Source organism: Ostrea edulis, chromosome 9 (assembly GCF_947568905.1).
Source record: "Ostrea edulis chromosome 9, xbOstEdul1.1, whole genome shotgun sequence".
NCBI lineage: Eukaryota > Metazoa > Mollusca > Bivalvia > Ostreida > Ostreidae > Ostrea > Ostrea edulis.
In genome coordinates, this window is record NC_079172.1 from 21,082,408 (window position 1) to 21,184,907 (window position 102,500).

General features: G+C 34.6%; 3 protein-coding genes across 17 annotated transcripts in view; 1 reads left to right on the top strand and 2 right to left on the bottom strand.

Moving 5' to 3' along the window:
• LOC125659415 (meiotic recombination protein REC8 homolog) overlaps positions 1-18,319 on the bottom strand; it is a 55,066-nt gene extending 36,747 nt beyond the window's left edge. The window contains exons 1-5 of the mRNA XM_056148809.1: positions 18,234-18,319; positions 14,145-14,219; positions 12,410-12,552; positions 2,892-2,970; positions 2,207-2,300 (exon numbers count right to left, since the gene is read on the bottom strand). Of these exons, the coding sequence (XP_056004784.1) occupies positions 2,207-2,300; positions 2,892-2,970; positions 12,410-12,552; positions 14,145-14,219; positions 18,234-18,289 (447 nt within the window). The 5' untranslated portion in view covers positions 18,290-18,319. The remainder of the gene's footprint in view (positions 1-2,206; positions 2,301-2,891; positions 2,971-12,409; positions 12,553-14,144; positions 14,220-18,233) is intronic.
• A 6,576-nt stretch (positions 18,320-24,895) lies between these two features.
• LOC125659417 (uncharacterized) lies at positions 24,896-81,325 on the top strand. Of its 15 annotated transcripts, none has more exons than XM_048891088.2 (9): positions 25,225-25,331; positions 26,383-26,498; positions 50,491-50,717; positions 63,172-63,465; positions 69,075-69,246; positions 69,445-69,584; positions 71,143-71,313; positions 77,367-77,507; positions 79,471-81,325. In XM_048891088.2, the coding sequence occupies exons 3-9, from the start codon at positions 50,636-50,638 to the stop codon at positions 79,989-79,991; spliced, it is 1,521 nt and encodes a 506-aa protein (XP_048747045.2). In that variant the 5' UTR covers positions 25,225-25,331; positions 26,383-26,498; positions 50,491-50,635; the 3' UTR covers positions 79,992-81,325. The 15 variants fall into 15 exon arrangements, with proteins under 15 accessions (XP_048747044.2, XP_056004786.1, XP_048747043.2 ...); XM_056148810.1 differs by having other exon boundaries at positions 25,247-25,335; XM_048891087.2 differs by lacking the exon at positions 26,383-26,498 and having other exon boundaries at positions 24,896-25,335.
• On the bottom strand, positions 33,544-37,617 carry LOC125679938 (uncharacterized protein K02A2.6-like). The gene has a single exon (XM_048919385.2). It carries the CDS (start codon positions 37,615-37,617, stop codon positions 33,544-33,546), a length of 4,074 nt encoding a protein of 1,357 aa, XP_048775342.2.
• Positions 81,326-102,500: the final 21,175 nt, after the last annotated feature.

The window sequence follows — 102,500 nt, forward strand, 5'->3', positions numbered from 1 at the left end:
ACACAATATTAGACAACACTGGGAATTAAATTAATATCTAGAATATTTCCATATCATAAAATGTGAAATTTCCAGAGATACAAAGGAGGATAACTTTATAAAATTGTTTAATCCCAAACTTAATAGAAAATAGCTGTTTAAAATTGAAACTACAATGTACATTTAACTGAAATCTATTAACTGATTTCCAAGTGTTGTCACATTTTCAAAAAGCAACTTTTGGCATTACAATACCCATGGATTAAAACACATTAAAGATCTTAAGAAAAATGTTTTAGAAACATATATCATATCCCCCCACCCACCCTGGATATTGATAAAGGTCAACTTCAAATTTAGAGTGTCTATTCTATAAAGATAGTTAGAAGGGAGGGGGAATACAAGTGTACCTGATCTAATTAAAATCAGATGTTCTCCTTTTCAAAAGTGGCATATAATAAAGCATTAACATTCCCTAGACTCTGTGTAAATGAAGTAGTCACCCAGCAAAGGACTAATCATACTCGCCATTGCTCAACTTCAGTGATTGATGCTAGCACTCTAAAGCATTAAGGCAGTACAAGTTCCTAATACTGTCTGTTACCTCTTCCTTCCAAACTCTAACCAGTTCTGGCCAGTGAATTAACTTATACAGTAAAACATCTGTATCTCGAATATGGTTTATTTCGAATACCCCGCTTAAGTCGAAGTCGACCACCGGTCCCGGTCGTTTTCCCTATATAAATGATTTAAAAAACTTCTGATATTTCGAACACGGTAATCTCGAATACTCCGCTGATGTCGAAGTATTTTCAAGGTCTCATACCCTAAATTCACATGGTTTATCTCCAAGTGCAGACAATTTTCCACTCTGCTTACCATACCTGGCATCGTTAAGTCACACATTCACGCCCGCGGCTACATCAATTATAATTAATGACCGCTAATCCACGCTTGCCTTTTCCGAGTAGACCCAGGTCGCGATAGATGGTTCAACAGCTTGGGTGATTAGTGAAGCCTTTCAAAATTACGGCTAAAGTTCCCCGCCAATTATGAACTAACATGCCCGATTCCTGGGATGGTGTTTTGAATGACACACGCTCTATCATTAACATGTGGGTAAGATAAACGCACAAAATCGTCGAAGTACGCTTGAAGGTAATGCTCTTAATAATGATAATGCATTCAATAATACACGCTTCATCATTAAAACTAGTACAGAGAAAACACGAAAATTTCTTTAATAAACATTTAAAAGTTTGGTTTTTTTTTAATCTGTCTTATTTGTTTCTTACGTGATAGGTTCTTTTATTATAACGCAATAACTACATCCCAGTCGAGCCTGGACATCATTAAACTTAAAGTAAGCATACAGGCACGATCATCTTAATTTTGAAAAACATTGTGAATTCAATACGCAATTTCCGGGTTGCTCAATAGTTATTTCCCTTTGGGGAACTCTTATGAGTATTTGATGATAAAATAGCTCAAACAAAAATCGATAATCACCATATTTCTTTAATTAAAGTATCACTCGTGCAGAAGAGGAATTATAATAAATAATTTCATATTAAATTTAATGGCCTAATTCAAACAAATATTACTCTTGATATGGTCAGTTTAATGTATACCAAAAGCTGATATAAACAAAATTTTACACTTTCATATCTTGTATCCTTATTTACATAACAAGTCTATAATACATGGATACATCTTGTACCCACCCAAGCGTTCAACAGAATACTGAACATACCTCCATCACAGAAGAGCTGATATATCGGAAGTTGTGTATTGGATTTTTATATATATACAAAATGTTTGTCTTTGAAATTCCACAATATTAATTTATCAACTTGTATTAAACTATAAGAAACGGTAGCAGGGTTTTTGTTGATAATGCAAATCCCATACTATGCATCAAATATCCTCCTTCAAAAAAAATATATCCAAGATTGATTTTGGATATCTCGAACCCCCGGATATCTCGAAGTTTTTTCGAGGTCCCTTGGACTGCGAGATAGAGATATTTTACTGTATTTCGTAAAAACCACAAGGATATGAGGGTGCTATAGTTTATATATAATCTTGTCCATGCACACACACACATGGACTTGGAACAAAAACATAACTTTCATTGGCAAAGATAAATTTTTGTCTAAGTATAAATCATAGAACTCAAATTGTCTCTTAAATCTATCTGGTATTGTTTTAAAAACAAATGAAATACCTCCCAACACTCTATCCTGCCAAAGTATGGGTTGTACAGGGGTTGCTTTAGCGTTGTCAATAACACAAGATCTGGCATAGTCACGTGGTCAGCTCTACAATTGATATTACAAAGTGAAATACAGCTCATTAATTAAAACAAGATGTGTTTGTGAAACACAAATGCCCCAATAATGGCCAATTCCAAAGATGGCCAAGGTCACAAGGACAAATATCTTGATACCAGTAGAAAGGTCTTGTCACAAGAAATGCTCATGTGCAATATGAAAGCTCTAATATTTACCATAAAATTTAGAAGTTATGACAAATGTCAAATTTTTAAAAAGTAGGTCAAATGTCAAGGTTAAAAGGTTTAGTACCCACAGAAAGGTCTTGTCACAAGGAATACTCATGTGAAATATCAAAGCTCTAGCACTTACTGGTCAAAAGTTATTAGCAAGCTAAGGTTAATGTTTCAGACAGAATGACAGAATTACTTACATGTAATTACAGAATGACAGACAGGACAAAAACAATATGCCCCCTGATCTTCGATCTCGGGGGCATAAAAAAAGAAAGAAAATTACATACCAAGAATCACGTCTGAATTCTAATACTGAATTCAATTTATTATTTTATGAATGATTTAGAACTTTTTTGTTTTTGATTGCAACATCACATGTAGAAATTAGAGCTACTTAACAAACCTGCAGGCAATATTAAGATCAATATTTTCTCCAATATTTGTTGCAATTCTCACTTTCACCAAAAAAGATGAAATATCCTCTAAAAAATACAAATTTAATAGAATTGTATTGACACTTTAATTATTTAGTGTACAATCACAATATCATAAATGCATATATATTGTAAATATGATTGAAGATTCTGCTTACACATAAAAAAAAACAGAAAAGGTGCTTTAATAGATATTCTAGAACATTCATTTAGTAAGCAACTTCGCTCTAAACCATATTATATTAGGCTGCAAGATCACGTGTGTATCATGTGATGTACACTACAAGTCAGAACTAATCTGTAGACCCAGCTGTTTTATGTTCTTATTAAAGTAACTATAATAATCCACATTTCTTGAATGAAAAAACTTTCTTCCATTTTTTATGTTAAACATTAAAAATATAACTCCTTTGAAATTGACCACTAAAATTTGGACCTTAATGAAAAACAGTATGTTCTAAAATATCATATCATTGGTACATCCTCATTTTGTATACACACAAACATAACGTATGACTTTTAAATGACATCCTACCTATAAAAGAATACTTGCAGGGTTTGTTAAGGTCTTGATTTTAAGGGCCTGCAGAGGTCTTCCCAATTGGGAAAAATAGTGACATTTGCTTCAAATTGAGAAAAAATATTCCATACAAAGAAGTAGGGAGAAAATCAAACCAGAGCATTAAAGTATGATTGGACTCCTTCTGACATGAATTTGGTCAAAACTGACCTTATTCAAATAATCAGAGGGCAAAAAGTTAGGTTTACTTAACAATTTTGAAGCACAAATCGTAATATGTGGGCTGTGGAGAAGATTTTTGAACAAAAAGGCTATCCTGCTGTGATTTGTTTTCATTCAATGTTTGGGAATCTAAAAGCAAAAATTGGGGGAAAATATCTGCTTTATAGCATTGGGAATGGGGCCTTATTTCGACACCCTACAGACCCTAAAAAAATCCCTGACTTAAAATATGACACATATCACATCATAAACTTAGTTACAAGTGTAAACAAAGATTGAAGTATAACATATTGTTTACAAAGGTTTGAAAATGTATGCTTAATAATCTAAGTTACAAGAGTATCTATAGACCTACTTGTACTTCAAAGTTTCAGACTGCAGACATTAGCCACCTGCTATTTACCAATAAAAAATCAAAATGGCCAAGGTAAATGCAATTAAACAGCCAAAATAGCCGACAAATTTAATACTGGGTATAGATACAATGACCAACGTTAGAAATAGATGAGATGCTGCGTTTGCAAATGAAATTAATAAAAATGTTTTTAAAAAATAACGATTAAATTTCTTTGTCTTCCACCTCAAAGACTCACACAACCCAGATTCTTTTTGCCCCTGGCAGAAGTTGCCCCTGCAAATCCAAGGGTGGTCAACAGCACTAAATGTAGTATATAGGAGAGGAGAAAATCTGTGGCTGGACTGTGAATTGAACCCCTGCATTACTAGTCAGGTGCTCTAACCACTGAGCTGTCCACGGTCCGTAATTACTATACATGTTATGATGTAAAGTGCCACCTAGGAGGACATTTTGCACCGTTATTGAATCGAAGGGCAGCCAACTCCTTTAAACTTAAAAATAAAACCCCTCTGATGACTCAACTCCATGCAGGAATGAGACACACAGATGGGATTCCTCCGTGCAGAATCAAACATTGAACCACCTCCCAAGAAATACAGAGATCAAAGATCACTTAAAGACCCCAATCTAAGCCACCTCTCTGTATACAGATATCTAAGATCACTTAAAGACCCCAATCTAAGCCACCTCTCTGTATACAGATATCAAAGATCACTTAAAGACCCCAATCTAAGCCACCTCTCTGTATACAGATATCAAAGATCACTTAAAGACCCCAATCTAAGCCACCTCTCTGTATACAGAGATCAAAGATCACTTAAAGACCCCAATCTAAGCCACCTCTCTGTATACAGATATCTAAGCCACCTCTCTGTATACAGAGATCAAAGATCACTTAAAGGACACATCTCATGTTTTCAAAGTATACAATATTACATGCATTTTGTCTTCTTTATGCTTATAGTAATTAATTCTAATAGTTCGTTCGCCGAAATTTTGCGATAATTAACCACAATACAGACTTAAATCTAAGCCCCGATTTCAAAAAGTCAAGTTAATTAGGTAGGTAGTCATGTGGTACAGTGACGTCACATGCGCCCTTCGGATTGTAAAAGTACTGCGAGATATTATTAAAAACTCAACTTTTAGGGGCCTAATTAATTTACCATGGGCAACATTTAAATCGATGTTGATAAATTGTCTGAGTTTTATATGTGTTCACCACCAGTGCACACAAATAACGATGTAAATACCCAAATATAGCGAGTAAAGCGTGTATGAAATCGGCAAAATTGTGAGTAAATAATGTTTATATGGGTCGCTGTCTACAAACTGTTTGGGGATGTTATTCCTTTATACATCTGTAATTGGCGCTGTTTTTCTAAAATAAACAGTGCAATCATTATTATGTTCCCCAAACAAAGTTTGGGAACATATTGTTTTTAGTCTGTTTCTTATTATTATTATTATTAAGGTCTTCCGTTTCCAACGGAAGACCTTCTAGTGATTCTACTGTTTATTAAGGTCTTCCATCTCCTGCGGAAGACCTTACTATTATTGTTCGCGTTCTTCTTCTTCATTATTATTAAGGTCTTCCGTCTCCTGCGGAAGACCTTACTATTATTGTTCGCGTTCTTCTTCTTCATTAAGGTCTTCCGTCTCCTGCGGAAGACCTTACTATTATTGTTCGCGTTCTTCTTCTTCATTATTATTATTATTTTTATTATTATTATTTTCCTTGGTAGTACACGCGTTTTTCTCAGCCATTTCTCGATCGATTTTCACGAAATTTTCAGGAAAGATGTCTTTTGGTGACGAGACTTTGCTTGCAAAATTTCGTGCTTGACGTCACTTCCTGTCAGGAGTTATCTCTCTTTTAGTGACTTTTTGAAGGGCCTTGTTGTCCACACATCTCCTCAGTTAGTTTTGAAGCTAGAGTCTTGAAATTTCTACACAAGATAGAGTAAACATTTTAGAAGATTTGTGGGGGATTCGATTTTACCGGAGGCGATTTGCCTAAACGCTCGCCTGGACCTGAAAAAATGGATGCCAAAATTTTTCGCCGATTTCAGCGATTTTTGACCTTTGATCTCCAATATCTTTTTTCTTGCAAATATTTTGTTAAGACATGTAGAACAAAAGTTGTGCACATTTACGAGATCTTTTCGAAAATATCAAGATTTAGGGGCTAGCCCCTTAAATTAGGGATCTAGAAGGGCTCAAAGTCTAGATCAAATATCGTTAATATTTTGGTATAAGACATATTCCACCAAATTAGCATAAAATGTCCGTCAATTTTTTCCCCTCCGTATTTAAAAATAAATATGCTCAAAAAGTAAAGAATGTTTTTAATTACAAACTTGAATGGACTAGAGTTAATTATAAAATCAAAAATATTTTGCCACACATAAATTGTTAAAATTATTTTGGAATGTGAATGTTCAAAATATGAGAAAAATTGACAGAATTAACTCCCGTGAGAAGTGGTACCCAACTTCTCGGGTACTTTATTTCAACTTAAATAAGAAAACAAGGGGCGAAAAAGATGTAAAAAAATGTATGTACTTTTACTTAATTTTTATCAAAAAAATTGCAAACTATTTATGAAAACAAATTATACAAAAGTAAATTCAAAGTAAGCAGTTTTTGTAACTTTCGTTCTGTCAAACATATTGACGTTAGCACTAATGTACATATGTACATAGAGATGTACTGCAAAACAATTTGCTTTGATTATTTTTCTGGAATTAAGCATTAAAAGTCATAATCTAATTGTGGAACAGATTTTATTTTCTTTAAACAAAATATTTAACTTAAGAAATTACATTGATATTTGGTCTAACATCATTCTGTCAAACTCTACTCGGCACAATGTGACATTAGCACACTTCTTTACCAAACCATTGTAAGAGTTGTGGTTCTTTATTATTATTACACCTCTCCCTGCAAGGGGCGTTGTAATGGGATTTTCCAATTGAATGGCAGGTTGAGTGAATGAGGTATCCAGATTTACGTAAAACTTCAAGCGATAGACTTTCTGTCAAAATTGCTGATGTTAGCAACATGTGACGTTAGCATAAGAAATCGTTCTATTTGTACTAAATTGTACGTCAAACTACCGGTTTATGAATTCAAAGACTATTTTATTGCAATAAAAACTCATCATGGGAAACTACTTATACTCTATCATGATTTACATCACTGCGAAAAAGTTCTGCAAGATTTTGTTCCGTCAAACAATAACATTAGCATAAAAAAAGTTCCGTCAAGAACCGACTTTAGCATTGTCAGAAAATAAAAGATTCGGAGTCATTATTAAAGCACAATAAACATTGGTCTCGATGTAATGTATATAGATTACATTTAAACCTTTCATTAAGAGAGCCATGTAGTTAAATAATTTCATAACTATTTAGTAAACAGAAGATTTATTAATTGCTAATTCATTTTCCGTCAAGTGTTCCGTCATAAAAATGTGACGTTAGCAACCGTTTTTAAAAAAATGAAATTAAAAGTGAAAGAATACTTTTATAATTTTACTTTTTACATTTTCTTCATCCTGAGTGTTAATATTTTTAGTTACCACAAAAAATTACCACAGTTTGCCACTTTGAAAAAACATTCCAAATGGGAGTCAATACAAGCCTTTTTCATGGAACATGTCATAAGTCAAAGAACAAAAAATGTTCATCTCAACAATCCAAATATATTGATATAAAAATTTAGGTCATATGTTACGTAATAAGGGATTTTAAGGGCCAAAACCATAAAATTTTTACCCCTTGTATCTCGAAAACGACAAATATTTTGAAAAGCAATAAAGAACAAAAGTTGTTCAGAATGATGATCTGAACAATATGCATATTTTGTTTTTACCCTATGTGGCCCCGTTAGGGAGCTACAGTTTGGCCCCTAAAAATTACGTCTAGAAATAACTCGAGAACGGTAAAGAATTTCTAAATACTTGTTGAACAAAAAATGTTTGAAATGTCATGACCTTTCTTACGATATCAAGCAAAAGGGGCTGACCCTTTAAATGAGGGGCCCAGAAGGGTCCAAAGGTTTATGAGAATATCTCAGAAACTATTAATATTTTGTAATAAGTCATTGAAGCGGAAATGTTCATCTAAACGAGCTTGTTCTTATCAAATCAAAAAGTAGGTCATATGTTACGTAATAAGGGATTTTAAGGGCCAAAATCATAAATAATTGACGCCTCATATCTTGAAAACGACAAATATTTTGAAAAGCATTATTGAACAAAAGTTGTTCAGAATGATAATCTAAACAATATGTACATTTCGTTTTTTCCCTATGTGGCCCCGTTAGGGAGCTACAGTTTGGCCCCTAAATATTTCTTGTAGAGATAACTCGAGAACGGTAAAGAATTTCTAAATACTTGTTGAGCAAAAAATGTTTAAAATGACAAGGCCTTTCTTACGATATCAAGCAAAACGGGCTGGCCCTTTAAATTAGGGGTTCAGAAGGGTCCAAATGTTTTTGAGAATATCTCAGAAACTATTAATATTTTATAATAAGTTGTAGAAGCGGAAATGTTCATCTCAACGAGCTTGATCTTATCAAATCAAAAAGTAGGTCATATGTTACGTAATTAGAGATTTTAAGGGCCAAATTCGTAAATATTTGACGCCTCATATCTTTAAAACGACATATTTTTTGAAAAGCATTATTGAACAAAAGTTGTTCAATGTGTCATAACCTATCGATCAATATCAAAAAATGGGTCTGTGGGCCTCATGGCTCGCCTGTAGAGTCGATTTTTGTCGATATCAGTCAATTTCAAAAACTTGTAACTGGTAAATACTTTGTAAGGACATATTGAACAAAAGTTGTTTAGTTTATCGAGATCTATCGATTGATATCAAGAAATAGGCCTATGGTCCTAATGGCTCGCCTGTAGAGTCGATTTTTTGTCGATATCGGTCGATCTCAATAACTTTTTACAGGTAAATATTTTGTAAAGACATATAGAACTAAAGTTGTTGAGTCTATAGAGGGCTAACAAATGACATCAAGAAATAGGCCCGCGGGCCTTATGGCTCGCCTGGAGAGTCGAATTTCAAACGAATTTCACCGCAACTTTGCTTCAGAAGCTTATGATATGAAAAATTGATTATATCTAAAGTGTCTTAAAGTCGGAAACTAAATTGGGACTCATTTGTCTTTTTTTCTTTTTTTTTTTTAACTCCGAGTGCATCAACAAATCGGACGGAAGACCTACTCGTTGCTCGCAACGAGATCGTGTCTAGTTATTATTCTTTTTCTCCGGTACTTTTTTGTCCGGTAGTGTTCTCAGAAACTACAAAAGGGATCGATATGAAACTTTCCAGGATGATAGTATAGCGTTTGTAGATGTGCATAGTGATAGTCATTTTGTCTGCACGTGCATGTACGCGCGCGCACGTGCATTGCAATTTTGGTACAAAAAATGGAAAATCAGAATATTGAAGGAAGCGATATAAAACCTAAATAGGATGATAGTATATCATTTGTACATATGAAAAATAATAGTTATTTTGTCAGCACGCGCACGCATGCGCGTGCACGCGCATTACAAAATTTGTACACTAACTTTGGAATCAGTCAAACTTTTTTGTTGTTCATTGAAATGGCTTGAAATTCATATCATAAGTAGATATTGAGACCTTTAACTGATTTGCATAGTCAAAATTACCAATTTGCACGCGCATGTACGTGCGCTTCATTTTGATTGGATAATGCTAAAACGTTTGTAACTATCTTTTTTATGAAGCGAATGAGATGATATTCGCAGCATACGTAGACAATATGTGTATCTATATATTGGTGTAAGAAAAAAATGCCAACGCACACGCGCATGCGCGTGCAACGTTTTTAAATGTTCAATTTTTAAAGGACGATAACGTTTTTGTTTTTCATCAAATTCTATTGATATTAATGGTTTAGATGTGTGTTGGTACTCCTTACAAATTGCTGTGGTTAGAATTACTGCTCAGCACGTGCATGTACGTGTGCTGAATTCTGATTGGACGATTTTAAAATCGCTATAACTTCCTTATATTTGGTGGAAACGTTATGAAATTCACACTGTGGGTATATGATACAAATGCCTGTTGAACGACATCAACAAAAATTCGGAATCATACACGCGTGCGCGTGTATGCGCGTGCAACGCTTTCTTTCATTTTTTGGTACTGAAATGACCATATTGAACGTACTACATGTAATTAAAGGCTAAAATAAAATGATTTTTTGCTATAGAATCACAAGGACATGACTTTTTAATTGGGGGAGGTTTGGGGAACATATGTAACGGTCCCCGTTACAATTAGAACTAGTTTATTTTTGGATTAGACAAATTATGATACGTTAAATTGTTGACAACTAGGCCCTATGCCAAGCTATTGTCACGCGTGCATTTCGGAAAGAAAGAAAAAGACAACACAGACACAAATCAATAAAAATATTCAAATTTAAAGTGGTAATCACATTATTTTATTTTGATAAAGCAATCTTATTACTATTTTTGAATTGTGATCTGCACGTCTTTAGGAAGTACGAAGTGGGAGCACGGCGTTATAGCCTACTGACGCACTCAAGATGCTACGAGTTCAATAAAGAAATAATTTTATAATTCAATTTAACGTTAGGAAATACAATATTCTATTATTTGTATAATTAAAAGTTCAATTATTTTGTATCTTTAATTTGTTGTTGTTGTAAATCTACCAGTTGGTAGAAGTTACATTGTATCGTCGATGTATGTTGTTACAAGGTGAAGGTCAGTTTATCCGAGTGTGTATTGAATTTGAAGAGCAAAACAGAATGTATGCTATAGGCCTACCAGTGCTTATAGCTTCGATATATCCATTTTCTCGCAGTTTATGAGGGTCTCTGTCCAAGCGATGTTTGAAAAGGTGACTGGGTGTGTTTTTTAAGGTAAAGTTCTTGTTCCAACAAAAAAATTATCCACGTCTTTTTTCTCGTACCTTCCTTCGAAAAATTGGAAAATACTCAGTCTAAATCCTTTCTACCGACAACTAGTACACCCGAACACGGCACAAAACATCTTAATGCATTATTATTTACAAGCCGTTAACGTGACAATTGGTTTTTTGTCGATTAAATCTAATCTGTTTATGAAATGGCTAATAGATGTTTTCAAACCCGAGGGCGCATATGACGTCACACAAAATGGCGCGTAAACTAGCGAAAGAAAATATGCATATCGCAAGATTTGAATTTCATCGCTTTCAAACTCGAAAACTACACAAAATATTTCATTTAAAACACATTTAAAGTAGTTTTAGGCATAAAAAGAGTTAATTTTGCTGAGAAAATGAAAAAGTTTAGAAACATGCGTTGTGTCCTTTAAAGACCCCAATCTAAGCCACCTCTCTGTATACAGATATCAAAGATCACTTAAAGACCCCAATCTAAGCCACCTCTCTTAGAATTTACTTGGACAAAGATAATAAAGTGCACCGCCACGGCACATGATACGCCCGTCACATATTGTTAACAGTATAGATTGTACCCATTAAAACATTTTTTTTTATATCACCTTAATTAAATGTCACAGTGACCTTAAAGTAGGATGCAACACACCTTCTACCTAAAACGCATTAGTTGACCAATTTTGGTGATTCTAGGTCTAATAGTTTTCAAATTATGAGCCGGACAAGTTTTTGACATATATGGCCATATCTTCTGAATGAAAAGTCACAGTGACCTGGTTTTAATGTGTGACACACCTTCTACCCAAGATGTATCTACAGACAAAGTTTGATGATTCTAGGCCTTGTAGTATTTAAGTTACGGGTCGGACACGAAAAAGCTAACAGACGGACGGACAGACGGATATCTTCTTAATGAAAAGTCACAGTGACCTGGTTTTAATGTGCGACACACCTTCTACCCAAGATGTATCTACAAAGTTTGATGATTCTAGGCCTTGTAGTATTTAAGTTACGGGTCGGACACGAAAAAGCTAACTGACGGACGGACATGAACGCCATACCATAATACGTCCCGTCTTAAGACGGGCGTATAAAAACAAAGAGCTTGTCAAACGAATAAGAGACACTAGCTCAGGCCCCAGCTGACACAATTGGCCAAGCATGTCAACTAGGAATTCGAGATCAGATGTGTTGATAGCAATTAACTGCAAGCGTATCCACCCCTTTCATTTATCACAGGTTTTTTTTTACTTATGAGTTATAAATTGACAGAAATAAATATCTAAACATTTGAAATAAATGGATCATATCGGTCTAGAAAGATTTAGATCTGTGTAGAGAAAACCTAGGCATGCATAGATCCGTCAAGAGAATTAATTTAAGACATACTTCAACCTTATGATCACAAAATTAAAGGCAAGGTCTAACCAAGCAAGTACTGCATTTGTTTTTTGTACAGCCGGGTACACCCAAACATCAGTTTAGCGGAGAGGTAGAGGGAGAATCGGGGACGACTTCTGCCAGACACAGCGGGCTGTTTCCTCACCATGATGTAGTCCAAAATATCATCACTGAAATCAAGATCATGTACTGCTACAGTCAAGTGTGTGCAATTCATGTTCGTTGTTATTGGTATGTTTTCTCTTTTTTCTATTGTATATTTCAACAAGAGGCCCACAGGCCTTATCGGTCACCTGAATACTAGTGAAAAATTAACACTAAATTCTAATGTTCAGCAACAGTATAAAACAAGATGCGTTCTTAAAACTTCACTGCCCTCGAAAGTGCATACACTGATGAAAGGCTTTAAATAATAGGTGTATTAATTAACACTAAAACATCAAAAGATATGACTAATTTGGACAAATCCTAATGTCATAACCCTGGGTTATGAAATTCACCATTTTTTGTACATCCTCTTCTGCTATTCCTAAGTATGCATTTAGATTTTTATACAGTACGTACGTATTCAGTGTTTGAAATTGGTTTAAAACTTGGTATAGACCATGGGTCTGTGCCAAAACAAGATGACATAGACCTAATCAAATATTGTAAAAAAAAAAAAAAATCACAAATTTAAAACATTTTCATTCACATCTAATATACTTAGAAAGCATATTTTCTTTCCATTTCCACAATATCCTCCTTTCCTCATAACGCTTATCAGATGTTGACTGACCATGCAAGGTCCTTTGGGATAACTCTATTGCTTTAAATCTAGAAAATTGGCATAGACAATTTGGTCTATCTCAATTACAGTTGGCAAAGACCAGTACCATTGACATAGACTCGGTCTATTGGTCTATGGTTAATTTCGAACCCTAACGTATCAGCAAACTTACACATAAATACTATTACTAAGTTTGGCCCCACTCTGGGGTCAGATCCCTTACTCTGGGGATCATCAAATTTACAATTTGGATAAAGACTACCTGCTCTATCCATTTAGTTTGAATTAAGTATCAACAGCACTAAAGAAGATGTTATTTAAGTGTTTTACACATTAACACTATATAACAAGTTTGGCCCTGCCCTGGGGTCAGAATCCCTACCCCAGGGATCATGAAATTTACAATTTTGGTAAAGGCCTTCCTGCTCTACATCACTATATATGCATATAGTTTTTCTTTCATGTCTATGGTTCTTGAGAAGATTGTAATGGTGCTTATAATTGTTTTTTTCTTCTTTATATTTACAAGTTGTAAATGTAAAATCATTATTGCGCTGCATATACAGCAAAATTACTGAACAACATAATATAAATACTGGATACTTTACAACATTTTCTCGGCTTATGTTCTACCAAAGTGTAACATAGATACATGTAATAGTTATACACTGAATTTGCATTTTTTTTTTTCAAAATTCATAACACTCTAAAGAAATTTATATCTAATATTCTTAATATTAATGTATAAATACATGCATATTTTCTTTATTTGTACTCACGAAATAATGTTAATGATTTAATGAAAATTAAACAACGATTGATATTAAAAATATTTTTGTTTTTTTTCCCTCCCGACCAACCCCAATTTTTTTTTTAATCCGTAAACCAATAAATTAAAAAACTGTGGCCCAGCCAGTCCTGGTAAACGATAATAAACTTACAAGCATCAACATGATAAATATAGCCAGTCCCGGTAAGCAATAATAAACTTACCATGTTTTGCAGAGGTTTACCCGGCTTACTTCTCTTCTCTTCAACACATGCTCATCTTTAATTGTAGCTGCCAACCTGCATTTAAATTTACACATTGCATTCCCCTAATGTCATGATTGATATAGAGATGATGAATGATTATAATTGTACATCAAGTGATTGGGTTAATTTCTGATTCTGATTCTCATACTCAATAGGGGTGTTGCATACATTGATGTATTGTGATGTGAAGGGGTCGGTATGATACATCAATACATATAAAACTGAAGTAATGGGGATTTTATTTCGATACTTTCCAGAAGTATATTATACGCCCATTTTGGTTTTAAAATTAGAATGATACTTTTCCATCTCTGTAAATTATGTCTAAATGCACATGTAAGTGTTTAGTTCTCCACTTTGGTGATGAAAATTCAAAATATTAAAATTTGATGAATATTTATCCATGGTGCTACCATTAAAATGAGTTCATCAACATGCAATTTTTTTTCCACCCCACACAATTTTAAAGAATCCAGTTGAAACTAGGGATTAAATCTAGCAATTTACATAAACATGTACAAATGGAAGTGCATAAAAATAGGCAAATATATTTATTTCCTACCAACCCCCCAACCCCCCATGTGCACGACAACCTCTACCAATAGGTTTAAATACTTAGTGATTTTTCTACATTTTTTTTACAAGGATCCTGTGGCTTTCGAATTGGGAAAAATTGTCAACATTTCAGTCAAATTGGGTAATTCAATTTTTATCATAAATAAGTTTTAATATCATATCAAACATTATATTATCTTTATTTTACACATCTAATTTTCTTTAACCTTCTAAAATTTTCAACTATTCTATCCAAATCATCATTCCCATAACTCTTTATTAAGTCTTAATTATGTATATAATTCACATCGAATGTTTATTTTTTTCAAATACGTTTTCCTTTCATAATTCTATTATTGGGAAAAATGCAAGCTAAATTGGGAAAAAATTGGCATTTAGAAAAGAGGAAAATTCTTTAGTGTCATGGAAACCACAACAGGATATCAAAAATCTTCCAAAAAATATCAATAGCAATGTGGTGATAATCCTTAACAGGGATTTTTTGGGGGTCTGTAGGGGGCCGAAATAAGGCCCAATTCCCAATTCTAAAAAGCAGGTATTTCCCCCAATTTTGCTTTCAAATTTCCAAACAATGAAAATAAATCAAAGCAGGGTAGCCAGGTAGCCTATTTGTTCAAAAACCTTCACATGCCCATATACTACAATTTTTGCTTCAAAATTGTTAAGTAAGCCTAATTTTTTGGCCTCTGATTATTTGAATGAGGTCACCATTGACCAATCTGTAAGTCAGAAGGAGTCCAATTATTCTTTAATGCACTCTTGTTTGGTTTCTCCCTACTTCTTTGTATGGAAGAGTTTTCCCAATTTCAAGCAAATGTCGCTATTTTTCCCAATTGGGAAGGCCCAGGCCCTTGAAATCAAGACCTTAAAAAAAAACTGCTTAAGGATGCTACACCAGAGAAATTTGATACGGATGAAAAGTGGAAGACATGTACAACAATAATTTGAAATTAAAAATCTTCAAATTTACTTTATTTAGTAAAAAAAAAAAAAATGCAGTTTTAGTTGAAAACAATCAGAGAAAAATTTTAAAACCCCTGATGGACTCGAACCCACGATCTACAGTTTAATATTCAACATGCCAACCTACTCAGCTAGGCAAGATTTCAGGGCTTTCAAAAGTAGCCGGTAGCCGGCGGATTTCCGCCGCCTATAGTAACATTAGGTGCCGGCTACTTTAGTGACAAAAATGTATGTCCAATGAAAAAAACTTTTATAAAACTTTAAACATCATCTTCTAAACTTTAGTAGACTCAGAAATCACGGCCGTTAGGATGTAAAAACGTGTTTACTTGCGCTAAATTTAGTTCAGGTAAATACCGGCACCTGATTGGTCGTCTGTTGGTGTAGAAAATAATACGTCAATTGCAATAGTCGGAAAGCCTCGGATTTACCCAATTCGTGACAACACGGACGAGAAGTTCCGAAAGATAACAACAAGTCCTGAACGTAAAAATCAATGAAGCGGAATGAAGAGAACAAATACCCTGTTCAGTTTCGGCTTTAAAAAGGCCAGAAGTGAAAGTGACACAAGTATAATATCAATCAACAATTTTAAAGCGAAAACAGAATTTAATCAGGAAAAATTTCAGACTTGCTATTCTTTTTAATTTGCAAATGCCCATGTGGTATTAAATAAAAACGAAAGTAGAATTTTTCAGCACAAATTCGCTATGTTTCCAACAAATCTGTAGCTGTTAACTTGAATTTGTGGAAAAATAAAATTATAGGTCATTTAAATGTTACTTATTAATTTGTAATAAAGATTGTTTGGGTTTTATTTAAAAAATATTGGGGTGAGCAAAAGCAAAAGGTCCCAATGGGTTTCATGTCAGTCTTGGAGAAAAATATTACTCCCAGTGTAAGTTAACAGACTTTAAGGGACCAAATGAAAATAGAAATATAGAGTTGTGTTAATTGGTGAAGAATATTCTTAAAATATTGGGAGTGCAACTCTTATTTGCAATTCAATAAAAAATAATGATTAAATACATGTAAACTTTTTTTTATAACATACAATGTATCCATTAAATAAGGAAACGAAAGCTGACAATACAGGTAATTAGAACAACTATACATATAATATATATTGATGCTTTATTATATAAAACTGGTGTTGGTTGTGATCTATATTCTTCTTACATTTTACTTTAATCTGCTTATACTCTTGGGTGGCAGAGATTCAAGCAAAGACACTTAAAAATTGATTGATACAGCATTGCAAAAAATAATTACATGTAGTTATCTTGATGCACTTTATTTTTCATTTTGCATCAAAATTAGTACTTTGCAATGTTGAATTTTTTAAAGTTTTTGCATGAACAGAAAATTTCACATATGAAACAATAAATTCATGGCAAAAGTAAAAATTTCAGGCAAAAAAATGACAATTTCAAAGCTGCATTTAAGTGCCAGGAAACCGCCAGAATGCAGGATTTTGCGTCATTTACCCCAGACCCCCGGCCATAAGGGCGCCGAGCATAGCTCAGCGTGCGATACGGCTGCGCCATTCGCATTGGATCGCCTTCTACTTTTTCATTTCAGCCTCCTACTTTTAAATTTGTTGAAAGCCCTGGATTTTTTTAAATGAATAGACAAATATTGCTGATATTTATATTTTCATCCATGTTTTAAAAGGAAGTCAGCCATTATGACGATGAAGAGTACCTCCTTAAATTAAATTCATATAATAATCCCCTTATAGCAATAACATATTTTTTTTAAAGAGGACATTAGAACAATATTACACAAATACTGACAAAATCCTAATATTAAACACAATTTCAGCATTCACATCTATAATATAATACAACAAATGAGAAAATTTATGGTTGGACCAGAAATAAAACCTGCATGGGACCCCTGCATTACTAGTCAGGTGCTCTAACCAGTGACCACTGAGCTTCCCTAGCCAATTTCAATGATGGTCCAAAAAGCCGTAACATAAATGAAATTTCAATTATTCATTTATCAATAAATCAACATTATACAACATCAACAACAACCCCCTCAAATGTTTCAACGAGTAACACTAGTAGGCCTAGTAACTTCAAGGATGATTATTTTCCCCGTGGGGAATGGGGATCTGGGTTAGAATGGGTCCTTAGTAACCCTTGTTTGTCATAAAAGACGACTAAATGCGGCGTCCTTCGGATGGTACCGCAAAAACATGATACAATATTGTAAATTAATTCCTAAAGAAATATTTTAAAATTTTCTGCCATTGCTACCACAGGTGCTTGGGTCATAATATATGAATACACATCTAACCTTATACATATGTAAATAATTCTTTACATATGTATAAGGTTAGATGTGTATTCATATATTTTGACCCAAGCACCTGTGATTGCTACAGCATGTCAGAGCTCTGCGCTCGTACTAGTTACGCCTAAGTTACGATAGCATCGAAAACACATTAGCAATTAAGCAGCTTGATGAACTGTTGAACAACCATTTATATTCCATTACCAAACTGTTCCAAAAACTCCTCCTTTCCTATTCAAAATACTTTGATGATAAAACATTTCCTCAGCAGCTGCAACTCAATTTTCCCGCCACAAAGTCTGGATCATTCCGACGTTTGTGTTACGCTCTAACCCGATCGTTTTAAACAATCAAAGTACTGAAAGTACTGAAAGACGGGGTCAAATTATTCAATGTATAACTTTCAGAAATGGTGCAATTATGCTAATATGACAATTCATATGAAAACTCTCCAGACAAATACTTTAATCAGACAAAGGTTTTAAATTGCAGATTTACGTACAACTTCCTATTCGTGCTTTTGATATAAGAAAAGAAGTGTTCAAAATCGAAATTTTCTTGAAGTCTGTTCCTTTTCTTATGGTTTTGAGGCCAAAACTAATATCTAAAGGAATGCTTGTATTGTGACCTCCTAGTCTCGTGGCCAGTTTTGTTTAATCACTGTGATCCAGAACTCGATATTCTTGGTCATCATTTCGCCGAGATAGTTCCTTCCTTATTAAACCTCAATATTCTTGGTTTGTATCATATAGTGAGGGTCACCATTTTAACTTGTGCACTTAGTTCTCAGCTATTCATAGCTAAATCAGGTGCTGAACTCTTGTGAAAAAACACGAATGTTATAATAAAGTAAATGAAAAGAAATATAGATAAAGGTATGGAACAAAGTTTAATATGTCGACAGAACAGAAATATAACATATGATAGGTTGACATATTACAGTATATGTTTAATAGCTTATTTTTATGGACCAACATAATGAAATCGAATGTTAAAGATAAAATTGCTAATGGCATACTTTGGAATTGCACAATGTACAACCTGTCAATAACACATGAAAGGTTAAAATCAAGTGGACATGTAAACAATCCAATTCTTCTTTAGTAAAGAAAATTTTCTAAACTACTAAAACTGTAAACGAGAACATGTAAATTGTAAACATTGTAACAAAATTGGTAACATAATAATTTTTAAAAAATTGACACACATTTGTGCTAGAAGTTTCCTATGCAATGAACAATATTTACATGTTACAGTCCAACATAAATAAACAAGTCCACAAGCCAGACAACTGTCTTCTCAAGTGAAACAATATAACATGAAGTGCTGTAAATTCAGGCATTTTAGAATATTATGATTTATGCATATACCAGTATCTGGACAATTAATAATTGTAAAAGCATTACTGTTGAATAGTAATAGCATCGATACAGAACAGTGAACTATGATTGTGTAAAGAATATACTACTGTTGCAATGTGAGATTTTGAGTGATGCCTGATCAGGGTTAAATAAATTGCAATGCTGGGTTTTCATCGCTATTTTCAGTATCACAGAAAAGGTTATAATGAGATGGACATGTAAACACTCCAAACTTGTATAAAACAAGATGTGTTTGTGAAACACAAAATCCCCCCGATAATAGCCAATTCCGAAGATGACCAAGGTCACGAAGACAAATATCTTGGTACCAGTAGAATTCAAAGATCTTGTCACAAGAAATGCTCAAGTGCAATATGAAAGCTCTAATATTTACCATTTAGAAGTTATGACCAATGTCAATCTTTTTAAAAGTAGGTCAAATGTCAATGTCAAAAGGTTTAGTACAAACGGAAAGGTTTTGTCACAAGGAATACTCATGTGAAATATCAAAGCTCTATAACTCACTGTTCAAAAGTTATTAGCAAGGTTAAAATTTTCAAAAAGTAGGTCAAACTCCAAGGTCAATGTCACTGGGTCAAAAATGTTGGTACCCACGGAAATGTCTTGTCACAAGAAATACTCATATGAAATATCAAAGCTCTAACTCTTCAAAAGTTATTGGCAAGGTTAAAGTTTTTAAAAAGTAGGTCAAACTCCAAGATCGAGGTCACAGGGTCAAAAATGTTGTTACTCACGAAAAGGTTTTGTCACAAGAAATGCTCAAATGAAATATCTAACCTCTATAACTCACTGTTCAAAAGTCATTGGCAAGGTTAAAGTTTTTAAAAAGTAGGTCAAACTCCAAGGAGGAGGTGCGTCACAGGGTAAAAAATGTTGGTACCCACGGAAAGGCCTTGTCATAAGAAATACTCATGTGAAATATCAAAGCTCTATCACTTACTGTTCAAAAGTTATTAGCAAGGTTAAAGTTTCAGACAGAATGACAGAATGGCAGACAGGACAAAAACAATATGCCTCTGATCTTCGATCTCGGGGGCATAAAAATAGTTTCTAAACTACTAGAACTGTAAATATGTACATGTAGATTGTGAACATTTTAACAAATTATTTACATAATTTCAATTTTTTTTTTTACACACATTAGGACTAGAGGTTTCCTATGCAATGAAAGATATATACATGTGATAGTCAATCATAAATATACAAGTCCACAAGCCTATACATATGATAGTCAATCATAAACATACAAGTCCACAAGCCTATACACGTGATAGTCAATCATAAACATACAGGTCCACAAACCTATACACGTGATAGTCAATCATAAACATACAAGTCCACAAGCCTTTACACGTGATAGTCAATCATAAACATACAAGTCCACAAGCCTTTACACGTGATAGTCAATCATAAACATACAAGTCCACAAGCCTATACACGTGATAGTCAATCATAAACATACAAGTCTACAAGCCTATACACGTGATAATCAATCATAAACATACAAGTCCACAAGCCAGACATCTTTTTTTTTTAAATAATATAATATAAAGAGCTGTAAATTATATAATGTCAAAATATTATGCATCAAATATGCGTACACAGTTCAGTTAAGGCTATCCGAGAAAAATCACAGTGCTGTTATAAATGTACCTCTGTGCACTGGTACCTACTAAAACCCGGTCTCGTCTTCGGTCTCGGTCCCGTGACTAAAACCCGGTCTTCGGTCCCGGTCCCAGATACTTTTATTCGATAAAAACAGAATATATCAGAATATTTGAGCCCCATTTCCCAGCAACTTAGGTATGACATCTCATGCCTGCATTCTGATAGTAAATTGGTCATATCATTTTATTCTTTCGTAAAATAATATGTGAAAACTCCAGGACTAAAAAGTGTGTCATACATAGACATGATCACTAGAAATGTCAGATTCTGTATACTTATACAGAAGATACCCTCTGACTTTAGATGATCTTCAGATAATATATGGTATGTTTCTACTGTAATATCATAATATGCATGGTAACTATATTTATTGTGAATAGTTATATACGTAGATGACTATATGTACAAAATATTAATTATGTTGCACAAAAACTGTTTGTTTCTTATTTTCAAAATATCTTATATTTCAAAGTGCATAAATTTTACATAAACTGACAAATTTACATACAATGAAATCTACATTTATAGATATGCAAGACATACATGTAAATTCATTTAAGAAATAAATTTCAGTTTTGAAAATACAAATAGGCCAACTGTTAGCGCTTCATGAAAAGTCTGCCTGCGTGAAGCATTTTATACCCTCATGTACTTTTACTAACCATTTAAAAGTTTTGGCTAAGGTTAAAGATTTTCAAAAGCAGGTCAAATTTGAAAGGTGAAGAATTGCATATAAAGAAAGGTCTTGTCACAAGGAGTACACATGTGAAATATGAAAATCCTATCAACATGCATTCAAAAGTTATGCCGAAGGTTCAAGTTTCTGCTGACAAACAGACGGATGGACCAAAAACTATATAAATGCGCCCCGAATATCCGATTACGGGGGTATAAAAATGAAATTGAACATTTGCTTTTCAAAAGCATCATTCTTGTATTCAGAATCTTTCTGAAAAAAAAGGGGGGGGGGTGTTGACAAGAGTGCACATTAATTTTTTTTTTTTCGCTATCAACAACAATTATCCATGTTTCAATATCTATAACAGGCGCGTAGCTACGTTTACGTCAAAACGCCCGGGCGTACACACACACACACACACACACACACACACACACAACAACCTATTTTAAAAAATGGTACAAACATAGGTGAAAAATAAGTGTCTGCAGTATCTGCGGTACATTAGTCTCCCCCGGACCCCCTACCAGGGCCCTGCCCTGGACCCGCTGGGGGGCCTTGAGCGGCCCCCAGACCCCTCGCCGTACAATTCATACTCAGGCTACGCCACTGTATGGACAATATTTTTTGTTTGTTTTTTTGTTTTGTTTTTGTTTTTTCATTTAACTAATGAACATAATTTTATAACAACTAATATAACGTCATAATGTAACAAGTTAATGTGATTCTCACGATACACTCGTAAATGAGAGAGAGAGAGAGAGAGAGAGAGAGAGAGAGAGAGAGAGAGAAGTAAATTACTTTTTTTTTTAATGTACACATGATACACCTTTTTTAAAACCTCGAAAAAAGCGGATTTTGGTGGTGGATTTTATTTATATAATCTATTATTCGGACACAAATCATGCAAAACGTCAATTTATTCGGGAACAAATTATACAAAACTTCAATATCTGACAACCGAGCCCCTGTGCATAAATCTCTGGATGGCTTTCAGGATTTGTCTACACTGTTGTATAGTCAACGTCTTAAGAAATATCTGCTACTTTATCATTAAATCCATTTTAAAATCTTTGAGTCTACCCTCGTGGCATCTCAATGGTAAGATTTTAACTGAATTTACTGTTAAAGTGGTCGATTCCTTTGGTGAGTGTATGTACGTTCAGAAGCTAAGGAGAGACTTTAATATAGCATAGCTTACAAATTAAATTAATGAAACAAGATCCTGTCTGTGTAGTTATAGAAGGAAACACGATTGTGGGCCTTTTCGAAATAAATGTATTAATTGTTCTTGTACATTAGATTTAATACCAAATGAAAAAATAGGACTGTTGATCTCAAATACACTTTCGATTATGTGACCCTTGAACCGGGTGTTGCTAAAACGCGGAACGGAAAACGGAACGGAATTTAAGAATTAAAATGATTAATGTAGATAATTGAGGGGGGGGGGGGGTGTTAATTCATTTTGATTAAAATAAATAATTTGGATATTGTTTACAAGCGATAAAACAACTCTTAAAATTTTGCATCATAAATTAATGAAGCGGATTAAGTTAAACGTTTGCATAAGACTTTACAAAGACTTTTTACAAGAATTTTGAAAATTTCGGCATTGACAAAAGTGTTAGCAAGCAGTGACACCTACGGGTAGAAAATGAAAAGATAGCACGTGGTTTATGTACCCCCCCCCCCTTCGTGGTAAAACGTCATTAACGCACATGCAGTGGCGGATTTAAGGGGGGCCGCGGCCGCCGCCCCCCCCCCCCCCCCCACCTAAAATTTTCAAATTTTAAGGTAAATCGTGGTACATGTATCTTGTTTAGAAAAATGTACTAAACGATAAAAGAAGCAATAATTTCTTCCACTCCCGGATAAATAAATGACAAAATCTTTTGATTTCTTGAATTACTTTATTGGGAGAACTTAATTTTTTTTTCGAAAAACCCTTAAAATTTGCTTCATCTTATTAATTTCACCTTATAAAAAACGATGGAAAATAGTACAAATGACTAAATAGGAGACATATTTCAAGCCCTATAAAATCTGTAAAATCCAGGAGCTTCGTCCCCTGGGCCCCCACCAGGGCTTCGCCTCAAGGCGGCCCCCCAACCTCCCTGCCTCAAAGTGGCGCCCCCCGTAACTGCAATTCCTGCATGGATCCGCCTCTGACATGTACATGTATTTACACATAATACCGTGTATGTGTCTGTACAGGGAGTGTGATATGCATTAAACAACGAGATGATTCATGATCTTATTAAGTCAACAAGTTAAACATCTTGTGTTTGAGTTATTATTTGTTAACAGTGAATTAGTGACCGCAGCACTCCAATCCTAAATAGGGAGGACCTCTGGCAGTTCATTTCTAAACTAAATACTTGTATAGTTTAACATTTGGATTAATAATGAGATGTCTTTTAATTTTCCATCCAAGCATAAATTCTGTGTTATCCTTTAAAGTTGGGTCTTTAACTAATTCATATATTATGAAATAAATCTGTTAATATTCCTCTTACTATGGGTCGTAAACTTCACCCTAGTTTACATTGATTCTGTTTAAATCTGTCTTTTTCGCTGTATCTCTTCAGTTTCAACACTTTTCTGCAGGATATCGGTAAATGTACGAACTTTCACATAGATTCATCTCAAATGAGGCAAAGCTTTTTTCCACACCCGACTCGTTCGCTTTGAAATTTGATGTGATACGGCATTTATATAAATGTTTATTGTAGCAGGTGTAAAACTAAATTCAAGTTCAGTTATCTTAAACATATCTAGTTCGATTAAAAGCATGTTTGATTTAAAAAGGCGATGTTTTGGGGAAAATTGTTCAAAAAATTATTGTATCTTTTTTTTTACAATGTTGTTTTCGGGGGGGGGGGGGGTTAACTTTTATTCATTGGGTAGGCTCATAAAATCTTTTCTTAAGGTAACAGCCAGAATAAAGTAATAAAATTTGAAAGGGGTTCAATTAAAATTCAAGTCTTTTTCAGTATGTTTATCTTATTTTTCTTCTACATTTCTGAAACAACACACTGTCACAATCGTGGTGGTGGTGGTGGTGGTGGTGGTGGGGGGGATAGAGTATGTCAAAGCCGGGAAAAAGGATGGTACCAACAGGTGATTGCTTAATATTTTTTATTAAAATTTACTACACTATGCAAAATATTAAGCAAGCGCGCCTGTTGGTACATTTATCCACAAAATACACCATTTTAAAATATATAATCATGAATTAAGTATGTGGTATAACCGTATTGATATGAAATAGTTGATTCTGAGGATATCTTTCTGTTCTCGGTGTAATTTCTGCTTCCCTTGTTCATAATAAGCCTTTTAATTTTACGAAATGCTTATCTCCTCCTAATATTATTGCATAATATATTTTCTGTTTTCCGTTCCGTTCCGTCTAGTCCGTTCCGGTTTTCGTTCCGCGTTTTAGCAACACCCGGGTTTTCCTACTTTCTGCTCGTGCATCACTAGCCTGGTTCCCGAGGCCTTCCACATCGGAAGGCCTCGGGAACCAGACTAGTGCATCACTTGAAAGAGCTCGGGCTATGCGAAGAAAGTGTAAGTATGTACTCTGTATTTTAACATGTATTTGGAATAAGACTCTCTTCTCATACATATTTGTTTATGTATTGATTAGCGATTAAATGTATATGGTCGACGATGATATCATTAGTAAAGACACAATCATACTGACTGTTGGCGTGAAGATCCAGTAGTCCCAAAGTTCAACAAGATGGATAAGGAAATATACAGGCCTGCACGTAGTCATAATTTATCACATGTCTCTGTCATTAGAAAAAATTAAAAAAAAAGACAATTTTATAAGTCAAAGACTAATTAAATATTTTGATAGTCCTAAATTACGACTGTTAGTGTTAGCTTAGAACAGCTGTAGCGTAGAGGACACTCCTAAACCCAAGAAGTCGGTCAGTGGAAAAAAACAAAAACAATGACAAACAAACCACAACAACAAAATCATGATGATGCAAACATGTTTATTTTCAAACACGTATAATTATCCCTATGATTTCATATAACCAAATGTAAAATTTTGTTCCATGTTAGATCCATATAATTATATATATAGGCCTATATATGTAAGACTCTATTCAAAGTGTGATGGTCAGGGGCTGATCCAGGAATTGCAGTTACGGGGGGCGCCACTTTATAATGCAGGGGGTCTGGGCCACCTTGAGCGTGGCCATCACACTTTTAGAATCTTACATATATATATATATAGGCAATGATATTGGTAAGCATTTGTACCCACCATATCAAACTCCCCGTCGAGGCCTCATTACGTCACCTACGAATAGACCTCTCCTATGTGACGCAGCACAATATACAGATTTGTATATTGTGAGTCCGCGATTATCACGCAGGCAAGTAACACTAAAGAAGTAGTTCGCAGTTAAAAATTTGAAAATATTGATTTTAAGAGCATTAATATAAAAGTATGGAATTTATTTTAAACATAAAATGATCAAAAGATCATTAAAAAGTAGGGAGACTTTGTTCAAATTATTGTGTACAGTAATGAAATTGATGTTTACGTTCTTGTTTTGAAAGTTGTTTACGTTTGACGTTATGTTTTTTCGTCATTCTACAGTGACGTCACAGTATACACGGCCTAAGAAATCGCTATCCCATAATGCCTAAGTGGAAGAGTTTGGTTTGTGAGCAAACGAACTCTGGTGGAAATTTGCCCACCATATGTGGACGAAAGTATGTTTTGCGTTTCCCTGTGCATAAGAGTTCCACAAAGGGAAAGAACTATTGGGCAACTCGGAAATTGTATTTTGTCCTTATATATTTCATTTTAATCAAAGTTTACATCGTTATCCCTATAGTCCTATATATATCATTAAGGTCTTCCGTAACAACGTAAGACCTTCTACTGATTGTGCTGGTTAAGATTATTCTTAAATATTATTCTTTTTTTCTTTCTTTTTCCTAGATGCTAACTTTGAAGCTTCATATCTCGCTCATTTCTACATGGATTTTGCTAAAATTTTCAGGGTTTATAAACTTTACAGAACAATTTTAAAATCATGTACTACATTTTAGAAATTCCCTTCTGTTCATGAGTTATTCCCATTTGAATGAAATTTTAAGGGCTTTGGTTTCCAGACAAAGGCTCCGAGACTGTATAAGCTTGAGCAGAAAATGCATTGAAAATGAAAAGTAGGAGCATTGTAGTTGTGCACATCGTTTTTGGTTTTTTGATTACAGCGTTCGAAATGGTGGTTGACAGGGTTAAAAAATTAGGACGCCTAAAGGAGCAAAAAATTACACGTTTTCCTTTGTATCTTTTAAACTAAAAATATTTTGTTAGGACGTGTAGAACAAAAGTTGTGCAAAATGTTAAGAGCTTTCTTTTGATATCCCTAAAAAGGGGCTGGCCCCTTAAATTAGGGATCTGGGGATCTTCAAAGTTTTCGCTTTATAACTCAAAAACGGTAAATATTTCGATATGCCTTTCGCTGGAAAAGTTGTTCTTTAACATCTTATTGATCTCATAAACATAATATTTTGCTTGAGTATTGTGTTATATATGAGCAAAAAGCTTGACCCGCAAACAGGTAAACGTATCATTAGGTAGGTGAAGGGGGAAAAATATGCGTATAACTTAAATAAACTTGCTTTAATTGATAAATCTGACTTCATGAAATGCTAATATTCTTTTAAAATAAGGTTTTAACATGATCTATGGTTCCTTTAAAAATCATCTATCGACAACTTTCTTTTTTTATTATTTAGTAGCTTTGATATAAACAATCATTCCAAAGAAAAAAAGAGGAAAAGGTTATCTCTTCTACGTTTGTTATTAAAACAACGATATATTTAATTGAAGAAACAAACCTTCAAGCATAAAATAACTCAGTCATTAACTACACGCATCTTACATACATCGCGGGGTTTGTTTTTGTTTACAATTACGTAACCGCCTCAAGGAACCATCGCGTGTGAACCAGGGCATGTACACAAAGTAAACATTGTCATCCTAAATATAACACAGAATGTTATGTTTTTGATCATATTGGATTTTTCGAATAATTCAGTCTTTCCGGTGATGTATATACCTGTTTATACGTCCCTGGTCTTACATTTGATTTGTTTTAAATTCAAAACTCTAGAGTATTGAGTCAGACATCAATTTGAAAATCTGCAATTTAATATACAGTTCGTTTCTCAATTGTGTCTAATTGAATGTGTGTTTAATATTGGAGATTCATCGCTGCTGGACTAGCGATCTGTGATTTCACACTACTTTAACTGAACACACAAGCTTTACTCAAATTCTTCGTTATGAAAAAGAAAATGGATACATTTTACAAACAACGAATTATTTTTGAACATGTTTTGAAATCAATAGTTTATAATCATGATTAAACCAAATCTAAACATGCGTATAGAATATTCAGAAACCCATGGCCGACCAGTCTCATTTCAAATGATTTGTTGTTTTATTGTTTAAAAACAATGACTTTGATTAAACATTGATTCAGAACTCCTGGTCCAAATATGTAGCTTCGGCACGTGCCCCTGGCGTGAAATTCATATGCGACTTCTGTGCGCACTGTGTACATAATATACCTACATGTATTTACACAGATAGATATTAAAGTTTAATAAAATATTCAAGATTTGAGAGCAATTTATTTGATTTGTATGTATAAATAATTCAAACTTGATGAATTATTCTCTTCAGTCTGAATATTATGCTATCATAATTTTGTTGTATGATAAAATATTGGTAACAGCTATAAACCTTTATTGTATGTCCTGAGGCATAAATTTCATAAATTTAAATAGTAATTTTTTCTTCATTATTGGGACTGAAAAGTTAAATGCTGAAAGAATTTAATCCCACATACACGCGCGCCTCAAAAGACTGATTCGTGGAATGAGATCATACACGCATGTACTTGAGTAGTATAAATTTATTAAACACTTAAACGATAAAAATTTATAGTACACCTTTATAGCTTCATTTCAATGATATATTAAATTCTCAAACTATTTCATAATCACATTGTCAAGTTCACTTTTTAGAAAATACAAACCCTGTCCTGGCCATATCAAGTAATGAAGAAACATTTAGATTTCATACTTACAACAGATTTTCATGTTAACTGAGGCTGCATTAGGAATTGACCCAAGGACATTTTTATGTCACACAGCTCCGACGGAAGACCTCTCGTTGTTTGCAACGAGCTTTGCTCTAGTTTTATCACTAGTTAGGTGTGTCTTATGCTATATTTTTTCACCTTTTCCTTATATATCGTATTCATGTTTAGATACTAATTTTAGATGTTAATTTTATGTTTGTGTATATGTTTTAATGCAGGACCACAATGGAAACTAGCTATATGTTAATTTGTGTAATCCTGGATAAATAAAGGCTATTATTATTATTATTTTAAGTGAAAATGCCTGCCAGGGGATAAAAATCCAGGGTTGATGAAGACATTTAAGTAGAGAGGAATATGGTGGTCAGATAGGTTTGATTGTCAGAATGAGATAGCTCAGTTGGTAGAGCACCTGACTAGAGATTAAGTGGACCCGGGTCCAAATCCCAGTCTGGTGTGTTGCATTTGCCAAAATACAAGTAAATATGGAAATTTTTAGCTATATGAAACCTGGCTAGAAATACTTAATGAATCTCCAGAATGAATTCAAATATACCCTAATGTTGAATATATAAAATTCAAATTTCAATGAGATACCAACTACTTTTCAATGCAGTGGCACGGGAGAAAGTGTCATAACTCCCCAAGAATTGGCTGCATGTCCACCGGTCCAATTAAGTCATGTGTCACATTTGAACCAATCACTCACCATGATTTTAGTGGGAAAATAGTTCATTAAAGAAAATGTAGAAAAACTAAAACACAGAGACTTTCAATAGCTTTCTAATCAAAGATATTTTAAAATATTTACTTTTATGCTCTTGATAAATTTTATAAATGATTAAAGATAAAATCAGAATTGTAAAGCTTTGCTAAATTTGTTACTTTGTTGTTCACATTGTTGTAAATCAGTCAGGTCTTTAGAAAATTTGAAAATGTGGTAGAGTAATTGTCTATAGTACAGAAAAGTTTTAAATTTTGCAAACTGGGTTCAACTTCAATGAAATTTAAAATCAGGAATATTAAATCTGAAATTTCAACTATAAAAGTTGAACAAATGTTCTTGGAGTGAAAATTTGATATATATGAATGATGAAATATTAATCCCAAATTGAAATGAATTGGACAAAAATTGAAGAAAAGCATATTGACCGAGAACGATATATCTTGCAGGAGTTATGAGATTGATCACTGTTCGTTTATCTTCACCTTTCATCTATGGATCGACCGATTGAAAGGGCTACATTGGTTATATTATTTTTCAAAGAATGCTTGACAAAATTAGGGAACATAAATTGCAATTTTTTTTCTTTTTTTAACATATTGAGATTTGAAAATATATAGTAAGCTGTTTTAATATCAGTGTAGGTTCTTTATACTGATCGATAGAGTAATTTTATGAAGCATATAATGGATAGAGCATCTTCCCATTTCAGGAAATTATAACAATATATTAATAGATTCAATTCCTTAATCTATTTTTAGGAAGTACAGGTCAATCCGAGTTTTTAGCTCACCTCAGCTGAAAGTTTCTGATTGCCTATAGCTGTTGTCCATCGTCTGTCCATCTGTAAACTTTTTACATTTTCGACTTCTTCTCCAGAACCACTGTGCCAATTATAACCAAACTTAGCCAAAAGCATACTTTGGTGAAGGGCTTTCAAGTTTGTTCAAATGAAGGGCCATGCCCCTTCAAAGGGGAGATAATAACAAAAATGCTAAAATAGGGTGGGGTCATTTAAAAATCTTTTCAAGAACCACTGGACCAGAAGAACTGAAATTTACATGAAAGCTTTCTTACATAGTGCAGATTCAAGTTTGTTAAAATCATGGCCCCCGGGGATTGGATGGGGCCACAACAGGGGATCAAAGTTTTACATACAAATATATAGGGAAAATCTTGAAAAATCTTCTTCTAAAATACTACTGGGCCAGGAATGTGGAAATTTACATGGAAGCTTCCTGACATAGTCAGATTCAAGTTTGTTAAAATCATGACACCCTGGAGTAAGATGAAGCGACAATAGGGAATCAAAGTTTTACATACAAATATATAGAGAAAATCTTGAAAAATCTTCTTCTCAAGAACCACTGAGCCAGAAAGGCTGAGATTTACTTGAAAGCTTCCTGATATCATGCAGATTCAAGTTTGTGAAACTCATGACCCCTGGGGTTAGGATGGGGTCACAATGGGGATAAAAGTTTTACATAACTAATAAATAGAAAAAATCTTTAAAATATTTCTCCGTAAGAACCATTCCCATACCAAACTTTGCTCACAAAGTGCACATGAGCTTAATTATCACGTGAGAACTAACATACTTTTGCTCATGTGCAATTTAACATGCAAATTAGGTAAAATGCTCACATGAGCAAAATTTGGCACATGTGCAAATTTTCTGAAATTTTGCTCACAAAATGCTCATGTGCAAAAATTTTTGCTTACTTGGCACATAAGCCACATGAGAGAGAATTGCTCACTTCATAAAATAACAAGAACAGTGAATATCATTTTTATATCTCTTGACTTTAAAATTGTACATGCACTACAAATAGAACTGTGAAATGTTCAGAATATTACAATTAACACTTAAATGATATGCTGCTGTTAATTTTGCATTTATAATAAATCAATGTCAAAATAATTTGACAGCATTTTTAGAACGTTTAGCATCAAGGCACTTTCTGTTGATCATTGCATTCATCATAGCTTGACCTGGTCAGTCTCAAAATTCTGTTGGATATAATCTATTAAAATAAAAATTTGAAACTAATTACAATGACATATATATATACCCTTTTGTCAGGGACTGACACTAATTTTAATACCAACCTGTCCCTTCGGACAAGTTAACATGAAATTTAGGTTGTCCGAATGGAAAATGTACTTGTCCGAAACTTGTCGCTTTTCACGATCTTTTACCCCACTAAAATACTTTGCCAACGATAATTGTTGGGCCATGTCTGCTGTCAGACGGTCTTCAACTTATAAACTAATAAAGATTATGATGTAGAAATGATGCCCGATCTGAATGACACTCATTTCTGGCATCAAGCTGACATGTCATTTCTTACGTCGTAATATGTTTTATTTAAGACTATAATGGATCAAATAATCAGAGAATATTCCCCTTAAATTCTTTTTAATAAATTATTATTTGATAACCTATTGATAATTTTTCATTTTGGACATGTTTTTCGTAAAAATTACTGAATTTTAATTTCGGAAAAAGTGTTCTATATCTGTTTGTTCACTTCCAAGAATCACGCGACAATAGAGACATCTGATTGGCGCGATTAAAATACACCGTGAAGCTGATTGGTCGATATTAATGAACAATCTAAATTTAGATCAGGGAAAACCAGAAAAACGCCATATTGATTATCAGATTATTTCTATCGACGAGATGTACTTCAAAAACTTTAAGGACTCTTTTCACGTAGAATTTATTAAAATTTCACGGATACCCTTCATTTATTTTTGGTTGTCCCATCGGACAGGTAAACTACAGAACTTAGTTGTCCGACCACCGTTTTAAGTTGTCCCGGACAATCGGACAGCCGTTAGTGTCAGTCCCTGCACTAACAAACGTCAATGCAACTTTTGCTCTTGAATAAATTATGCAAATTGACCACCATATTGAAAATGAGTTATCGTTCTTTGCCCACGCTTCGATTCGTCTAGCTAACTGCGCAACTAAAAATAGTATAGGTAATTTCCGAATGAAGTATGCGCAGTTATTGCCCTTTGATAACTCTTTTTTAACTCTAACGTGACATGCAAACAGCAAAGAAATCGGTTAATATTTGGAATTTTGGCGATTTTTTTTAAAGTTATGGTAGGTTAAAAAAAGGGATTTACATATTAAAGATGCAAAAATTAAACAAGTTTAGACAATTATGTGCAATTTCTTCAGATTTTGTGACAATTGTTTGAAATTATTTAGGCTTTCTACTTTCGATTTCGCAAAGGTTCATTATGCGTCGTTCTATGGATTTTTGCGTCGATCACCCCAATTGAGATTGGGTGTTCGTTCATGATTGGATGTTTCTGTCTGATTAAAGGTTGTTTTTTTACATTTCAGAAATTGCTAGATCTGAATTATTACTTTGTAACGAAATATATGTATGCATATATCTGATACACAGTGCAGCGACTGCCAGTGCAATGTGATCATCTTCATCTGCATCAAACGCCCTAGTTCTGTTTACCTCCAAACAAGTATGACCCTCTGCTGGAAAAAAGTCACCATTGATCAATTCTAAGTCCCTTCTGTAAAGTAGTACAGTATAACAGAATGCGTCTTGTCTCTACATCAGTTTATTTCAGAATGCCGAGTACATGTTATTAAAGAGTATGCAAACACGTGGTTATCAGTGTGTGCGGTAAACAGGGATAATCTCAGAGTTTGATATATACAATGCATATACGTTACATCCCCCTTCTTTAATTATTCTTATTTTACATTATAAGAGAGTGAAAAAATACTGCAAAATTAACAAAGTGTTATGAATTAAATTAATAATTCAGAGTTATGATAAAAATAAGAACTATCTTTTGTCTCTAAAATATCGGGATATATATTTACACTATATATATATATTTGAGGATTATTATGCCTCATCACTTTATATAATCACTTATACATTTTGAAGTCCTCGTATCGTTTCGGCAATTTAATTTCTCTGGTAGATCTCCTGGTTGAAATCAGAGCATAATTGGTCTTATCTGCTGACGGTGGTTTATGATTTTCAATTGTAGTCTTATCTGCTGATGGTGGTGTGTTTTCGGCTGTGCTAACGGTCTTATCTGTCACTACCTCGTTATTTTCGACAAATGGCTCATTTGTGCAACGCAAATGTTTTCTGTTTCGTCGATAGAGGCGACCATCCTCCGTGATCACTTGATACGAGCGGATGTTTACTTTTTCGTTGACCTTTGCCTTCGTCCAATTTTTTTCATGTCCAAAAGGTCGAATTCTCACGGTTTCCCCACTTTTAATCTCTGGTAGGTCTTTCGCTGTGCGATTGTAGTAAAATGCTGATCTATGTTTCCGTTCTCTCAATCGCTCTTTGACATTTGGGGTTAGGGCTGGTTTCAAAAGTTCGGTTTTGATTGGTAGCAGAGTTCTTGTACGGCGTGCCATTAGTCGTTGAACTGCAGAAGTTCCAATATTTTCAGAGGGAGTATTTCTCCAATCTAATAGAGCGAGGAAAGGATCGCTTTTATCTAATTGGCATTTCTTCATTAGGTTTTTTGCAATTCTAACTGCATTTTCAACTTTCCCATTAGATTTTGGGTACAATGGCGATGACGTAGTATGCTTGAACTCATAGTTCTCTGAGAAATAAGCAAATTCCTTGCTATTGTAAGGCGGGCCGTTGTCTGAAATCAAAATTTCAGGAATTCCGTGTCTGGCCATTTGTGCCTTGAGTTTGGTGATGACTTCCTTTGATTTTTTATCATGTAGACGATCAATTTCAAAAAAATCGGAATAGTAATCAACAGTGATGAGATATTGTTTGTCATCAAATTGAAAGAGGTCAGTTCCAATTTTCTGCCATGGTCTATCGGGAATTTCATGCGAAATGAGAGTTTCTTTGCCTTGCTCACCCTGTATGGTAGAGCAGACTGGACATTCCTTGATAAAAGATTCGATATCTTTCATCATGTTTGGCCAATATAGTGATTCTTTGGTTCTACGGTAACATCCTTGAATACCAATGTGGCTGGAGTGTACCTTTTGAAGAATTTCACCTTTCAATGTAGGTGGAATAACAATGCGGTCTCCTTTGAAAATTAAACCATCCTGTGAAGTCAATTCGTCTCTGAATGTGTAGAAGATCTGTATATCGGGTGTCAGTTCATCTCGCTCCGGCCAACCATCTTTGATTGTTTTGTACAGCTTTTGCATTGTTTCATCACGCGAGTTTGCAGATTTGATTTTCTTTAGAGTTTCGGACGAGATGGTGACGTATTCACTCATTGTAACGGACTCTGCATCTTTTTCAGATTTTGCACGGTCGGTAATGGCGAGTACTCTGTCTTCAGAATCATTTCTTTGTATCTGTACAGTTGGCAGATAGGCTCGACTCAGTGTATCAGCAAGATACATTTCAAGACCTCGTTTGTATGTGATCTCGTAATCAAACTTCTGAAGACGCAAGAGCATTCGTTGAAGACGTTTAGGAGCGGAAACTAAACTTTTCTTGCTGATGATTTCTAGTGGTTTGTGGTCTGATTCCACTTTTACTTTCCGTCCAAGTGTGTAATGCTCAAAGCGTTCCATGGCAAAGAGAACAGCGAGTAGTTCCTTTTCAATCTGTGCGTAGTTGACTTCGGTAGGCGTTAATGCACGGGATGCATATGCAACGGGTTGCTCATTTTGTATGAGACAGGCTCCTAGTCCGCGTTCAGATGCGTCACACTGTACCGTCGTCGGTAGGTTAGGATCAAAGAAACGAAGTATAGGACTCGTAGATAGTAGTTTTTTCAATTCGTCAAATGTTTTGCCATGTACAGCATTGTCCCACACAAATTCCGATTCTGCTTTTAGTAGGTCTCTGAGGGGTGCTGTTATCTCCGAGAGATTTGGCGCGAATTTCTGGACAAAATTTACCATTCCTAGTAAACGTTGTATGTCTGCTTTGCATTTAGGTCTTGGCATTTCAGTGATTGCCTTGATTTTTAAGGGGTCAACTTTGAGTCCATCGCTTGAGATAATGTGTCCTAAATATGACACGGATCGCAATTTTAGTTTCATTTTGTCTTTGTTGATTTTTATCCCTTTCTCCCTGCATCTCTCTAGCAAGGTAGATAATTTTTTGTCGTGATCACGTATGGCCTCGTCATCCGAGTTTCCACAACCGTATACGACTATGTCGTCATGAATCGCTTTGATTCCATGTATACCAGATAGAGCTTCATCCATTCTCCGCTGGAATTCTTCGCTTGCTGGTTTAATACCGAATGGCATGCGGAGCCATCGATATCTACCCCAAGGGGTTCCGAATGTTGTGAGAAAACTACTCTCATCATCGAGAGTAATATGCCAAAAGCCATCCTTGCAGTCTACTACAGAAAAAATTCTGGCTTGGCTTAGTTCTGGCAAAATATCATCTATAGTTGGTGTTGCATAGTGATTTCTCTTTAGCGCTTTGTTCAGAGGTTTGGGATCTATACACAGACGCATTTTCCCACTGGGCTTCCGTACAGCCACCAATGACGATATCCAGTCAGTCGGTTCTGTTACTGGAGCCAAAACGCCTAAATCTGACAGTCTGTCGATTTCAGATTTTAACGGTGCCTTCATTGCAATCGGGACTTTTCTTGTTGGTAGTTTTACTGGCGTAACTGATTTGTCAACATCGAGGTGTAATTTTCCATCCAGTTTACCCAGGCCATTAAATACGTCACTGTATTTTTCAATGATGAAGTTGCTTTGGGAGGCTGACTCAATGGCTGCTATGTTTTCTGTGTTGACAGTTATCATTTTCATTCCTTGTACAGCCTTTGCTCCGAGAATAGGATTAAGATTTCCTTCGACCACAACAATTTCTATGTTGTATTTTTTATTGTTTTTGGGGTTGCGGACGCTTATTCGCCGTTTTCCAAGGGGTTGGCATTCCGACTTGTTAAACATTACCAGAGTCATGTCTGCCTTTTGTAACATCCTGAGATAGGGGTCATTACAGACTTCTTTGTAAATTTTCTCGGGTAGAACGTTTACGGTTGATCCGCAATCCAATTGGAATTTCACTGTATCATTTCCAATTTCGATTTCTGCAAAAATCTTTTTCTCAATGGCATTAACATTTTCGATCATGAGGATGAATTCCTCGTCACTGGATTCCTGGTTGACTTGTTTTACATGTTCCCGTTTTGATTTCGGCTTTGTCTGCAGACATTTTGATGAAAAATGATTCATTTTATTGCACTTCCTGCATGTTTTTCCCCATGCTGGACACAATTCCTTACGGAAGAGGTGCTCTTTACCGCAATATAAACATTCCTTTTGAACTTTTGTTTCTGGGACTTGTTTGAAATCTTTTCTGTGCGCTTGTGTTGTTCTCAGCGGTTTAGTTTTTCGCATGGTTTTGAATTTGACAGCGTGAACTTCCTCCATGGTTTTAAGTTGCGATGTTGACTTTTCGTTTGCTCTGCATATGTCAACGCATTTTCTTAGGTCCAGTTTTGCTTCTTGCAGTAGCTTTTTGCGTGTTCCATTGTCACGGATTCCAAGTACAATTCTGTCTCGGATCATATCGTTTTCTAGAGCATCAAATTTGCAGGTTTTCGCTAGAGATCTGAGAATTGCCACATAAGTGTCAATGTTTTCATTGATTTCTTGGTCTCGTTTGTAGAAAGTGTACCTTTCATAAGTTTCATTGGTCTGTCCAATGCAGAAGGATTCAAATTTTTCTAGAACTTTGTCTATGTCTTTTTTGTCATCTTCAGAGTCAAACTGAAGACCATCAAAAATATCCAGAGCGTCAGCTCCGATGCAAGTAAGAAAGGTAGCAGTTCTCACCTCCTTGTCTTTTTCCTTGAGAGTAGACGCTGTTTCATAATTGCTCCAAATCCGCTTGAACTTTTTCCAGTTCGTGCACAGGTTTCCTTTAAGATCCAGTTTTCCAGGTATTGGAATGTTTGGATTCACAAAGACAGGAATAGAGGGAGCAGTAGCAGCATTATCTTCGTGATTGCTCATGGTGACAAATAACCAGAGATACACATACAGAAGTTTCACTTAGTACTTTTACTTCTGACACCATGTAAAGTAGTACAGTATAACAGAATGCGTCTTGTCTCTACATCAGTTTATTTCAGAATGCCGAGTACATGTTATTAAAGAGTATGCAAACACGTGGTTATCAGTGTGTGCGGTAAACAGGGATAATCTCAGAGTTTGATATATACAATGCATATACGTTACACCTTCTTTTCCTACTCGATTTCCCCCTCTCTAAATTTATCGATTTAAAGGGCAACACTTTAAAATTCTCCATAATTTGTACGTACAGTGCAGTTTCGCTACTAGCTACTACTTCAATTAAGACGCGTGCAACGTTCGTACTTGATACGTTTACAATATTGTTTATTTTGATATGCTAATCAAGGTGCGCTTGCGCACTTGCGCTCTTCCGGAAGGAGCATAGTAAGTGTAGAGAACGTTTGTTAGTGCCCTGTTTGTACAATATTGAAGCATTATAATGTTCCCTACATATTGCATACCGATATGCCTAGGACAGAGATGCACATATCATGTTATGGAGACCTGACTTTATTTATCATATTAATATATAAAGGAATTGGTATTGAAAAATCAATACAATTGACAATCATGAAATATTGACACATAAAATCATATTTAAGTTGGGTATTTTTTTTCATACTTGCCTTTAATGGGACTTATGATCTCATATCTGAAGTGGAGGCTTTTGTGATTTTTCTCCAGTAGCCGAGTTGGTCGCTTGAATCTTTGGAGAGAAGTATAGTAATCTATAAGAGCCTTTAATGTCCTACACCCATTTCTTTTGCATTTCCTCCTGATAATTGTCAATTTGGTAGAATCTATAAATAGATTTTGACCCTCTACTAGCTTGACCTAGATATAATTAAAAACAAGATGCTTTTGTGAAACACAAATGCCTCCAATAATGACCAATTCCAAAGATGGCCAAGGTCACAAGGACAAATTACCTTGGTACCAGTAGAAAGATCTTGTCAGAAGAAATGCTCATGTGCAATATGAAAGCTCTAATATTTACCATTTAGAAGTTACGACCAATGCAAAAAAATTTAAAAGTAGGTCCAAGGTCAAAAGGTTTAGTACCAACGGAAAGGTCTTGTCACAAAGAATACTCATGTGAAATATCACACCTCAATGATCACTTAATGTTCAAAAGTTATTAGCAAGGTTAAAGTTTTAGACAGAATGACAGACAGGACAAAAACCAAATGCCCCCCGATCTTCAATCTCGGAGGCAAATATATTCTTCCTAAGATAAAAGAAGGAAGAAGTACTAGTTGCAGATAAGTTTACCCCAACATTGTGTTTTCGGAAGACTCGTAAAAATTTGTCTTTATCTGTATTTCTCCTCCTAATACAAGGAAATGGAAGAATTTTGTAAATCCAAATTGTATTATTTTATATAAAGAGTTTAAACTTTTTAACTTCCTTAAGGAATGGAATTTGTAACTAATTGAACTAATATGTAATAGAAAAAAATGTATGGTCAGAATATCATTGATCCATATATATGTCATTTTATGACCTAAATCAGTATTTGGTACTTTTTTCCATTAATTGCATACAAATATAGTCAAAATACAGACTGTAAACAGGTCTGTAGTTTAATACCATTTAAATTAAATATTTAGTTTTATTATTAGCCGAGTTGCAACGAAGTTGAACTCAGCTATTGGTTTGGTGATGCGGGCGGGTGGGTGGGCGGGCGATTGGACGTCAACAATTGGTTTCCGGATGATAACTCGAAAAGTTTTAAATCTAATTAAATGAAACTTTGATATATTGTTGGGTACCAGGTAAGGAAGACCTCTATTAACTTTGGAGAAAAATGGTCAAAGGTCAAGGTCACAGTGACCGAAAATAGAATAAAATTTCAGAAAAATTTGGTTTCCGGATGATAACTCAGAAAGTTTAAATCCGAGTCAAATGACACTTTGATATATTGTTGGGTACCAGATAAGGAAGACCCCTATTGATTTTGGAGAAAAAAGGTCAAAAGTCAAGGTCACAGTGACCGAATATAGAATGAAAATTTCAGAAATATTTGGTTTCCGGATGATAACTCAGAAAGTTTACATCCGAATCAAATGATACTTAAAGATATTGTTATGTACCAAGTAAGGAAGACCCCTATTGATTTTGGAGAAAATAGGTCAAAGGTCAAGGTCACAGTGACCAAAAATAGATTTAAAATAAAAAAAAATGTTGGTTTCTGGAGGATAATCAGTGATTTTTTTGGGGCCAAAATGCCACCGATATTCGGCTGTTTCCCCTCACTAAAATTAGCTATTTCCCCCCAATTATATAGATATGTTTTTCCCAATTTTAAATCTAGGGAAATTGGGCCATTTAAAAAAAAGGTTACCGTATATTTCTGACAGAGTAAATAGGTTTTTTTTTCTTCCTAGTTTTATTCTCCAAACCACTGCACATGCAAAAGGTTTTGTAAAGAATATGTAAAACAATAGAGGCATCCATATTAGCAGATATGCAGCGAAGTATATAGCTTCCAGATGCACATTAAGTCATATTGTTTACAATTTATTTTGACCGCCATTTTTTGTAGGGTCAGGCTAATAACAGGAAGTGGCCATCAGTATAGGGTTTTACTAAAATTCGAAAAATACAAAACAGGAGAGACATTCTGGAAACTTGATTATTAATATAATAGTTACAAGATTATGGGTACAAATGCTTGTGAATTAATAATTTATTTTTTCTTTATGAAATTAGACAATAAGTATTTTTTAGAAAAAGTAAATAATATATATATACAAGGTGTGACTTCCAATTCATATTTAATGTTAAATAATGATTTATTTTATGATTTTAAATCAGATCTGAAATAAACCTCAAACAAAAAATTGTTATTTGATTATTTTATGCATCTTTACCATTTTAATTTACTATGAATGATTTTTAGCTCACCTGAACCGAAGGTTCAAGTGAGCTTTTCTGATCGCTTTTTGTCCGTCGTCTGTCTGTCTGTTAAACTTTTCACATTTTCGACTTCTTCTCCAGAACCACTGTGCCAATTTCAACCAAACATGGCCAAAAGCATCCTTGGGTGAAGGGCTTTCAAGTTTGTTCAAATGAAGGGCCATGTCCCTTTCAAAGGGGAGATAATCACAAAAATGCAAAAATAGGGTAGGGTCATTTAAAAATCTTCTTCTCAAGAACCACTGGGCCAGAAGAGTTGAAATTTACCTGAAAGCTTCCTGACATATTGCAGATTCAAGTTTGTTCAAATCATGGCCCCCGGTGGTAGGATGGGGCCACAAGGGGGGATCAAAGTTTTACATACAAATATATAGGGAAAAACTTGAAAAATCTTCTCAAGAACCACTAAGCCAGAAAAGCTGAGATTTACATGAAAGCTTCCTGACATAATGCAGATTCAAGTTTGTTCAAATCATGGGCCCCGGGGGTTGGATGGGGCCACAATAGGGGATCAAAGTTTTACATACAAATATATAGGAAAAATCTTCTCAAGAACTACTGAGCCAGAAAAGCTGATTTTTACATGAAAACTTTCTGACATAGTGCAGATTCAAGTTTGTTCAAATCATGGCCCCCGGGGGTAGGATGGGGCCACAAGGGGGGATCAAAGTTTTACATACAATATATAGTTAAAATCTTTTTCTCAAGAACCACTGAGTCAGAAAAGCTGATATTTAGAAGAAACAGTTAACTTTCTGACATAGTGCAAATTTAAGTTTGTTCAAATCATGCATGGCCCCCGGGGGGGTAGGATGGGGCCACAAGTGGGGGGGGGGGGGTGTCAAAGTTTTACATACAAATATAGGAAAAAGCTTTAAAAATCTTCTTCTCAAGAACCATTGGGCCAAAGAAGTTGATATTTACATGAAAGCTTTCTGACATAGTGTAGATTCAAGTTTGCAAAGGGTAGTTTGGGCCATAATAGGGACTAAGGTTTTACATGCAAATATATATGGAAAGTCTTCAGATATGGGCCAAGGTGACTCAGGTGAGCGATGTGGCCCATGGGCCTCTTGTTCCCAAATTGAGGAAAATGTCGCTAATTTTTCCCAATTCAAAAGGAGTGGTGGTAGTTTGAAAAACAAAAAAAATCACTGATAATTAAATTTTTTTTTAACTTGAATCAAACGAAACTTGGATATATTGTTGGATACCAGCAAAGCAAGGCCCCTATTGATTTTGGAGATCAAAGGTCAAGGTCACAGTGACCAAAAATAGATTGAAAACTTCAGACAGTAACTCGAAAAGTTTAAAACTGAAATTAGTTCTTCACAATTATAAACATGCCATATCATTCCTGACTTTACAATGTATCCCATGCAACTCGGCTCATGCACCCTTGGGTGCATATATTGATTTTTTGTCATTATTATTATACGATTATGCAGTTTTCACAATATATAGAAAATTATATATATACGTTAAAATAGTCACCTTTCCACCTGCAGGCTGGAAATATTTTTCGGACCAAAATATAGAGAATCATCAGTGTCTTAAGTTGAGACATCGACAGAAGTTAGCAGGAATTATTGTGGGAGGAATCTCTTCTCTAGTCCTGTTTATCTGGTAGGAAGTGTATATGACTGTCCGTGTCGTGTATTGGTCCGCGAATAATCCAGAGACCCTTCGAATGATCCCGAGACTAATTAGGAATGTCTTTGCGAACCAATCACACGTTGCATACAGCAAATTCGTACTCTGTGACCTCCTTTTTGGCTGCCATTGGAAGAGATGAAGCCCTGTCCAATCAATGCACGCAATATTGTGTCAAAAAAAAGAGATGAGATGGGAAATGAGATGGGTTTTGGGTTGAAGAGATTTGTAAAATTACATCTCCCCGACCTGCCACTCGCCAAAATTCATTAGGTAATGCTGTAATTACTTGGAAAATGTGCCCTGAAGTGGGGACCCCCTGTTTGTTTACAAATTTTTGTTTCTTACTTATTCATTTTATTATACCGGTAGAAGGCCAATCTCTAAAGCTTACAAAAAGCGTGAAACGATTGCATGAATCGAAAGAGGGATGAGATAAACTGGGAATTCACACATTTCAGAGAAATTATTGCCACCAAAAAAATAATTATAAGAAAAGGGGGGGGGGGGTAATAATAATCCATACTTCAGGTGCCTGTGGAGCAAACTGGACTTGACATTTTTGTTTACATTATAAGAAAGAGAAATCTGTCTAAGTCTGAATTGCTCATATTTTGTTCACGTGTGCAATTTGGACTTAATAAGATTCTTAAGTTTATATCAATGAATTAAGTCTTTGCTCACATCAGTTATCCATAGAAATCTAACCTCTTGGTCATGAGAATTCAGGTTAGCAAAGCTTTGCACACTTGGAATTAGGTTAGAAAATTAGTCTCTAACTTATAATCTCACAATCTGTACATGAGCAGATCTGAAAACTACCTAATTTACATACGTTTCTAACCAGATTCTCATGTGCAACCCATGAGCTGCACATGAGCAAAATTAAGGCTAGAATTTTCTGTACAGGTTAGGTTAAAGAAGTTTACATATGCACAAAAGCTTCCTGACATAGTGCAGATTGAAGTTTGTAAAAATCATGGTCCCCGGGGTAAGATGGGGCCACAGTAGGGGATCAAAATTTTACATATATATAGGGAAAATCATTAAAAATCTTCTTAAAAATCACTGACCAGGGAAGTTTACATTTACATGAAAACTTTATGACATAGTGCAGATTCAATTTTGTTAAAATCTGATCATGGCCCCCAGGAGTAGGTTGGGGCCACAATAGGGATCAAAGTTTAGTTGACATGCGAATAGGAAAAACCTTTAAATGAGCCCAGGTGAGTGATGTGGCCCATGGGCCTCTTGTTTACGTTTATAATTAGAAAGACTCGGGAGAAGAGAATTTGATTGGATGGAATGACATACGTCTGCAAATCACATTCATTGTTGCACTTAGCAAAATTTCCCTAATCTATTATTAGAAAGTACAGGTCAATCCGAGTTTTTTTTATGTTTATAATTAGAAATACCCAGTCAATCTGTATTTCTATACTTTGACACGTGATATCAAACGAACCAATGGTGAAGTGCATTAGAACACATAAGATAATATATATAAATATATGAGAAAATTCCTTTGTTTATAGTATTGATATCATTGATTCATAGCTGTATTAAATTTGTTGATAAATTCACGGGTAGTAATCTGTACGTATATCTTCAAATTAATTTGCAGAATTTTCAGACGACAGAGACTTTCACACATATATAATTAACATTATATTGCAAACTTGAGTATTATGTAGTATACTATGTTGGATGTACGATTTAATGTTACATGACTTTGATAGATGGGATCTATATTTGTTCGTAATATAATATGAATAGAATATAAAATTAATATGTATGTGACAAATGCCTGTTATTATTGCAGTATGTGTAATAGCTAGAGTAAATGTAATGAATGTGTGTGCGTGAAGCACTTAAAATGGCTGTTATGATTGCAGTATGTGTAATAGCTAGAGTAAATGTAATGAATGTGTGTGCGTGAAGCACTTAAAATGCCTGTTATGATTGCAGTATGTGTAATAGCTAGAGTAAATGTAATGAATGTGTGTGCGTGAAGCACTTAAAATGCCTGTTATGATTGCAGTATGTGTAATAGCTAGAGTAAATGTAATGAATGTGTGTGCGTGAAGCACTTAAAATGCCTGTTATGATTGCAGTATGTGTAATAGCTAGAGTAAATGTAATGAAAGTGTGTGCGTGAAGCACTTAAAATGCCTGTTATGATTGCAGTATGTGTAATAGCTAGAGTAAATGTAATGAATGTGTGTGCGTGAAGCACTTAAAATGCCTGTTATGATTGCAGTATGTGTAATAGCTAGAGTAAATGTAATGAATGTGTGTGCGTGAAGCACTTAAAATGCCTGTTATGATTGCAGTATGTGTAATAGCTAGAGTAAATGTAATGAATGTGTGTGCGTGAAGCACTTAAAATGCCTGTTATGATTGCAGTATGTGTAATAGCTAGAGTAAATGTAATGAATGTGTGTGCGTGAAGCACTTAAAATGCCTGTTATGATTGCAGTATGTGTAATAGCTAGAGTAAATGTAATGAAAGTGTGTGCGTGAAGCACTTAAAATGCCTGTTATGATTGCAGTATGTGTAATAGCTAGAGTAAATGTAATGAATGTGTGTGCGTGAAGCACTTAAAATGCCTGTTATGATTGCAGTATGTGTAATAGCTAGAGTAAATGTAATGAATGTGTGTGCGTGAAGCACTTAAAATGCCTGTTATGATTGCAGTATGTGTAATAGCTAGAGTAAATGTAATGAATGTGTGTGCGTGAAGCACTTAAAATGCCTGTTATGATTGCAGTATGTGTAATAGCTAGAGTAAATGTAATGAATGTGTGTGCGTGAAGCACTTAAAATGCCTGTTATGATTGCAGTATGTGTAATAGCTAGAGTAAATGTAATGAATGTGTGTGCGTGAAGCACTTAAAATGCCTGTTATGATTGCAGTATGTGTAATAGCTAGAGTAAATGTAATGAATGTGTGTGCGTGAAGCACTTAAAATGCCTGTTATGATTGCAGTATGTGTAATAGCTAGAGTAAATGTAATGAATGTGTGTGCGTGAAGCACTTAAAATGCCTGTTATGATTGCAGTATGTGTAATAGCTAGAGTAAATGTAATGAATGTGTGTGCGTGAAGCACTTAAAATGCCTGTTATGATTGCAGTATGTGTAATAGCTAGAGTAAATGTAATGAAAGTGTGTGCGTGAAGCACTTAAAATGCCTGTTATGATTGCAGTATGTGTAATAGCTAGAGTAAATGTAATGAATGTGTGTGCGTGAAGCACTTAAAATGCCTGTTATGATTGCAGTATGTGTAATAGCTAGAGTAAATGTAATGAATGTGTGTGCGTGAAGCACTTAAAATGCCTGTTATGATTGCAGTATGTGTAATAGCTAGAGTAAATGTAATGAATGTGTGTGCGTGAAGATCAACAACACAAACAATAGATTGTCAATTTTTCGGGACCATGCACCCGGCCGTCCATTCTGTGAACAAATGGAAAAGTTTACACATTCAAGATGTGCAAAAAAACTAGCTCTAAAACAGCAAACATGTTTTACCCTGTAAATTACAAGTTTACTGTATTTGGCTTGCTAAACAATGTTTTCTACATGTAGGTAATGCGAATTAGGACATGACCTCTTCGTGTCCAATAGGTTGATCCACAATGTGTGTGATATGTTTAATATATGCTGGGTTATTAATAAGTGTGTGATATATGTTTAATATGATTTCTGGTCGTTTCGGCCTTTTTTCAGTTCGGCCCCAAGTTTTTTCGGCCGTTAGTAGTTTCGGCCTAATGTCGTTTCGGCCCTAGTCGTTTCGGCCTAACTTTTAAATACCTTTGTAATACCAATAAATTAAGTCTTTTTTCTCATCTTACTTACTATATCAAAATTGATATTTCTGTAAAGGATATATATAAGCCAAAAACTGTCCATTCTGTGAGAGAAAGAACTGGGTGAGGCCCGTAGGGCCGAGATCAGTTCTTTCTCTCGCAAAATGGACAGTTTGAGGTTTATATCCTACTTAAAACATTACATCTTTTGTTCTAAGAATGGACAGGCTCAGGTAAACCCATTGACAATGATAATTATGAATAAAGTTATTTTTTTAATAATCTGACAATATAACCAGTCTTGCGTAGAAGTCTGTTTCTTTTGTTCACTTATTGGAGCCATAGGCGTAGCTTGGGTTCGAATATTACCGAGGCAGGGGGTCAGAAGCTATCAACATTTTAACAACGTAAAAGGTTGCCACTGGGAGCCAAATTTTGATCTGAAAAGCATTGTGATTTCGAATATTTGGATGAGGAAATAATTAACGCCAGCCAAAAGAACCCAATGTGCCCATCTCGTGAAATGAAATTATTCATGAAAGCGAAAATAATAATTCAGAATTATGATATGCTAATAAAGAAACCCCCCCTCCCCCCCAAAGCGTTGTGAAGAAGTTTTGGATTGTGCCTCTGAATCCAGCGAAATTCAAATACAGTATGGAAATATGTCTTTCAAATTTAAGTTTTGATGCGACATCATAATGGCCAATGGAATTTAAAAAATTGTGAATCTTACGAGTTGAAGCAGAGAATTCTACTAAGAGAAAATATCGTTTTAAGTGTTTCAGTGATTTTTCCGATATCTGTTTTGATTCTTACTTGTAAGGAATTTAAAATTGAATTTGTATCTCCATGACACACGTATTGTCTTTCTTATTTTCAGTCTACCTGTAGATTGGGTTTATCTGACACTGTCCAATAAGTTGACAATTGCTGTCCATTATTTTTAAGAACGGACAGTATAAATTTATCCATTCTTAAAAATAAAGGACACCTACATGTATAACCTTTTCACTACAAGTGGACTTTCTTGTATATAAAAGTCTAAAAAGTCAAAGGATTGCAAAACAAAAATGTTTAATTGTTGTGTAAACTGTTATAATTGTCTATGGTGTAAACAAGGAAGTCCACACCATCAAAGAAAATGATATGCCATTTACAGATTACATAAGCTTGTATTTTAAAAGCAAAAATGTCAAATCACATTATGATGCTGATTAATTATAAACCGGTACCATCTGATGCAGTGAAAATATGAAAATAAGCCTTCAAAATATATATCCGGCTTTGAGAAACGTGCAGTGCGACGACCTAACATAGAAAGATGACAATATTCATTGGAGTTTGAGATTAAGATTGTGTTTTTAAGCCTAATCAACATGTATTTTTGCACAATATTTCTGAATTGTCAGTATACATTAGGTCCATATATCCGATATTTACAGTCCAGCAGATAGAGAAGCTCTATATATCGTCTGCTTTCTTTGGTGAACAATTAAAAAGTTGTTGCAGATAATTTTTTTCTTGTTTTAATGTCGTTCTTGACAGATCTATAACGTTATATGCACTTCACTTCAAATATTCAACATTTCTCGAAAGAGAATACCCTAACGTCAAGTATTATTTCCAAACATCGACTTGACACAATCAATAATCCCCCCCCCTCTCAATACAATCGTCTTGCATACCCATAAAGTCCAAAATAATTCAAAATAAGCCCTTTAAAAAAATAATACCCTCACTGGTTATTATAACAGAACTTATAATAATCAGTGAGGGTATTTTTCTAAAGGGCTTATTTTGAATTACATGTATTTTGGACTTTATGGGTATGCAAGACGTTGTTGACATGCATTAGTAATATTTTCAACAAAAATTAATTAAATCAACTCATGTAGCTTATTCGAAGGGGGGGGGGGGGGGGGTCCTGAACCCAAGCACCTGTGAGATCATCAAAGATGTGCATGTGGTAGATCTTAGGAATAAATAGATTGATGCATTCCTAGCAAACAGTTAATTACCGCACTAATGCGAAGGGGGGAATGTGAAAAAAGTTTTTTTTCTCGAAATTCGCGACTCAACCAAGTCATAAAGACTATGTAAACTGTGGATCCATCATGTGCGTAATGACAAGTTGAGGTTCAAGACATTTGTATGAAGAAACGTTTACCGTCTGCCTGATCTGCGACTTGACTGAATGTCTTCTTTTCTCAATAATAATAATATATGTGTGTATTATCTTCTACACATTGTGAGGACGTCCTCACACTTCATAAGTTTGGTCGGCTAGAAAGGAGAGAGAGAGAGAGAGAGAGAGAGAGAGAAATCACATCGGTTATCATTGAATATTTTAAACCCTTATAAATAGTATTACAAAATTCTACAGCAAATGTTGTTGGGTATCCTATGTCCTTAAATTGAAAATTGACGCACAGCTAATTGTGTGGTCAATCATTAATTTACAAAACCGAAGAATTGGACATACAATGTACATGTACAACAATTTTGTAACATATTTCCATGCGTAAAAGTGTGAATCAGCTTCCCGGGAGGCCGTGACCGAATTTCAAGCATTCAAGCACGCGGACCTCGTGCACATTACAATCAAGTTTTTAGTTCTCTGTGTCAGTTTAGTATGGTTAAATAATTTTCCATGATACTTGACTCATTAATATTCATCAAAACTTGTAAATAAGATTTTAGAATCAATCACTCGTGTTTCTGTTGATCGACTTCTTTATTTGTATACAAAGTTGAACACGTTACATTTATGGTAAAAAATAATTCATAATATGAATGTCTGATAGATATTCCCGGCTGGGAAAGAATGAAATTATTGCTTTTTTAATCGTTTATTACATTTTTTCTAAACAAGATACCACGATTTACCTTAAATTTGAAAATTTATGGGGGGTGGGACGCCGGCTGCCCCCCTTAAATTCGCCACTGATCTCACGGTGGGTATCAGGGACTAACTTTTTAGACAAGGCAGTCTTCTTGTGTATTCGAAATACACATACATCGTGTTCACGGACATTTTACACCGTGTGTTGGGGAATACTCGTGGTCTGTACTGTAGATTTTATTATCAACATCATTGTATTCACCCGTAAAATTACTAACTGAACCTAACATACACTAACTACGCAAATAACACATCAGTTTACAGGAACAGTACCTGGCCATGAGTCATAATTGTTTATTTTTTCACTAAATATATTTCATTGAAAAAATGCCTTTTTGAATAAGCTTAGTGTAGTATCACTTAAATTGTAGCTAATTTTTATAAATATACTAACAAAAAATACACAGTTGTTTGTAGTTTCTTCACATGATTTCAAAGTGATTTTTAATATCTATAGGTTTTGCGGTGAAATCACATGTCAAATGCTAAATTGAAATTTTACGGCACAAAGTTAAGAAATCATTATATTTCGATGTTAAAAAGTTTGCCTTGATGATTTCAAAAGCTATTCACAATCATCATGGTATCACAATTTGCTAAGCATCATGGAAAAGAAAATTTGAACAATTTTGCATATATTTTATAATCTTTTCTAACACTAGGCCTACCTCTCAAAAGCTTACACTCGAACAGCTTCCATTCAACAAACAACAATAGCATAAATTCATTACACATCTATATTAACAAAAAAAACAACATCACATTGTCGGTATTTTGTCGCTTACGAAACTTGGGCCGAAACGACTAGGTATCTGAGGCCGAAACGACAAGAGGCCGAAAAAACTTGAGGCCGAACGAACCTAGGGCCGAACTGTAAAAAGGCCGAAACAACTTGCATCGGTTTAATATATGCTGGGTTATTAATAAGTATAAACTTGAGAGAAATCATCCATTCCCTTCATCTTTTTGTTCAAAGTAAATTCCCAATATAGCCTGCTTTGAAAATTTAAAAAATGGCCAGGTTTATTTTCTCCAATTTATCATAATTATGACATTTTACAGCAGAAAAAAAGTGAAATTTTCTATTGCTTGAAGAAATTTCAAAAGTTTTCAGATATATATAACTGACAGTTTTGTATTTTGAATTGCTATACAACCTGATAACTACATATTTGTGACTTTATGGCTTGTGATTTTTAAAATCATTAATGTAATATTTATTCAACTTCATTGTAGGAAAATTAAGTGGGGGTGTGTGTGTGCGTATTCTTACATGTATTATGTATATATGTAAACATACGTAATTTTCTGTGTAAAGAGGAAATGAGTGTAATTCTTTTAAGACCAGTCCCATTGGCATGACGCTATAACATACAAACCTGAAACCCATCTTTCATTTGCTTTTCACAGAAGATGTGTTCTCTGGTGACCTGGGTGTCATTTTTTGTTACCTTTATATGAAGGAGTCTTTATTTAGGATGTTTTACTTTAGTGATGACGATCAATCTTTATTTTCATAGGTTTGTCTTGTTCGAGTCATTTGTACTGTAGCTGACAATCGCCGAACAGGAAGGAAGTATGTGCTGTAAAGACTTGGTGTATTGTGTATTGAAGGACCTCTCAAGTAAGGAAAAAGGCATACATTGGTGATGAACTCTTCATCTTATGAACTGCACACTTATGAGAAAGTGTATGCAAACAATATGGATGGCTGTCTTCTACATGATAACATTGACATGGATGCCAGGTAAAATTCGTCATTATATTTTTTAGCATAAACAAGAAACTGAATAAATTTTACGTCACACTGCAGATATCTAGTGTTATAATGTTTATACAGTTGTAGTTCATTTAAGAAATAAATTTCAGTTTTGAAAATTTTGATATACGAGGGCATGAACTGCGGGACTTTTGGCCAGCATACTTCAAGAAGCACGTTAATACTTCATGATAAGTATGCTGCTGTGAAGCATTGCTCATGTATTTGCAAAGCTTTTGTAAGGTTTATAACTAACACATGCTGCATTCCATAAAGTTATATATGTATAGGCTATTTGCAAATAGTTTGACATTTATGCACGGTATACATTTTCCCTTTACACAATGCATTAGATATTATATTAAGAATTGAACAATAACACACAAAATAATATTATAGGTATCCTACACTGCTACCATGCACTCTCTGTCTCTCTTTCTGTAATATATCCATATCCAAGGATGATTAGGTAGACATGATCCACATTGATATGGGGATATAAGCTTGTTGAAATGAAAGGCCATGCCCTTTCAAGGGAGATAATCACAAAAACTCAAAAAGAGGGTGGGAACATTAAAGCTGTATGGTCCGAATTACAATATTTTTTTCCATCTCGTAAAAACGCTATTAAATCATTACACGTATGTAGTTATGAGACTGTACGACATATCATAAATTATTTCACCTGTTTTAACCCAAATAATTTGATTTTAAATCGATGTTTACAAATAACCGCGTCACTCTGCCATTTCAAGTGACAGTCACGTGACCAATTCAAACTTTCAGATCATCGATGGTATTATCTGTGTAAAGCTGTGTATTTTGTTATAACAGTACCATACCATAAGTTTAATAGAAATAAAAATATCAAATACCTCTTAGTAATTCGTTGTTTTACGCTCTTTCAGCCTTAAAACTAGACAGTTGCGTATGAGTCAATACATCATGCTGGGATTCCCCTGACGCGCGTGGGTCTATTTATAGACGTCTATTATGGGATGATTTATATATGTAGCCACTATATTTACTTTCTAAATAATATTCGCACTGTTTTCTTTTACATGCAGATGTTTTCAACCATGTAATTAAGGGAAAGTTAATAACTTTATAAAGTAATTAATCTGCTTTAAAGTAATTATGTACATATAAAAAATACATGGACATCGGGTCATACAGCTTTAAAAAATCTTCTCAATAAGAACCAGCTGGGCCAGAAAAGCTGAAAGTTACAAGAAAGCTTCCTGACAAAGTGGAGATTTAAGTTTGTAAAAAACATGACCCCAAGGGTTAGGGTGGGGCAACAATAAGGGGTCAAAATTTTACATGTGTGAATGTATAGGGAACCAAACTTGGCAAAAACCATCCTTATAGATGAAATTTGTTAATATGAAAGGCATACAGTACCCGCAACGTTATTCTTGACATGATAAACGATATAGAACACGATATACGCATGTTAGGATAGGATACATGCACGATACGATAGGATACACGATAAACCTGATAAACGCAAAACCTGAGATAAACGATCTTCACGATAAACGGAAAACCTGATGAAATGTTGTAAATGTAGAATGCAATTTAGACAGAACGAAATTTTGATACCGACAACATAAATTTTACCTTATGTTGTTAATAATACTGAAGGATTCAATATTCATTATACACCTAAAACGTATAATTTCTTTAATACACGGTCGTACTTTAAAAAAGATATTTTTATTTCAATTTTTTACTCCATCACAGCTAAAATCAGAAAACTAAACTGTATACGGTATTTAATTCATGATTTAATATCTATTTGAATTTTCCCAGCCAATGATTCTAAAATTATAATTGTCACCTAATGTTTCATAAATAAATTATACAGTGAATTAATTAAATGTAATATAAGTAAAGGATATAAGCCAAAAACTGTCCATTCTGTGAGAGAAAGAACTGATCGAGGCTCGTAGGGCCGAGATCAGTTCTTTCTCTCACAGAATGGACAGTTTGAGGCTTATATCCTACTTAAAACATTACATCCTTTGTTCTAAGAATGGACAGTCTCAGGTAAACCCATTGACAATGATAATTATGAATAAAGCTGTTTTGAATAGTCTGACAATATAACCAGTCTTGCATAGAATTCTGTTTCTTCTGTTCACTTATTGGACAGTGTCAGGTAAGTAGTCTTCTACTGCAGGTTTTATATTCACTCTTTCTATAGTACTGAGCCATATCAACATGTCTTCCTCTGATGGGGAGAACATTTTCATTGCACAGTCAAAATTAAAGGATTTTAGTGAAAGTATTGCAAATATTCTGGATATGGAGGGTGAGAAAGTTATGGAGCCAAATTTTGATCTGAAAAGCATTGTGTTTTCGAATATTTGGATGAGGAAATAACTAACGCCAGCCAAAAGAACCCAATACACCTATCTCGTGAAATGAAATTATTCATGAAAATAATAATTCAGAATTAGGATATGCTAATAAAGAAAACATAAAAAAGCGTTGTGAAGTTTCGGAATATGCCTCTGAATCCAGCGAAATTCAAATACAGTATGGAAATATGTCTTTCAAATTTTAAGTTTTGATGTGATATAGTAATAACCAATGGAGTTAAAAAAATTGTGAATCTTACGAGTTGAAGCAGAGAATTCTACTAAAGGGAAATATCGTTAGCATAGGCCTAAATTTTGCAACCCTCACTGACAATGGTGACGTCTCCATATGAGTGAAAAATTCTTAGGCGGTATGTTAAATGATAATCAATGAATCAACCCGTGGGTTCCAACGATGTCAGATATTAAAGATATTGACTTTCCCAGCATACTAAATGACTTCAATATGAACATCATTGGTATGTTACAGTTACAAGCAAGGTCTTCTTATGATGTTGAAATATAATTCACATACCTATGTTTAAAAAGATACGTTAAACGAGTGACCATGATGAACATCCAGACTCTAGAAAACAGAGGCCCTCAATTGTTTTTAATCAAATGCCAAGGTCACGAGTCAAGGTCAAAATACTTCCTCATAAGTAACTGTAAATTGTCAAGTCATGTATTAAAAAATGTTAGTTTAATAGATTTCATACATGGTACTGGCATAACATTTCTTGCACATACATAGTAAGCAGAGCTAATATTGAACTGCAGAGAGAGAGAGAGAGGGGGGGGGGATTCCTCATGAATCAATGATAAATTACAATCTTTATGTATCTTATTTAGTTTATTTAACTTGAACAATTTTTAAGATCAATGATTCAATTTCAATGTCACACTTAATTCGATTGGCAAGGTGAAAAAATGTACATGATAGTTTGAAATAACTGAAATATTCAAATATGCATTTTCTAGATATGGTAGTTATTTTGATGAATTCTTAAGATATACATTTGCAATTTGATGCACATTTGAAGAAGAAAAAAAGAAAAAAACAAAAACTATGCATTGATTTAATTATCTGTTACAAATTAAGAGTGTTTATGATTGAAGAACATGCATGATGTATAACAAAATGAGATTTACTTGAAAAGAATGTGAACATCAAGTTTGCTGTTTTATGATATTTTGTTACCATAGCAACAATGTAATATGAATTATCTATCAGTATTAATATTTTATCAACTATAACATTGACTTCAGTTGAATCTGTCTATAAAAGCATTTTTTTTTTTTGGTCTAAAAATTTATTTATTTTGCATGGATTTCGAATTTGAAAAGAAATAGCAATTTTCGTTTCCATGGCAACCAACATGAATTCTCATATTACACTTGTTAAAATTTAAAATCTAACATCAGTAGCAATCGGTTATTAAGATTATATACTTTGAATACATAGAAAATTGTATTTTGAATTACATTGAAAAATGCATCTCTACTGTCATATCATGACGAAATGCATCATTTTGTTTCCATGGAAACACAGCTTAGATGGTAGATTCCCAAACATGTCTCATTGTTATATGATAGTACTATATCTAATGTATGTTGTACAAGCATTTATAGATTTCAAGCTGAATGCGGGAATTTTTATCCATAATTCAAATTTGCCTCTAAATTAGCTTTTTCAGAATGTATCAAACAACCCTCTTTTCCAGACAGAATGAAAATATAACAGAACTAGACACTCATTACTAGTAATGAGTAGGTCTTCCGTTAGACCACTTCCGGTAAAGAGCTTTCTATTCCTACGAAAACCATTTAGATGTATCAGAAAATGTGCCTAACAATGATTGAGAACTGTATTATCGAATTTTTTACTCCTTTCTCGTAACTTCCGGTGACGACCGGAAGTACTATTCAGATGCGTTTTCCTATAAATGACAGCGACTCTTTACTGTCTATATCCCCTGAAAATTTCACGTCTCTATCTGAAAGAGTTCTCAACAAAAAGAAGTAGACTAAAGAAAGAAAAAGTAGTAGGTTACTACCGACCGGAAGGCAATTTTGAAAAAAAAAATTATCAAAACTTTAGAAGTTGATACTTTTTATTAAGACATGTGAAAATCATATGAAAGACTTCAAATATAAGCGAGATTTATGGGGACAAAGAGACAAAAAGTAAAAAGGTATTTTATCAAGAAACCGGAAGTAGTTGTTTTGACTACCGACAGACTCAATATTCTTTTGACACTTTGAAAGAGAGTTAATAAACTAGTATAGGTTTCAATTTAAAAGAAAAAGTTTGAAATTTGCGATTCTTTCGATCACTTACGGTGACGACAGGAAGTGACGGTCGACATGTTCAACCCGCTACTGCACGCTTACAGACGGAGATTGATCATCCCTGAATATTTGATGACCCTATATTTTAACTTTTCCAAGAAAAATGCTGGACAAAATTCCTTTTCAGAAACAGAAAATCGGCCATATTTTCTGACCGGAAGTGAATTTTGTAAAAACAAAAATAATCATAGCAAGGCAATTTCATAAGACATTATTCCTGAAAATTTCAAGAAAATATATCCAGCCATCTCTGAGAAATCACTCGAAGAAATCGGAAAATCGACATTTTTTTAAAATACTTCCGGTATAGACCGGAAGTGACAGACAAAAAAATTGAATGTATGTGTACAATGGACTACTGTTAGTTGATCAACTAGCTCTACAAGTTTCAAGCCTCTATCTATATTCATTATTGAGAAACTGAAAAAACAAGGTTTGAATATGTCCACCCCATATCTCACGACCGGAAGTGAATTTTACAAAAATATTTAAATTTAATCTAGACATTTATAGTGTCTCTAACATATGTAAAATTCAAATCATTAACTTGTTTTATGACCGAGATTTATGGCACTGAAAAATGAGAGAATGAATAGTCTTTCTTTGATATAACCGGATGTCGGAGATTCAACTTCCGGTGGGATCAATAGTTTTTTGAGAATTAGAACGAGACCTAATAAAGCGATATAGGTTTCAATTTCAAAGAAAAAAGTTTGAAATTTATGATTTATTAATCACTTCCGGTGACGACCGGAAGTGACGGCCGACATTCTTAACCCCCTATTGCACGCCTACAAAGTGAGATCTATTAACCCTGAAAATTTGGTGACTCTATCTTTTACCGTTTCTGAGAAAAACGCTGGACAACGAAAACAGCCAATAAGCCGTATTTGCCGACCGGAAGTGAATTTTACAAAAATATTTGACGTTACTCTAGACATTTATAGTGACTATAATATATGTAAAACTCAACTCATTAACTAGTTTCATGACCGAAATTTATGGCTCTGAAAAATGAGAGAATGAATAGTCTTTCTTTGATATAACCGGAAGTTGGAGATTCAACTTCCGGTGGGGTCAACATTTTTTGAGAATTGGAAGGAGATATAGTAAACCGAAATAGGTTTCAATTTGAAAGAAAAAAGTTTGAAATTGATGATTTATTTAATCACTTCCGGTGACGACCGGAAGTGACCGCGACAAAAAATATTACGTGCATGCACCATAGAGAAAAGAGATCTATCATCCCTGAAAGTTTCATTCGATTATCTTTAGTCGTTTTCAAGTTTACCCCCGGACAAAGTTGCTGACAAAAACCGGAAAATCGGACGAATCTCACGAACGGAAGTGAATTTTGAAAAAATGAAAAAATGCCTCGAGGTACACTCGTTCTCTTCAATCTGTGAAAGTTTCAGGAAAATCAATCCAACGGTCTCGGAGACGAAAGGGAAAAAAAAAAAAAAATAATAATAAACAGTAGAATCACTAGAAGGTCTTCCGTTGGAAACGGAAGACCTTAATTATTCAAACCTTTAACTAAATATCAAACTAAATAATAAAAATGCTATGTAGTATCATTTGATAATGATTAAATAAGAACTCAAACAGGTTAATCCAGTATAGTTGAATGAAAAATGTAATTTTTCATGCGATAATTGACTCTTTTGTTACCTGAATGGCATGCACGTGTTACTATGGCAACAGAGTTGCATAGCAACCAAATTATGATGGTTTTACATTACTTATGCCAGATTAAGTCGATGTGCCAAATTTGAAAAAAATCGGTGACAGTTCGTGCCGGACCCCTTATATAAATGTTTAAGTGGTTACAGAGAATGGCTCTTAAAGGTCATAGGAGACGATTTTCAAAAAAAATTTGTTTTGCACGAAAATGTGTTCTTCTTTAATTGCTTAACATATATAAAGAAGTCATTAAGAAAAAATCGTAATGTAACAGGCGCTACAGACCGTCAAATGTTGCCGTGGTGTGAAGTATCAAAATAGTAAGATGACTTATCTCCCTTGCTTGATGACGTCAAAAGAGACCAGCCTGACGCAAATGTGTATTTGTTTATACTAACAACTGCGGGTTTTAGCCGTCAAAATGTTCAATGTGCTTACATTCAATTGTAATGTAGCAAGTCAGGTATTTCTATATACTTTTGTCTAAATGATCCAACGTTCAGAAAGACTTGGGTGTGAAATCTACACCGAAAACACAGAACTCGAAGTTGTTTGACAATCATTTTGCGCGATTATGGGGGTTGATGAGGATCAGTTTCGTTATTGTATTCATTCTACTTTGGCAAAAACTAATGGGTTTATGAAATTAAATCTTCGACCAGATGCAGTTCTAACTATTTTCGACTAGGCTACAAACCAACGGCAAGCACGGCGAAGACGAGAAAATCGTGCAAAACTTTGACTACTGTAGGCCTATATAATGACGGTAGACTACATGTACACTGTAGTACAGATATTCACAATTTAGTATAAACATGATCTGATTTGTTTAGAAATGAAATTTGACTATGAAATAGTTATATGAAGCTTTTCTGATCAGAATTTTTCTCTCTGAATACATAAGTAAATAAATTGAAGGTCTAACTTTATATGTTGAAAGTTGCATTATCAGACCCCCCCCCCCCCCCCCCCCCCCCCCCCCCCCCCCTCTTTTCTGTTTAAAAAAGAATGTTCAAAGCAAATGGTGGAGCATATTGAAATTACAAGTTTTTATACCAGGTGAAATAAACCAATTTTTACGGTCATGCAAGAGTTGGGGGATGATTTTTTTTCTTTAAATGAAGCACTAATTTGCACGTTGGTTTCCTTATTAGGGTAAAAATTTTAAACAAAAAATAACGTTAAAGGCCGAGGATTTTGAACAACCGGTCGGTTGAATGAATCAACATGTAAGAATTAAAGCTCGATAAATTTATTTTGTATAAATGAGAACGTGAGCCATTGATAAATTAGGCAGATTATTCTTTTTTCTACGTTTTCTTGTATCCATTTGACTGCCTTCGTCGGATATCCTGTGTCCGACGATGTATGTCAGCCAAACATACAGTTTCCGACGGGAGTTCTTGCATACTGTGCAGATTTTCTGGCTATGTACAACTTATGAACCGATCATCGTCCCACACCCCACGATGACTCAACATATTCCAAAATTGTTTAGAAAGTTTTATTCTGTTTGAATTAGTTTTTCTGGACTGCACACCAGAAATTCTTTGGCTACCTAAAGTTGTCTGTATGACTCGTCCATAACGCATGGCCTACAAAAACAATCAGGACATTCGGATTTTTCGACAGTTCCTTCAATAACTGGTCCAGACGAAGAAATCGTTCTTCCTCTGGCTTCCAGTTCCAACCATTATACGCAAGAAAGAGCCCTTATAGCGGCTAATGTGATGGTAAATTATTCTTCATATAGGCCCTAATGTCGCAAATTTTATTGTAAAAGAATGTTGAAGCCATTTATATTTATTAGATTCACCTGTTAAACTAAATAGCTGTACACGATACTTGTATAAAACTCCTATGAAAATAAATTCAAAAAACGGCGCTCACGATGTGTGTAAAGGAAATTTCGATCTGGCTATAAAATATATCCGAGTCAGGGTGGAACTTGGGCACATAAAACCAAAGGGGGATGAGAGGGTGCCCACCTTTTTTGTCAGTCAACCTTCACCCCCCCCCCACCCCCCCCCGGAAAAAAAAGATGTTGCGTCGCTGTGTCTGCATGGGGTTAGAAAGCGCAAAAATAACTATCTATATTTCTCTTATTGTCATCAAAGAATGTACTCTGAAATTATCATACATTTATCATTAACCAGTCAGTATTGTTTCAACCGATTCGAAATAAATAGGATCTTGATCGATCTTCTTGTTCGTCCTCCGATGAAAAATCGTAGATGTGGCTGGCATTTGCATTAATTATGAGTTCAAAGTGATATCCTTGTATAACAAACTATGGTTCCCCATTCAAAAACTCCTCCAGTTGCGAATAAATCGTCTATGGATGTGCCTTTGTTTTGATTCGCAAATCTGAGTGTGGTCTCTTATGACGTCACAAATTCAGGAAATCAGGAACGATAATCGGGTAACAATTTTCTATTCCGACTACCTTTGCACTTCAATTTCTTCGAGTTAATATTGTTTTTAATCTTAAAAAAGTATTTTTATGAGGAGTCTATGAAATAAAGTTGATAATTATGGAGAGAAAACGTATTGTTAAAAACCGTCTCCTATGACCTTTAAGTGTTTCAGTGATTTTTCCGATATCTGTGTTGATTCCTACTTGTAGGGAATTTAAAAATAGATTTAAAATTAAATTTGTATCTCTTTGACAAATGTATTGTCTTTCTCTTATTTTCAGCCTACCTGTAGATGTCTAATAAGTCATTGGGTTTACCTGGCACTGTCCAATAAGTTGACAATTACTGTCCATTATTTTTAAGAACGGACAGTATCTGTCCATTCTTTAAAATAATGGACAGCAATTGTCAACTTATTGGACACCTACAGGTAACCTTTTCACTACAAGTGGACTTTCTTCTCTATAAAAGCCTAAAAAGACAAAGGATTGCATAACAAAAATGTTTTAATGTAGTGATATCATGCTTCAGTAGCTCTCTAATTCTAATGTCTATTATCTTGAATGTGAAATAAACCAAGGAATATTTTGTGTGTAGTGAGGAGGGGGTTAATATTTTGCATCAAGCTCTAAGTTCACCGGTCATTCAACAATTACAATTATTTTCATCATGACCGCTTTAAAAAAACATCCACTGCATTACCCCAAATCTTCATACGTTAGATATTTACACGAGTGATGATTGATATTCATAAGTAATTGGAACATATGTATTTGAATTGATATCTTAATAATAACAAAAATAAATAAACTATGAAAAAATAAAACACAGATTTTTTAAATTCACAATATTGAAACGCTTTAAAAAAAATTGTGTTTAGTATGTAAAAAAAAAAAAACAAATAATCATCAAACCCGGTATTAATTTCCAGTATCTACCCATACGATTATAGGTACGTGTACAAGTAAAAAAACCAACAACGATGACAGTCGAGTCGTGCCCAATTGGGCAGACTTTTGGGAGATGCAACACCCTTGCACCCTTTTAAAACTTAATCTTCTAAATGTGTCAAATACAATGTCCCTGAGAATGTTTGCAGTCAAAACACGGGTGTTACACAGTCGAGCACAAGTTCAATGGTGGGTATATAAATAGAACACAGGTGGAAAAAAATCGGAAGAAAACAAGCCTTTATTAAAATATATGTAATAAACAACGTAATTTACTGATTTTCCCTTTCAAATCAGAACTTCCTATTTCTCTGTTAGTGTTAATTACAAATTTCTAGACTAGCAAATATTTATTAACTGTACACGAAGGAGCTTTCAGATTTACGGTCCCCAGTTTCCTCGGCAAACCACTGCCTACTTTTCATATTACTTACTAGAATGAAATTGTGATAAATTTTCACCCTCTCTGGACAGACAAATAGCTCTTCTTCTGCCTTAAAATCGACAGCTTTATGTTCTCCAAATATACTGTCTTTTCTCGATTCCTATAAATAGCTTCTTTAACAAAACGAATAAAGCTTTCGAAAAGTATCGTACTTTTTCATTAGATTTGATATACAATCCCAATAGTTTCCAAAGCTACACGATAAACGATTTTCATGATGAACGGAAAACCTGATACACGCAAAACACCATACATGATAGACCTGATAAACGCAAAGCACGATAGAAAATGGAAAACCTGATAAACGCAAAACACAATACGATAGGATACATGCACGATATGATTGGATACACGCACGATACAATAGGATACACGCACGATAGGAATGTCAAGAATAACGTTGTGGGTACTGTATGAACAGATAATTAATGGATTGTTGTCAGGTTTAATAATTAAGTTTGATAACGAATTTTTAGTCATTACCTTCGAAAAGTTTTTTTTAGCTCACCTGAACCGAAGGTTTAAGTGAGCTTTTCTGATCGCTTTTTGTCCGTCGTCTGTCTGTCCATCTGTCTGTCTGTCCGTCTGTCTGTTAAACTTTTCACATTTTCGACTTCTTCTCCAGAACCACTGGGCCAATTTCAACCAAACATGGCCAAAAGCATCCTTGGGTGAAGGGCTTTCAAGTTTGTTCAAATGAAGGGCTTTCAAGTTTGTTCAAATGAAGGGCCATGTCCCTTTCAAAGGGGAGGTAATCACAAAAATGCAAAAATAGGGTGGGGTCATTTAAAAATCTTCTTCTCAAGAACCACTGGGCCAGAAGAGCTGAAATTTACCTGACAGCTTCCTGACATATTGCAGATTCAAGTTTGTTCAAATCATGGCCCTCGGTGGTAGGATGGGGCCACAAGGGGGTATCAAAGTTTTACATACAAATATATAGGGAAAAACTTTAAAAATCTTCTTCTCAAGAACCACTAAGCCAGAAAAGCTGAGATTTACATGAAAGCTTCCTGACATAATGCAGATTCAAGTTTGTTCAAATCATGGGCCCCTGGGGTTGGATGGGGCCACAATAGGGGATCAAAGTTTTACATACAAATATATAGGAAAAATCTTTAAAAATCTTCTTCTCAAGAACCATTGAGCCAGAAAAGCTGATTTTTACATGAAAACTTTCTGACATAGTGCAGATTCAAGTTTGTTCAAATCATGGCCCCCGGGGATAAGATGGGGCCACAAGGGGGGATCAAAGTTTTACACACAAATATATAGGGGAAAACTTTAAAAATCTTCTCAAGAACCACTAAGCCAGAAAAGCTGAGATTTACATGAAAGCTTCCTGACATAATGCAGATTCAAGTTTGTTCAAATCATGGGCTCCGGGGGTTGGATGGGGCCACAATAGGGGATCAAAGTTTTACATACAAATATATAGGAAAAATCTTTAAAAATCTTCTTCTCAAGAACCACTGAGTCAGAAAAGCGGAGATTTACATGAAAGCTTCCTGACATAATGCAGATTCAAGTTTGTTCAAATCATGGCCCCTGGGGGTAGGATGGGGCCACAAGGGAGATCAAAGTTTTACATACAAATATAGGAAAAATCTTTAAAAATCTTCTTCTCAAGAACCATTGGGCCAAAGAAGTTTACATTTACATGAAAGCTTTCTGACATAGTGTATAGATTCAAGTTTGCAAAGGGTAGTTTGGGCCATAATAGGGACTAAGGTTTTACATGCAAATATATATGGAAAGTGTTCAGATATGGGCCAAGGTGACTCAGGTGAGCGATGTGGCCCATGGGCCTCTTGTTTTTTTTTCTGAACCAAGCTGCTTGTATAATGAAAGTTTTGCTCAAGCTTGTTTATTGCTAGGAACTGCTGCTGAGGTGAGCGATGTGGCCCATGGACCTCTTGTTTTTTAGTAGCCAGCTAGTACACAACAACATCACAGATAAGCTATTGTAGTCAATTCATTTGTGTAAAATGTTAAACATGTACAATGTAAATCACAAAGCTGAAAATCAGGACTGGTAGATTTTGGATAGAGCTTACTGGCAACATTTGAGTGTATAGCCATGCAGTCCTGTGACTGGCTCGTAATCTCATTGGATTCTCAACCCAGGAACTGCAGTTTGAAAGTGGTGTCGATTAAATTTTGTGAGTTAAACTTGGTTAACTCGGTATGTAAACTAGCTGGCCTAAAAAATGCTTTGTTTATTTTCAGTCATTGATTGTAAAGTAGAATATGCTGAATATGGCAGCCAGAAGAAATTGAAGTGTGGGTGTATTGATGATGAAATACAGACCAGGTTATGGTATATGGATGGTGCCTTACTAATCGTGGATGAACACCCAGAGGATAACTGGGCACCAGATCTTCTGTATGAAAATGAAACACTTCGCTTGCAAATATATGGGCGTAAAAAATACTACATTGGAAATGTCACTTATGAATGTATTGCTATTCTGAGGAATGGGTCCAAGCTCTTCTGTGGGAGTTATACTATAAAGGCCTACGGTAAGTGACATATAAGTTATATGTACACTGTAGTTTTTTTTAGACCAGAAGATACAATGTACAGAGTAATGCACTAAAAAATTCCTGTCATTGCATGGTCATTGATTTTTAAAGAGGCTGTCTACGATAGAGCCAGGCAAATGACTATTAATGGACATGTGTCTGAATTTCATGAAACATGATATATATATATATTCTCTAGATAACCTAACTTGTCAATGAATATAATGATTGAATCAGATGAATTTTATATGCCCATTTAAGACGGGACGTATCATGATATGGCGATCTCATCTGCCTGTCAGTCCTGCTTTGTGTCCGGCACGTAACTTAAATACTATGAGAACTAGAATCATCAAACTTTTATCAGCTGATACATCTTGTGTAGATGGTGTGTCACACTTTAAATCAAGGTCACTGTGACCTATAATGAAGATGATATGTCCATATATGGCATAATCTTTTTTGGGGCTCGATATGTAGATAATCAACAAACTATATCAATTTGTGCATCTGTAGAGAAATGTAAATTGCAGCTTAACGTAGTTCCACACTCCTGTGACGTCATAAGATTTTGCAAAGTCAATAATTTAATGACTGGAACATAAATTTTGTTGGAGTCTTTTTCAATAGTTATTGTAAAAAAAATTGTTAGCCATAAAATATTTAAAAAGTCTTAGTTATATTTGAATAGTTAATTATGAGTTTCAAAATATTGAATCCAAGGACAATAACTCTGTTTTCATTAAATTATTTATCAAGTCCATTATGCAATAGATTTCCTATATTTTTCACAAACATTTTACCAAGGTGATAAGGAATTATTATCTGTGTCTTTTCATGAAATTACATACAATTTTAATCCATGAGTGGTTTTGAATAGCTCAGTTGTATGGTGCCAGACTTAGGGTTTTTATGGGGGTATACATACTCTGGAAGCTATAGATTTGAAATTATTAAGGAAAGGTATGGATTTTTCCCCATAAATAACTATAACAGATGTACATCTACTAATATAAACAGAAAAAATGATATGTAAACCATGCTATAAGGAAATTGTGTCTATATTTGTTTGTTTTTTAACATTTTGGAGAATAAGGTTAATTCAATAATTTTGCACTTATTATACTAAAACTTGATGAACATATTGAAAATAACATGTGTTTTAGTTCTTGACATGTTTCCTGATAAATAAATGCAATTTAAATTATTTTTTTGGTTTTTATTTTAAAATAACAACAGATAACTGTTTCCAATGAATTTCATAAAAATCTACATAGGGGTACACTACTTCAGTAGTGTCTGTAATGAAAATAAATATGGAAATCCTTAACTAATTTGCCTTTTCTCATTACTCTGAATGTTAATCTATTGATTGCAAACAAAAAAATGCTACCTAAACCCCAAAAATCCAGGACTAAGGATCCACCTTAAAATGGGTCATTAAAACTTTTAAAATGGTAATTTAGTATTTAAAAAACTGTGTTAAGGGAGATAGTTCCTAAACATGTACCGTAAGAAAGTAATTCAGAGCCCTATCCAATAATTGTCACATCAAGAAATATGCATTTTGTAATAAAATGTAGCCACATAAAAATATGCAGTATTATAGGGTTATTGAACTTATATTGGTGAATATTGGCACAAGTTGGCTGTGAAAATACACGAGCTTGCGAGTGCATTTTGACAGTCAACGAGTGCCAATTATTCACCAATATAAGTTCAATAACCATTTTATTATACAGCTAAAGTATTTAGTTGTTAAATTATATCCCTTTTCACTCAAAATACTCCAAAATAGACGAGAATTCATCAATATTGGCATCTAAGGTGAAAGTGTGCAAATATATCAACATGCATTTCTTAACTGTGAAAAATTAAACCCGTCATTGATGCATGAAGCAAACTGATTTTGTGAATGCATGGGGAGATCATAATCTATGTACAGTAAAACATTTTGTTTAAGTAAATAACATGAATATTTGTTTTATATGTATATCATAATATATCAAATACCAGCTCTGTCAGATTCGGAGGACCGTCGTCTGCCATTTTGGCTTGTGTATGTCGTTACGGTAATGTCAATATTGAACGCTCATATTTGGAATGTTTCGGGTGCACACTATTTACGCAATGCAAAGTTAGCGTTCAATAAATTCTCAGGATATTGAATGCTAACATTCTCTAGAATTTATAATAGACTATTTATTAGCTATATAATAATATGTATTGTTATACTTTCATGTAAAATACTTGAATCCGATTGGTCGAGAAGCATTTGAAAAAACAATATTAACCCTCTGAGAACAGATTAAACCACGTGCTCCAGGTTGATAATATCTAGCAACGAGTAACAGCATTTGACAACAGGTGATATTATAAAAATTATCACATGCGTCAAATTTATGCACGTACGTTTCGCCGTAGATTAATTGTTAGACGACATTGTTTGAGTGTTTGTAATAAACACGAATACCCGCATCGATATACCAAATATCGCATGACGGTGATTGATCAAATGTCAACAGACGTAAGTCTTTCTGCTTTGTTGTTTATATAACATTCAGTATAATAAAACAAATGTTGCATGTAGTTGAGGGTAACATTGAAAATTTTCACCCCTCGAGAAACCATTGTCAACCGAGGCTATGCCTCGGTTGACAATAGTTTTCTCGGGTTGAAAATTTTTAATGTTACCCTCAACTATGTGCAATATTTATATACTAGAAAATTTACATAAACTTAACAAGCATATCACACAACAGATAGAGGAATTGTCTCATGGGAATATAATGATCTAAACCATGGTGTTTCAAGGAGTTTGATTATACTGCCAATTCTCTTCAATTGTTCAATTGAGATTCCATTTGTCCATTGGGAGTAATGATCTAAGCCATGGTGTTTCAAATTCAGTTGGATGTACAAAGGTCGTTTTGACAAGAGCTAAATTGCATCTGTTCAGTCAAAGATTTGTTAATGAAGGCTGTGGAAATAGTGTGTCTCTCCTTTAGTTATAGGGCATTTCTTTATACAACCCAAAATAAGTAATCCATACCATTTGAAAGAAAGTATCTAAATATATGTGATAGAATGAAAACATGTTTTGAAACATTTCTGTGGTTATTTGAACAATTCATGAGATATATTGACAAGATCTAGACTCAATTGCAATGTACAATAGACACATTATCGCAATTCACCTTTGAATTAGAACGCTTTGGCCGATATAGTATTGCGTTGTGTGACGACACAATTGAATCTGTTTGTAATACAATTGCGAAATGCAACAGAAACTCTCATTGGTCCATATGTATAAGTCCGCCCAAATTCCCTTATACGGGAGTAGTCAGGACGGCCAGATGCTAGATGGAAAAAAACTTCAAAGGAAGAAAGAGAAAAAGTTGTATTCTTGTGTTGTTGTCTCATAAATTTAATAAAAAAAAAAAAATTCCTAACATATTTTCCTACTATACTTGTGTCCAAACATACCTTCAAATATTTATTAAAGCCCCATACGACCCAAAAACTCGATCACAGCTTTTGATGATTTCGTTCGTAGACGTAGCCATGTTAGGTAGCCAGTCAATTCTAATCCCGGTTCATTTCCATATTGGCACAATAGCGTCTAGATGTGTACTAATTCCCCACAAATATTTTCGCTAAATTGTTTAAATAATATACCACCCCAGTCCTAAAAATGATAATTATTCAAAAAGCTAAACTCACGGCAGTGCGGCTTTCATTAGTCATGAGCGGCTGCGCCGGCCGATCTCCATCTAATGGGCTTATGTAGCATTTTCATTCATCTAGAGCTTATTTTACCTAATTACAAAAACTGGTACAAAAATGTTTTAATTTCTATTAATTATTCGTGTTGATAATAAATGAAGAGCGAATACATAACTTACAACTGATTTTATGAATAGATACCAATAGCAAGAGTTCGAATTGACCGGCTACCTAACATGGCTACGTCAACAAACGAAATCATTTGAAGCTGCGAGTTTTCGGGTGGTGTATGGCTTTAATGAACATTTGAAGGTATGTTTGGACGCAAGTATAGTAGGAAAATATGTTAAGATTTTTTTATATTGAGTTTATGAGACAGCAACACAAGAATACACCGATTTCAGGCCTCAACCGTCCGCAGCTTTTTGTGACCCGTAAATCGAAGGTTTTTATAAGAGGTGGATCTTTTCAGAGAGCTATGTACAGTTCGAATCCGCTCGAGAAAGTGGGCGGGCTGTAATCGGCCAATGAAAACTCTTGTTGTATTACATCAAACGTCTCATTCAATTGTGTCGTCACACAACGCAATACTATATCGGGTAAAGCGTTCTAATTCAAAGGTGAATTGCGATAATAGGAATAATCTTGATCTAACCTCTGATAAATTGCAATCCTTGCATCGATCTAGGTTGACATGATTTTGCGTCATGAATTGTAATGAATAACATCTGACGTGTGTATTATATGCTGTGGTGGTGCACTTTTTATTAGTCCATTCCATGGGTAACGGTCATTGTGACGTATGAAGTTTGATTTGAAATTGTAGTTAAAAATTGAATTATGAGAAATTGAAAAAAATGTTAATAACAAACTATGATATGAGGGTATGAAATCATTTAAGGTAGTTTATGCTTGTTCAATGACTATTTATTATTATTACTATTTTATTCATTTATAAAGCACAAAATTACATATAGTTTCTATGCGCTTTCTATTCACTTTCGTATCTATACAAATAAAATTTATGTAATCTATCTCATTAAATCTGACTGTGGATATAACGTTCAGAGTACTACCATTGGTTGACAAAAGTTACCATCGACAGAATTTTTTACCATTGCTATGACAGTGGTACCAACGTTTGCCAATAAAATTGACCAATGGTAAACATTTCTGCAGACAACCTAACGCTCTATTAGCGTTGTTAACTTTATTCATGACGTACAAATGGTGAGTATCATGCGCACGCTGGACTTAGCAACATATTTTGTAGCACAGCTTTTCCCCTTTAAATCTTCATAGACATCAACTGAAGACAGTTTCAGACACGTTGCTTCAAACATGTCTCTGGATAGACGGAAATGGGTTTTAAAACATCAAATGTATAGGATATATTAATCGCTCACTCTAACCAGTTTGTCCGATGGTAGACCTACTCGTATTTTGCAAGAAAAAATACATCTTTGCCAGCCAAGGGTTTTCAGTCCACTCCATCCCCCAAAACTCTTGACTAGTGAAGATGGAGAAAATGATCTGCAGGAGAGAGTAATTATCAGTGCTTAAAAATGTATTTTGAAACTGCAAAATTTTACACATATAGTCTTTGTTTGACATTTCCGTCTAACTTATCAGCCAATGGTATACGTGTACATGTACCAATAATACCATAGTTGAATTACTCGCCATTTGTAATCCAAACTTGTTCAGGGTACGCAGGGAGCCAAACAACTCATATAATACCATTGGCAAATTGGTGATGGTACCATTGGGTTTACTCTGAATGCACCCAGTGTTTTTCTTATTTGTTTGTAAATCCATCTTGTTGTGCAATTTTTTTCATTTACACAACACATACATTTTATTTCATTTCTCATTTAAAGATTGTAAAATCGATTCGGAATGGACTAAACCTAAAAACATGACAGACCTGGTGGAAGGTGCATCTGTGAAATTCACCTGTGAATATTTCTTCCACTGCGACAAAGTTAATGATACAGATAAATCAGTCTCAATAATCTCCTCGGCCAGGAACACCAACAGTTGTGATGTCAGGTAAACGGCAGTAGCCAATCTGTCTACGGCATATCGATTGTTTCACATATTTATCAAAACATTCTCTGAAAAATGTTTTAAAAAATGCCAGTATCTTTATATTGTGAAGTTTAGATCAGATACAATATGAATGGAAGTTCATGCATGCCATAAATTTTTATTGCATTATTGGTTAAAATAATTTTTCATCCTTTGCAGTGAGAATGGATTAAAACATGAATGCAGATTGAAAATTCTAAGCATCACAGATGAAGATTTCAGCAAACCTGTTCAATGCATTGTAACTGACGGTGGACATGTTTCTGTATATGAGGCATTTCTGATTAAGAGAGATAAGGGTAGAAATTCATAGTTTTTAAAATTGATTTAAAGCCAAATAATCTGATTTGAAAATGAATATAAGTTTACAAGATCATTTTTATTAACAAAGTACAGTAACACACACTTATAGTGAAGTGCTGGGGACAAACAATTACAGTAAAACATGAAAAATACTTGAGGGTATGAACAGCAATGCTTCTTGCCAGCATACTTTTTATGAAGGCTTATTGCTAGAATGTTTCATGAAGTTTGCTGGCATAAAGTGTCGCAGTTCATGACCTCGTGTATTTTAAAAATAAAATTTATTTCCTAAATATTTTTCTTTAGTAAAAAAATCAGTTTGTTTTTGTGATCATTTTAAGACTTTGAAATAGGGAAGATTTTTATAGAAACATAAAGGTACATATACTTGCAATATCTAAGACTCGGGATTACTTCATAGTGAACACAGGGTGACTGACCTGTATAATTCCTCTTACCTGTAAAGGGTCAATGAATGAAAAGTTAGGTTTTCTTGATAGATTATGACATCATCTGTATGTTTTATCACCTATTCTATTGTAGCTGCAGTAATGTAGCCCTTTCCGATTTTTTAAAAAAATCGGAGAAAGCTGAATTATTACAGCTAATTCTACAGATCTACAGCTAGTCAGCTACTGTAGCTTTTTTAAATAAACGCAAGGAATTTAATATCGCATTTAATTTTGCAAAAAGCACCACTTTCTAAATAAAGTGACTTGCTTTTATTTTTCTATCATTAATACATATAAAACTGTTGATCAAAAGACCACTTGGGAATTCATATTCTCAGGATTTGATGTCTACTGATCATTTCGAGATGTTAATTATACTCACATAAATTAAGGAATTTACTGTATATTATTGTGCTATATGATTTGAAACCCCATCCTGATAAAGTTGTAATGAGGTTCATTCATTAAATTAATTTGGTTTTTGAAAATACATGAGCGTTGAGGGTATAAACTGCTAAGTTTCATGCCGTATTGAAAAGTACATGTATGTTGACATGAAGCGTTGCAGTTCATAAGCTCATGGATTCTCAAAAATGAAATTTATTTCCTATTTGCTGTCATTCTCACAAGTCAAGGTTTCTAAATTACATACTCTGTGGAGAGTACGTAATCTCAAAACTTTGACTTGTGAGGTGGATTTTCATTCTATTTTCATTTCTGTCGGAATTCCCAGTCATTAAAATAGACGTACTCTATTCATTGACATTCATAGGGGCATATTGCTTACAGTTGCAGCATGTTGATGAGGAAATGGCTGTCTCTGTCATTATACCTGGTCATTTGAAAAGTTATCAAAAGAATGGAAATGTAAATATTATTTTAAGGAAAGAAAACTTGTTGTCAGGTTGTGCCAAGGGAGGGAAATTTCAACAACAACAAAAATTAACAACAATGTTCTTGTCAAAAATTTTATATATTAGAAATTATATTGGTAAAGATCACAATTTTAAATATGTGAATGAACATTTTGAAATTTCTTGCTGCAAGTATTTTCAACTGGTATGAATTATTAATTTCTAAACATTTATTTTTTTCTCTCCAGAAGAGATGGTAACTCAGATTAGTGAAACATACATCATCATTCTAGTCCTTATAATGCTGTTTGTCGTGTTCCTGGTCATCGGTTGGTGTTTGATATGTATTTGCCGCAGTAAGAAGTTGAAAAGGAAATACAAATGCCTGTCTGTGTTGGATAACTGTCACAGTGGTAAAGGTATTGATATCTGGCATCAACATTTTTCTCTTCAATTATTTTAAAGTCTTTGTCAAAATATATCATGAAAAGGTGAAGATAACGAACAGTGATCAATCTAATAACTCCTATAAGAAAATACAAAATTAAGAGTTGGACAAGCACGGACCCTTGGACACACCAGAGGTGGGATCAGGTACTTAAGGAGGAATGAGCACCCCAGTTGAATGACCACACCTATTGTGAGTCATATTTCTTGATCAGGTAAACAGTGTAAATTCTGATACCATAAAAAGATTGGAATAGTGTAATATGTTATAAATGTTGTGGTATTATTACCAATACTGTATAATATAAACATACCAAGAACAAATTCAATTTCATATATCTATATCACACTATATTTACATTCACTGAATCTTTTCTCTTATCTTTCTTTTGAAATTGACATTGCTTTCATTTGGGACAATAAATGCATGTTTATTGCAAACTAGTGCGATCCGGTTTTTTAGTACCACCTGTCTGTGTAATCATTACCAAATATAGAGCGTCATCAAGGTCAAAGGGTGCATTGGCTGTTCCGTTTAACGTAATGAATGGGTCTACCATATGATATTTTAGTACTTAAATCTAGTTTATATTTTTAAAAATACATAAAAATGTAAATATAAACAATAAAATGTCTTTCTTTATTGTCTCATTGGGTGATGAAGGTAGCAATCATTGCAGAATAAATTTACATAACCCACTTACGCGGTTATGTTTTATTTCTGCAATGCTAGCTACCTTCATCACTTGATGAAACAACAAAGAAAGCATTTTATTAGGGCCCCGCATTGTCAGGCCAGCCGTCTGTCCATAAGTTGAACTCTTTCTTTGTGACATGATTACTCAAACAGTTTTCATTGAACAGTTTTCAAATTTTGTACAGAAATAATTTACAATAAGAGGAAGACAGATTTTGGAGTCATTTCACTTTGTCTGTCTGTCATCATCTTTGTTATTAATGACATCTATTTACCACTGTCTAAGGGAGATAATTCAATTTGAATTATGATATATTGTTTTGATATAAAAAAAATTTACACACAAAAAAAATAACTCTACAACATCGTATATGTGTATATATTTTTATTTTGAATATGATATAATAAATGTTTGGTGTTACATGTATATTGAATTAAATGTACATCATTCCCAGTCATCAACTCTCGATCAGGATCAGAATACGAAATTAAATTTCTGACATCCGGTTGCAAATTGGAAGTATGTTCAAACTTTACTGCTTCATTGAATTATATACTACATGTAATTGCACATTAATTTACACCCTTTTAATAAACAAAGTCTAAGAATAGATACAAAATGAGTGTACCTTATTCATTACTGTTACCAAACTTTTGTCGGGGAAAATCTCGAAATGGCGTTTCACTGCTTGTTGACGATATAAAGTCCACATTTTCTACATGAGTATTTTGATACATATATTTCCCTATGAAATTTCTTAGCACATACATGGTATGTTTCTGCTAGGAATAAGGGAAACTGCCTCACCCATGTGTGTAAAGACATTCTATAGATTTCTAGTTTTAGGTCACCTGAGTTTACATTTCAGGACTGTTGGTACATTGTACATGTGAAAAATGTATCATTCAATATGAAGTATTACAAAAGTCACAGCAATTTCTAGATCATAAAAGCTGTGAGAATATACATATATGTGTAGGCAATTTTTTATATAGCTGAGTTATACCTTACCAAAATTGTCAATTTCACGATTGCCTGGTAGAGATTCTGATTTCGGGGCAGGGCCAAACTTGGTATATAGCTTGTTTATGTGTAAAACATTTAAAGAATATCTTCTTTAATGATCAATATTGACACTAAGTTGGATCTAAATGGATAATTAAAAGGAACAGGTAGCCCTTTGCTAAAATTGTAAATTTCATAATCCCATGGATAGCTAGGGTTTTGGTACCAGGGAGGGGCCAAAATATTGTCTTTATCATGTGAAAGACTTCTTTAATTTTTGTGATACTGTCTACAATAAAGGAGCAAGGCTGGTGTTTGATCAAATTTATGGACAAGTCCTGTGGTACTCTGATGATATGACCTTTATGATATGGCATTTTATATTTACCAAAAGTTCGAACTGAATATTATAAACGGTCTTTTAAAGGGAAAGGCAACCCAAAAGATTTTTACATGATAAATGATAGGATTAATCATATGATAAAGATTTGTCATACAATTCTGTTGATATATGGCCTAGATATGCTTCAGTACTAATTTGAAAATGTCAAAAATTGAAATTCCCGAGATCTGCATGTATAGAGGCTGCCTTGATGTGCAACTCTTTTGTATTCAGGACCACAAAAATCAATAATTTTGACGTCACACCGTCTGTTCCGGTTTTGATGAGATTCTAAGATCATCCACAGGTGCTTGGGTTCAGGACCCCCCCCCCCCCCCCCCCCCCCCCCCCCCCCCCCGAATAAGCTACATGAGTTGATTTAACTATTTTTTCCTTGAAAATATTTCTAATGCATATGTCAACAAAGTCCTTTTTTAAAAAAGAATACCCTCACAGGTTATTATAACAGAACTTATGATAACCAGTGACCTAGAGTATTTTTTTTAAAGGGGCTTATTTTGAATTATTTTGGACTTTATGGGTATGCAAGATGTTGTTGACATGCATTAGAAATATTTACAACAAAAAATTAATTAAACAACTCATGTAGCTTATTCGGAGGGGGGTGTGTGTGTCCTGAACCCAAGCACCTGCGAGATCATCATCAAAAATGTGCATCTGGTAGATCTTCCGAATAAATAGGTTGATGCCTTCCTGGCAAGCAGTTAATTACACTAATGCGAAGGGGAGATGTAAAAAAAGGTAATTTTTCGAAATTCCCGACTCAACCAAGTCATTTGAAAAGAAAAGACTACTTAAACTGTGGATCCATCATTTGCGTAATGACAAGTTGAGGTTCGAGACATTTGGATGAAGAACGTGTACCGTCTGCCTGGTCTGTGACTTGACTGAACGTCTTCTTTTCTCAATTTCTTCTTGGGAAAGAACGGGCCCAAATCTATACGGCTCCAAACTTAACTGTTCGTGACTTGTCATGTTTACAGTGCTGCTGATGAAATAAACCGGAATAGATGGTGTGACATCATAAATTAAACGCCAATGGCCACTCTCTTAGCGGCGGGTAATTTAAAATACATGATAGAGTAATATTGATTTGTTAAGCAAGGATTTTTGTAGTTAAAGACTGTATATTACGATATCAGTAAGTGATACTGTATTCATAAAAGAACTTTGTGGTTAGGGTTACCCTTCCCTTTAAGCTATCCTCCACAATTTTATGGAATCAGTTGCCCGAGTCTGTCAAAAGCTGTGGTTCTATTACACCTTTTAAATCAGCATATTTGCAGCATTATTACTCAAATAAGTGATAATTAATCTATAGATATGTATATGTTTATTTTTTTCCCAGTGATATCATGTGTATATTTTATGTATATATTTTATATTGTATTATCTATTTTTCTATTCTCTCATTTATCTGTCTGTGAATATGTTTTATACAGGACCACAATGTAAACTAGTCATTTGTACTAATTGTGCTATCTTGTCTAAATAAAGAATTTATTAGGTCACCTGAGTAAACTCAGGTGACCTATTGCAATTGGTTTTCTTCCGTCGTCGTCTGTCGTGCATTAACAATTGAACATTTTAAACTTCTTCTTAATAACTACCAGTCCAATTCTTTTCAAATTTGATATGAAACATATTTGGAACAAGGGAAACATAAATTGTAAATTTCAGGACTCCAGCACCCCTGGGGCCCTAGGGACGGGTCAAAAACTGTCCAAAAATGACTAATTTTCAAAAATCTTGTTCTCAAGAATCACACCTGCATGTAAGAAAAACTAAATGCATAGTGATGTAGAACAGGAAGGCCTTTACCAAAATTGTAAATTTCATGATCCCCGGGGTAGGGGTTCTGACCCCAGGGCGGGGCCAAACTTGATATATAGTGTTTATGTGTAAACCACTTAAATAACATCTTCTTTAGTGCTATTGATACTAAATTGAAAGTAAATAGATATTTAGAAAGAACAGGTAGCCCTTTACCAAAATTGTAAATTTGATGATCCCAGGGATAAGGGTTTTGGTATTGGGGTGTGGCCAAAATGGTCAGTTATTAAATGTGTGAACAATAGACATTTTTAACTTCTTCTTGATAACTATCATTCCAAATCTTTTCAAATTTGGTATGAAACATTTGGAATAAGGGGAACATAATTTTAAATTTCAGGACTCTAGCACCCCTGGGGCCCTAGGGACGGGTCAAAAACTGTCCAAAAATGACTAATTTTCAAAAATCTTCTTCTCAAGAACCACACCTGCTTGTAAGAAAAACTAAATGCATAGTGATGTAGAGCAGGAAGGCCTTTACCAAAATTGTAAATTTCATGATCCCCGGGGTAGGGGTTCTGACCCCAGGGCAGGGCCAAACTTGTTATATAGTGTTTATGTGTAAAACACTTCAATAACATTTTCTTAAGTGCTTTTGATGCTAAATTGAAACTAAATGGATAGAGCAGATAGTCTTTTACCAAAATTGTAAAGTTGATTTTCCCCAGAGTAAGGATTTTGACCCCAGGGTGGGGCCAAACTTAGTATATAGTATTTATGTGTAAGTTTGCTGATACTGTATAAAATCTAAATGCATACTTAGGAATAGCAGAAAAGGATTTACAAAAAATGGTGAATTTCACAACCCAGGGTTATGACTTTAGGATGAGTCCAAATTAGTCATATATTTTGATGTTTTAATACACCTATTATTTAAAGCCTTTCATCAGTGTATGCACTTTTGAGAACAGTGAAGTTTTAAGAACACATCTTGTTTTATATTTTTGCTGAATGTTAAAATTTAGCTTAGATATTCAGAACAGGACATCTTTTCTAGATTTCATAGCCCTTGGGAGTAGTGATACTTTTTCACTAGTACTCAGGTGACCGATAAGGCCTGTGGGCCTCTTGTTATTATTATATTATAACAATTGATATCTAACTGAGTGAATTTAGATTCTAATGTTTTATTTATTTTTGAATTTGCATTGTTATGTACTGATAATTTTATAAACAAGGATTTTTACCCCCCCCCCCCCCCCCCCCCCCGAACAAAGTTCTGGGGGGTATATACATGTAGGAATCACTCTGTCCGTCCGTCTGTCTGCAGATTCGTGTCCGGGCCATAACTTCTTTGTTCTTTGACTTAGGCATACCATATTTGGCACACAGGTGGATCACCACAAGACGATGTGTCGAGTACCTTCATGACCTCTATATGACCTTTACTCCCTGACCTCAAGGTCAAAATTAAATGTTTTTTACAATGGATTTGTGTCCAGGCAATAATTTCTTTGTTCTTTGACATAGGCATACCATATTTGACACATGAGTGTATCACCATGAGACGATGTGTCAGGTATCTTCATGACCTCCCTATGACCTTGAGCTCAAGGTCAAAATTAAAGGTTTTTACAATGGATTCGTGTCAGGGCCATGACTTTGTTCTTTGACATAGGCATACCATATTTGACACATGAGTGTATCACCATGAGACGTGTCAGGTACCTTCATAACCTCTACATGACCTTGAACTTTGACCTCAAGGTCAAAATTGATTATAGGGTTTTGACATAGTCATACCATAAGACATAGGTGTACAGTCATACCGTAAGACATAGGTGTACATGTATCACCATGAGACTATGTGTCATGTACATTCATGATCTCAAGGTCAAAATTATAGGTTTATACCATGGATTTGTGTTTGGACTATATCTTCCATTTTCTTCTACAAAGGCATACCATATTTTTACACTCAGGAAAGAGGTAATTTATACCTATTAACAACACCCTCTGGGAGATTGGGGTAAACGGGGGGTATTCTTAGTGAGCATTGCTCACAGTAATTCTTGTTTGTTGTAATTTTGAGGATGTTAGGAGGCAGGGTCTTTCATTGATTGACTTTGATATTCTTACATTCAAGATCACAAAAACAACCATCAAGTGCTGGTGTACAGTGTAAATGAAGAGGATGACTTGTTGACAACAAAACTATCTTTCTTGCAATGTGTTTTGAAGAATTATGAATTAGCAACCTACAATGAAAGTATTGTTCCTGGTAAAAGTGAGTGAAAAGTTTTCAATTTGAAGCTATGTGGTTTATATCTTTAGCCAGGGATGAAAGCTCAAGTGAGCTTTTCTGACCACATTTGTCGGTCGTCTGTCTGTCCTTAAACTTTCCACATTTACACCTTCTCCAGAATTACTGGACCAATGTCGATCAAACTTGGTACATGTACAAAAAATTTAGACTATTTTAGACCTGTTTACTCCTGTCATTGTCTCTCAGTATTTGTGATTAGATTTGTCAGTAAGATTTGGCATTTGTCAGTAAGATTTTCTTTTACTGTGTTTTTACATTAATAAATGAAGAACATGCAGCTACCTGTAACCTTATCAAAAACAATGAATATATAACTAAGATTGCATCTCTCTGCATTGAAAATTCTGAATAAATACGAAGAACAAAAATATCAATAGAACATGCAAAATGCTTGTTGAAGAAATTTCTTATCTCATGAATTAGTCTTTCTTTCAGTTATTAGATTTTACAAACATGTACTTTTGCTCTTGTTATTCCCATCTGTAAGGAGTCCTCACATTCAAGGAATACGTTCATAATTCCGTTCTACTTGCGAAGCGATTTCCAATGTTTGTGTACTTTTGTTTAATTATGACATTTATACAGTCATTTGTGCCACCAATCTCAGTAGTTCAGTGGTAGAGCATTTGCTTCGTAACTGGGAGGTCGCGAGTTTGAGCCCCGATCGTTCCATGGCCGTGTCAAACTTAAGACATTGGAATAGGTAGTGATTGCTCCATCGCCAAACGCTCAGCATCTAGAAGTGAGAATCACAGGTCTTTCGGATATGACCTTAAAAACAGAAGGCATTGGCACAATAAAGAACCCTCTCTGCTACAGTCCTAAGTACTAAGCATAGGTCTAAATTTGTGGTACTTCACCTACAGCCAGTGACGTGTCAATATGAGTGAAATATTCTTGACAGGACATGAAACAAACAATCAATCATTTCTACCAATACGTAAATGTACTTCCTTTTGTACACCAACTGAGGAAATTTCCAAAGATCTGCGAGTAAGTGGTCTTACCTTGCCTTCTTTCCACCAATTTTAAATCATTTGACCTAGGTTATGATCACAGAAATGTTTTACAACTCACATTTTTGAGCAATTTGATCAAGGGTCAAAAGAAAACGGATAATAACATGAAACAGTAACTGCTAAAATGCAAACGGACAGATTTCAGTATTTTCTGTATATGAAAATAGATGTATTTTGGGCTCGAAATCCGTACATAGTACGGCAAAATCGTGAGAGCAAACAGGTCTGCTATTTGTAGATCTGGTGTAACAGTATTGATCAGTTGTATTTGTAAAATTTGTCCTAAGATAAACGGGCTTTGTTATATACAATATTAAAATCATGGTTCAGTCTCATTAGTTTCAATCTTCTGTCCACATTCAACATGTTTAAAGTATCCAACACACTGGAATTAACTGAATATATTCGAGATCAATCTAAATATGAATCTAATAACCTTGTTTTGTCAAATTTGTAATTTATGTTACATCGCTTTTAACAATTCAAATACCATGAATTGCCTGAACAATCTAAATGACAGAGACTAGGTGCTGAACATAATGAAAATGTGCTCTTTTGTTCCAAAAATCTTGCTTGTCTATAGAAAACTTTCAGTCTACACTTGACGTTTTGAACAATAGTAGATACAATATTTTCACCACACAATTTAGCATCAATATACCAACATATTCATATACCATACTTGTACACATAAACTATATAGGCTGCCGGGGTAACTATAGTAAATAAATAATGAAAATCAAATGATTGAAATAGAATTTCTACTCTACAAAGATTAATTTCCTGATCAGAAAAACGGGCTTTGTTATGTACAATATTAAAATCATGGTTCAGTCTCATTAGTTTCAATCTTCTGTCCACATTCAACATGTTTAAGTATCAAACACACTTTTGTTTTCTTTCAGATAAAACTGAGGCATTTAGTGAATTGGCCAGTCGTTGTGTAGCCCTAATCATTGTGGTTGTTGTTGACAAGCTTTCAGAAGATGAAGACTACAGGAATAAGTTCAACAATATATTGAAATCTAAAGTTGCCAAAGGGCAGTGCTGTGTTCGTCCTTACTATACATCAATTTTCTATGTGCATTCAGAGTGTTGTAAATTTAAAAATGGCAGCAGTTCATGCGTCAAAAAAACAAATGAGGAGAAGAATTTTGTTTACTTTGACATATGTGACAGCCAGTGGGATGTGAAAAAGATCACGGAGAAATTGAGAAAGAGGCTACCTCCACGAAACAAACCTAATGCTACATGTAAAGGAAATGTGAACGCCTTAGAGCAGAGTAATGGCAGTTATGATAGTTTCAGTAGCTTGTCTAGTGACAATTACCAACAAACAAATTATTCTCGAATGGAAAGTGTTACAAGCTGTTCGAGTAGCACTCCCCAATGTGAAGATCAGAGAAAATTCAGATTAATATGTTAGAACTCTTTTTATGCATTGAAAATCAAGAAAGGTTATCAGCCAATCAAAATCAGTCTAGGTAGTATATAATGAGCGCAGTCACTGCAGGTCCTCACTTCGTTGGTAGAAGACAAGCTGAAAACACCTTAGGTTAGACAGGGATTAGACGTGGCTGAACAAGCTTTTCCTTCCCTATCTCCCTAAATAATAAGGACAATCTTTGTTATAAAAGATACATACTTAGTTAAGTGAGCCAGCATCTTAATCAACAAGTTTTCCCATCCCATTTAGAGTTTTTATATTAGCTAAGAATCATTGCTCCGTCTCAAAGTTGTAATTGATTGTTTTATTATTTTTGTCTCTTTAACGGTTCTCAGAAGTGATCTGGGCTTATCCCACGAATCAGAACAAATCATTTTTTGAGCAGTTAGCTCAGTTTAAGTTGTGGAAAATAGTTTTACTTTAGTGTATTATTTTTTTGTTGTTAAATATTTTGGTAAATCCGCTCAGTTACACGTCACATTTAAAATACCTGTACTTGTATGACATGATTTTTACAAATATGATGCCGGGCTTGTATTATTGTGCCATATGAATGACATATTTATGTCTCTGCAAAACCAGCAACAAAAATGCACCTGTAATTTGATTTATGTTAAATGAAATAATTAAGCTTTTAGATTGCGAAATTTATCAGAATCTATTCAGATTGGGATTTTTTTTCCATTGACATACTCAGTACAATACCCCAGGATTTTGTTTCAGTAAAAGAAGTTTTTTTTTTAAATTTTCTTTTAAAAATGCAGACCAAGATAGACTTTTACTCAGTTACATTGATTCAGTAAAAGACCCACGGACACGGTTTTAATCTTGTAAAGAATTTCTCATGATAAAGTTATTTTTAAATTAGTAGATAAAAATATTGAAAGTGAATATTGCCTCTATATTATTTATCTTATCAATTGATGCATGGTAATCTAATGAAAATTGCAAGTACATTTAATTAACATGTATTTAGCAACAAATGATATTGATCACCCATCATACATTACAAGCTGTATTTGTAGGAACAGTAAGTGCATCTTTAAAATAGGCATTTCAGTTCTTTGTTATAACAGTATCTTACAAGGTATAAATAATTTATCATGCAGTTTTGCACCAAATGAGTGTATTTGATATGCAAATGAACAAGATATTTATTTTTAGTATTCATTTTATGTATATACCGGTGTTCTTATTCATGGACATGGCTGTAATTGAAGATATGTTGTTAGACTTTAAAAAAATTAAGTTTAATTTTATAGAAAATATACTAGTGTTGAATATAATCTAATTGAAATTAGATGTTAAATCCACTTGCATACTTGTTTACATTTTATACTTAGTTGAAGTTTAATGTCAGAGAAATATTGCCCTCTGCCCCAGTTAGCAATTGTCCTACCCCGACCCTTCTTGAATTTTTTTTTTATAATGACTTATTTCAAAATAACGAAATTTTTGTGGTGTTTATAACTTCAAACTTTCAACAATTGTATCTACCACTCATTCTCACTATTTCTTGTCGTGTAGTGTTGACTTTTAATTTTGTAATGACTTTGAGGGATTGTAAGATCCATTTATTTGATGGTGTAATTTATCTAAGCGGAGTACCTATACATGTATATATAAAGTTTAGTTATAAGTACTAAAGGAATTTACAAGAAAATTCATTAAAAAAAATCTCATGGATTTAATATGTCATATTGCAATCGGGCGGATCAAGGAATTGCGTTGGGGGGGGGGGGGGGGGGGTATGAGGCAAAGTCCCGGAAGTTCATGGATTTTACAAATTTTATGGGGCTTGAAATATGTATCCTATGTAGTCATTTTTACTATTTTGCTGTCATTTCTGAGAAGGTGAAATTAATAAAATGCCGCAAATTTTAAGGGTTTTTGGAAGTTCTCCCAATAAAAGTAATTCTATAAATCAAAAGATTTTGTCAATTATTTCTCCAAGAGTGGAAGAAATTAATATTGCTTCTTTTAGCCGTTACATTTTTCTAACCAAGAGACTATGATTTATCTTAAATTTGAAGATTTGGGGTGTGTGTGTGCTGGATGTGCCCCATCTTAAATCTGCCTTTGGCTACACAAGCATCATTATTTAAATGCTACATAGGTTCAGTTCAAGTCATGATCCTTGGGGCCATGGAAGGGGTTCAGGCTTCACAGAAACATATAGGAAAAAATATTCTATGAAAAGTTGCCTTTTCTTGAAACCACTAGAACCTTTTCTTGAAACCACTGGAACAAAATTGCAAACTTTTAATATAAAGACATCCCAATGTAGTATAGACACCGCCTTGGAGGCATACTGTAAAACGATATAAAGTATGCCCCCCCCCCCCCCCCCCAAAAAAAAACCCTCTGTTTTTAACAATGTAGGTCCCATTATTTTTAGTTTTCCCTTTCTCTCGAGAACTGTAATGATAATTTTTATTGTATTACATAGGTGTTTAAAAGTAGCGTGTGATGTAACGAGTGACTTTATCAGTAACGCACAATGTGATAAGTAGCGTGTGATGTATAGAGTCTCTTTATCAGTAACGCACAATGTGATAAGTAGCGTGTGATGTAACGAGTCTCTTTATCAGTAACGCACAATGTGATTATTCTCCAGATATATCAAATAATATTATTTTCAGGATACATTTTACCTTGAATGATTATTTGAAAGGTTTTGATTTTTGATGGTACGTTATGTATATCTGCACGTGTTCCTAGTGTCCGAGTCAAGGACAGTGACAAAGTGAAGATAACGAACAGGCTCATAATTCCTACAAGCAATACAAAACAGAGAGTTGGGCAAACTCAGACCCCTGGATACACCAGAGGTGGGATCAGGTGCCTAGGAGGAGTAAGCATCCCCTCCTGAGACAATCTGATATAAACCAGATCCTGAGATCCGCTCACTTAGATCGCTACACTAGGATCTGATTTTAATTAGATTGCTGCTGACCAGTCACACCCGCCGTGTAAGAAACATATTATTAACGTTTGCGTGGAGGTAGAGATTTGTAATGAACCGTAAATTCCTTGCCTGATAAATATTACTAAATTATCAAGGTTCTTCGTCTTTATCCTCGATTGAAACACGAAGACGCACCTACATTTTTTTTCCTTCAATATTTGAGTTTATGTTAATTTTGCGCTCCATACGTCATTAATTTGAAGACATTCAGAACATAAAAACAAGCTGTGTGTTTGGAAGATATCCATTTTTATTCCGATCCAATACTTGGAAAGCATCCATTTCATTTATCTGAATCAATTTGGGGGTAGATAATTTCCTTCTGTAATGTACGTATCCGGATTCTGCACGTGATCCTTCCTGGACAGGATAAACCCCGCTTCTCCTTGCTGTCCACATGAAGATACCACAGCAAACAATAGAAATATTCTTTTTGTACAATCATGTTGTGATATTTATCTCATACCCAGTTAAGGAAATACGATTCTCTTCTGTAATCTCCACCCCCGCGCCTACAGCTAATGTTTCTCACCTTGTCCTGGGAAAAATTCATTTTATCTCTGTATTGAAATATTAAAAGTACGTGTGAAGATATGTAATCTTTGGAACTTAAAACCTATGAAATAATCATTAAGCTAGAATATATGCTAAAAATAGCATTTGATATATCATTTATAAGAATAATTGCATTACATGCGTTACTGATAAAGAGATTCGTTACATCGTACGCAACTTCTAAAAACCCGTGTTAAAAGCGATGAAATAAATACTGGAATTACAATTCTCGAGAGAAACTAGGGGAAAACAAGGAATTTTCAGAATATGGTGAACCTGTATCTGGTCATGTAACTTGATCGGAAAAAAGGTATATGAATAAATCGAAGTTTTGGCCTCTTCATTATGTGTGTGTAGGAAAACAGTACATCTCTAAACAGCTTGTAGGGTTAGGTAGCGTTTTATAGAGACATCGCTTATTCAAATCTCCATGTAAAATAGCTGCATCGTCGTAACGTTATGGTCTGATGTTTAAGAATTATACGAATAAGTTAAATGATATTTATCTTTTTCAATTTCAATAAGTACAAATATTTAAACTTTGAAACATATTTAACAATTTTTTAAATGAGAAATTCAAGTTCGTATTGCCTGCTTCTTGTATCTGAATGCATTTAGTAAGTTGTTTGTTTTTTAGCACATAAATCTTAAAGCTGCATGGTCCTATGTTCACATGTTTATTTTTTGTCCCGGAATGTTCAGAATTATTCTACAAGTAAAGCGACACAATCTATAATTGACGGTATTTCTCAATTACTCGAGTACAAATTACAGCTTTACATAGATAAGATCACCGATGATCTTGCTTCTGAAAGTCTGAACTGGACACGTGACTTTCACTTGATTTATCTTTTGAATATGCATTAGAAGTTGCTGATTGACCGGAATTTGTAAATATAGATTTAAAACCAATAATAAACAAGTCAAATCATTTCATGTCGTACAGCCTCATAAATACGCACGTGCGATAATTTAAGATATTTCGTTTGAGCTATTTTATTATCAAATACTCATAAACTTTCTAAATTTATGTTTCCCTTCAGTTCAGGTGGTAGCATGACAACTACATGTAGTAATCTCCCTTTAGGCAATACATAACGCAACGATATTTAATTATAAGCATTTGTATCCATCGCGTGTGTACGAAAACAAATTTTGCCTCTCACTGTGCGCAAGAGTTGAACAAAGGAAAACAACTATTGAGTAACTCGGAAATTGCGTATTCCTTTTCAATTAGTCTTTAAAGCACTGCAATGGCTGGGTAGGTCAGGTGGAAAATATACATGTACAGCTGAATTTCGGTATCTCGCGATCGAATGCTAGTACCATGGGTATGTTGAAGTGATTCGGAAGTCCCATCCACTTATTCTTGTATTTGATCTTGTATCTCGGATATCTCGGTCCCATCGAGTTAGAGATAACGAGGTTTGACTATATTTTTACAAATTCGTTCCCACGAAATAAAATTCCTTCCCAATATTTTGTACCCACGAAAAGTAAATTCCTGTCCACGAATTTCAATATCGTTCCCTCGAAATAAAATTCGTTCCCACGAAATAATATCCGTTCCCACGAATTTTTAGGATATGTTTACATTAACTTCCTTTACTTGTGGGTATAAATTAGTACGTAAACAAAAATTCATTATCGATTTCGTATTGTTGTATCAACTTACATGTATTTAACACGCTTAATGTCTCACTATCACATGCAATGCACAATGAATCTGTAGCAAGTTTAGTAACTTTAGTTCATTTAATATGTGTGTGTGTGCGTGCTCTTTCATGTTGGAGTGCGATGAACATATGTTGCCATTTGGGGAAAATACTTCTCATTACCAGCACATTAGAGTTATCGCGCTTTGATGACTCTTGTGCGTCATTGGTAAGAAAATGCACAAGTGTCGCGAGATTACTGGGACATAAACGAAACGTTCATAGCATCCCCCCCCCCCTTTTTAAGTTAATGTACATGGTGTACTTTTAAATAAAATAGCCATTGGTCAAACTGCATTTTAAAAATATTCTAAAACTAATTTATCAAGGATGTTACATGTTTTTTTAAACTTTACTACACCTATTATAAAAATTCCAAACAACGATGTTCTCTGTCCTAATTCAATCAATATTTTGTGTAACTTTCAAAATAGCTTAGATGCAGTTTAGAAACGCATTTGTTGTGTTAATTAGTGTTATAAACGTCTTTAAAAAATGCAGTTTGGCAAATATATAACTTATTCTAAAATATTTGAAAATGAGAGAGAGAGGGAGGGGGGGGGGGTACATTAACCATTACAAAGTCCATGCCATATGAACCTGTCCAAATGGTATGATAAAATAAAATGTCTTCATAATCTGACAGAATAATTTTAATAACATATGAATCCCATTAATTACAAGAAAAGTTTTTGTGTTGGATGTGCATATTGGTTTTTCCCTTCTCAGTTCTTCTTGCGATTGATGCTTTATATCCAGGGGCAGCACTTTAAGAGGCAGTGGGTCCAGGGTCCAGGGGGCGAAGCCCCCGGCAGCTCATGGATTTTACAGATTTTATGGGGCTTGAAATATTTCTCCTATTTAGTGTACTATTTACCATCATTTTAATACGGTGAAATTGATAAAATGACCCAAATTTTAAGGGTTTTTTTAAAAAAAAAATTAAGTTCTCTCAATAAAGTAATTCAAGAAATCAAAAGATTTTGTCATTTATTTCTCCCGGAGTAGAAGAAATTATTGATTATATTATCATTTAGTACATTTTCAGAATCAAGATACCGCGATTTACCTTAAATTTGAAAATTTTAGCTGCGCCCCCTCTAAATCCGCCACGGATATCGGTCAGATTTGGCAGATTTAGTATCATTAAATCTAATCAGTGGCATAGCTTCCATTGAGGCAACCGAGGCAGCTGCCTCGGTAAAAAAAAAACAACACCTTTTACATTGTTAAAATGTCGATAGCTTCAGGGGGGCTGCGCCCCTCCCCCCTCCCCCCCCCCCCCCCGACCCCCTGCCTCGGTAATATTCGAACCCAAGCTACGCCTATGCTAATGATTCACATAGTTTAATAAGTTCGTCCGTTTTCTTGTAAGAATAACCAATTCCTAAATTTGCCTTTAGAATTTTAATCAGTGTCGTGGTTTGCAGTCGGTTATAATATGTATTCGATACCATAATTTATATTACGTATGCCTAAGTAACGTTTACGTATGTTGTCCCAGTAGCACGACTTTACGCGCCTTTAATTTGAAGAGTTCCACTAATGGAAATTATAAGTATTAACACCGTTGGCCTTCTATGCACCTTCAACAGCTCCAATTTTAGACAATCGAAAGCTTAAAAAATAGATTTAAGCGTCAACTTGTTATGGAGAAAACTGTTGGAAATAATCATTTTAAAAAACTATGTCATTTATTTTAATACTCTTTAATGCATGCACACAAAATATATTTCTATGATATTGGGGCTGCACCAGGTGAACATAAACTGAAACTCCTGTAGGGAAAACAAACACTGAAAGAGAAAACTGGATACTCTCTGCCAACAAATGCAGACAAACGTGTACCTGGTCACAAACGGCATGCAAAGGAGCTATAGATGATAGTAACAAAATACACAGCTAGACGCTATACGCAGATAGTAACAAAATACACAGCTAGACGCTATACGCAGATAGTAACAAAATACACAGCTAGACGCTATACGCAGATAGTAACAAAATACACAGCTAGACGCTAGACGCAGATAGTAACAAAATACACAGCTAGGTGCTATACGCAGATAGTAACAAAATACACAACTAGACGCTATACGCAGATAGTAACAAAATACACAGCTAGACGCTATACGCAGATAGTAACAAAATACACAGCTAGACGCTATACGCAGATAGTAACAAAATACACAGCTAGACGCTATACGCAGATAGTAACAAATTGCACAGCTAGACGCAGATAGTAACAAAATACACAGCTAGACGCTAGACGCAGATAGTAACAAAATCCACAGCTAGACACTATACGCAGATAGTAACAAAATGCATAGCTAGACGCAATACGCAGATAGTAACAAAATCCACAGCTAGATGCTATACGGAGATAGTAACAAAATACACAGCTAGACGCTATACGGAGATAGTAACAAAATACACAGCTAGACGCTAATATGCAGATAGTAACAAAATACACAGCTAGGTGCTATACGCAGATAGTAACAAAATACACAGCTAGACGCTAATACGCAGATAGTAACAAAATACACAGCTAGACGCTAATACGCAGATAGTAACAAAATACACAGCTAGGTGCTATACGCAGATAGTAACAAAATACACAGCTAGGTACTATACGCAGATAGTAACAAAATACACAGCTAGACGCTAATACGCAGACAGTAACAAAATACACAGCTAGGTGCTATACGCAGATAGTAACAAAATACACAGCTAGACGCTATTCGCAGATCATCGATGATCTTACCTCGGAAAGTTCTTATGTAGACACATGATTGTCACTTGGTTCGAGTGGGAACGAATTTTATTTCATAGGAGCAAAATTTACTTTGAAGGAACGAATTTTATTTCGTGGGACGAATTTGTAAAAAAAAAAAAAAAAAAAAAAATATCAATAAATTAGGGCTATAATAATAATAACTAGTTCTAATTGTAACGGGGACCGTTACAGATGTTCCCCAAACCTCCCCCAATTAAAAAGTGATGTACTTGTGAATCTATAGCAAAAAATCATTTTATTTTAGCCTTTAATTACATGTAGTAAATTCAATATGGTCATTTCAGTACCAAAAAATGAAAGAAAGCGTTGCACGCGCATACACGCGCACGCGTGTATGAATCCGAATTTTTGTTGATGTCGTTCAACAGGCATGTGTATCATATACCCACAGTGTGAATTTCATAACGTTTCCACCAAATATAAGGAAGTTATAGCGATTTTAAAATCGTCCAATCAGAATTCAGCACACGTGCATGCACGTGCTGAGCAGTAATTCTAACCACAGCAATTTGTAAGGAGTACCAAGACACATCTAAACCATTAATATCAATAGAATTTGATGAAAAACAAAAACGTTATCGTCCTTTAAAAATTTAACATTTAAAACACGTTACACGCGCATGCGCGTATGCGTTGGCATTTTTTTGTTACACCAATATATATATACACATATTGTCTACGTATACTGTGAATATCATCTCATTCGCTTCATAGATAAGATAGTTACAAACGTTTTAGTATTATCCAATCAAAATGAAGCACACGTGCATGCGCGTGCAAATTGGTAATTTTGACCATGCAAATCAGTTAAGGGTCTCAATATCTATCTATGATATGAATTTCAAGCCATTTCAATGAACAACAAAAAAGTTAGACTGATTCCAAAGTTAGCGTACACATTTTGTAATGCGCGTGCACGCGCATGCGTGCGCGTGCTGACAAAATAACTATTATTTTTCATATGTACAAATGATATACTATCATCCTATTTTTAGGTTTTACATCGCTTCCTTCAATATTCTGATTTTCCATTTTTTGTACCAAAATTACAATGCACGTGCGCGCGCGTGCATGCACGTGCAGACAAAATGACTATCACTATGCACATCTACAAACGCTATACTATCATCCTGGAAAGTTTCATATCGATCCCTTTTGTAGTTTCTGAGAACACTACCGGACAAAAAAGTACCGGAGAAAAAGAATAATAACTAGTTCTAATTGTAACGGGGACCGTTACAGATGTTCCCCAAACCTCCCCCAATTAAAAAGTGATGTCCTTGTGAATCTATAGCAAAAAATTATTTTATTTTAGCCTTTAATTACATGTAGTACGTTCAATATGGTCATTTCAGTACCAAGAAATGAAAGAAAGCATTGCACGTGCATACACGCGCACGCGTGTATGATTCCGAATTTTTGTTGATGTCGTTCAACAGGCATTTGTATCATATACCCACAGTATGAATTTCATAACGTTTCCACCAAATATAAGGAAGTTATAGCGATTTCAAAATCGTCCAATCAGCGCACGTGCTGAGCAGTAATTCTAACCACAGCAATTTGTAAGGAGTACCAAGATACATCTAAACCCCTAATATCAATAGAATTTGATGAAAAACAAAAACGTTATCGTCCTTTAAAAATTTAACATTTAAAAAACGTTGCACGCGCATGCGCGTGTATGTTGGCATTTTTTGTTACACCAACATATAGATACACATATTGTCTACATATGCTGTGAATATCATCTCATTCGCTTCATAAATAAGATAGTTACAAACGTTTTAGCATTATCCAATCAAAATGAAGCGCACGTGCTTGCGCGTGCAAATTGGTAATTTTGACCATGTAAATCAGTTAAGGGTCTCAATATCTACCTATGATATGAATTTCAACCATTTCAATGAACAACAAAAAAGTTAGACTGATTCCAAAGTTAGCGTACAAATTTTGTAATGCGCGTGCACGCGCATGCGTGCGCGTGCTGGCAAAATAACTATTATTTTTCATATGTACAAATGATATACTATCATCCTATTTAGGTTTTATATCGCTTCCTTCAATATTCTGATTTTCCATTTTTTGTACCCAAATTGGAATGCACGTGCGCGCGCGTGCATGCACGTGCAAACAAAATGACTATCACTATGCACATCTACAAACGCTATACTATCATCCTGGAAAGTTTCATATCGATCCCTTTTGTAGTTTCTGAGAACACTACCGGACAAAAAAGTACCGGAGAAAAAGAATAATAATAATAACTAGATGCAATCTCGTTGCGAGCAACGAGTGGGTCTTCCGTCCAATTTTAGATGTGAGGAGATAAGAATTTGACTGAGATTTTCGTTCATAAATAATGATACAAATATATTGTCTAGACGTACAATTTAGCTTCGGTAATGTTTTACAAATATTGATCATTTAAGTGCTATGAATTAAAGAATCTCTGCCGCGCTCGGCCACTAATGAAAGGGGTCAGCCTTTTTTTCGACAAAAAAGTTAATAATGTTATTAACTGCGATACAAAGTCGACTGATCAGGCGAGTCATGTCGCCCGGAGGCCTTTTTTTTTTTTATCATTCTAGATATACCTCGCAAAACTGAACAAATTTTGTTCTACATGTCCTATTAAAATTTTCTTGAGAAAAAAGTTATTGATTGCGACATTTATGAGACTGTTAAGGCGAGTCATAAGGCCCGTGGGCCTTTTTCTTGATATCGTTTGAAAGATCTTGCAAAACTGAACAACTTTTGTTCTACATGTCTTATCAAAAGTTTTTCGAGAAAAAAGTTATTGATTGTGACACTAATCAAACTGTTCAGGCGAGCCATGAGGCCCGTTCGCCTTTTTCATGATGTTGTTCGAAAGATCTTGCAAAACTGAACAACTTTTGTTCTAGATGTCTTATTAAAAGTTTCTTGACAAAAATGTTATAGCTTGCAACAATAACCCAACTGTTCAGGTGAGCCATGAGACCTGCAGGCCTATTTCTTAACATCGTTAGTTAACGCTTGCGAAACTGAACAACTTTTGTTCTACATGTCTTGTCAAAAGTTTCTTGAGAAAAAAGTTATTAATGTTATTAATTGTGATACAAATTCGACTGTTCAGGCGAGCCATGACGCCCTGAGGCCTAGTTTTTGATATCATTAGATAGATCTTGCAAAACTGAACAACTTTTATTCTACATGTCTTATCAAAAGTTTCGTGAGAAAAAAGTTAATCATTGTAACAGAAATGCAATGGTTCAGGCGAGCCATGAGGCCTATGGGCCCATTTCTTGATATGACACGAAAGATCTCAATAAACTGTACAACTTTTGTTATATATGTCCAAGCAAAATATTTACGAGTAAAATGTTATGATTTAAAACGTGGAAAAAAAATGGACACTTTTTAAAACTCCATTTTCGACCCCTACCGAGCTTCCATACTAGGCACTTCCGGAAATTTTTAAAACCGATGTGCACAACTACAACATGTCGTCTAACATCACTGAAAATTTCAGCACTCTAGCTTTTATCGTTTTTGAGATTTTGGCTGGACAAAATGGTCATCTGAAAATCGATAAAAGGGGGATAACTTCCAACCGGAAGTGAATTTTCAAAAATTCAAAAAAAGATATAAACTTCAAATAGCAATGCATCAACCCTGAAAATTTGAAGTAAATCGGTCAAGCTATCTCTGAGAACTCCTCTGCACAAAATCGGTAAGGAAAAAAAAAAAAGAATAAAAATAATAATAAGAAGAAGAAGAAAAGTGAAAAATCAACAATAGAATAATAGAAGATTCTTCCGCTGAAGACGGAAGACCCTAACTAGAAACTCATTACTAGTAATGAGTAGGTCTTCCGTTAGATCACTTCCGGTAAAGAGCTTTCTGTTCCTACGAAAACCATTTAAATATATCAGAAAATGTGCCATAACAATGAATGAGAACTGTATTATCGAATTTTTTACTCATTTCTCGTAACTTCCGGTGATGACCGGAAGTACTTTTATGATGCGTTTTCCTATAAATGACAGCGACTCTTTACTGTCTATATTCCCTGAAAATTTCACGTCTCTATCTGAAAGAGTTCTCAACAAAAAGAAGTAGACTAAAGAAAGAAAAAGTAGTAGGTTACTACCGACCGGAAGTCAATTTTGAAAAACAAAATGATCCAAACTCTAGAAGTTGATACTTTTATTATGACATGTGAAAATCATATGAAAGACTTCAAATATACGCGAGATTTATGGTGACAAAGAGATGAAAAGTAAAAATGTATTTTATCAAGAAACCGGAAGTAGTTGTTTTGACTACCAACGGAGTCAATATTCTTTTGACACTTTCAAAGAGACTTAACAAACTAGTATAGGTTTCAATTTACAAGAAAAAGTTTGAAATTTGCGATTCTTTCAATCACTTCCGGTGACGACAGGAAGTGACGGTCGACATGTTCAACCCTCTACTGCACGACTGCAAACAGAGATTTATAATTCCTGAATAATTGATGAACCTATATTTTACCTTTTCCAAGAAAAATGCTGGACAAAATTCCTTTTGAGAAACAGAAAATCGGCCATATTTTCCGACCGGAAGTGAATTTTGTAAAAACAAAAATAGTTATAGGAAGGTCCTTTCATAAGACATTATTCCTGAAAATTTCAAGAAAATCTATCCATCATCTCTGAGAAATCACTCGAAGAAATCGGAAAATCGACATTTTTCAAATACTTCCGGTATAGACCGGAAGTGACGGACGAAAAAATTGAATCTATGTGTACAATGGACTAATGTTAGTTGATCAACTCTACAAGTTTCAAGCGTCTATCTATATTCATTATTGAGAAACTGAAAAAACAAGGTTTGAATATGTCCACCCCATATCTCACGACCGGAAGTGAATTTTACAAAAATATTTAAATTTACACTAGACATTTATAATGTCTATAACATATGTAAAATTCAAATCATTAACTTGTTTTATGACCGAGATTTATGGCACTGAAAAATGAAAGAATGAATAGTTTTTCTTTCATATAACCGGAAGTTGGAGATTCAACTTCCGGTGGGGTCAATAGTTTTTGAGAATTAGAACGAGATATAGTAAACCAAAGTAGGTTTCAATTTGAAAGAAAAAAGTTTGAAATTGATGATTTATTTGATCACTTCCGGTGACGACCGGAAGTGACGGCGACAAAAAATATTACGTGCATGCACCATAGAGAAAATAGATCTATCATCCCTGAAAGTTTCATTCGATTATCTTTAGTGGTTTTCAAGTTTACCCCCGGACAAAGTTTCTTTCAAAAACCGGAAAATCGGACGTATCTGACGAACGGAAGTGAATTTTGAAAAAATGAAAAAAATGCCTCGAGGTACCATCGTTCCCTATAACCTGTGAAAGTTTCAGGAAAATCCATCCAACGGTCTCGGAGACGAAAGGGAAAAAAAAAAATAATAATAATAATAATAAACAATAGAATCACTAGAAGGTCTTCCGTTGGAAACGGAAGACCTTAATAATAATGATAAACAGTAGAATCACTAGAAGGTCTTCCGTTGGAAACGGGAGACCTTAATAAGAAACAGAGTAAAAACAATATGTTCCCAAACTTTGTTTGGGGAACATAATAACTAGTTCTAATTGTAACGGGGACCGTTACAGATGTTCCCCAAACCTCCCCCAATTAAAAAGTGATGTCCTTGTGAATCTATAGGAAAAAAATCATTTTATTTTAGCCTTTAATTACATGTAGTAAGTTCAATATGGTCATTTCAGTACCAAGAAATGAAAAAAAGCGTTGCACGTGCATACACGCGCACGCGTGTATGATTCCGAATTTTTGTTGATGTCGTTCAACAGGCATTTGTATCATATATCCACAGTATGAATTTCATAACCTTTCCACCAAATATAAGGAAGTTATAGCGATTTCAAAATCGTCCAATCAGAATTCAGCACACGTGCATGCACGTGCTGAGCAGTAATTCTAACCACAGCAATTTGTAAGGAGTACCAAGACACATCTAAACCCCTAATATCAATAGAATTTGATGAAAAACAAAAACGTTATCGTTCTTTAAATATTGAACATTTGAAAAACGTTGCACGCGCATGCGCGTGTATGTTGGCATTTTTTGTTACACCAAAATAAAGATACACATATTGTCTACGTATGCTGTGAATATCATCTCATTCGCTTCATCAATAAGATAGTTACAGACGTTTTAGTACTATCGAATCAAAATGAAGCGCACGTGCATGCACATGCAAATTGGTAATTTTGACCATGCAAATCAGTTAAGGGTCTCAATATCTACCTATGATATGAATATCAAGCCATTTCAATGAAGAACAAAAAAGTTAGACTGATTCCAAAGTTAGAGTACAAATTTTGTAATGCACGTGCACGCGCATGCGTGCGCGTGCAGACAAAATAAATATCATTTTTGATATCTACAAATGATACACTACCATCCTATTTAGGTTTCATATCGATCCCTTTAATATTCTGATTTTCCATTTTTGTACCCAAATTGCAGTGCACGTGCGCGCGCGTGCATGCATGTGCAGACAAAATGACTATCACTATGCACATCTACAAACGCTATACTATCATCCTGGAAAGTTTCATATCGATCCCTTTTGTAGTTTCTGAGAACACTACCGGACAAAAAAGTACCGGAGAAAAAGAATAATAATAATAATAAGAAACAGAGTAAAAACAATATGTTCCCAAACTTTGTTTGGGGAACATAATAATAACTAGACACGATCTCGTTGCGAGCAACGAGTAGGTCTTCCGTCCGATTTGTTGATGCACTCGGAGTTAAAAAAAAAAGAAAAAGACAAATGAGTCCCAATTTAGTTTCCGACTTTAAGACACTTTAGATATAATCAATTTTTCATATCATAAGCTTCTGAAGCAAAGTTGCGGTGAAATTCGTTTGAAATTCGACTCTCCAGGCGAGCCATAAGGCCCGCGGGCCTATTTCTTGATGTCATTTGTTAGCCCTCTATAGACTCAACAACTTTAGTTCTATATGTCTTTACAAAATATTTACCTGTAAAAAGTTATTGAGATCGACCGATATCGACAAAAAATCGACTCTACAGGCGAGCCATTAGGACCATAGGCCTATTTCTTGATATCAATCGATAGATCTCGATAAACTGAACAACTTTTGTTCAATATGTCCTTACAAAATATTTACCAGTTACAAGTTTTTGAAATCGACTGATATCGACAAAAATCGACTCTACAGGCGAGCCATGAGGCCCACAGACCCATTTTTTGATATTGATCGATAGGTTATGACACATTGAACAACTTTTGTTCAATAATGCTTTTCAAAAAATATGTCGTTTTAAAGATATGAGGCGTCAAATATTTACGATTTTGGCCCTTAAAATCTCTAATTACGTAACATATGACCTACTTTTTGATTTGATAAGATCAAGCTCGTTGAGATGAACATTTCCGCTTCTACAACTTATTATAAAATATTAATAGTTTCTGAGATATTCTCATAAACCTTTGGACCCTTGTGGGCCCCTAATTTAAAGGGTCAGCCCCTTTTGCTTGATATCGTAAGAAAGGTCATGACATTTCAAACATTTTTTGTTCAACAAGTATTTAGAAATTCTTTACCGTTCTCGAGTTATTTCTAGAAGTAATTTTTAGGGGCCAAACTGTAGCTCCCTAACGGGGCCACATAGGGTAAAAACGAAATATGCATATTGTTCAGATCATCATTCTGAACAACTTTTGTTCTTTATTGCTTTTCAAAATATTTGTCGTTTTCGAGATACAAGGGGTAAAAAATTTATGGTTTTGGCCCTTAAAATCCCTTATTACGTAACATATGACCTAAATTTTTATATGAATAGATTTGGATTGTTGAGATGAACAATTTTTGTTCTTTGACTTATACCAAAATATTAACGATTTTTGAGATATTTGATCTAGACTTTGAGCCCTTCTAGATCCCTAATTGAAGGGGCTAGCCCCTAAATCTTGATATTTTCGAAAAGATCTCGTAAATGTGCACAACTTTTGTTCTACATGTCTTAACAAAATATTTGCAAGAAAAAAGATATTGGAGATCAAAGGTCAAAAATGGCCGAAATCGGCGAACAATTTTGGCATCCATTTTTTGAGGTCCAGGCGAGCCTTTAGGCAAATCGCCTCCGGTAAAATCGAATCCCCCACAAATCTTCTAAAATGTTTACTCTATCTTGTGTAGAAATTTCAAGACTCTAGCTTCAAAACTAACGGAGGAGATGCGTGGACAACAAGGCCCTTCAAAAAGTCACTAAAAGAGAGATAACTCCTGACCGGAAGTGACGTCAAGCACGAAATTTTGCAAGCAAAGTCTCGTCACCAAAAGACATCTTTCCTGAAAATTTCGTGAAAATCAAACCAGAAATGGCTGAGAAAAACGCGTGTACTACCAAGGAAAATAATAATAATAATAATAACTAGACACGATCTCGTTGCGAGCAACGAGTAGGTCTTCCGTCCGATTTGTTGATGCACTCGGAGTTAAAAAAAAAAAAAAAAAAGACAAATGAGTCCCAATTTAGTTTCCGACTTTAAGACACTTTAGATATAATCAATTTTTCATATCATAAGCTTCTGAAGCAAAGTTGCGGTGAAATTCGTTTGAAATTCGACTCTCCAGGCGAGCCATAAGGCCCGCGGGCCTATTTCTTGATGTCATTTGTTAGCCCTCTATAGACTCAACAACTTTAGTTCTATATGTCTTTACAAAATATTTACCTGTAAAAAGTTATTGAGATCGGCCGATATCGACAAAAAATCGACTCTACAGGCGAGCCATTAGGACCATAGGCCTATTTCTTGATATCAATCGATAGATCTCGATAAACTGAACAACTTTTGTTCAATATGTCCTTACAAAATATTTACCAGTTACAAGTTTTTGAAATCGACTGATATCGACAAAAATCGACTCTACAGGCGAGCCACGAGGCCCACAGACCCATTTTTTGATATTGATCGATAGGTTATGACACATTGAACAACTTTTGTTCAATAATGCTTTTCAAAAAATATGTCGTTTTAAAGATATGAGGCGTCAAATATTTACGATTTTGGCCCTTAAAATCTCTAATTACGTAACATATGACCTACTTTTTGATTTGATAAGATCAAGCTCGTTGAGATGAACATTTCCGCTTCTACAACTTATTATAAAATATTAATAGTTTCTGAGATATTCTCAAAAACATTTGGACCCTTCTGAACCCCTAATTTAAAGGGCCAGCCCGTTTTGCTTGATATCGTAAGAAAGGCCTTGTCATTTGAAACATTTTTTGCTCAACAAGTATTTAGAAATTCTTTACCGTTCTCGAGTTATCTCTACAAGAAATATTTAGGGGCCAAACTGTAGCTCCCTAACGGGGCCACATAGGGAAAAAACGAAATGTACATATTGTTTAGATTATCATTCTGAACAACTTTTGTTCAATAATGCTTTTCAAAATATTTGTCGTTTTCAAGATATGAGGCGTCAATTATTTATGATTTTGGCCCTTAAAATCCCTTATTACGTAACATATGACCTACTTTTTGATTTGATAAGAACAAGCTCGTTTAGATGAACATTTCCGCTTCAATGACTTATTACAAAATATTAATAGTTTCTGAGATATTCTCATAAACCTTTGGACCCTTGTGGGCCCCTAATTTAAAGGGTCAGCCCCTTTTGCTTGATATCGTAAGAAAGGTCATGACATTTCAAACATTTTTTGTTCAACAAGTATTTAGAAATTCTTTACCGTTCTCGAGTTATTTCTAGAAGTAATTTTTAGGGGCCAAACTGTAGCTCCCTAACGGGGCCACATAGGGTAAAAACGAAATATGCATATTGTTCAGATCATCATTCTGAACAACTTTTGTTCTTTATTGCTTTTCAAAATATTTGTCGTTTTCGAGATACAAGGGGTAAAAAATTTATGGTTTTGGCCCTTAAAATCCCTTATTACGTAACATATGACCTAAATTTTTATATGAATAGATTTGGATTGTTGAGATGAACAATTTTTGTTCTTTGACTTATACCAAAATATTAACGATTTTTGAGATATTTGATCTAGACTTTGAGCCCTTCTAGATCCCTAATTGAAGGGGCTAGCCCCTAAATCTTGATATTTTCGAAAAGATCTCGTAAATGTGCACAACTTTTGTTCTACATGTCTTAACAAAATATTTGCAAGAAAAAAGATTTTGGAGATCAAAGGTCAAAAATGGCCGAAATCGGCGAACAATTTTGGCATCCATTTTTTGAGGTCCAGGCGAGCCTTTAGGCAAATCGCCTCCGGTAAAATCGAATCCCCCACAAATCTTCTAAAATGTTTACTCTATCTTGTGTAGAAATTTCAAGACTCTAGCTTCAAAACTAACGGAGGAGATGCGTGGACAACAAGGCCCTTCAAAAAGTCACTAAAAGAGAGATAACTCCTGACCGGAAGTGACGTCAAGCACGAAATTTTGCAAGCAAAGTCTCGTCACCAAAAGTCATCTTTCCTGAAAATTTCGTGAAAATCAAACCAGAAATGGCTGAGAAAAACGCGTGTACTACCAAGGAAAATAATAATAACTAGACACGATCTCGTTGCGAGCAACGAGTAGGTCTTCCGTCCGATTTGTTGATGCACTCGGAGTAAAAAAAAAAAAAGACAAATGAGTCCCAATTTAGTTTCCGACTTTAAGACACTTTAGATATAATCAATTTTTCATATCATAAGCTTCTGAAGCAAAGTTGCGGTGAAATTCGTTTGAAATTCGACTCTCCAGGCGAGCCATAAGGCCCACGGGCCTATTTCTTGATGTCATTTGTTAGCCCTCTATAGACTCAACAACTTTAGTTCTATATGTCTTTACAAAATATTTACCTGTAAAAAGTTATTGAGATCGACCGATATTGACAAAAAATCGACTCTACAGGCGACCCATTAGGACCATAGGCCTATTTCTTGATATCAATCGATAGATCTCGATAAACTGAACAACTTTTGTTCAATATGTCCTTACAAAATATTTACCAGTTACAAGTTTTTGAAATCGACTGATATCGACAAAAATCGACTCTACAGGCGAGCCATGAGGCCCACAGACCCATTTTTTGATATTGATCGATAGGTTATGACACATTGAACAACTTTTGTTCAATAATGCTTTTCAAAAAATATGTCGTTTTAAAGATATGAGGCGTCAAATATTTACGATTTTGGCCCTTAAAATCTCTAATTACGTAACATATGACCTACTTTTTGATTTGATAAGATCAAGCTCGTTTAGATGAACATTTCCGCTTCAATGACTTATTACAAAATATTAATAGTTTCTGAGATATTCTCATCAACCTTTGGACCCTTCTGGGCCCCTAATTTAAAGGGTCAGCCCCTTTTGCTTGATATCGTAAGAAAGGTCATGAGATTTTAAACATTTTTTGTTGAACAAGTATTTAGAAATTCTTTACCGTTCTCGAGTTATTTCTAGAAGTAATTTTTAGGGGCCATACTGTAGCTCCCTAACGGGGCCACATAGGGTAAAAACGAAATATGCATATTGTTCAGATCATCATTCTGAACAACTTTTGTTTTTTATTGCTTTTCAAAATATTTGTCGTTTTCGAGATACAAGGGGTACAAAATTTATGGTTTTGGCCCTTAAAATCCCTTATTACGTAACATATGACCTAAATTTTTATATGAATAGATTTGGATTGTTGAGATGAACATTTTTTGTTCTTTGACTTATACCAAAATATTAACGATTTTTGAGATATTTGATCTAGACTTTGAGCCCTTCTAGATCCCTAATTTAAGGGGCTAGCCCCTAAATCTTGATATTTTCGAAAAGATCTCGTAAATGTGCACAACTTTTGTTCTACATGTCTTAACAAAATATTTGCAAGAAAAAAGATATTGGAGATCAAAGGTCAAAAATGGCCGAAATCGGCGAACAATTTTGGCATCCATATTTTGAGGTCCAGGCGAGCCTTTAGGCAAATCGCTTCCGGTAAAATCGAATCCCCCACAAATCTTCTAAAATGTTTACTCTATCTTGTGTAGAAATTTCAAGACTCTAGCTTCAAAACTAACGGAGGAGATGCGTGGACAACAAGGCCCTTCAAAAAGTCACTAAAAGAGAGATAACTCCTGACCGGAAGTGACGTCAAGCACGAAATTTTGCAAGCAAAGTCTCGTCACCAAAAGACATCTTTCCTGAAAATGTCGTGAAAATCGATCGAGAAATGGCTGAGAAAAACGCGTGTACTACCAAGGAAAATAATAATAATAATGAAGAAGAAGAACGCGAACAATAATAGTAAGGTCTTCCGCAGGAGACGGAAGACCTTAATAATAATAATAATAATGAAGAAGAAGAACGCGAACAATAATAGTAAGGTCTTCCGCAGGAGACGGAAGACCTTAATAACTAGACACGATCTCGTTGCGAGCAACGAGTAGGTCTTCCGTCCGATTTGTTGATGCACGCGGAGTTAAAAAAAAAAAAGAAAAGACAAATGAGTCCCAATTTAGTTTCCGACTTTAAGACACTTTAGATATAATCAATTTTTCATATCATAAGCTTCTGAAGCAAAGTTGCGGTGAAATTCGTTTGAAATTCGACTCTACAGGCGAGCCATGAGGCCCACAGACCCATTTTTTGATATTGATCGATAGGTTATGACACATTGAACAACTTTTGTTCAATAATGCTTTTCAAAAAATATGTCGTTTTTAAGATATGAGGCGTCAAATATTTACGATTTTGGCCCTTAAAATCTCTAAATACGTAACATATGACCTACTTTTTGATTTGATAAGATCAAGCTCGTTGAGATGAACATTTCCGCTTCTACAACTTATTATAAAATATTAATAGTTTCTGAGATATTCTCAAAAACATTTGGACCCTTCTGGGCCCCTAATTTAAAGGGCCAGCCCGTTTTGCTTGATATCGTAAGAAAGGCCTTGTCATTTGAAACATTTTTTGCTCAACAAGTATTTAGAAATTCTTTACCGTTCTCGAGTTATCTCTACAAGAAATATTTAGGGGCCAAACTGTAGCTCCCTAACGGGCCCACATAGGGAAAAAACGAAATGTACATATTGTTTAGATTATCATTCTGAACAACTTTTGTTCAATAATGCTTTTCAAAATATTTGTCGTTTTCAAGATATGAGGCGTCAATTATTTATGATTTTGGCCCTTAAAATCCCTTATTACGTAACATATGACCTACTTTTTGATTTGATAAGAACAAGCTCGTTTAGATGAACATTTCCGCTTCAATGACTTATTACAAAATATTAATAGTTTGTGAGATATTCTCATAAACCTTTGGACCCTTGTGGGCCCCTAATTTAAAGGGTCAGCCCCTTTTGCTTGATATCGTAAGAAAGGTCATGACATTTCAAACATTTTTTGTTCAACAAGTATTTAGAAATTCTTTACCGTTCTCGAGTTATTTCTAGAAGTAATTTTTAGGGGCCAAACTGTAGCTCCCTAACGGGGCCACATAGGGTAAAAACGAAATATGCATATTGTTCAGATCATCATTCTGAACAACTTATGTTCATTATTGCTTTTCAAAATATTTGTCGTTTTCGAGATACAAGGGGTAAAAAATTTATGGTTTTGGCCCTTAAAATCCCTTATTACGTAACATATGACCTAAATTTTTATATGAATAGATTTGGATTGTTGAGATGAACATTTTTTGTTCTTTGACTTATACCAAAATATTAACGATTTTTGAGATATTTGATCTAGACTTTGAGCCCTTCTAGATCCCTAATTTAAGGGGCTAGCCCCTCAATCTTGATATTTTCGAAAAGATCTCGTAAATGTGCACAACTTTTGTTCTACATGTCTTAACAAAATATTTGCAAGAAAAAAGATATTGGAGATCAAAGGTCAAAAATGGCCGAAATCGGCGAAAAATTTTGGCATCCATTTTTTCAGGTCCAGGCGAGCGTTTAGGCAAATCGCCTCCGGTAAAATCGAATCCCCCACAAATCTTCTAAAATGTTTACTCTATCTTGTGTAGAAATTTCAAGACTCTAGCTTCAAAACTAACGGAGGAGATGTGTGGACAACAAGGCCCTTCAAAAAGTCACTAAAAGAGAGATAACTTCTGACCGGAAGTGACGTCAAGCACGAAATTTTGCAAGCAAAGTGTCGTCACCAAAAGACATCTTTCCTGAAAATTTCGTGAAAATCGATCGAGAAATGGCTGAGAAAAACGCGTGTACTACCAAGGAAAATAATAATAATAATAACTAGACACGATCTCGTTGCGAGCAACGAGTAGGTCTTCCGTCCGATTTGTTGATGCACTCGGAGTTAAAAAAAACAAAAAAACAAATGAGTCCCAATTTAGTTTCCGACTTTAAGACACTTTAGATATAATCAATTTTTCAT

What these genes read in the sequence shown, in the direction of transcription:
- LOC125679938 (XM_048919385.2), bottom strand. Translation starts at nt 37,617, where the DNA reads ATGAGCAATCACGAAGATAATGCTGCTACTGCTCCCTCTATTCCTGTC.
- LOC125659417 (XM_048891087.2), top strand. Translation starts at nt 50,636, where the DNA reads ATGAACTGCACACTTATGAGAAAGTGTATGCAAACAATATGGATGGCT. An exon ending in TAACTGTCACAGTGGTAAAG is followed by an intron (nt 71,314 to 77,366) that starts GTATTGATATCT and finishes CTTACATTCAAG; the next exon opens with ATCACAAAAACAACCATCAA. An exon ending in AAGTATTGTTCCTGGTAAAA is followed by an intron (nt 77,508 to 79,470) that starts GTGAGTGAAAAG and finishes GTTTTCTTTCAG; the next exon opens with ATAAAACTGAGGCATTTAGT.